A 144,179-nucleotide genomic window follows, 5' to 3' on the forward strand; every position below is an offset into this window, starting at 1 on the left:
TTAGCATTTTCCTTTTGGAGAAAATTTTAAATGGTCAGTAAAAGTTTTGCAAATTTTTAAAAAAAAAATTTCCATATCCATCAGCTGCCTTCTGGGCCAAATTTGTACCACTTTTGGCTTGCAGTTAAGGGTGACATAAAATCATTTCAAGGGTCACAAGTGGCCACTTATGACCTAAATAATTTCAGTGTACCTTTGGCTTGTCCAGTGAAAGGTGAATCTTCACTCCACTTTCAAGGCTTTACTTTTTTCCTCTGACAGTTTGCCTTGTATTTAACTTCATCCATCTTCCCATCAACTTAGCTTCTCGATGCCCGCTGAAGAAAAGCATCCCACACAGTATCATTTTTCTTGCACTTCACAATATATGTGATGCTATGTGTTGTTAAAATCTCATTTTTCAACTAGGTGGGTTGTAAAATGACAACATGTGAAAATATTTGAGAAGCATGACTGCTTTTCCAAGTAGTTGCAGACAATAATATCTTCTGTTAATATGTGATGTGTGCAAGAAGGGACAGGGAAGAAACAGCAATAGAAGACCAGTCAAAATCCCACCTATGTTAAAGTTTTGTAAAGTCAGGGATGCCTGATTAGACACATGGATATGAACTGAGGGTTCATCACCGTTGTCAGGCTGCAAACAGTTTTCAAAAATCAACAAACCAAAGTCAGCAGCCTGAACCTTTCCTTGCAAGCATGCAGTCAGAAACTGTTAGCCTTCATTCCTCCTCTTTGACACAAAGGCCTTGATTCACGCTCCCGCTGCAAAGACGTTGAGGCGAGAATGAAGTGGGGATAGAGATACTGTGATAGGGCAGGTGAGCGGAGAGGATGCCAAGCCCAGTGGTCAGCAGGTAACACAGAGAAGGCGGCTGTCACATCCTGCTGACTTAGCCAAGACAGATGAGACAATCAACAAGCCAAGGCCCGGACAGCGCTTCAACCCCGCCTGCATCCTGTGTTCCAGGGCAGGTTGTCCACACCATCTCCGAGCTGATCTCACCCTTCTCTCTGCTGCTGGCCGCTGCTTTGGATTGATAACAGACATGTGAAGTGTTTACAGATATTTGATGCACTCTGCTAACCTTTAACGCTCCACATATATAGTGGGCAGTGCACTTTATTTTGACAACAAAAAAAAAGGTAAGCAGTGAAAAACTACTGTCGACTATGAGTGTTCAAAGACTTTTTGGGTGGTGAAAGTTTTAGTCTATAACTAACAAAGTAGTAGTGATAAGCTATTGCTGTTTTTGTTAACTCAGACTGGTTCTTACCTGCAGTGTGATGACATGAAAGCATTCAACACATGTTGTGATTTATATATATATATATATATATATATATATATATATATATATATTCTGCCATCTAGTAAACAGATTTACCAACAACGAATATGGGTAAAACACCGTTCAAATAAATACAAATGATAGGTATTTTATATATAATATAAAACTTATGTAACATATTATATTCTAATATTGTAATATTATTATAACATACTTTTGTGACCAATATAATAACGACATATATTATATATTTTAATATTATAATAGTGTAATATGAATGGTATAATATACTATATTCATAATATATTAAGTCAAATCATATATTAAAACACAAAAAAGTCTTTATTTTTCCAACATATATTTTAAACTATTTATCAAATAAGTCTAATAAAGCTAAATGAAGAAGAGGTAAATAAAATAAGCAGTTGCTTTAATCATGAGTTCCTCTATTGACTTGACTCTGAAAGACTTCGTACACTGCCCAACATTTGAACCCTGGAGCAGATGTGAGAAGGTTCTCATGGAGTATCTACATTCAACACTAACATTTATAAATACGGTGTGAGGTAAGGGTAAACAATCACCTGGAGCGCCGTCTCATTTGTTGCTAATTGTTCTAAGCACTGGTAATTGGTTAAAGAAAAATTTCATACTGGCACAAAAAAAAAGAAAACTGCAGCCTGTGCAAAGGCTCCAAATGTGGATGTTTATCCCCAAACTTTTACTTTACTGAATCCATCATTTAGGAAAAAAAGGGAAGTTTAAAAAACAAAAACAGAAAGAAATGTGCCTGCATGTGAATGTGTGTATGTGTGTCAAAAATTTCCTAAAGACCAGGCAGCTTCCACCCTCTCTCCTAATTGCATTGATTTTTTAGCACAGTAAATCTAGCTGTGTCACAATCTGCACTCCCCAGGCATGATGTACTGCTCCAACACCAGCCTGCATGTCTGCTCCCAGAATTGCTGGCTTAAAGTTTGAACGGTGATGGCGTGATTAATGGTTGAATTAATTAATTGCTAAATATATGCTAATTGTTTAATCGGTCGCCTGATCTATATAAGATCATTTATAGAATAAATGAGTTGATTTAGAAAGTGTATTGATTAAATGTGACAATGAGTTATACGCCTGACTACCTGATTTGCTATTTTCCCAATTAAATTTGCAAAGCTCTTAAAAAGAGTGTGATTTTGCAAAGTGTGGCCCATCCAAGTGATCTACACCACACCTGACACGGCTGTACTTATTTATGAAATCCGACAGCTGATAATGATGCATTAATATTAATGCAAACTGTAAATTTTCATATCGCTCTACAGAAACCAATCCAAACGCATTTGTCACCACAACTGCAGCCATATTTTACATTTTTTAATGGAAACTGAAGTGTAGGCTCTAAGTAAGGTCAAGTGAGAAGAACTAGATTTGTTTTTTTCTTGTTCCTTTTTTATTTATTTTGTCCTGTAAGTTACGTGCAGATTATATTAAATAATTTTAAAAAAATACATTCAGGAAACATTACTGATATTCAATCTAAATTACGATAGATTTTCAAACTACAGTAGACAAGATGTGATGTGATTTAAAAAAAAACACTTAAGAGAGCTGAAGGCATGACTCAGAAATTAGAATCAGCTACAAATAACGTTGTAGCAAGGTATATGAATTAGGAAGTTGCTGATTTTTCTTCTATGCTGCTAGAAGAGATTCTGCAAACTAAGGAAAAAAAAAACAAAACACAATTTCAACTGTTTATTTGGTTGTTTGAAACAGAGGATTTGTTCATCCAGTGCACGGCCTGTATTTGCAGGGTCAGGGGCCACCACAGCTACCCACGTATACTTGAGACCTGCTGTAAAAATGCTTAGAACTGGCTATTTTAATGAAACAAGCAACAAATTAGCAGACACACTGAAAACTGTCTTAGCTTTACCGCAGAAGCTAATGCCAACACTCATCCTTGTGTCCACTCTTCAGGGTACAGCCAGAAAACAAATGAAGCTCCTGGTTTGGTCGCTTTACAAACGCCAGCTAATAGTGTGTCAAGTAGTATCGTGCCCAGTTGTTCCAGCTCCCCAAGGTGCATTTTCTTCTTAATGTTTTAGATATGCTCTAAATAAAAATAAAACAATCTTCCCGGGGGCAGTTTTTCAGCGAATACTGAACCATGAATTGGAGGAGCCCACTGTAGTCGTAAACAAGCTGTTAATTAGGTCAGTGATAAACAAATGTTATTCAACGTTCTCCAGATCCTTTATTTAGGAATTTAAGTGTGTCTGTGAGTGTTTGTTATCAGTATTACAACATCTGCTGTCCCAAGGCACTAAAGCTCAAAGGTGTAGAGAAGTCTCCCCAGTCCAGCAGGGGGCCCCCAAGAGGACCTGACCTCTGACATGGACTACATGTCTAACAACTTCAGATTTGTAGTTCTGTTTATCAGGAGTTCTAAATATGCTTTGAGGGCTTCTGGATATCAGATTTGAAAGACTTTAAAAGTAGCTTTAGAGTTAAAATAATATTTAGTTGGTGACTGGTGTTATTGGAAGTGGTCACATAAATAATAATGATAAAAAAAAACCTTTCCAGGCCCCAAAATACTTGAGAATGAAAGGAGTTAAGACAGCAACACGAGCATCAAATTAAACTAAAAATGAATGGCTTAGACTAAAAGCTTATCCATGAGTTAGAACGGCCCAGTCAAAATCCCACTGAAACTACTTTGTATTGGTCTGTCACATGAAAACCCAATAACACACAATGATCTTTGTGACAAAATGGGAAAAGTGCGTATGAATAAATTTGCTGGTAGAGTGTTTCTAAGATGCACAGAGAAGATATAAGCATGCCTTGATTCTTTTCCTCACTGAATGTTGACATTTGAGCGACTATTATTCCCAAATGACAAAGTTCCACTAAACAGTGCTGAAAACACCTTTATACAGCGACACCCGGTGAAAAACCACATGCGATAAACACACACTCGCACATGTGCTGACACCCACGGAGGCTGAAACTTAAAAAAAATATGTAAAATTCCTGAACTGGACATCTTATTCAAGCAAACACAGAGATTCCAACAATGAAATCCAGGTTTCCTCTGAAATCACAACTGCCAAGAAATCTACCTTTCAGACGCATTCATCTTCCTCTCTGTCTTGTCTCCCACCTTCTGTTTATTCTGGCTCTCTTCAGCGCCATTACTGCCGTGCATGTCAGATCTCTTAGAGGGAAATGAAAAACAGCAGTCATTTTAAAGTGCAGGGTAGGTTATAAAGTCTGGCACATCACTCTCTGTATTTGTGTCTCCCTTGCTAGTATATTCTGTATTACATGCTACATACCACTGCTAAATGTGAAACTTCATAAAATGTCTCCCAATTTAGTGTCTCTGTTCTAACTGAAGCTAAAATACAAACAGCGGCTCCAGTTTTGAGACTTCCAACACGTTTATATCTGATTGCACAGAACTTATAAAAGCTTAATGTGGTCTCCAGCTCATAGAAAGAAACAAGTGTGACATTTTTACAGCTATAAAACCCACATGCAATCAGCTCTCAGACAGAAATTCATTATTCTTCATTCTTTGTGAAAAATTCCTTTTTTGTAGCTCATATTTACATTTTGTCCATCCTTGTGAGTGAGTGGAAGCAATTAGCCTAGCTAAGCTTTCCACAATGTCATGATAGCACTGAAAAGGAATGATTACACAGGTGGGAAACATCGCTGTGTCTTCAGAAAAGAAATTCACATAAGCAAATGCTGGTGTTCTTGGTCCAGAGGTCACATGTGGCACTTGTAATGATTTTTGTTTTATTTTTTTTATTTTTTTTTTAGATTTTTTGTAGTTTCTCTGAGGTGATGAATGAGAATGGGTAATGTGCCAGTAGCAATATCTCTACAAGTAGCTTATTTCATGTTGCCAAATATGATTTATGACAAAAAAAGGGGGGAGGGAGGAATCTTGTGACTTCACCATTTGCCCTCCTGCACTTCTATATTGCCCGAGAGGAGTTTAGAGGTATTGGATTGACACAGCAGCTGCACACATCTGGTTTGGCCATATACTTAGGCTTTTTTTTTAGTCCAGCGAGTAAGTGCAGAAAAAAAAGGTGAAATAAGGAAAAAATGTAAATATAATATGGCAGGGGGGGGGATAATATCCATGGAAAAGATAATTAAGTTACAACTTTGTTTCTCAGACTTTGCTGTCCAACATTTTCTAAGTCCAAGTAGTAGTGATGTCCTCTCTGGCATTCTTTTAAATAAGTGCCATTAAAGTGACAAGATATGTTTTCACATGCAGTAATAACATCTGCCGTCTGCTGTGCACAACGAGAAACCCTGATTGGAATAAAATTTACTGCTAAATGCTGTTTCTCTGTAAGGCTACCACATAAAAGTTTTACTGCTAACAGAGAGAGAGAGAGAGAGAGAGAGAGAATGAGATAGGAAGGTTTTCAGATGCTCAGTTAGTTTTACGCCAGATGTAGCTAGATATTCATCTTACAAAAAGTGCCACTTTTGCCTTGTCTTTCTGCAGAATATTTTCTCTTGGAGCAATTTTGGTAGGAAGGCTACTCATGGGAAGGTTCATTACTGTTCCATAGTTTCTGTATTTGGAGATAATGGTGTACATTCTGAGTCTCCAATTGTCAGAAATTGCTGTTCAACAGAAAGCAGAAGAAATTTTTGAAACCAAGTTATTTCAACCCTTTTTTTACACTGCTGTAGAGATTAGTTTATTTTAGAATAATCCTGATTAAATTACTGCAGCACCAATTCTGAATGAATATTTCTGATATGTCAAAAATTTTATGCATGTTTGTAAATATATACAGTATATATATACAGTATATATATGTATATATACAGTATATAGATATATCTATATATCTATATCTATATATATATCTATATATATATATATACTGTAGATATACTGTATATAGACCATATATTACATATGTATGGTCTCCATCCAACCTCAGGTAAATAAATCTATTTGAAAACAGTAGGAGTTGTTCTATAGTTTGTTTGTTCTTTTCGACAGTAAAACTCAAAATTGTACATAATGGAGTTCTTTACCAATTCATTTCCTGAAACTACCAAAAAATCCCCCAGATTGTACTTTTCATAAGTGTCATTAGCGTCTCTGTCATTCTAAATAATATTAATATAAAATCAATGTGGCTAAAATGTTCAAGACATTTAGAAACTCTATTAATTCCAGCAGTGTGTGGCGTCATATTTAGATTTAATAGAACATTTTTAATGAGGCAGATTGGAAAAGGGATCCTTGCCTCCATTACTGGATGATAGATAACTGAGAAAGGTTAGCAGCCACTCATTAACACTCTCTTAAATTACGAAAGTACTTACTGCTTTTTTTCCCCTCTCCATCTTTCATTGCTTCCCTCTTAAATGAGATAAAATAATATTGAGAGGATAGAAGTTGAATCAAGCCAAACCATAATTAAACGCTCTGACGGGGTGAAAGTATCCTCTGGTGGTGGTGGTGTTTGTTAATGTAGCTGCATGTTCACACTTCAGTTTCAGTCCCCACCACTGTCTGTGGGAGTGTGATAGAAAAGTCTTAAAGTCTCTTGTTAGCATCAAACATGAATGTTAAGTACAATTACTTAAGCAATTAGCCAAACTGCTTGAAATAGGAAGCGAGTTTTTACTATTTGTAGCTCTTTAGGGTAATGTTGGGTTATAGCAGACATTGAGGAGAAAAATCTTTTGCATTTTATGTCATCGCATCAAAAAATAGGGTCTATTTTTTGGGTTCTGCTGAACGTAGGGACAGTGTAAAACAACCAGAAAGTACATTTAATGAGCAGTTTTTAAAGACTTTAAATTTTGTAGTGGATATGCAAAGCATCCCACATGAAGTATTACCAAACTTCTGTGCTGACAGGACCGCTTTGATGAGACCAACTGCAAGGAGGTGCAGGAATTATGATCGCTGCAAAGGCGTGAGTTGTTAGTATGTTGCGTAAGTAAGACAATGAATTTTATGTGTGAATCACTCTAACAAAAAACAGCAATACTTAGCTGAAGATGAAAATATCCTCTATAAGATGTTCTGCAGCTACACATCTTATGAAAAGCAACTTTTAGAAATACTAAATGTGAAAAAAAATACATTTATATGAAGAAGGAAATATGGTGGAATCAATTTAAAACCTCATAGATGACAACCCCAAAACTCTCATTGACATGCAAGTCACCGGTCCATGAAGGCACCAAAGTTATCATGACAGTTAAGGGGTTAAAAACACTTATCTAAGAACAAGAGACTGAGATATTTGTAAATGTTATGATTAGCTGAAAAAGACTTAGTTTTGTTCTGAAATGTTTAGCATTTTCCCCATGAAAACCTAAAAGTCAAGCCAAGTATTTTGGTTTAGCATATTTCAGCAACACGGCAGTTCAAAGAGCTTTGCGAAACAAAAGCGTAACAAAGCCACCAACTATGAAACAAGCAACAAACATGACATTATTCCATATTATGAGTATTATTTTTTTCTACAGAACTGGTGCAAGTGCTACTCTGGTAATGTATCACAGACCCAATATTACTGTTTCTTAATCTCATATTATGCCGTGCAGACACTCATTCTGCGCTCATGAAGATTCACTCACCTCTGGAAATATATGTCCAAGTGGCTTCATCTGACAGACCTACTTCTTAAATCCTACTTTAAATTTACATTCTACACCCGTCTAAAGATCCACAAACCATACAAAACGGCAGCACATAACTGGGAAACACACTGATGTGGTGGAAAATGATGCTTATATAATGTGTTTTATTTCTTCATAAAAAAGTAATTACTTAAACAAATTGATAGTCATAGCAACGTAGAATAAGCATCTTTATTGTGCTGCAAAGTGCATTCGAAACAAAGTTTATAAAATACTTTTTGGAGACCTGATGGCAGTAATGCAACTCAAACTCATAATATGCAGACTTGTCTTTCACAGGGAGGAGTTTTAAGTTCAACTAACACCAATGAAAATTGATTTAATTCCAACTTATTAACATTTATTTGCTACGCTCAGTTTCATCATCTGAGAACATTTTATTTTATATTCAATTAAATAGGATGTATGTTTCCATGAGGCTCATTTGTCAGATGTTGAGTATATTTTGAAAATAACAACCGTTATGCAGGTATTGAACATATTTTCAATAAACCCACATATCTATTTATTATAAATATATTTCTTATTGGTTGGATGTAATATTTCAATTTTAGAGGTCAAATTTTCATTAGCTGTTGTTCAAAAATCATCATAATGAACAAAAATACTGGCTTGAAGTTTGACTCTTATTGTGATCAAAGGTAAATTTCAAATGTATGTAATATGAGTGCACTCATTTTGACTTGTTTATACACAATATTGAAATGTTAAAAAACGAGCAACATCAAATTACTGATGAGATTAATAAGTAATAGCCAAAGTCCTGTGATCTGCTACTTGCAATTAAGCCCAAACTGCTGAAAAAAACAGACTAAAAAATGTAACGCAATTTAAATGTGTAACCTGTCTGATGCATAACGTGCATTGATAGTTCATTTTTTTCCTCATAGCTTTAAAAGAACTACAGCAAAGACTGAAAAGGGAATCGTAAAAGTAGAACTTGATAAAAAATAGAGGTCATAAGGCATTCTTCATTTTGCTGAGTACCACAGAAGTGGAATCACTTGGGATGTCGGTATATAGGCCACGTGCTGCTAAAACACTGCCGTGCTGTTACATGATCATGGCTTGATCCATTCTCTGGCGAAAGCTCATGCTGGCGGAAATCAAGTACCCTGAGGCTTACAGCACGCAGCCCAAGGCCTAAAAGGTAATGGCATGAAATATAGATATAGAGGTGACAGATGTTTACAGTGCGTTGTGAGATGGCATTGAGACACAACGGTGTGGCTCCCTCCATTGGAGAGGAACCTGATGAGTGGTATAGGAAAGAGATGGAGTGATAAAGGAGGCGCTCTGGCAGTGTTTGCAGGCAGATCATTAGGACCCCTCTTTAACTCAACCCCCAGTGACAATCTATTGCTCTCCTCCCCTGTCAGCGAATCATTATGGTCTGATCATTAGTGACATCGCCACATGCCCATCACTCAGGCTGGTGCCATATTGGCAGATGAACAGCCTCTGCCCCAGGCCCACTAATCTGCAGAGTTCAGACAGGAAGGATGAAGAAAAGTCAGAAACGCAGGACTCTTTTCATCCGGCTAAAATGAGGAAATCTCAGCAGCAGTGGGAGTGACAGGAAAAAACTATATTTTTCAAAAGGAATGTATATTTTTGGCACAGATTAAAGGGTACATGTCATCTCTCCCTTTCTGATTGCTATTGTTTTTGCTTTTTATGTCAAGCTTAAATGTTTCAAATAAAATTTTATATTCTACAAAGATAAGTTGGTTAATACAAAGCACAATTTTTTTCAAGATATGATTTTATTTATTAAGGAAAAGAAAATATCCAAATTAACCCAACCATGTGTAAGAATATAATTGCCCCCCTTTTTAAATCATATAAACTGCTCTGATTAACCTTATTTTGTTGGGTTCAGTTTCACTGGCCACACACACGAGCAAGCCTGGTTACTGCCAGACTTATAGAGTTTGTACATTACTTATACAGTATCTGTTGTATAATATGAATTAAGTTAATCCAAAAAGCAACAAATCAACAATTCAGGACACTGCTGCTCAAAAACAAACAAATCTATTTCACATGTGTCAGAAATCAACTTCTTAGGAAATTTTCACAATGGCTTTATGAAACAAAATATTGATGTTTTGTGTGACATGCATTCTCTTTCATGGCATAAAACTAACACAACATTATTCTGACATGATAATAGCAGTAGTGTGATGGTCCAGGGCTGACCCAGATGACTTATTGTGATCAATGGAGCCATGAATTCTGCTCTGTATCAGAAAACTGATGGAAAGTCATCAGTAGGTGACATTAAGCTTAACTGCCCTTGGGTTATGATCAGAACAATGATCTGAAGCAGATGAACAAGCCCATCCAAATCGAAGGTTTTGGAGTGGCCCAGTCAAAGTCCAGACTGATTGAGACTGTTTATGCTCAAACACCTTCCAAAGCACCGTTTATAACATGGGAGAAGAAGTGGAGGTGGTTGAGAAATATAAATACTTCAGTGTTCACCTGGACAAAAGACTGGGGATGCAACAATAAAGCAGAAAACAATAAGCAACAGAGCAGACTGTATTTCTTGAGGAAGCTTAAGTCCTTCACCTAATGCAGCAAGATGTTGCATGTCTTCTACAGAGTGACATCATCTTTATGACACTGTTAAACAGCGACTCTTCAATCAGAGCCTTCGTCAGATCACTGTAACACAGTCCAAGTTTTACATTTTGAACTTAAATGTGTGAATTTGTTATTAACTCTGGATTAGTTTTTAGGTTAGCACTTAAAAAAACCAAAAGGAGAAAAAGAAAGGAGTGGGAACTATTTCCCAGGGTGCTTAGCGGCATGTTTTTGTATCCTGTGTTGCACCGTGAGTAAGATGGAAGTATGTTACATTAATCTGACTCTTGTGTGTTATTAAGGCAGATGTAATAAAATAAAATTTATCATAAGACCAGAAATTGTGTTCATGCAATTTTAAACAAAAATGCAAATGATACCAAAGTGAAATAAGTAGTTCTTTTAACTTTATATTGTCAGTAAAAATAATAGATAAATGTGTGCTCTTTAACTAGACAAGGGCAGGTTTTTTTCTCGCATATTGTGAAATAATTATTTGGTTTAAATTGCATCATGAAGTTAAAACTCACACTCAAGATTAATGAATGTAAACTTGTCTCTTGTCGTTAAATCAACTTCATAAGCTTTCATTTCTGAGTTAAAACCAAAGGAATTTTCTTGTTGACTTAAATTGCATTTTCAAGGCAGCAGGGGGACTTTCATTTTCAAGTTATACCACCTCCAGATATTTTACAGTGTGCGGTAAAATTCAGGGTTGTATTTATCAAAAATGTTTATGTGAAGTTGTGCCGCTGATATAAAAGATTCATTTATTTCAAAGTCTTTTGCTGTTCTCAATGAGTGGTGTCAATAAATGCAGACTTCACAATGTGGTGCATTTAAACACCAGTTCAAACACATAAGTCATGATATATCTAAATAATATTTGGAAAGAACCAAATTATACATTTTTGTCTGGCTTATATATGTAGAGCAGAACAAAGTATTCAATCTTGGCTATAATATGCACAAACTGAAAGATTTCATTAATTTGAACTTTGGAGACTGTGTCAGCTCATTACTGTATGTTCTCAGATGATGATGCAATGAAAACCAGGAATGCATGGCCTCTGTTTTCTGACCTGTAAATAATTGATAAATCAATTTTCTTGACTGGAACGCCAAATAATTAAGCAATGCAATTCTTATCAGTTACATTTTTGTCTTAATTGTTGCCTTCGCAGAACAGCACAGCAAAACACCACGCCATTTTTCAATTAAAAGGTCCAGATGTTTTCGGAGGCTTCAGTAGACACAGGCAGTTGTGAGAAATGCTTTATCTGCATTGTAATAATCACTAGAACATCAGCTCCGGGCTGCATTTACATACTCATGTTTTATTCCAGGCCTCTTTCTAATGCACCGCTTAATTATACTGAGCGCAGACAATGTCAGACCCCCATAGCTCCAAATTTATTATTGCACCGTGTGAAGCAGAAACCATCAAACCTAGTGTACCTCATCACAGCTTATTGTACCAAACCCATCACAGCTCTCGTACGACGGCAAACACACCCTGATCTCTATAAAGAAGATATTAGAATCTCATAGTGTATTCATAGAAAACAAATAATAATACAATTAATCAAGACAAGCCTCATCTCCTTTGGAAAAAGTATCATAACTTAATAAAGTCTTATAATTAACCTCCAATTACAGAAATCCGAGGACAGCTAAGAAATCCTACTAGCGTGACGTGTGTTGTGAGCAGAGCACATCAGTGTTGGGGGTCAGTCTTCGCCGCAAGCGAAGGAGTTTATATATCCAGGTGTCTTGTTCACGAGTATGATGGAGTGAGAGATGGATATATGGATTGGGGTTGCAGTAATGTGGGACCTCCTCCAGTCTTTTGAAGCTGAACCAGAAAGCAAAGATTCACCTGTCAGTATGAGCTTCCTCTGTAAGGTGACTGGGCTCACACGTAGAGATAGGGTGAGGAGGTTTGTCATCTACCGGGGGGCCTCAGAGTATTCAGGCATTGCAAAGGCCCAGTTGAGATGGGTCCCACCTGAATGCCTCCTTCTGGAAGTTTTCTGGGCACATCCCACTGGGAAGTCTGGCCTCTGTTTTCTTTCCGACACATATTTTAAAAAATGTGGCAGAAATTAATTGCTCATTCGCTTGCTGCTAAACTACTCCATGAAGTTAGTTTCTGATAGGTTGAGCAGATCCTCATGAGATCTCTTTGGAAGATAGCACATGAGGCAAATGCAGCTGACTGATGAGAGATCGGCAGGAAGAGAGAGAAAAACTGAACAAGACGTTTTGCTCGGCCAAGAACCAGGACTGATCACCCTGCTTAAATTAGATTACAATAGATGATTTGTTTTTGCATATCACATTTTGCTGCGTTTCTCTAATTTGATGTGCAGATTTCTGTTTTATTTTTCCTTTTCACCTCAGATGTTTGTGATCTCTTACTGAGTCTTTGGATAGACGTTTGAGAAATTAGGGACAAATTATTTATGTTTCTTAATATGGTTTAATAACATTCAATTTTACATGTGTGTAATTCCATCTGACTGTCTATATAGACTTTTATTGTGATAATTCCCACTTTGGGGGAGAGGGGTGGGGGGTAAAACAGACATCCAAACCACACAGTACATTAAAGAAAATCACTTCTTGAGGCAATTTAAACCGACATCTCCGGTTTGGTAAGGTCACATATTCCATTACAGTGAGCAGAGAGTCGAAGCTCAGCGTCCCCATCCTCCTAAATACCCTCTTTTCCCCCCACCTCCACCCCAGTCCAACATCTCAGCCCCGCTGCTCACCAATCCCTCTAAGAACAGCCAAGCATGGAAGAAATATTCTTATTTAGATGAGGGCTCGGCGAGGGGCACAGTATAGCATAACAGAAGACGAATACAATGTAGTGCGGCGAGCATTGTGAGCGACTCCAATACAACCTCCTGTACAGAAGGCAATCAAATCTGGCAGTCATGTGTAAAGATACTTATCTGCCTGGAGAGGATTTCAGCGCCGTATTTCTGGGAGAAATGGAAATCAGGGTTGACAGCTGCTTGTCACTGGTGTATATTCAGGACATTTGATCTCAATAGAGAAATTTCCCTGAGAAAAAACCAGAAATAATAACAGAATACTTAGTAGAAAGATGCTGATCCTGCTTTAAGGACATTGCTAAAACAACAGTAAGTAAGCATTGAGGACACATGCATTTTCCCACTTTGCCCACAAACACTGCTGCTAGTTTTGCAAGAAATTTGGCGTATTATATTAATGCACCATAACATCTGGACTATGTTATTGACAAATACCTTGTTAGTGATCCCTTTTTTTGTTTGTTTTTGAGTCGTCATGTTATAGTTTTCTCTTGACTCACCCCGGCTCTTGTGAAATATGACAATGCGGCAGCAAAATAAGACTTTGACACGGACAAAAGCACTTTATGAAGTGGCATCCCCTGCGAATGTGGAATTATCGCCTAACCACCGAAACGACTTCGCAATTCCAGCAAGCGGCGTTAATCAGATTTTCCCCTCCAGAGCCGTAGTTCATTGTCATTGCTAATGGAGCCTCCTCTGCAGGTTGTTGCTCTTCACTAAATTAGTGTGAAGCCTTATCCCAAAAACATTGACTAATACTGCACTTAATCTTGGAAACTCTCAACTCCTGTGAAAAATCTCATCTGGAATGACACTGATTCATCGGAGCGTTGCCCCGCATCGCATTCATCATGTTCCTGACAAAATTAATCTTGATAGACTGAAACCAAATTACACCTGAGTTCACACCCATTGCTCATCACAAACACTGAATAAATATTTATTGATGATATGTGTAATTTTCTCCAGGACAGGAGTGGCTAGTGAGGAAAATAAAGATGAAATGGGAAAAGTTTTACAGTAAGAAACCGAAGACCATACCTTCTACAAGCATTCACTCCCATTGAAATGTTGCATTTTTATTCACATTGTTGTTATATATTGTTTTATTTGGATTTTATGTGACACGAATTAGTTAATCATTGTGAAATGGAAGGAAAGCAATACATATTTTTATATGTAAATCTGAAAAGTGTGGCGTGCACATGTGCTCTGTCCTCTCAGAAGTGTGTTGAAGCACCTTTTGCTACAAGTCTTTATGGGCATGTCTCCACCAACATCCCATTTTTCTTTGCAGAACAAGTAATGCTTCCCCGCAGCCTGATGCAGCCACCACAAGGCTTTACTGTGGAAATGGTGTGATATCCTAATTTTCCACCAAGCACAACATTTTAAATGCTGACAATAAAAAAAATAGCATATTTTCTGCACTATAAGGCGCACCTAAAAACCTTCAATTTTCTCAAAAGCCGACAGTGCGCCTTATAATCCGGTGCGCCTTATAAATGGACCAATATTGAGCCACAACAGGTCTCGCAACTACGGTAAGCAGCCGCCGACTTCATTTTCCCCCGTAGAAGAAGAAGCGCGCGGTGCATGCTGGGTTTTGTGTAAAGACCCCAACATGGCTCCTATTAAGAGACACGCTTACGACGCCGAGTTTAAGCTCAAGGCGATCAGTCACGCAGTAGAACACGGGAACAGAGCAGCAGCGAGAGAATTTAACATGAACCAATCAATGGTGCGGAAGTGGATATATATTGTGATTGCACTAACGTTTGATTTACCGTAACAGTATCAGACTGTTTTTTACGTGCTTATTGAATCGAGGAAAAGTTTCCCTCCACTATATGTTATACCTTGCTGTTGTCAAAAGATAAACTGTGTCATGAAAATAATACGTCACTTACTTTACCTCGGGGAAAATAATAAAACAGCTGTTTATTCATTTTGGGAATGAACGGAGTTTTCAGAACGCTGGTTTGTAATCTATTAATAAAGTTTGACTGACCTATCTGACTATTTTGCTGACATTCCCTTTAGTGCAGTTCCATCTAACGGATGCATAACGTAACTCCAGCCTCTATTGTAGCGTCTATTCTATGCGCCTTATAATGTGGTGCGCCTTATATTGCAGAAAATACGGTAAATAAATAAATTTTAGCTCCTTATTTGCATACTTGTCTTGTTACTGCTTTTACCTCATTGTGTCAAAGATTGGAATAATGTGTTTGATTGTACACTTATGTTCTCCAAGAAGTCTTTGAGGTCTTCATAGAGCAGTTTAGGTTAAAATACACACAGGTGAGCTAATTTACTACTTAGATCAAATATGAAAATTGGTCTGGATTTAGAAGGTATCAGGGTAAACAAGCTTTAATACAAAAGGTTGCTGCAGTTTTTCGCTTACAGTACGAGTTGGCCTTTGATTGTTTAAAAGTGTGTTTTATGTCCTCACTTTAACTTTGACGATGGAAAAAGAGTTTTGAATATATTTTTCAAAAGTCTCAAATCATTGACAGTCTTTTGTTCAGCTTTGTAAGCAGTAAACTGTATCATCTCCTCATATAAATGAGGCAAAAAATAAAAAAATAAAAATCCCACCCTCAGCCTTACTAACCAAACGCATATACATCTCCCATCGTTTGTCTTCCAAATGAACTCATTTTTCACTACTAATTAAAACAAGTTGAGATGAGGAAGAGCATGGGAGAAGGGAAGCATTTGTTTGGGAACAGCACAGTGATTCATCTAGACATATATGTTTGGCTTCTGTTTTAAAGAAAGCAACGTGACGTACGAACACAGACTAATAGCGACGCCATTGACAGAGAGCTGCTGATACACCCGGCTGACTGACGGGGATGAAACGCCGCGAGCAGGACAATTTCTTTTTTTTTTTTTTCTTGCCAGCAGTTTAAAAAACAAAAAAACAAAACTCATCTGTTGTCATACACAATAATCTGAAAGGCAAACAGCAGTTCAAAAGGAATATTTTAAATGATGGTGCTTTCTGCCTTTATGTTGGTGATTGATTGAATAGAAACGCGGCATTCCACAAATCATCCCTGTAATTAGCTCAGGGGTGGGCAATCCTGGTCCTCGAGGGCCGGTGTCCTGCAACTCTTGCAAGTCTCCCTGGTCCAACACACTTGAATCCAGCAGCTGAATCACCTCCCAAGTGCAGTCAGGTTCTCCAGAGTCCTGCTAATGACCTCATTATTTGACTCAGGTGTGTTGAAGTGGAGATGCATCTAAAAGTTGCAGGAGTCCGGCCCTCGAGGCCTGGAGTTGCCCACCCCTGAATTAGCTGTAAGCAGCACTATGACGATGCCACCTCTGTCTCAAAACACGAACAGTCAGGGTGGGGGCACCAGCTAGAGCTCCAGCAGAGTCTGGGGATTGTGGGAGGGGGATGTTACAGGGCTTTGAAAAGATGAGGGAGGGTTGGCAGTGAGTGGGGGGGTGGAAGCCCCAGGCAGCCTGTGCTGCACACCCAGGTGCTGCTGTCAGCTGGAGTCCTGCTCCAGCTGCTCGCCAAAGACTGATTTAATTATTTCACTTCCCTCTGTCCCTGCATTTCTTTAATTCTTTGTCTTCTCCACCTTCAAACCCTGTGCCTGCTCTATTAAAGTAGTTAGCACGATATAAAATGCATATTTAAGAGCAGGCAATGCACCGATTGAACGGGGAGCGATACTGAATGCCCGATTCTACCTTGATTGTTGCAAATTACATTTTCTGCTCATGTTTATTAAATGCCCTAAAAAAAGAACACACACCATTTTGGAAATGAATAAAAATCATACAAAGCGTATATGAATGCTTTGATGCATACATGGGGACAATGTTCTTCCTTTAAATTCAGCTAAATTCAAAACTGCTGATTTTGCCCTCATTTGACTTTACATTACTTCAGAAAAACAGGGTGAGCTACATGATACATGACATAAAAAGCTAATAATTGGTATCAGTCAACACCCTAATCGGTGCATCTTTATACATAATGAACTATTTAATAGTTCATCAAAACTATTAAATAGTTTTAAAAGCACAAACTTAAAAAAGTGTCAAACAATTTTGACACAATTATCGCTTAATCCGTTTCCTTCCATTCGCTTCATTTTCCTACATAATGACAGAAATGTGTATTATAATTACAAATGTTCTGTATTATTACACTCCAGGAGCGGTGAAGGAGATCCGAGCTCCAGTCGCCTGGGTTGGAGGTCGGAGGACTTGTGTTATCAATTCTCAATGATTTAAATTACTCGAGTTCTTTTTCTCTTATCTTATCTTTTAAAGGGCAATGAAAGGGCCCATCTTTATACTGAAACCTGTCCTCAATCACTGTTAATGCTAACTCCATGTACACGTAAGAGGGCTGATAAGGAATCATTAGTCTCGTTAATGGAATCACAGGTCCGATCCCTTCATCCTTTCCTATTGAAAAGTGCTCTTCATTTCAAAGTTGTTCTGCTTTATTAAAGCTCATTACCATTTCTCTTTTAATAAGCACTCTTTAAAGTCATTACCTGCAGTGGAGTTAAAGGCTCCGCTATTAAAAGGTTACTTTAATGTGAATAATGGCCTCCCGATATACTCAAGTTAATTACTATTGGATACTGGTTCCAGTTTAATCTAATGCCTAAACCTTAATGAAAGATATGTTGCAATGCATTGAAAGGACAAAAATTGTTCCCAGTCAACACAAGCGTTTTTTGTTCTGCCTCTGCTCACACGCGACATTCCTCCGTCTGCAGCCTGAATTTGAACGCGCACTCCTTCCTCAGAGCGGACTCATGGTCGGTGTGGTTAATTGCCACAGAACTAAGTCTCATTAAAGGTGTCGTCATTAATCAGCTAGTTTGTGAGATTGCGTTGAAGTCATCATCTACTCTGTTTTTTAGTCTCAGAAAAGAAACGCAGTGAATTCCTGACCTCACAAACATGCTTTCACTTGATTTCTTTTCTTTCTTTTTTCTTCACCATAAGGGTGATGGTTTCTTTTTTCTTTTTACAAATTGTTTTAATTTCACCTTTACTTTAATCAAAGAAAATTTAATTAAAGTACACTTAAATTAATTACTTTAATTTGAATCTTGTTATTGAAGGAACTTATGTAAAGGGAAAACTACACACCGTCGTATTTACTATAATGACGACTTACATTTAATTAGCTTGTCACATCACACCTTTAAGCTTAGCATGTAACTTGTCTTATTGCTATAATATTTTCAGCTTTGTAAGAAATGTAATTATTTTTGTAAACCTGACAACATGACAGTGCTTGCTTACAGTTTTTAAAACACAGAGAGGGAAAAAAGTCATCTCTAGATCCACTGGATATTTAAAGGGGAGTTGTTTCACTTAGTATATATATATATATATATATATGTATATATATATATATATATATATATATAGTAGCACACACATTTGTTGCTTTTGCTCCACTCTCTTAATTTATCTTACTGTATTTATTTATTGTTTTTTATGTTTTCATAAAAAAGAAGTATTAATAGCAAAAACACCATTTCCTCAAAGGTATCGGGTCGCTCCTTTAAATCATCAAATTCCAAACTTCCTGCCAATCCCAAGGCCAAAGTTGGATCAAATATTTTACTTGAAAACTCCTTCTGTAAACATTTTTGAAAGGATGAGTCGCTCTCAGGAGCTCAGCGAATCCAATCCTGTGAAGAGATGCCAACTATGCAATAAGTCCAGTCATGAAATTTCCTCACAACTACAAATAAATACCCTACAGTTAAATGTTAGTGGTGCTACATCAATGTGGAAGCAATTGGGAATGAAAACAACTCAGCCATGATGTGGTCACGTAATTTATGTGGTGTAAATTTGCAGAGTGGAGTCAGGAGGAGCGGAGTCACATAATGCGCAGAGGTTGGTAACTTTCCGCTGAGCCAGTCAGTGGCGGCCAAACTTTAAACTTCTCGTGGCCTTCAGATTAGCTCCACATCAGTGCGTAGAAAGCTTCACTGAATGAATGTCCATGGCTGAGAAGCTACACTGTAACCATGACACAGTGATGTGCAGAATGGAGTTGTGTGAAGCACACCACCCCTGGATGCTAGATGTCAGATGTGATCCTTGGAAAGATGACTTCTCCCTCTTTGTCCTGCAACTGAGTGGACCAGTATGTGCTTGTCAGTTTCCTGGAGAGTAGAGATCAATGAAGGGAGGATTGTGGTATGAGACTGGTGTCCAACATTAGTGCCTGACCTCATAAATGTTTTTTTTTTTTTTTTAGAAATAATGATTAAAAATTCCCATGAATAGTAACCAACAAGAAAGACTTATGGAGACAAATTCTCCATAACTGCAGAATTTGTTGGCTTCAACCAGGATTTATTTGGTTTTTCCAAAAAGCTCTCAGAAATATCACACGTTTGTGCTACGAGTGGGGGAAGTATTACTGACGATAAACTTAATTATTTCAAAAATAATGAAAAGAGAACCTTTAAAGTTGCAAAGTTTTGAAAATTAAGCTGACAAACTATGAGAAGCTGACTGCAAACTGAGTAGATTGTTCAATTACTTAAGCCAACAGAATCAGACTGCAGTCCTTGTTGAACGGCATCCTGCAACTTTTACATGTGCCTCCTGGTCAACAAACCTGAATCACACAATTAGGTCATTAGCAGGACTGCTGAGCTTTAGGACGTGAAAAGGTCATTTCCTTGCTTTGATATTAACGTATTGGATTTGTGATACATCAAAAAGTTGCCAGTCACCCACCCTCAAAGTCTAGAGCTTGACATCCCTATTTAAAGTTAAAAAATATATATATAATAATTTGCACAATGAGCATTTAAACACACAAAAAAGCTGACGGTGTAGGAGCAGAGCATGGAGTTTAATATTTGGTCCACTTTTACGTACTCTCATAATGTTGATTCAGGATTTTAACTGCTTATCTATCCGCCTTATTGGGTAAATAATTTAAAAACAAACACTAAAAAAAAATTCTTACACAACATAAGGGAGTATTAATTATTTGAAGTCTTGTAAATGATGTTTGTGTCAGATCTTTTGCTTTGAATTTATGGCCTTACTTGACCCGAAGCAGTGTTGAAATGCAGCTGTGTTTACCAAATGAAATTAGAACATCATCTTACTCGTTCTGGTTGCAATGAAACAGCTGATTGAATCAACCGAGTACCAGATGCACGAGGTCGGCTTCAGCCAATAAGTGGTGTTTTGAGGTAGACGCTGTGTACACAAAGCACACAACTCGAATCATACATTGTGCTTAAAGTAATGTGCATAAATAATTTGTTTGAGATTAGGTTCCACACTTCAGCAACTGCAGAATAGAAACTAAATTGAACTGCCAAAAACTGTGCAGACCTTTTAAAGGGAAAAAGAGGCAAAACTCAGAACGCACACAGAGAATTAATCACAGCTCAGAGTTCACCGCTATCCCGGTCCTCCAACAAGACACATCTGACCTCGCTGCTATCTTTCTGTTTGAGGGCGCGGGGTCAAATAATGAAAGCTGACCCCCTCATTTCAAACTGTTTAAATTCACAAGTGAAAAGCCTAATTGCAGTGATCTGCGCTGAAGGCCAAAGGGAAATTCTCCTGAGGAGCATTAACCTTGAGATTTCAGTATGGCCCACTTTTCAGAAGAGTCACTGCTGCAGATGGGTAAAAAAAAAAAGTGCTGTAAATTAACCAAACTTTAGAAATTAGATGCTTTTATGTCACACCCTTCTTTAATTTACCACTGCTGGCACACAAAATACTTACTTAGTTTCATTGCACTCTTTGCCTATTCTGGAAACTTTCTAAATCAGCAGTTTTCTTTAATTCCAGTGTCTTCACAAGAAAAATAACTCGAACTCTGATGTTAACAAATAGGAAATTACTAATTGCTAAGGAGCTTTTTTTTTAAAGATTTATGAAAAAACTCATCACTCTAAAGCCACATTTTTGTTTTTGCTGAAATGAAATATGCGTCTTGTTCATGCACGGAATTAATGTGCACCAAGTGAACCACATTAGCATTTTCTAGTAATACGTTTCCTTCTCTCTTAAGGTCATGTGGCTTTAACTGGAGTCTTTGCTAAGACTCACGTGTGCACGTGCGAGCGTGTGTTTGTGTGTGACCCATTTCATAAATCCTGTTGTCTCCTCCATGAGATACTAAATGTCAAAAACTAGTGGGTCATCCGATCCTTATTTTCTCAACAAACCAGACTAATACCACGTTAAGAGGTGAACAATGCTACATGAAATGGTCTCTGTATGCTAACAACACACGTCCTCCATCACATCTACAACAAACGATGCCTCCATGAAGAGGTTTGTGGGCAGATGTAGCCTGTAGACGCTGGTTTCCGTGCTTCCGTGACAGATTGTTTGCAGAACTTCAATGTTTCTTTGAAGCCAATGGGTCACTTCATGCCAGCCACTGTCAGGGAGAGGATGGAAAGGCAACTTCCAGCAAAGAACAGCATGATGAAAAGGTGCAGCGCTGCGTCTTGATCAAGAGCGGGAGCCTTCCATTCGGCACTGTCTGCTAAGATCAAATATTTCTGATGAAAATTGGCTGCAGCGCCTGCTATACGGTGGTGCACTTCATAAATACTGCACCGTGTGCTTCACCTCCTCAACATGTTTGAGGAAAGATGACAATTTTAATCTCTTGACTTCATTGAAGCTAAAAATAAAGAAATTTGCTTTTTTGCATTTTGTTTTATAGTGCCTCCTAATTACTCAAACCAGGCTGACTGCTGTTTTCGTTTTTTCTTTTAAATGTTCTCACCATACAGTACACTTAAGAGGAAAAACAAGACAGTTAGTGGTCACAGTGATAACACTGCTTGTCACTTACCCTTCACAAATGAACTCGCTGTTGAGGATTTTCTCCTATCTGGCATGTTTTTATGAGGAATAAAGAACAAAAGATCCAGAAAAAGATAAAAATAACTGCTTTAGATCGTGACATATGTGCCAGTCTGGACAAAAAGACAAACTAGAAGTTTAAAGTTTATTTTTAATGAAGTGTTGTCACAAAAATCTTTACTTGGTTGTGATAATTGCTGTTCATTTGTCTGACCATGTTAAAAAACAATCAAGTACGTTTTTTTCTTTTTTTTTTAAACATTATTTATTTTTATGAGTGAACGATAATTACATTTTGAAGAGTATTACATGTCAGCCATTAAAACTAATAAAATCATAATGAATCGTGTTGTTGTAAATGTGAAACTGGTTAAATTACAACATCAGCTACCTGAATTTAATAACAAATCCTCCCTAAACCTAACTGATGTTGGTCAGTCGACTATTATTTTCATTTTAAGGAGCCAAGAGTGAACAGTAAGGCTGATAAGCTAACTCAGCAAAGGTGAAAAACCATTGTAAGACTTTTAATTTCTATGTATTTGGAGCAAAAATAGAACTTTGTACGTAGCTTTAGCTTGCATTAGCACTTTCACATAACAAGCTAAAGCAACGTACAAAGTTATCTATCTATCTATCTATCTATCTATCTATCTATCTATCTATCTATCTATCTATCTATATATATATATATATATATATATATATATATATATATATATATATATATATACATATATACATATATATTTATTTATATGTGTGCATTAGGTGTTTGACAAAGTACCATGAATCAAAAACGTTTGCTTACATTCTAGCATGTTCTAGCATTTTGGATACATTGATGTGTATTTCAAATGTGAGGTATTTTGAAAGTCAGCAGTTTAGAATATTGTAAATTTTCTTTTAACCCTTTCATGCATGAATTGTGATCCTTTGTGTCAGAATTTTTTTCCCATTTTTTAAATTTTTTTTCTTAAGGCATAAAAAAGGTAGGAAATTTTTTTTGTAAAAATAATTTTTTGTATTTTTTATTTTTATGTGATCAATTGTAATTTTGTCCAAATACAAATTTGTTATTTGAAAAATACATCAGTAGTATTGTTCCTTAGGGGTTATCTGATGTCACAATATTTTTTTTTTACTTGCAAGAGTCGTCTACAGTAGAAGGAGGGACCGGGTTGGTTCTCATGCTTTTTTGTCTGTTGCCCATATTGTATTTAACAAAAATAATTTTTTGCATTTGCAGCTGATGGCCAGTAGTTGATGGTATATTTTATGATGCATTAGTGTCCACTTCAGTGGTCTATGTGCATTTATAACATAACAATCCACAGGAAGCACAAGAAAATGGCTTTTAGATAGCTGTCCACTGTAGAGACCACTATGCATGAAAGGGTTAATTTCACTTTTCTCATTTCTGGCAAACATTTAAGAAGTGAATTTTAATTCATCTTACAAAAAGCACATGACGTGTGTACATTTCTATTATGGGACAAAGCCATGCTGACAGAGCGAGAAGCTCGGCCTGTAAGAACTGCACCACCACTGCTACAGTACAGTACTACAGAGGTGTAGCATCTCTTGTTTTTAATAACATGTTTAAAATGATGTAGAGCATATAATGTGTTGTGGGACAAATCAAAACATATAGCCCTTAATTTGATGATGGTGCTGTTTGTTTACAATAAAATGTTAAGCTTCTTTGAGAAGTTATTAGAAATTAATAATTTACTTTCCCCAGACAACTTTTCTAGCATCCTCATTTTAGTATAAAAACTGATTATTGTTTCCCGGGGACAAATGATACTGGGTAGAGCAGTACCAGTATGAAAAAATGACACATTGTTTAATGGGAGCACAATTCTACAAACCTTGTAACTGCCTTCACATTTCATTAGAGGGCTATTAACATAGAAGTACATATAGGTCCTTGTGGTTATTTACTCAGAACATCTGTTTCCATCAAATTCCAGTTGTTACTTGATATTACTTGACCCAAGATGTATATTTTATTCCAGTAACATCTCAAATATTGTTTGCTTACTCATGTACAATGGAAAATGTGAGCCATAGCTAAACTATGGTATTAATCTTTTTACAGAATATTTACCAAAATTACGAAAGCAACTCGTTAAAAAAAAAAAAAAGATTTTCAATTTATCACAGCGTCGAAGATTTTATGTCAGCTTTTCCTCCAGTGCTATTCGTTAAAAAATTTATGATTTCTTAAAAAAATGACATTTAATTTTTATCAGGATGAGTCCCTTGTAAACATTACAGTCCACTCAGACCCCGTTAACTACAAAGCAAAAGATAGATATGTCACACCTTTAGAAACACAGACACTGCTTCCTGCAACATGCATGTTGACAAAGCAACAAAGTCATCACCAGCTGCAGCTAGCACTTGCATTATGCTGATGAATGGCAAGTCCTGCCAGATTACTTGATTTGATAAGCAGTACAACCCATCGGTAACATAATACATCACAAATTGTTTTGTCAACAATTTATGATACCATTTATCAAATGACCATCGCAGTGGGTTGAGTTATGGTGTCAGAGCTGGCATAATGTCAATACTCAAGCTGAGTTGAGGGCAGTCTGGCCGCAGTGATTTAGACACGCTCTGGTCTGATCTCTTCAGAGATTTTCTCTTCATTACCAGACCAACTGATGTTCAAAGAAGAGAAATTGTGAAAGTTTATGCTTTAATCAGAATAGTTGCACGCAGCAAGAGATAAATAACACACCAAACTGTGGTTTTGAGAGAAATCTGCGGCCAGATGAAGAGTTTAGATTCAACAGAAGTGACAGTTTTACATATGGTTTCACAAAATGAAATTACTGCTGGACCGAAGTGAAATGAAACAATTTCAATGAAACGACACGTACCAGATTATATTTGTAGAATATATTTTAGCAGTTTATGAGAGAAGATCCACATCAGTGTCACGAGGGGACGCCGTCTCTCCCCCCTGCCACCCGCTCTAACCTCTTTCATCATTTCTGCAAATTAAAAGTTTAAGAAAGCCCTCAAATTGATTAGGATTTTTGCAATAAATAGCGTAGCAATCGAGCTCTGATTCTATTCCGCTCTTGAGAATCAATGTTCAACTGCAGCCTCAATGTCAATTAAAATGTGAGGCCTTAAAATGCCTCCCCTCAAGTCAATCCGTGGCTCTGGTATTGACCAGAATATATGGCCCATGTCCAAGCCAACGCCGGCCGTTGGCCACTCTGAAAGGTTACTGCAACCACTACATGTACCCACATTAGCAGGACACTCACCTCTCTGGGTTTATGGCCTGTGTAATAATTTTAAGCAAAGAGAGAAGCGCATTCACTGGAGACAGTAACAGCCAGAGAGTCGAGGGAGGACAAGTATAGTATGATTGATCGTGGTGAGCAGTATAGCTGTGTACCTCTCACCTTCCTCTCCTGATTACTGCCTGCCACTGATCCTCCACATCTGTCTTGACTTACTAAAGACACAGGATCCTCGCAAAATGCCCTCGGAATTAAAACCTTATTGAAACGTTGATATTCTAAGGAGACATCTTTATTTTCTGTCTTTTATTTCCTTGTGGTCGCAGAGAAAAATGAGCTGCCTCATATAACCAGATAAAAAACGAGTGGCTACATACTGTAGAAGCACTCAAACTTATTACAGGGCATATTTTCATTATTGTTGATTTTCATGGAATTGAAAACAGCTGCTTATTTATCTTCGTCATTAAAAGCTTCAAATAAGCTGTAAAGCAAAGCTTTTCCCCTTCAAGAACAATTTTTTAAATATCTGTTTCTTATTCACAGCGTTTTTAGAGTCTTCCCCCCATATCTCCTGTACCGTGTTGACACCATTTGAATAATTAATTACATATGAAATTTTAAGGTTTCTCTTCAGAATTTTGAGACGGTACAAGATCTTCCAGAAACATATATACAGGAAGCTAACTTATGTGCAATAGTGCAGTTTTATACTATTTGATAAAGGAGATTATGACACCACTGACAACGTCACTAACTCTTTGCACAGATGCAGATTATATGTACTATATTTATGCAAATACTCCCACATTATATTGTTGCTGTCAGGCAAAAAAAAAAAAAAAACTTGTATCTCCCCAAAGCACAACTTTTCAAAAAAAAATAAAAAATAAAAAGTTGTACCAGATGGAAATTCAAATTGAAGAGCAATCAATAGAGTTGAATTTCACAAGAAAACAAAAATCAATAAATATGGAGATACAGAGGGCTTCTGCTATGTGTGTCTAGGATGCATCACTGACATAACATACACCATCAGTTAGGTTTTAGCAAAATATGCATTGCTACACAAAACAGTAGTGTTTTTTTTTTGTTTGTTTTGCTATTCCAGCACAACTATAAAATCAAAAGAAGCAGCAGCATTATTTCTTTTAGATTAATATTTCGTCATGGTATTTCTATCAGTCTGACAACAATCCTAACGTTGCAAATTCATTTGACGATTAAGATTTGACATCTAAAATATGAAATTAGTGCAGTGAATACAACAGATTCTTTACTGACTAGATCATATAAAACTTAGGACCTACAGCAGTGAAATAAACTTAATTAATTGCACAAATTTCTAAATCAAGGTAAATCATGCGACATGTGAACACATAGTAATGTAACTGTGAGTATATCTAGTTTATGCACCACTATAATGAGAGATCGTGTTCATATTAAAAGTAACTTTTTTCTGGTAACACGGAAGTGTCCTGGTACTTATTCGTCTTGCATCACATTAAATTAGCCACTTATTTCCACTTCCTGCTAACCCATGTAGCTGAGCTGTTGAAGCCAGTATGTTTATAAAACAGTTCCCGCTAAACCTTGGGTCAAATTCAGCCACCACTCTCTCTACTTTGCTCTCTCCTCTCACATGTGTAGTTGTAATGGAGACAAGGTGCATGCACAGCAGCGACACATATCAGGATATAAATAAAACAAAGTAGCCAAAGCAGAAGAAAGACTGTTGATAATTAGGTTAGTAATGTCTCCGGCACCGTCTGCTCGGTCATTTCCTCCAACTTCCCTGAGCAACGAGGAATGATGCAGGCGACACTCAGACCGGGAGGGATTCGTGTGACAGGCGGCCCCTCTACTTTCCTCCCCTACCATCAGTGTGATTCTGAAGCAGGGAGGCTGCGAGGAAAAGCAAGCGCTGTCGTCAGATGTGATACATCCAGCTTTTCCCCACAAACCTTTTAATGATTTGTGACCCGTTTGTGGACAGAGAAATTGTGAACTCACGCACCCATAACTTCTCACTTAATCTGTATTACTCTCATCACAACAGACCAAGCCACTCTATCAGTAAATGCTAATCTCCTAATTAACAAGCTAATTAGGCAATTACAGCTTTGCAGAAGGATGCCTAAATGAAATATGACAACACAGTCACTTTCTACAGCACCTGTGGGTCTTTTCAGATGTCACAATGAGAAGCATGATGACAAAGTGTTGTCTCTGCCACTCGTAGGTGCTTATTCCTTCGCCTCGCTGTGCTCGCTTTGCAAAAACAGTTTCTCCTAATTTAACCAGGAAGGAAACCAGAAAGTCAAATAAACTGTCTTTCAGGAATTTTTAATTTTTTAATTTTTTGAATATTTGTTTCCACCAATAAAGGAAAACTGCTTGTAGAAGTGTTATGTAAACACATTTTTGAGAGAACCAGTGCCGCCCCCCTTCTCCCTCCCTCCTCTCAACAATGTCTTACTGTTAGGAGCTGTCACATAAGGAAATGGATTATGTTGACATATGGCTGAAAACAACGGTGAATAGGCCTGCTATGCAATGCAATGAAGAATCATGCACTGCAAGAGAGGAGAGGAGCCCGAGCTGTACCTTTGAGCCTTTCCTGACAGGTATGCACTGTGACTTGACAGCTCAGTATTTCCATGATAAATGCAGTAGTCCTGGGACTCTCATTCACTAAACTTAAAGACTGCGTCGCCCCCCTCCTTCAAGGTCAAACGGATGAGTAGAGGAACGCAAAACAGCAAGTCGATCCATAATGACTTTATTTACATATTAAAAATTTGTCTGAGAACTGTGTTAGATTAAATCTGAAATACACGACTTATGAAAATTAGTACATTTTGGAATATATTTTAATGTTTCTTGCCATTTTTCTGACTTTTGCTCTTGTTCTGTCTTCTATCATTCTGTCTGTCAAGTTCTGCTTTTTTTTTTAGTAAAATGAAATATTCAGATGCCTTCACTGCTTCTGTGAGATTTGAGTTTCTCTTTATGGTACATGGCTTCTGCCTGTACATCGTATCCTTATAACTGAATCTTCTCATTTATGTGAAGCACATCTGATTCCTCCTCCTGTAGTTTGTGAAGTGCAGAATAGATCAGTAGGACGTTGTCCTCCCCCTGCTGCTAAAACTATTCCTACTGTCAATAGTTCAAATGTTGAACTATTGTTTTAAGTAATGAGTCACTGTACCATAGCTCCTAATTAAGTTTTTTTTTTTTTTTTAAGAAAATCTTTTTTCCTTTATTGAAGATTAGTCTCGTCACTCGGCTGTCATTCTTGACGATGAATCATTTTTGAATCATTTTCTTTTCTTTGTTTTGACCAGCATGAACAAACCACATCTCAGGAATTCACTGCTACATTTCTACACATTCAAAACATTAATATAGAGAATTAAGTGTTAATCATAATGACTGGCTCCTGCTCAAAGAATATAGTAGCTGTTTTATGACATGGGGAATATGATGCTTTGCACAGGAAACAGGTGTGACAAAAGCAGGTTCTCAAAAAAATGCAAACAAATAAAATTGTCTATAATCTGTGCCCTCTGAACGTTTCTGTGGCTTATTGGGATTTCCAGTCAGTTAGGGAATCGTCACTGTGCTGTGCAGGCTAAGCACAGTGAAAAAACATGGCTGTATACTACTGGATGCTAACGATGCCAAAATTAGTTTTTGAATTGAGATTATTAAATGCAGTGCTGAATTTAAGGGATTGGCATTTAATCATATTCTTCAAAATCTAAAAAAAAAAAAAAAAAGCAATCTTTTCTGGTCAAACCTGAAATGAAACATTCCACATGGAAGAGCTTTGTAAAACACAGTTTGAGATTTCTGAAATTAATCTACCCGATTAATGAGAAAACAAATTGAACATTTTTCTGCACTCTTCTTGGATCGAGAAAATCACACACTGACACAAGCGCGAAAACTGTGATGTACAGAGAGGTCAAACCTGTACTGGTTAAACATACTACGCTAATTGCAGATTCTTTAAAATTCAGTTTTGGATTGTGGAACATATAGAAAAACTTAGTCTTCTTAACTTAAAAAAAAAAGAAGCGAAATTGTTACATCTATTTTTCCATCCCTGGGGACAGTAGAGGCCAAGAACTGCCACTGCACTTACTTGTTTCCTGCTGTCAAGTCTCAAGATTTAACAAAACACTAAGTGTGAGATCTCGGCACGAACTCGAGATGATCGTTATAAAGCAAATAACATGAAATGCTGCCAAAACCCATTTTTATAAAAAATGTTTTTGGTTTACTTTAACTCTGATGTTTAGACAGATTTATTTGCATTTTTAATTTACATTTATTCATGTTTTTATTTTGTTTATAATACAACTTACAACTTTACAATATCATGAGGTGATACAGAAATTGCAATGTGATGAATATACCGTAGTTCTAAATTTAACAACTGCTTGAAACTTGTAGAAACACATCAGATTTTTGAAAATGCATCCGCATCATTGTCTGTTTAAAATCTGGACATGCAAGACAAGAAAAATGACCAGGGCTACTTAGAGACACGTTAAAATATCCCATCCTGAAACTGCTAAAACCTTACCACGTATGAATCCCACATAACAAAATGAGTTTTAAATCTTCTGGATTCTTTGTTTTAAGATATAACTGGTTAAAGCCACAGACAGACAGATAGTGAGTCACAGAGCGTTCCATATGTCCATTTTCCTCATTTATTAAAAAACAACAAAACAAACAAACAAAAAAATACCAACAAAAACAAAAAAAGAAAACTCAATGAGATACAATGTGATTTACAAACCAGTTTCATGTGCTAAAACTTATTTTATTTTGTATTTATTTTAGTGTCTTTTGAACAAATAATGTTCAGTCCCATAGTTATTTTGCAATTATGTTATTTTTATACAATTCACTAAAAAAAAAAAAACAAAGTGTATTAAAAGTTAGGTTTTTATGGGTCGTGCATAACATCAAGCTTCTCTTTTTTTGAGCTCTTTCCAACAACTCTTGCTCAGTAAAACAAAAACTAAAGAATAAAAACGCCAGCCTTATTCCCCGATAACTTTCTGTACTGCCAGATAATGTGCGAAAACGGCCTCAAACCGAAAGCAGCCCGCTTGCTTTTTTTCCTTCTGTCTTTCCCCCGGAATATAGATGCCTGCTGGAGGAGCGTGCTGTATATTTGTTGCCTCGCATCCAGCAGCTTAACAACTTGTCTGCTGCCATAGCAACTGCGGAGGAGCACCGAGCAGCGCCGCCTGCTTGTGCAATGGATGTCACTCGTGGCAACGGCCAATCAGAAGTTCCCATCCTTCTGCACGAGCGGGCTCGAAGATGGAGGGATGGAGTGGGAGGGTTCTGGGCGTCATGCATCTGCCAGCAATAGGACGGACGGCTCGTCAGTCTTCGCCCTTCCGGGCCCGGATTGGCCCACGGAGCTTCACTTGCAATAATATAAACATGTCTGGCTGCTTCGCCTGGCTCGAACCGAGGCTCGCAAGCGGCTATGCAGTTCTTCATCAAACTGTGCAAAAACTCTCATTATGCATTTGCCCGCGGTGCTGCAGAGCTAAATCTCGATCATTGCTACAGAATATGCACATAGCTGCAGCGTGCACGCGCGAGGAAAGAGGATACCCTGCCTGCAGCCGCTGCAAGAAAGAGAGAGGGGACTCAGCCGTGCTTTCATCATTATAATCACCATCCTAAGTGCTCGCTCTTAACATTTTGTTTTTCGCTGTTCGGGCGAGAAGTGACAAGAGTATAGACCCCTCCTCTGCAGGGCGGAGCGTGCATTTTCATTTCGGTATTTTGTATTTTTTTTTTAAATTTTTTTTTTTTCCCTCCTTCCTACTCCTGTATCCTGCTCTGACACGTCTGCACTGAGTGAGTGGCATTGGCACACTGTCAATCGCTCACTAGCGCTGCCATCAAACAACATAAAACACACACAGGCAGAGGGGCTGGAGCTCATAAATTTCAGCAGGGCAAGATATTTTTTGCGCATCGCCTTTTATACAGCGTTCTGTCCTAATTAATTTCGTCTCGCCGTTGCTTTTTTTCCTCTCCTTTCTTTTGCAACAACAACAACAACAAAAATCTCAACTTTTTCTACATTTCATATTTTTTTAATAGTAACCTTTGGACACCTTGTGCTGCAGATTGTGATTTAAAAAAATATATACAGGGAACATTACTCCACGTTTACCTGAGATTTAGCCTGAGATTTTTTTATTTTATTTATTTTTATTGTATTTTTTTTTACCGTTATTTTTTGTTTACACATTTTCACGTTGGATAATTTTCGCAAAGGAGGATTTGGACATTTTCAAGAGGACATGCACCGGGGATTCTGGTGAAGAGACCACCAAGGACCGTTTCTTGTCTCCACTACCGGTGTTAAATCGCAGAGAGAGAGTGAGAGAGAGGGGGGAAAAAAAAGACTGATCGGTGCGAGGATTTGGAGCGGGGATATGATGGAGCGTCAATTTTGACGAAGAAGTTTTAAGAAGAAGAAGAAAGATTTTTCTTTTTCTTTTTTTTTTTTTCCTCACGCAAAACACTGCCACGCGTTTTGGGGCACTTTGGACCCGCGCGTAAAAAAAGAAAGCATCAAGAGGACTACTTCACACTAAATATATATATATATATATAGATAGATAGATAGATAGATAGATAGATAGATAGATACATACATATACCTGCTGTAGTTATTATTCAAGAAACACGCGTCTTTATTTCGCTGAACAAACACTGCGTTTGCATCCATCCTAGTCTCTACGGCATATGCCCTAGCCGATTTCGTATATGAGTTTTTCAATTTGTGTGGCTCAGTGCACAGACTCTTTAGCGGCTACTATGGACGATCAAGCCCGGATCATGCAGTCCATTGGCGGCGTCAGTCTGGCCGGCCACTCGGTGCAGGGAGGCATGCCGCTGCCGCCTCCGCACGGACACGACGGGACGGACGGGGACGGGAGGAAGCAAGACATCGGTGACATTCTGCATCAGATCATGACCATAACCGATCAGAGTCTGGACGAGGCGCAAGCAAAGTTGGTTGATTTATATGTTTTGTTAAGTTCGCCCTCCCAGCAAATCGCTGGACGCATCTTTGTTGAGGGATGTTGTTGGCCCTGATTACCTGAAGTCCCAGTGTGTTAACAATAGACCGGATTGGCTGTAAGAACAGAAATGCCCAACGGCTGAGCCTCGCGAAGCGTTTAACACACGTGAAAGTTGTCACAATAGGGAGCAGCATAGTTTAATTTAAACTACCTGTTTGAACCTGAGCGAGGTGGTGTTGTTGCAAAAAAAAAAAAAAAAAAAAAAGTTGGTGCTGCACACATGTCAGTTTTCAGCCAAGACTGTTGTTAAAATTCAGCCCCATATAGATGCAACCACAAAAGCATCATTTAGACAATAAGCAATTTTCATAATAGATGTTAAACTTCAGGTAACCTTTTTTTTTAATAAGAGTGTGTGAGGTGAAGTGCATAGAGGCTTAAACTTGTTCATGTCTAATGTTTTTTTTTTATCTGTGACCTTATTTGAGTGTTTTATTTTTTTCTTATACTGAAACAGGAAACATGGACTGAACTGTCACAGAATGAAACCAGCACTCTTCAGCGTTCTCTGTGAAATCAAAGAAAAGACAGGTAAGATTTTCCTGCTACAGATAAAAAACAATGGCCTGACATTTTAAAAAATATATATTTTAGGAAAAAAGGGGGAAAAAAACAATAGAAGAATAGATATAATGGCATTGTGCAGGTTAAGGTTGCAAGGTTTTTTTTTGGAAGAGGAGAGAGAGAAAGGCGGGGTGGTGGAGGGGTAGACCTCTGCCCGAATGAATCAATCACCTTTTTAAATTTGTCACTGTGTGCCATGTGGAAACAGTAAGTGTTGTCACTTTCCACTGAAGATGCTCTCGTTCCTGCAGGAGCGTCTTGTCTTTTGAATTTGAGCAGAAAGCGTGCTTCCCTACCCCTGGCACAGAGCAGGACGGGGAAATCCTGCAGCATATGCTCTACACAGCCAAGATCACACGGAAATTCATGCTTTATAACATGAAAACAATCCCACACTTTCAAGCAGACTACAGTCTGCGTGTCTATAATTAGAGTGCTACTCTATGGAGTCTCATTTATTTGCAGAAAACAGAAGCAAGAAAAAAAGAACAAAAACAAGAAATAGTCAAGTTATTTTTGCTGATATGAATCAAAATCGATTTGCAGAAAATTGCTTAGCATTTGTATAAATATTTCACATATTTTTACAGCAAAGGTTTTGAAACATTCTACGCGCCTGCGAGATGACACACATAATCGAGCTGAGAACTGAATTTTAGGTCCAAAGATCAAAACTTTTCAAAACATTAGAGCCTGCAGGACCTGCTACAGAGCTCTTTCTATGATGTCTTTATTTAAATAAAGTAGAGTGAATTAGATAAACTCCTTGCTCAGGTTGTAAATGAAGCAATCTAAGATCCTTTTCTTTTTAAAGACCAGGGTAAAAAAAAAAAACAACCTTTTATTTAAACACCCAATTCTTAAGGTTTAAAGCACAAAATGTGCAGGTGTTTGTGGTGTATTTCTGGTGGTGAAATAATTAGAAAAAAAGGGAAAAAGTCTAATGAGGAAACCTCCATGCCAGATTTGTGACCTTTGTGCGCTTTATGAGGAAATTAGCTTTTAGGAGATCATAAAACTTTATGAACTTCCTCAACACAGGTGGCGTCCACAGGGACCGGCTTGGGCTCCTCGGTCTTGTGAAGGCTCTGTGGCTGTGCTGTCGCTGAATTTAGAGAATTTAAATATAGACAAATAAGACTAAGGTACATAAATGACACCAGTGGTGGATCTGATGCGGTGCTTAGCGGCACAAACGCGTGTCTGATATGTGGATGGAACAGAAATAGATTAGTGGATTTATTTCTGAAATCACACTCTGCTTCCCTCTCTGAATTTACAACTCCGACATTGAATGTTTTAAAAACATCTATTTTCTTTTTTTTAAACAGAATGGAAAATTAATTTCAGACGAAACAACAAAAGTTTTACGTGCTCGCCGTTAGCGTGGGCGTGTGAGATTCAGAATAAATGTGTGTGAAAGAGATGAGATATTGGAGAGCAAGTTTTCTGTGCGATTGAGTTCACGTGTGCGCATTGCATGCAATCTGTGTGTGTGTGTGTGTGTGTGTGTGTGCGTGTGTGTGGGTGTGTGTGTGTGTGGTTAACCTGTGCTGTGGAGTCCCAGTCTGTCCCTCTCCGAGTCTGACAGAGCTCAGCTGGTCTGCTGGCCTTGTTGACCGGTCCACTCCTCCAGCGCACGCAGCGAGCCTTTCACATCGTTCGCTGGCGTCTCCTTCACACTTTACACTATCTGTTCAGATCACAACACGGTACCGCCGCTTTTCAGCCATAGGAACCCATTGCAGCCTGAGCAACACTTTTTTTTTTACAACTCTTTGCTGTAATCGCTGTGATCAGAACTTATTGTCATGTCATGTCAAATAGCTTTTTTTAGTTTTTTTTTAAGTGGAGTGAGACATTTGAGCACTTGTCAGGGTGTTTGGAACTTTATGGCGCTCCTCTAGCTGTTTTTGTAGAGCCACAGCATTTTCCTGCATAGCTAATGCCCCTAGAAGTATTAATTCACTTTGATATGCTAATTAGAGAGCATTATGCAAGAAATGAGATTAAGTGGCAGCATGAAGTCATTTGCCTGTCACTAAATTGAGTGTTTTTAGCAGGAGCCCAGCCCAACCTCATTTTTTTCCTTCTTCTTCTTAGTTTTGCATTTAGATAAGCTAAAAAGTGAAATTCGGTTCGCCTGTGTCGTTCTTTGTCCCTCGGCTGGCGAGGGGTTTTCTTTTTGGTTCCAAATATCAAACCTGAAAGCAAAATTCTGCCATGCTTCAGGACAATAGGTAACATTCAAGCTGCGCGAGGTGACAATGGGTGCATTGAGTGGAATTTGTGTGCGATTCAGATGAGTTTCGCAGTTATTCCCACGAGCCGGGTTTGTATTATCCCACTGGTCTCCCCTCCTCATGCTTGGGAGAAGGAGCTCCCAGCAGCAGGGGCAGCAGCAGCAGCAGCAGCAGCGGTGGGAGCGGCAAGAATAACAAAGGTGAAAGATTACCTCCATATGGTATTTCTGAGCAGGAAAAGAGAGGTTCTGTAGCAAGACTTCTCTTTGATGTGAGGTTTAATCAATAGAAAGAGATTACAGAAAACTATTACAGGCTAAATCACAGCGCGCTGCAGAGGGGCTTACCCCTCTCCATGGCGCTCTCTCAGCGGCGAGGCGCTTCTTCTTCGTCTTGCCTGCGTATTGACTTGTTGTTTTCCTGACCTTTGACTCGTCAGGTTCAGAAAATGGGGGGGTGGACGGGGTGGACGGGGAGGTGGTCTAAAGAGGTAACCGAGAGAGGGAGAGATTGTAGCAGATTCAGGCTGATAAATGCTGTGATCCGGTGTGCAAAGCTGTGGATTATAGGGAGAGCCTGCGCTCGAAGGCCAAGAGAATGTTGCCTGGATGTGTCCGACTTGGATTCTGAGAAAGAGAAAAAAGAAAGAAGAAAAAATAAAAAGCAAGGAGGTCTTCTGGGAGGATTTAGGAGTTTGTCTGTGTTACATGTTCTGCTGAGTTCTAAAAGAAAGTATTGTCTGGAAAATAAACATTCAATATAGAGATATAGAGAACTTGCCAGGAGTAAAAAAAATAGTTAGGACTGAGCATGTTAGCGTAAACGGAAGAAGAAAGAAAAATCAGTGTTTCCTGCCATGCCTTTAATTTAATAAACTCAGTAATGCAACAGGGGTGGCGTTGGGGGGGAGATGTTTGATTTTAATACTCTTTAAAGCACGTTTCCCCCAACACTGTACAGCAACCAAACCCACCATACTGTCACAAACAGAAGTTGAAGAAAAAAAAATATTTTATTACTCCTAGACAAAGATAAAGAGCCTCCAAAAAAATGTAAATTTAAAAAATTATATTTATATATATATATATATATATATATATATATATATATATATATATATATATATATATATTGCAAACTTTTACTATAATTTAGTTTATTTTTGTACATTTAATTTATTGTATTTCGGTCCCTTTTCTTCACACAGAAAAAAAAAAAGCCCTCGTAAATGCATGACAGAGAACAGAAAGCTATTCAGCAGCTGAGACAATTGACTTTGGCTGCTTTTTTGTCTCGTGGAGCCCCAGTGATGCGGCTGTACTCACTAGATAGCGGTTGTGCCGAATGGGTCGTGCACAGCTGGGTTCCTGGCTGGCTCAATGGCAGGGCCACTGCTTCCTCCTCTAAAGCACAAGGGGGACTGAGGAAGATGTGGCTATTATCTAAGTAGCTTCCAAACACCCTCCATTTCCCCATCAGCCGGGATGAAAAGAAGGAGAGCAAGACAAAGAGGACAGGGAGAGAAAGAGAGAGAGTAAAAAAAAAAACAAGAAAAAACAGGAGCATGCATATCAGTTTCATTTGGAAGGGTAAATGCTTTTGTGCTGTGGGGAGAGATGTTTCTGCAGCGGCGCTGCCTTGTGTAGCTGTGCACATGGCCTCTCAAATCTGTTTTTTATGTACAATGATCCGGCGCTGTCCCTCCATCTGCACACTCGAGCACACGTCTTCTCCTCCTCCACCCCACCCATCCACCCCCTCCACCCCCCACCCACCCCGTCTCTTCCCACTCAATCGCTCCAAGCGTTTTCTGCAGGGCTCCTGTGCGATCAACAGCTCATAATTGTTTTTTGCACATACGTTATGCAAATGAGCCTTTATGGCAACTGGCATAACAATTAGCATCCTCCAACAATATTTTACTAGGTTAATTGCGAAATTTCTAAATTGTACATCTGAGTTGTTAATTAGGCATGACAGAGGTGGTGAAATAGTTATCTTCAGGCGGTGGCAGCCAGCAGAGGCTGCTTTGGATGCAAAAAGGAAGGATTGATTGAAATTAGTTTACAGCAGTGGGAGAGGGCCTGTCGGCGAGTCGGCGGCCCCTCTTGCCTGTTTACGTGAAAAAAACAAAAAAACAAACCTGGAGCAGACAGGGAGAAGGTAGAGCAAATTTAGGACTTCATTCGAAAAGCGTTTGCCCGGTTGTATCGATCGCAAGTAGTGGTTTTTGTAAACAGAGTAAAACCGACATGAGTGATAGAACTTGTCATACTGATGCAAGTTTGCAAAGACTCTACTTTCACACATCGCTGGAGTTGGACTGCTGTCAAAACTGTACAAAAAAACAACAACAAAAAAACTTTGACCTGCCATGCATGCTGGAGCTAAAATTTCCACAAGCCCCCTTCTGTAGCTGACACTGATTTTACTGACGAGATTTAACCGTTGAAAATACTGCAATTTGCACTTACTTGTTTACTTAATTATTGACAGGACAGAGAAAGAGATGTCAACATGTTTTTCTGCAGCAATCATTTGCGAATATGTAAATGCATAACTTATTTTTTTAAAATTTCAGCTCTAATTAAGCTGAGCAGAATTTATTTTTGCAAAATAAATAAATAAATAAGACACTATTTTGGAGACTGTAGTCCCAGTGTTTCATGTTGTTTGTGTCTGTGTCACTTACGGTGCCTATGTGATGCCATGAAGCTGGTTATATGTGTAAACAGGGTTAGAGTGAAAAAGCTGGTGCAAACCAAGTCCTCCCTCAGTAATGATTGCTATTTGTAGGTCTCTATTTCATTAGTTCTAGTGTTTCAGGGAAGAGCGTTCCCTCCTGGGACAATGGGAGTCTATGACGTTCATTTACTCTGTGCACATTACATGTGGACAACTCAAAGTCTTATCAGTGGTAAGTTCAGCAACACTGATAAAAACCAGGCGTTTGCTCATATTCCTGCTTTTCTACACATAATCTTGATTAGATTATGTCATTTGATGTGGGAAATGTTTTGTTTTTTTTGAGTTTGTGTGTGAGTGTTTTTTGTACACTGATAAAATAAGCTGGTAGAAGTAACCAAATTAAATTAGTGTGGCAATTTGCACACAGTTTATCTGGGCAGATTTGTATCATATTTCTCAACAGATATCATGCAAGTTTAAGAGCTAAAATATATTTTGAGTTGAGTTTAAATAAACTTACTCAACAAAATTGACTCTGTTTATTATCTACAGTAGAGAAATAAGCTTTTTAAATTTGTGTATATGTTATGTATATTTTGGATAACTATTCCTGTTAAACACTTTAGATAAAATAATTAAGAACCTCAGCTTGAGAGTAAGTTTGACTTTTAGCATTGACTCTGTTGCTAAACTAATTAAGGGAAAAATGCTAATGAAATAGTAATACATATTTTCAATCTGTTCCATCAATGTAAACACTTCCCCTTATAACCTTAGTTATGATGTGTTATTCATTATCATAAACTGTTTCGGGGTAAAGCTCAGTGGGCTAGCAAGTTTAGCATTAGCGCTGATGCTAAACTAGTTAGAGCTGCTTACAAACTTAAATACTTGCTGAAATTCATGCAGGTTCTCTGAACCTATCTTTTTTTTTACAAAAATAAAGTAGGTATTGTTATTAGACTTTAAGCTTCATTAAACTAATTTGTTTGATTAAAATGTAAATACGTTTATTAGCTAATATCTAATAACCTCCAAAGTTCCTTTTTACAGTGCGGATATGTTTTTCCAATACATGGGGAAGTTTCGCAGCTTAGCAGTGACGTGCGGTCAGGGGAGGCAGGTGAGGCTCCGCCTCACCTGTAATCATGGAAAAATAATAATGATAAAATCATTTATATTGCTATTTTCACCCGGTGGTTTGTATTATACCTATTTTTCATTTAACTTAAAAGAATTCAGATAATTTTTTCTTCAAAATCGCTGAATTTCTGCATTTTCCCATTCAAATGCTCGGAAGCGAAGCTGGTGAGGCAGCAGCGAGTTGAGCCTCACCTGGGATTGCGCAACGTCTAGCTAACTGCACTGGCTGCCATTCTATGAGAGAATGTTCCTCCTGTCTGTACGTCGCCAATAAAATGGCTAAAAAACATTTTTGTATGAGCTGATTTTCCATAATTTAGCTTATGTATATAATGTACAGTGTTTTTTTTGTCACCAACTGTGTGCGTAACGTGTTTCATGTGCTGAAGAGCGATCAGAAACGAGGTGAGGCAGGCAGTTCTCTTGCCTCATGGCAGGGGGCGCTCATGATCCCAGACATTGTGACTCCACAACTGCAGAGTAAGATACTGTAAGCGAGCTAGCCATGGAGCTAGCCATACAGTAAAGTCAAGTGCAGCGATATATTTATAGTTTTCTCCTCTTACCACAGCAATTAATTAATAATCGCAAAAATAATACTAAAACAATACTACTGCAACAGACTGAATGTTCTGCTTTTTGCGTGGGAAATATTTGAGTGTTTTTTATTGTGGCGTTGTTGTCAGTTGCTATGGCAACGAGTCTGCGCGTAGCTGCGCTGATACAGAGAGCGACAAAGACGTGGTTTTGAGTTGTACTTTAACGGTTTTTCCCTTCGCTGCGGAGCACAGCACGAAATGAATAATATCTACATGTCCAAGTTTGATTGAGTGAACGGAAATAGTCTTTTTGCCCTCCAGCGTTGTCCACATGCGCGTAATTTCCTTACATAAACAATAACATGCAGGGGGTCTATATTTGTAAATCTGAAGATGATTAAGTCAGTGCCTCACCAGCTATGAACCTCACCGCACGTCCCTGCAGCTTAGATATATTTTGACAAATATGTCTTAAATCTCACTATAAAGTCTTTGTCACTGTTGTACTTGGAAGCCTGTTGCCTGAAATTGCTCTTTTCTTTTTCAGAAGATTATTTTCCTGGAGAGTTGTCTTTTCTTCTTCTGCAAGCTTTAAATTTGAGCTCCTCTCACCATTGTTCCAGATACCATTGTTCTGCTTTTCGTACATTACAATGACATATCGGCGCCAGAAATGGGAAAAAGACTGCAATGCAATGAAATTTTAATCAGCGTCTTCTGCTGCTTTAATAAGGCAAATAATTCTTATTGGCTGCCGTGTTAAGATTTCTAATATTTAATTCATAGCAAACCTTGCATTATTCTGCTGTAGCCTTAAGACAAGCTCCACTGTGGTGCTTTCTAAAAGGCTACACAGAAAGAAAAAGGGGATCTTAGAGCTTGTGCACTGCCAGAAAAGATATCTTGATTTTGTTTGCGCATTTAAATAAATTCATAGAATTATAAACCAGCCGTATAATAGTTTCATTGCAGCCCATGAGGTGGAGTCAGGTCTGCTACTGCTGGTGTTAAATGGACAAACTCTTAAACACCTCTATAATTTTGTTTGGGAGTTTTACTAAAATAAAAGTCATTCGCTGAGCTGGCTATGGTTTTTGTTTTCTTAAGTTCGTTGAAGTTCATTTTTGTTTCTGAAGTAATGGAAAGATGGCGAGGGGCCAGCAGTTAGGTGCTGGCTCATGTTACAGCAAAACGGCGGGTCCCTATTTTTTTTATTTTTTTTTCGTCTCTCGGTGAAACGGCTTAATTGGTGTCAGAGCCCCAGGGATAAAGGCCTCTCGCTCTGAAACGCCGCCACACAGGCCCCTGTCTTCCCTCAGACCAAGAGGAACGGCCCAACGTCTGCTGCTGAATGAGGACTGAGCCGTGGCATAACAATACCAAATGATGTTTGGGATGACAGAAATTAATATGCACTTGCTCCCAGAAAGCTGTGATTAATGACGGCGAGCGGGGGAATGCTGTCCCTCCTTTTGCTCCTCTTGATGGGGACTGAAAACCTTAAAAAAAAAAAAAAAAGGGAAAAAAGAAATAGCCTGGTTTCTCCTCTCTTCAGGATGTGGAGGTCATCCAGCGTACATTGCCGCTGTTCCTCTTTTGTTTTCTCCTCAAGAAGACTACGAGCAAGAGGTGACAGACTGTAATGAATTTCAGAATGAATAACTGACATAGCGGGCAAGGTTTTTGTCCTGCTGCATCAACAATTGTAGGACATTTCTCCAAATGCCTTAGCAAAGCTGATTTGATCCGATACAATTACGTGCAAATATAACCTGATAATTCTCCTTTATGTGGCTCGTTTTACCAAAAAAAACCTAAAGATTCAATATCATCCCCTTCTTCCTTGTTTGAAATTTAATACATACCCATTGATCTGGAGCCAAATGTGTGGACAAAATGGTGGTGTGCTGTTGCCATGATAATGATCTGTATCTGTTGTGTCCTAGGAGGAGACACATGAATATTTAATTGTGTCTGCTAGAGAGATCCCCAGACCCTTCTGTTCATTTCTTACTTTCTCTAATGCGTTTCCACCCTCCCAGGTACTTCCTCTCTAAGTAATGGAGAATTAAAGCACGCATTAAAACGACATAAATTGCGACGTAAGGGATTTCTGAGGACATTCGTCTCGGCACGATGTGCTCGAAAAATTCAAATGACAAGTTTTGACAACGGACATTCTGCTGACGCCGTGCATTTGCCTCACATCGGCTCCTTCAAATAAGCATTTCCTCTGTCAGAGTGATTGATATGTATTCAGCATGCACTTTTTACGCGGCGGTTTGCTCTGGAAGATGATGTGGGTGCAAGGATATGAGTTTTAAACAGTGAATGAGCTCCCCTCATATTGATCTATTTGTGTTGCCAGAGTGGCAGGTGCTATACGAACACTGTGTCAGCTTTGATTGTTTGTGTCAGTGATCCGAGCCGACACTGAGCTCTCTTACTGTTCGTCGCCATGCTGGCTTCCTGTTGATGAATGGCAGCATGCTGCTCACATCCTAAAAAAAAAAAAAAAATAAAATCATGTCAGTGTCAAAATTCACACTGGATTTTAGAGATTAGTCATCGTTTGTGTAGACTTAGATTTTTTTTTCCGTCTTTTTTTTTTCCCCCATTTGTTTTTATTAGACATTCACCAATCAGGCTTTTGACTGGACAATATCAAGTTACATTTTTTTAAAGTCTGACCTGCCTTTTAAGATTTCAACCAATTAAGATTTTTCTTTTAAAGAGTCATAACATCTAAAAAAAATGCATCGATTTGAATCAAATAATACACGAAGGGATTATGCATCAGAGTATATGTACTTAATCTGATCATTAAACAAAAGAATTCCATCAATCCAGATAAATGTGGACAATTCTGATTCATCTCTAGTAACTGTGAGGTGACTGAAATCTTTATTAGGATTACAACATGGTGTAACCAAGGTTTGTCAATATTTTTAAATATTATGTTACAACTTTCAGTGTAAAGTTTTACTTAGGCCATTGAAAGTGACAGAGTGAAAATGGTTTTTCTCCAGCTCTTTAAGAACATAGAGTAAGGCACTGTCCCCCATCCCCACTTGTTGCTGGACACTGCCACTCAGCTGGCTGAAAGCAGGCAATGACAGTAATACATATGAAGGCTAAATTCTGCTATTTGGAAATATTTCTTGTGACTGACAAAAATACATTGTCAACACTACAGGAACACCATCCATCCCTCTTAATAGGCTAACACAGTTTTCAAACTTTAGCTAGCTATGAGCAGTATTTTTATCAAACAGCCAAATTTTTCCAAGCAGACATTCGTAGTATTTAAATAGTGATCATCTGTTTGTTACGCTATTTTTACTCTATAAAGAGCAGAACAGTAAAATGTCAGGTTTTTTGCATAGTAAGCACTCGTAAATTACATTTTTGTTTAAGTCTGTGTAACCAAGAAGCAACAACTAAATATTATTATAAGTATAAAAACACTATGCGATATTTCAGCAGCAGTAAGGAACTATTTTTGCCTTTCTTTACAATAAAGGTATTAAGATGTCATACTTTTTTTTACATGGTACTGTGACAGAAACTTTATCATACAGTCATAATCTCATATGCTTTCTTCTGTTGTTTTTGGTTTCTTAACATAATTATGTGAAAGCTTTTATCATGAATGGTAACTCATTATTGAGGGACAGGAGGTGTGGTCCCTCTCCTTCTTTAGACATTCAAATTTCAGTCCTAACCTGTGTTGGTGTGTGCATCCGCGCGTGTGGGCGTGTGTGTGTATGTGTGTGTGCTGGCAGGCACGCTCGGGTACGGCGTTGAAGGTGAGCCCCAGTAAGTATGCAGAGCACGGCGGGCTTCGCACGGGTGCTGAAGGAGAGCATGGAGTGGCAGAGTTAATTTATTTAATGACTGAGCGTCTTATATCTTCCCCAGCCCTGATTAGAATCCATGCTTGATGAAGGAAGCGATAGAGTAGGGGGTGCACTGCCCCCTGGGCCTCAGCATGTACATTCATGATTTTCTTCCTCCAGCGACTGCTTTCCCGATGCTCTGTCAACCAGCTTTTGTAATAACAGAAAAATGATACAAAAAATTTTTTATTCCACTACTTTTTATCATTTCAGCTCTTTGAAAATGGCCGTACGTGAGCATGTTTTGCTGCACTTTGACAGCAAAAAACACAGCTCAGAGCTGATTAAATATGTGCATTTGCGTGTGGGGGTGTGTGTGTGTGTGTGCGTGTGTTTGTGTACTTCTTGATAAAGACGAAGCACCGTGGAGCTGTATGAACGTGGGAAAGCCAAACAGAGTGTGTCACTTTGGCAGCGTGGGCTGTCATCATTGAGGAGCTGCAGTTGTAAAAACCATGACCTTCCTCTTTGCCAGCATGTCTCTCGCTGAGCCAAAGCGCTGCCCCGTAGATTTGGGCTGGCTGTGGGAGGGAATACAAACAGAGAGGAAAAGACAGACAGTGGAGAAAAAAAAAAAAAAATAGAAATACTTAGAGCCATAATTGTAAAGAAGGGCGGGGAGGGGTGATTTGCTGGTTGGAGTAATGAAATACTTCTTGGAGCTATCATGACTGTGAATCTGAGAGGAAGCAGGAGGACTAAGGAAGAGGGGAAAAATACTCCCCGGCTTCTAACATTTCCATGAGCCATCATCAGTAATGCCGCAGCAACCCCACAAACCAGAAATTATTTCTTCAGGCGTCGCTGTCAAGTGTTATTCAAATAACACCAGCCTCACATTTGAATAACAGCCGACATTTTGAATTAATTAATCAGACAAGATAGTCTGGGCCTTTTCTCATTAGTCTACAGGTCAGGCTGGGGAAGATATATGCGCTGGTGATGATATACTTGTCTTTAATAGTGATTTATGGAGATTTGGGATTGTACTCGATTTGTCAAAGGGTTCGGTTGTGGAAAAATAGACGAGTGTATATTTCATTACTTTATCTTTGATACGTTCCACGATGTTAAAAGATACAGTACTGCTGTTTAGATGCGCACAGAGCTCTTTTACATTCACCCTTCCTGACTGAAGAGACACACACACACACACACGCCCACAAACACACATTTAATCTCTTCTCGTACTGTAGTGCTCTCCCATTTTACTTTTCCTATGCAATTAAGCGAGGGCTGTAAATTATTACTGCACCGTACTTTAATTATCGCAGTGTAAAAATAGAGTTCCTGTCTTTGAGAGGATTTCATTAATTTCCTCTATATTATATATATAATATCATATCGGAGAATCACAAGATTGCAGGAGGTTTTGTGCTTGTCATGCTCCCAAAACAATAATATATTTTTTAATTACAATATACAACAAAAACAAGTGGGATAACTTAGAGACACACTGGTTGGTCGTCCGGTGATCAGACTCCTCTAATTTTCTCTTGATCGTTGAGTCAAACAATTTAAAAATATTGATTTTTTTTCCCTATTCATTAAATGCATCAAAATAATAAATTGCTGTCATTTTTGATCTATTAATGGGTCTACCAAAAGCATCTACTTTGATTTTCCTTTTCTCAGATTCTTATAAATTAAATAAAGTTTAGTGGCATATGTTTTGATGCATAAAACATGGTGATGAATCTGTGTTAGAATCACCTTTTCCATATTACTGTTATGTTTTATTGTTTATTATCCCCAATAATAATAATAATAATAATAGTAATAATAAAACAGTGGTTGAAACTAAAATTTCCAAATCAGAAAAACTGACATTTGTATCAGCCAGAAAAAAACCCAGATTGGTTCATCACTAATAATTGTGATTCCCGCAAAAGTAAATCTTTAGTTCAAAACTACTACCTCTATAAAATGAGCTGCACTGAGTGTATTTCTCTTTTATATTTTATACTCCTTCACAAAAACAACAACAGCAAACCAAAAAATATATATATAAAAAAAATAAAAAATTGAATAGGTCAAAATCCTCAAAGAAAAAAAAAGGGAAAGCGTGGTCGGCGCATCTCTAGCTGATTTGCCAATATATACACTAAATATTTTCATGGCTGTATTTCTGGATCCACCTCAATGCCGCCCGTTTACCAGCTGGTGTGACATTTTATTTTGGGTTCATATACATCAGTGTGTGTGGTTATGGAGGTGTAAATTATTTTTTAAAAGGATATCCAGTGTTAATAATATAGTGTCACCTGTTTTATGAGGTGTTAGATATAAATAACTGGTTAGTCTACAACTGATTTTTTTTTTTTTTTACATACTCTGGTTTTAATTATAGGGCAGGAATAGTACAGTATGCATCTGGGATTTTATGCTAGACTGTGTGTGTGTGCTAGCACATGTGTGTGTCTCTTCGTGTGTGAGTGTGTTAGAGAGTGTCAGGAAGCTCTGAGCTGTTGCCATTCCGGTGAGCAGCCCACACAAAATGCACCAACACCAGTGTGACAAAACATTCAAATAAATTGCTGTCAGGCTGCCGAAACACCAAGTGCAGCGATTTTTATCTGACATGTGGAAGACCCAGACATGCAGTCCTGACAAGTAACGCCGGAGCACCTGTGAGAGACGAGAGATAAAAATCAGAATGCGCCTGATCCTCGGCATAACAATACCTATCATTACTTGATATTATTTCTTGTCTTTAAGAGAGAGCTCAAGATGGGGAGATAGGAAAGATGCGCTGGCTGCTTTAAAGGGAGACCATAGCAATATGATCTATGGGGGTGCATCAAAGTGAAAATGCTTTTAATTTTAGAGCGGAATTGTTTGCGTGAGTGCATCGTCTGGAGAAAAACTTTAATTTCTATAAATCATTTAAAATGCATTCCTGCATTACTGCAATTTGGATTTGCAGATGATGCAAATGCGTTCTTTGACATTTTTTGTGCTTCAAAAAAATTAAAACATACTGATGGGCTTTTGTATCGCTATGCCTATCAGCACACAGACACAAACATGCACCAAGAGTGGCTCATTTCGTCCATGGTATTCATTGAGCCTGCAAAAATAACTCTGTAATTCTGAAATCCAATTGAGAAATACTAAAAATAAAAGAAGAAGAAGAAAAAAAACCCAGAAAACTAGGAGACAAAGAACTGACAGAGGAATGTGCCATCCATTCTCTGCTGTATTGTTATTTTCTCCCTTATAGGTTACTAATGAGGAATCGGCCCTCATTATGATTTTAAGGATGAGAGAGGAAAGCTTTTAATTAATGATATGTAAATGGTTCTGAATTGATTATGTTAGAATATCAAGAGAGATGGGTAGAAGCTGTGGTGTAATATATTTTAATTAAGAATTAATTAAAAATGATGGCAATTTTATAGAGGCTCATGGAAAATAGAAGAATTTATTCTCTGTCACAAGTAAATCAGCCCTGGATTAAATAAACAGACACACACAGTATTCATGGAGGAGATATATGTATCTAGAATACATATATATATATATATATATATATATATATATATATATATATATATATATATATATGACTAGTAGTTTATTCATGGTGGACCACAAGCCACGTTTTTCTGGAGTTCATTTTAATTTATCTCATTCTTAATTCATGAGATCCTCCTGGTTTGTGTTAGGAGGATCAATAACGCTGTGTTTCCTTTTTGCATTCAGTGTCTACAATTAGATTTGCAACAAGGAATGCAATTATGAGCAAGACATGAATGCGAGTTTTTATCTCTTGTGGCAAGTGTATGTACAGCCCCTAAAGACACCAGTCTGTATACGAGGTAAAAAAAAAAAAAAGAAAAAGAATTGTGTTAAAAAGATGAGTTGAGACGAGACGTGGACCCCGGTTAACCTTTTTAATTGCGATTTGCTTTCTTTCATTCATTCTTCGGGGCACAGGGAAGCAGGAGACATTAGGTGCGTTAATAGTGTGCGCCGCTATTAAAGGGAGAGCGGTCTTTGTTTTTCTGCTAACAGTGGCATACATGCTCTGTGCTAAACTCTGCGATCAATGGCAGAGAGGCTGCTATCACAGCACTCGGAGCAGGCATTGCTCAGGGGGGAGGGAAGCGGGGGTCCCTGGTGGTTCATTTTGATTGGAGCATGGAGTTTTGTGTTGAAAGGCGAGGGAGAGACAGGCTGTTGGAAGCAAATCCCCCTGGATCAGTTAGAGCTTTGCAACAAAAACACCTTGATATTCCTGGGAACATTTGCTTAGGAAGAAAAAAAAAGGATGAATTTAAATAAACAGGCAATGAGAGAATGAGATGATCTAAAGCCGTTCTGAAGGTTTGGGTGTTCAGAAAAAGCTTTTGTATCCAACGCTGGGAATTAATTTAGGACCTCTTTTCAAATCACAGTAGAAAGCTGCAATAGAAAACCATTGCTACTTTGGCTTGTAATATTTTTTTCGAGAATCAAACTGTGTGTGCAATATACTGGGAAGAGTCAAGGTGTGAGTGGAGAATGTTTATAACTTTATAAGTTAAGGGTGAGTTTAATGGAGGATGTGCTGCTGAGATAGAGGGAGTATTAAATCGATAAATAGTTCCCCCGTACCATACTACATGTAGGAGCTTAGAAGCATCATGAATGGTCACATGTGCATGAAATATCTGGGAGAGCACAAGGAGGATGCATGTTCAAGAAAAAAAAAAAAAACACGCAAGGCCCAGATGTGAGCATGCATGCATATACAGTATCCGCGCACCAATGGCTGGAGGAGCGTCTTCTTTTTGACACGTTCAACTAGTTGCAATACATCACTGTCAGGATCACTTTCTCCACCTATCCGAATTTGTGCATTAGTTATCCATGGAGGCCTTCATCAAAAAGTTGAGCAGTCTTGGCATCAGCTCCCTAGCGGGAGCAGCAAAGGTGAAGTTGTGCTCAGGGTGCCGTGGCGGTTGTCATTGCAGGATGTACTCTCTGCACCCAACTGCGTTAGAATGACAACTGAAGAGAGAAAAACGACGCTAAAACATACAAATATTATGCCACCATTAATTTAGCCGTCGACACGTGAGGGGGAATTATGAGATGCGAAAGCAAACATGCTACGTGTGTCTCTTCATAAAAAGTCACACAAATATGCTCTGCTGAGTGTTCTGTAGTTGAAATGAAAAGTCTGACTTAGTAAAAAGCCACAGTTGTGATTGTTTTAAGGCCTTTAGTCTAGAATCAGAGAGAAATCTGCTGCTGACCAGAATCTGTTAATTGACTGGCTGGTTGGGAACATAAATATTTTGTTTTGAGAATTGAATGCACCTGAATTGTCATTGACATAGACGTGTGACAAAAACTGACTGTTTGTAGAGAACTATGTTCTGTGATTGGTCAGGAGTTTGTTGCTGTGTTTATGCAAAGATGGCAGCAATGTTAATATTTCTCTGTAACTAGCCTGCTTCCACTATCCAGTTTTTATATCTGCAGGAGACATGAATACTTCTGAGGAACGTTTAGCTGATGGAATTCTGGAAATTCATAGGATTCTTCACTGAATAACTGCTATATTATTAAATGGTTAATAACTTTTGGTCTGCATAAAAGTGTGGTGCTAGCTCCTTGACCATTCTGTAAAAGTCCCAGGTGGCCTGCGCTGTTGTATGAAAAGTGTATGCGAATACCAACGTATCAAAACGTCATGACAGCGCGTCGACTGTTTGCCTTCAGCTGATGTATGTGGGAACTTTTCCTGAGTCCATAAAAATTCTCTTCGAAGTGGAAGGTGTTACTGAGCTAAGAGAACTAAGTTAGCTAATTTCTGGATCAAGTTCAGTGCTTAAAATACAACATGTGTAGATAGAGAGATTCAGATTCATTCAAGTTGTGAGAACGTGGGAGAAAACAAGACTTTCTGCAGACACTACTAAGGCTGAACAGGGTGCACCGGAGTTGTTTTCTTTTACCTTTCTATCCTCTGTCATGATAGATTTTGAAATATCACATTTTGTAAGGTAGAAGCTACAGTTCTCTTAGCTTCTACCTTAGCTGTAGCTATACTATGCTTGTTAATTGCTACAATAAGAATCTAATCCCTGATATCATTTAGCTAACATTAAAAAAAAGTTTTTAAAAACCTTTTTGGTAGCTCTCTCTAGCACACCAACCATCATGTCTTTTCAGTTCCTAATCCCAAAAATTTTATGACCACTTATGTCAGGAAGAGTAGTAAAAATATCTTATGTTTTCCTATATAGTAGTATTTAGGAATAAATTGTATTCGGCTAGAATTTGTGTATTGGAATATGTGTCACAAAATGTTTTAGTGCATTTTGAGCCTCGAGTGTGTTTGTGTAATCTAACAGAGAGTATGGCTGGTGCCGGGGAAGTGAGGTCAGGGCTCCCCCTGAGTGCGCGCACCGTGGAGATGAGGAGAACCTTACAGTGGCACTGCTAGTGGTGAGCTCCGGCCACGACAGAGAGGAGATTGGGAGTAGTGAGTGGTTTGGAAAGCGCGAGGGGGTGGGGGGGCGGTGGTGCTTCAGCATCTGAACTGGTTGATGGGAGCCAGAACATGAAACAATGCCGGGGGAACGTCTGGTGGGTTCGCTGCACAGAATTACAAGCAAGGGAGCAGGCCTGCTGAGGCAATTACAGCTTAATGGGGTCATTTGGAAGGCAATTGCCAGGGGTTAATGTAGTATGGAGAGATGAGGTGAGATTGAAGTGAAATTTTTGGCTAGAAAATGTGTTCAAATGAAAAGGGAGCAGGCAGACAAGTCGTGCACTGATGGGGTGGGAGGTTGACTGGGGAGAGCTGGTCTCTCACTGAGAGGTGAGAGGCCTGACCGCACACTCAGATGAACACCACTGTAGGCAAAATGCACATGTCCACACAGGTGCACTCCTTCTCCTGCTGCATACCCTTGTTGTCCAAATCTGGGGGATTTTGTTTGTCTTCAGTTACAGTTGTATTAATCCCAGCTCTGAAAATATTACAAATCAGCATTAAAAAGAAAAATAGAGCTAAGTGTTTCCAAGTGATGCAAAGAGAGATGTGTCAGATGAGCTGCAAGAGGCACCTTAGAGAACAGGGATAAAAAGGATCATTATGGCTGTTATGTTAGCCAGTTCATTACCTTAATTACCCAACATAATCTGGTATTGGAAAGGGTGCGCTGAAGCCTTGGGAAGGAGTCTTTGCCAGGACCTTCTTGCCCAGGTGTCACCTCCCTGATCCCCCTGATCTGCAGTAAGCAGCCTGATCATGCTAACGCTAAACTTTGATCAAAGCCAAACTTATTTAAGGTCAGTCATGTGAAATCTACCGGGAGCCACCGTGTGCGGCCAAGTGGTCCGTGATGTAGGAAGTGGTACAGCACTGTGCCTTGCTGCTGCTGCTGCTGCTACAGCCTCTGACCGTGCTGGATCACTGGACAGCAGTAGCATTATCATCAGAGCTTTCAAGTCCTCAGCATTTTTACGCGATTATGCTCAACAGTGGAACTTAACATCGTCCACGGCTGGAGATTCCCGGAGAACGCGTTCTTCCCCACATTCTCTTTCTGTCTGTCATTCTGGCCCGCTCACTTTCTGTCATCTCTGTGAAGTCTTTGCCCGACCGCCTCCCTTCCTCCAGCCCAACCTCCCCCCTCCACTCAGGGTTTTGGCTGAGAGCCGGGCACTTCACTGAGGCAGATTTTCCCAGGCTCCCCAAAGGCTATTTTACCAGGACTCCCATTAGGTCTTTACCCATTACCAGTGTTCCAAATCATTTACAGAAGAATCTATTTATTTTATGTAGTAATGGATTCATTTGACACAGTTCTCTGTAATGAAAGTCTTGCTTTTAACATGCACCATACTCCAGTGGATTTATTTACTGGTCTTGCTATGCCTGATTTATTTCAATCTGCTAGAGATCTTGTTGCCTTGCAAAAGTTTTTGCCATTTTGTCACATTGCAAGCACAAACTTTGATGTAATTTATTGGGATTTTATGCAAGAAACAGAAGTAGTGCACAGATGGGTAGAAGCCAAAGGAAACAGTTCTTTAAAAGTTCAAGGCGCACATATTTGTATTCAGCCCTCTTTACTCTGTTGCCGCTAAACAAAATCTAGCCTAAATGCAAAACACTATGTGTGACAGACAACTAACATTGCATGTCAACCTGAACACACTCTGCTCATAAATAAACATGGTGGTGGCAGGATCATCCTGTGGGGATGCTTTTACTCTGCTGTGGCAGAAAATGTGGAGAGAAGAACGGACATGGTTCAAGTGTATTCATTTGTTAGAATGATCCAGTTAAAGTCCAGACCTTAAATCCAGTTGAGAATCTGTTGTATTTACCTAGGAGGTCTGATTACAAGACTGCTTGGTAAAACTTTATTTGATGGGGTGTGAATAGGACTGACATGACACCATCATAAACATGACATGACACCTTAAACTTTAAAAATTATGCAGCTTTATGTTATTAAAGCTAAAGTTTAATCAGTAATACTTTTATAACAAATTTATGTCAGATCATGATTTCTTGGTTAATGTCAAGTTGTCATAACAAAGACATTTTGAATAATGTCAACTTTGTATTAAAAGTGTCATGATTTACTGAACGACACTTTATGACAACAGTCATAAATATTCATGAAGACTTACTCATGTTCATGACAGTGTCATGACAATCTTATTCACAACCCGTCAAATAAAGTGTTACCGACTTCTTAAACTTTTCAAATGTTTATTTGTAAAGAGAAAAACAGAATCTATAGCCAACTTATCCTCCTTGCCACATAAAACCTAGCAACACATTGAAGTGTGTGGTTTTATTGTGACCAAAATCTGAGAACCTTCAAGGGGAGTGAATATTTTTGCGATGTATTGTTGGTGCCTGACATCATTCTCACCCAAGTACAGTACTGCACAGTGGATAGGTGGTTGGGCTTTGTGTCAGTGCTGCAGGAAAACAAGTATGATGCAACTGTGTTGTCATTTCAGAGTGACAAATAGACAGTGGCAGACCGTCAGAAAAGGGGAGAGAGTGGAATAGTGTCACTGACATTCTGCTATGACCTTTGGGCCTTTGGGCCTCCACAGTGCAAGGCACATAAAATGTTTACCTCAGGTCAGCAACTGCTTAAACATGCTGGATGTGATGCATGTGTCTGTAATAAGGATTTAAAAAACTGGGTTGCAGACTCTTTGTCTTCTCTTCTAAATCGCAAGTGTTTGCTCATGTGAAAAAGTATTTAATTCATAAATGGTCCAGGAAGCTTACAGCCAATGCGGAAGAGAACTGTAGTGCCTAAAGCTAGTGCACTTCTCCTTCCCCTGCCCCCTGTCACCCAACCATTCCATCAAAGCCTGCCTCCTTCCTGTTGTAAGGTAGGGGGAAAAAAATCAATGCCGCAATCTTTTCTTTTTGCCTCCTCCAATCCGTAATTGAAATGGAAAATCAAATGAACGGCAAGCAGATAATTGTTTTATCAATATTCCCTGCCTGCCCTACAAGGGTCAGTGCAGAATGATCATGAGTCGGGGATATGACGAGGACAAAATGTGAAATTGAACAGCTAGGAGGCAATAAATCAGCCTTGACAACTAAGAGTGACCAGCATGTAGCTGCAGCAGGCGGCTCTCCCTTCAGAATTTGTCCTAAAGCTGTCTACAATAAATGGGGAATATTCATCTCATTATTGTTGCACTTAATATTGCTATCAAATATTATTCCTTGAGTCCAGACAGGGAGTCAAGGTCACCCGTTCTATTATTGTTGTCATTGTTAGCGTGTGATATTGAGAATATAATGGAGGACAATGCCATGTGGTCTCCTGGAAATATGAAAAGGTGAAGACTACATTTAGTTATCAGAGTCGGAGAAAAAATGTTCAGTGTTCAGTTCACGAAAGGATGTACACAAGTTTCACTTGAGTTATAGCTCACAGCATTCTGACACTGCATAAATGTATTTTTTTTTTCAAACTGTGAAAGTTAGACATTATTGATCTATAGCTAATTCAGCTCAGCAGAGATTCACGCCGGCTTATTTCTACTTCTCCTGCATAATACATGTTTAAATAAACTCGTCGTGCAATCCATGTCTTGTTAAAACTGGAGATAAAACCATTGCGAGAAAATCGACATCTTAAATCATATGACGTCCCTTCCCATCGGACTCATCCAGTTGCAAGACATCGACAAAAATATGAAATTGATTTGGTTGAAGGGTGTTAAAGAGCCGACAGGAGAATGTCACAAACAATGAATGGTCACAGCTTGGAGGAAAATCAATGGCGGAGGTTGAAGCCAGTCTGGAGTGCAACTTGGCAGCATTACAATGTTGCTTTGAAAGAAAGAGCTGTCTCTCAGTCTGGGTTGCCCTGGTCAAAAGAAGGGGTTTGACTGTTTTTGATGATGGGATGATACGTTTGAATGGATGGTGTACAGACAAGATATATTTTGCTTCAGCATGGATGACAGTTTTGGATGAAGCTGAACAATCGATTTTAATTTGAAGCTGCATGATCTTGTTCTTTTAAAGTTACTTTTCAAGCGCGTGTTTGTCTATTGGCAGTGTAACGATACATGAACCTCACCAGACAAGACGGTAATGGGTCGTGAGAATGAAACAAGATTTTTCAATATTTAAGGGAAAATTTAGATTCCCTTGTTTTTAATAATTACAGTAAAGCGTGAACAAATCTGTGTGCTAGAGAGTCTGTATCCAGTGTAAAAAATCCCAGTGCAGTTTTGACTAGTCTTCATAATGCTGACGATCATCCATACTGAATCCCTAAAAAGCAGTGAAATAGCCTCTTAGTTTAGTTCCACTAGCAAGACTTCTTCAGTGCCTTTTAACATGAATCGTGTAGGCCAGATCCACAACTTGTCTTTATTAGTTGACTTTATCAACACAAGAGGGCAACCCAGGAAACACTTCCTTTTATGACTTCCAAATTTGAATCTTGAACTTAAGTATAACAGGGTGTAAAGCTTAAAACACTCATCTTCAACTCTTGGACTTGTAGGAATAGCTGAAACTTACTTTATTAGACCAGAAATGTTGTGACATTTTATTGTTGCCACGAGATTTCATGACAACAATGAAATGTTGTGACATTTCATTGTTGTCATTTTATTGTTGCCATGAGACTTCATGGCAATCCCTAAGTATTTTGTAGAGGTCTCCAGATCCTTGGAAGCCTCTGGATAGAAATACACCGATCAGACTTTTCTTGATTGATGCCAATTTCCTTTTTTTTTTTGGTCTGACTCAGCAATTCAAGTTTTGACACTTTAACATTTTTGGCATGTGCTGCAACCTCTTTGAAAAAGGCAGTTGTTGTAAATGGAACTATGAATAAAAAGATTACTTAATTAATCCCATCTACACATTACAGCACATATTCCTAACATTTATTGGATTTTATTTGCCTCACACAAGTACATCAAAGTACAAGCTCTTGGTTGATGCATTAACGCTCTTATGAAACGATGAAAACTGATCAAGGAAAGATTGACGCATTTCAGTCTCTGGCCAACTGATGGCTGGATCTCTACTTTAGGAACATTACTTTCCTCCACCCAAAGGAAATTACTCTTTAAATTATTTTAACTGCATGACTCCCTGAATAATAGAGATTTGGAGTTGAATAATATATTCTTTTCCTACTTTTAGATTAGGGGAGGGAGTCAAAAATACAGAAGAAAAGGCAGAATTGACAGGATGTCTTTCAAGTGGACACAGTGATGGAAATCCCCCCCTACTTTGTTGGGATTGCAGTTGTAAGCTTTGTACCATATGCTACTTTCCTCTTTAGCTGGGATTATGCCATCATTATTGCTGATAAAAGCTGTTTACTGCCTTGGCTCCAAATTGATGCTTGGGGCGCTCTGAAACTGGCATTCCCTCTCCAGAAGAGTTCATTCTATGCCAGCTGCTCGAGATTCAACCCCCCTTTTGTTTAAGATTTCACAGCTTTTGTAATGTTAATTTTCCATTTAGTCTCCTTTCTACCCCGTTAGCATACAAGGTTTTTCTTGGGTTTCGCATGTGTTTGACATTTACACTTGATTTGCTTATAGCAGATTGGAGGTGTCTTGAAAGCAGTGGCGGACCGCTCAGGAGCTGCAGCTCTCGCTCACAATTGAAATAATAGGGCGTGCTTGATGCTTTGCTGGCACATTTTGGAGCAATATCCTGAAGCGTCCCCTTTTTACCATTTTACCAATCAATGGCATAATCAGTCAATGCAGATTCAGCTCGACAGCTGAGTTAAGATAACAACTGGTTCTCATGACTAAACCGGCCCCAGTGACCTTGTGGGCCTCAAATTAATAATGTAAAATCAACACAAGACAACCACACCGTGGTTCCCATGCAGACAATGATGAACTACCTTTTTCCTTCCCATCAAAGTTCACTCAGACGAAGTCATGTTTCAAGGCATACGCTAAAACGCCACTTTTTTTCCCTTTTCTTTCTTTCTTTTTTTTTTTAAGTTAGGCTCCACGTCCCTTAAATAATGTCTCTCACTCTTCCTCTACAGCTCCCCGGCACCCAGGGAAATCATGCTGATCAATATTTCCCATTTTAGAGGAACTGCTGCAAACATTCACACAGGATTTACTGTAGCTCTCTGTTAGACTTTAATCAAGCTATAATTTAGATCCCACAAACAAAAGGTTTTCTTGGAAATAAAGGAGAAGTCTATTTGCTTTTGCCAGGGTTTTGCTCTTCTATTAGGTTTATTCCATAATCTTTCTTCTGTTTGTTTTAATTCAGATCGTGATCCATCTATTTATCCTTTTTTACGTTGTGTTTTTGTCATGGGTGTGCTTGCATGCATTGATAATGTCTTCACAGGACATAAATCAGAACATGCTATCTCAGTACCTCTTTATATTGGTTAAGGGCCATTGAACAAAACAGCTTAATGCTCCTTTAACCATTTCATTCATGGCAGGAAGTGGAAAGGCAGCCACGACACAGATCCTCTGCAGTTTGTTTAGTATATCACTGCAGTTTGCCAGAATCTCTGGAAAATACATATAATAACCAGTAATGAAGTATTTAAAGTGATGTGAATGAACATCAAATGAAGCTAAATGAATTATATGTTTCATGAATATATGCCTTGGAACAGCTGCAGAAGTACCTTTGGCAGTGATTCTAGCACAAAGATAGGGTATACTTAGGTTTAGTGTTGCTCAAATCAATGTCTTTATTTGAGAAACCATTTCTCCCTTTTACTACTTAAGGTCATAACATAAAAATATCTAAAGTAGGAGGCTGTTTAGCAAATAATATATAGTGTATATAAAGAGTACTCATCCACTTGGATGTTTAACCCCTTTTTATTGCCATCATAATCAACAAAATTGAACTTTTTTGACAAAATTTGCAAAAACAATCTTTTAATGTCAACACAAAATATATATATATATATATATATATATATATATATATATATATATACATATAAAGGGGAAATATATGCATATAAATATTTATATATATAAATAGGGGGAATATATATATATATATATATATATATATATATATATATATATATATATATTCTTCCCCTTCAGACTGAATGACCTGAACTGGTGCTAGATCTTTTTAAGGAGATCTGGTGCTAGATCTCCTTAAAATGAATGGAGATCACATTGGTGCCAGTCCAGTCCTTAATCCCTTAGAAACTTGACAAGGGCCGTTCACAATCGATGCCAACAACCAAAGTGTGAATACTTTTGCAAGGAAGAATTGAGTAAAATTGTAGAGTCCAGATGTGCAAGCCCGATTAAGATCTTTCCACCCAGACTCTGTGATTGCAGCCAAAGGTCCGTTTACTAAGTATTGACTGAAATAGGGGGAATATTTATGCTATAATTTATTCTATGTTACATATTTTGTTTGCAATTATCTTGTAGAAATACATTTTCATTTAACATAAACAGGGTTTTTGTTGTAACAAAACAAAACAAAGTTTGTTGATTATGATTAACTGGTAAATGCAATAGGAAGAGTTAAATATCCAGGGGTTGGATAGATTTATAGGATAAAATAGCACATGCTACGGACAAGCTACTGAGTAACTAGGTTAATCAGTCTGTAGCCTGCAAGAAAACAAATCTAGCCTTTCTATCTGACAACACAAGCAGCTCAAAAGTAGTCTTTACTAAAACCAACTCTACAGCTATGAAGCTGCTTCCTTTACTATTTCAAAATAAGAGCCTCAACCGTACATACAACAGTGTTCAGCTTTGAATGTACGCCTTTTTATTTGGAACTCATAACCTTAACAATACTTTACCAGACAATGTCACATGCTGCCAGGAACTTGATAAAGCATCATGGGTTCGCTTTGCCATCTCTATTTGAACCTGCTCAGAGGAACTAAACCTCAGCAAAGACTTTTGTTGATCTTTGTCCATGTCAGGAGATGACAGCGCACATGTGGTCCCATCACAGGTGTGTGCAATTACCCTGAATGACCAAGAAATGAGACCCTGTACTGTTTTTGTCACAATATGTAGGCATTTTCTGTGTAGTTTCCAGAAAATTTAAAAGCATCGATTTCCTCAATAGTACATTTAATGAAGTAGCGCCATGGTGCAGCGAAGTTAGGTGATGTTACACAGCATAGTTTGCAGAGCAAAAACAAGGGATATTGTGATATTGGGAAAATCCTTGTGTCATTTACTCAGCCTGCTGTAATGGAAAATGGATTTGGAAGAGAAGAGAAGGTAATGTATTGGAAAATATCCCTTTCAGCACCTCAGCTTTACTTGTCATAGGTCAGGCTTAAAACGTATCGTGATACAGTTATTAACTCTAATCCAGGCATAAACACAAATCCTCAAGCACCAGCCCAATTAATAATTTGCATAATTAACATGCATTTTAAATAGAGGCTGCTCTTGTCGTTGCCAACGCAGGGATGTGGGTAATTAGGGCTAACGGAGTGGCGCCTAGGGCCTTTACCCGTGGACGTGCTGCAGTCATTTCCAGCAAAGGGATTGACAACTGCAAGACAAGCTCCCTTGGCTTAGAGCAAAACCCCCTTTGACAGAATTAATAGTTGACAAACTGCTCCTAAAGCCCTGGCATTGTTTCTGTCAGTTGTATGGTTTGATGTCACTGTTAGACATTATAAATCAATAGTGTCAGGATTTAGTAATGTTTATAGCCAGCCATGGTTTATTATTTCATGTGACTGTCATGGACAAATAGTATTTATCATAGCTGTCTATAAATTACCGCAGACAGACTGTTGGTTTGCTAAAACTCAGGCCGTTCTTACAGGACCCGTTCCAACTTCCCCTTACATATTTAGAGCAATTTGTCTTCTCAGCCATAGGCTCACATTAACCCTTTGCATTCATAACTCCTCACCCAGAATTATTGTGGCTTGATTACTGTGCGTCTGCTGATGCATTAAAAGACAACAAAACAGCTGATCAACGCTTGCTGCCAGCTGTTTTCCACATTCGTTCTCACTTATCTTTGAATTTGATTGTGACTGAGAAAGTCTGATGGATGAAGCTCTATTTCTCTATTATGTTTTTATTCCCTGAAAAAAGTAGTTGGTCCCTTGAACAATTCTTCTGTCTCTGTATTTCTGTCACACCCATAGAGGTTTCATCAGTTTCCCAATGATGGTTTCAGTTATTAATAGGAAAAAGGCTAGTCAAAGCACCCAGGCCTTATGTACAAAAGTAATTGCACTCTAAACCTGTAACAACTGCAAATAGGTTTTTATGACGCAGTCGTCACTGTTCTGTGCAGAATTGTTCTAATTCAACCATGTTGGAGGATTTTAAAGCATGTTTTAGGTCTTGCCACATCATCTTAACTGAATTTAAGTTCAGACTTTGACTGGGCCACTCTAAAATTTTCATTTTGTTTTTGACATTCTGCTTGAGAAATTTAATTTTTTCATCCACTATGGCAAGTTGTCTAATTCCTTGAAGAGCAAAGCATCTCCTTATCATCACACTGTCACCACAAAGTTTCACTGTTGGTTGTTCTTTTCCTTTAACGTGCTGGTTTTACACCAGTTGTAATGGGGTGCACAGCTGCCAAACAAGTTCAGCTTTTATTTCTCATCAATCCACAGAAAACCTCTTTCCAAGAGTTTCGGGGTCACTAATATGTTTTTCTGGCAAATGTGAGAGGGGCCCTTTTTTCTTTTGGTCATCAGTGACTTTTACCCTGTAGGACATTTTTGCTTTCTCTTTAACTGTTTTACTTTTTTCACTTAAGAAATCAAATAATTATTTGAGAACTGCTCTTTGTGTTCACTCAGGTCATCATTGTCTGAAATTAAAATTTGTGTCATGATCGGAAATATTTATATCACAAAAAAAAAGCCAAAACAGAAGAAATACATTTTCACAGGACTGTATTTGAGGTATTTTCTGTTGTCTTTTTGATGTATCTGAGGCTTATTATGAAGAAAAAAAAAGTCTTGAATGATGTTCGTTGGAGCTTCCTTAGTGTCAGATGTTAACCTGATAAAGTTAGGCTGTAATACGATTGTTTCAATCTTTTGCTTCAGTTCATCAAAACTGCTCGGTTTTTTAGGTCACGCGGTGTCAACACAAAACGCTGTTATTGTTGTTAGCGATTGATGATATTTGGCTGCTTTACTGGAACACACCAGCACATGGTTTTGTATTCTCCTCCCTAATGTTTTGGTAAAAATAAGCTGGCATTGACCAGTGTCTCTTATATTCAGCTGTCATCCTACAGATACATCACTGAGAATCGCTGATATTCAAACGCACATCAGCACTTTGGATTTTTTTTTTTCTAGTTTACGTTTGAATAACTTGTATTAATTGTATTTTCTAAGGCAGTGAGAGGCAACTGTTGAGCACTTAAAAGAGAGAAGAGAATGTAAGCTAAGCCAGAGCTGCCTTATTGATCAGCTGTGCCATCGACTATAAGGTCCACTTTCAGCAGGGAGGTCATTAGTTAGTCCCGTGTGCATATTCATCCCCGAGTTGAGGCGTATCCGTTAGAATGCTAATTCACTGCTATGATCTGACAGCCAGGGTAAAGAAGGGGCCAAGCAGGCTGCTGCAGAGAGAAAAGAAGAGTGAGCTGCTGCAGAGTAGTGTGCTCGTATTGTGCTTGGGCAACGAAGAGGACTTCAGCTCATGGGATGTGGCAGAGTGTGCACAGGAAGAGGGGTGCAGAGCTGACCCCTGCTGTCTTTGTCCCCTGGCGGCAGTGATGTAAAAGGAAGATGACATTTGGTGTCCACATTTAACTTGCATTTGCAGTCCACTTGAGAGGTCCAGTATGCATGACCTACCTTGATTAAGCCCGGAGCTGCCTTGGTACGTACCCTTTAGACTGAAACAAAAAGTGGAAGCTCACTGCCGAAAGCCGAGCCTGTATAATTGGGCCAAGTAGAGCTGCAGGAGGCAGGCAGTCTCCGCTTCGCCTTTTGTATATTCATGACCCCCCCCCCAACTTGATTGATGGAAGGATAGCATTTGGTGACACTGTCATTTGCAAGTTGAAAAGGGAGTGCAGTGGCTGGAGCGGCACTGTAGCTGTGCCTTAAAAGGGGCACCGGGAAGGCTCATTTCTATGCTGATGATATCCAGCCCCCTCTCATTTTCTTTGTCTCAGTTAGAAGGACATCTGCTGACAAGACTGAGCTAAAAAGAACCAAGTTGGAAATGAAAAGACGGCGGAGGGACATACATCTTTGTGTTTGCATGTGAAAAGCACATTTTTCGAGTGTGACTTTAATCTGCGTGAGAGATAGCGATTTGGTTTGTGTCGAACTGTGTCGTACTTTTTATTGCAATTTAGCATTTTGAACTTGCTGACGTGTGAAACGTAAAAACACGCTCACGTTTGAATTTGAATTTGGTGCCAGATGACATCATCAGCCTCAAGTGTATGCATTTTAAAAATTGATCAAGGAGGAATGAAATATCATGAGATGAAATAATATGAAATATTGGGTTCACCGGAGGAGATTTGTCTTATTTTTCATAACTAAATAGCTGAGTGATTCAATTTTTTTTTTAACTTTGTCACATTATCCACTTGATCAGACTATAGAAATTAAATCATAGTTTAGCTCGGAGGCTGCAATGCAGGTGCCAACTTCAGCAGCATTAGGTGCTAACATCTGGCCAGTCAAGATACAGTTCTTATGAATTATTGGTTTGTTTGTGTAAGTTTCTTTTTCCAATGGAGTATTGAAATTGCTGCCACATAAATCACATAAAAGCAGAGTAGGCTTTGTTTGCCCTGTCAATCTGAAGATCAGTCTTTATTGGAGAACTTTGTCAACTCAAGAATTGCTTCTTCCTTTACTTCAAAATAAAGGCTTGTATATAGATTTGACAGAATGTCAAGCTTTAGCACACATCTTCATATTTATGGCTCACAGTAATAAGTTGATCAAATAAAGTTAGATGCCGACTAGAATTGGACAATGCTTTGCAGGACATGTTTCAGTGTGACAGCAAATACATTTTATTACACCTGTACTCAATATTTTGTGAGGTGAAGTCGTCTGTTTTGTTTTAGCCTCATTTTTGCTGCAAAAGTGTCACCAAGAAGAATTAATAAATTTTGTCTTTCTGTTTTTTGGGTTTTTTTCGGCAATATCTCAATGATTTACCTTTTTAGACATATTGACTTGACATATTGACAAGATTCCTGTGTTTTAAAAATGCTCTATTTACAGCAAAGAATCCACCAATTAATTTAGGTTATCAGACTGCTGTCAGCAATTAGATGCAAAATATTTTTTTTATATTTGATTCAGGTAAAAACTATTCATGTTCCAGGAAAATTCAGATTAAAATGACATTTTGATTTATTTTTGATAGAAAACGAGACTGGAATCTCTGAAAAAACAAACAAAAACGCAATAAAAAAACAGAAAATGGGAGTCAATATATTGAAAACAAAGTTTTTATTCATATTTTATTTTAGGAAAATCGGCATGTCAAAAATTATTTATATGCTTATAAATAATTCTTAAATAAATATTAACGGCATTACAACAAGTGGTTTCAGGTGGTTTAGCTCAGCCTCCTTGACATCACCCTAATCTTTAGCTTCTCCTCCCTGCAGATTCTCTAATTTCAAGTCAAGATTCTGGTCAGCCCACTCCATAATGTTAACATTATTTTGACATACTTTAGACCTACATTTGCCAGTCAAGTATGAACAATTGTGGACCTAAGTGAACATCTCTATATAGTTTTATGTATTACATTTAATTAAATCTAAGTATTTGACAAAAGTGTAGTGTTGAATGTTACGGAGATGGAGAGCTACGGAGATGGAGAGCTACACATCTATATATATATTTCAAACTGGGGGAGAGTGCCATGTCTTGACAATTAAGCTGACAACTTGGCCTTGAAATAACAAATGTGACATTTACCATGCAAAGGTAAATTAGACTTGCCAACCCAGAAGATGCAAAGATATCTTAAGCTGTCAGGATATTATTCAATGCATGGAACACTCTGTGTGTAAAAAAATAAAATAAAACTGACAGAAATATCAGTTTCTTAGAGACACTTCTGCTATCCCCTCAGCCCTGCAACCCACACTTTTCAGAAGCACAATTTATAGCTGCGGTGTGAAAGTGATTGCCTGCAACTCCCATCTTTGTATTTACACCAATTAGCACATAAACTCTAATTACTGAGATCATGGCAACCGGGAGTCCATAAATGCAAAGCGACACGGAGAGCCAAATCAGCTGACAGGGAGGGAAGGTGACAATAAATAGGGAAGTATCAATTAGGCATCAATGGCGCGATGATGCATGCGCATGCTGGGAGGTGTCGCGTCGAGGGAGGTGGGAGTGTGAAATGTGTGGGGGCAGCAGGGTGCACAGAAAGTTGCACAGGCTGTGGGGTCTTGTAACTCAGCCGCTGATGCACGGCGCAGTGACACGTTGACTGTAAAACACGCTTCCATATTAACACTGAGGCGCAATCAGGCACTCCCATTGTGTCCCTGTGAAAAGTAGCATTTATCACAGCGATGCACTTCTTCTAAGGTAACAATTAACATGTGCTAATTTAAGGAGCACGTCACAAAGTCGAAAGGTATAAAAGTTGGTGCAAAATAAGAGGAAATTAATACGTTCTAGCAAAGGGTCATTAGAGGACCGTCACAACTGGAGGAGAGACTTGACAGCTTAAACTTGTGTGTAATTATAAGGACTAGGAACCCAATCACAGCTGGAGAGAGTGGAGGCTTCATATAATGACTCGAAATGGATCGTGGACCGTGCTTGAACCCCAGGTTAATCCCAATAAATTGAACTTGATCAAAGACCATGGCAGTAAAAAAAGTATGGCTCTGCACATTAATCTAACAAACGCATAAAACAGGACCAGCTCAGCTCTATAAATTAAACTCTGGCTGCAATAACGCTGATCAGGTGAAATTTTGCCAGCACTGGCTCAAACTGCCTCAGTATGTCTGGGCTCTTGTTACACCCTCGATCAGAAGACGGAGTCCACCCTTTTTCTCTACTCTTGCAGGTTTTAGGTTGTATTTTTTGCGTGGGATGGTTCGATGATGAATTTGCAAAGTGGCTGTTTACAAGAGAGCGTAGAGCATCTAAGAGCTGCCAGAAGGTCCATTACCATAAATGTTTAAATCAAACACACAAAGTTGCTTGCCCAAAATAAAGCTGTTTCCTGCATTAATCTGCCAGATATGCCTTTGGTCCAACAATTAGTCCCCTCCCATCTAGTTTTCTCAGATAGTTCCCAAACTGTCTGAGAAAAGGTACAAAGAGGCAAATATAAGGTGTGTTCTCACTGCTGAGGCAGCAGCTTCAGCTCACCCCCATCGGAATCTAGAAAAATAATTTTTCGCTCTTGTATATTACGATTAAGTTTACTGTGAGGTCTCACAGACCTGCTGTGACGCACCAGACAGTTTACTTCTTCTTTTTTCCCCCTCGCTCCCTCTCTCTATCAACACATGGCTCCAGTGCTGATTTAAAGCCTTGTAAAAATGTCTCATTTTAAAAACTGTTTGCATGCAGGTCCCTCGAACACATTTCATGTTCAGCAGATTTACATTACAGCTATTATTATGATTTTATGATGCCGAAGTCTTGAAAAGTATTTCCCTAAAAATGCTTGGGAATTGTCTGAGTGTAAATATTTGCCCGTGCTCCAGTCGTGTTTTTCTCCCACGAGAAGCCAGAAACTCCCAGGCTTGCCAAGATTCTCCCAAGAGATCATCGTGGCATCCTTCTCCTTTTTCTCAAATCAGGTTTAAAATTTTGATTTTTTATATATACAGTATAAATATATTCATTTATTTGTTGTAGAGATGAACAGATCAGAATATTGTGGATAGTCTTTGGTTTTGTAAAGCCTTCACCAGTTTATGTTAACTGACTATAAGTCCTCTTTGACATTTATAATCTACAAAAACATAGTAACAGCATTTCAAAATTCTGTATTAAATTAACTGGAGCAGAGGTAATGTCCTGACCTTGCTGTCAGAAAACAAGGGATTTAATAGAAACTCCTAATAATTTTCAAGCAGAGACACAGTTCAGAGTTATCAATGCCAAACAGCAGCATTATGTGTTCCTATAGAATATTGACCCATTTCTTTCAGATTCCCAAAAAGCTGCCAACATTTCCAAATGCACCATGTTTCATGATAAATGTTGAAAAGGGAAAAAAACAGAGCAAATTTGCTGTAATAACTATAAACTTCCTGTTATCTCTTACTCTCCCACAGCCTGAATTAACCAGCTTGTTATAAAATCTTGGTTACCATCTTTTTAAGCATCTCTGTGAGAATGAGAACTTCTTCATTCTGACACGACATCCACACGGAAGAGCGTTGCTGTTACCTGGTAGCACTTATAAAAGGATCTGAAAAAGATTCGATTCTTGAGTTTTTCAGTATTTAATAATGATATAGCGTTTTTGTACATCTACATATTTGTTGTCCAACCTCCTGCGAACAAGACAGCGAAAACATGTTTGTTTGAAGGTAATTGTTTTCAGCATGTACTTCACACACCAACGAGCGGCACACTAAAGATTGTTGCTGTCAGTGTAGTCTGGTAGCACTTAGGCATGGTGGGTTCTCTGGTCCCATCAGATCTTTTATTTTTGACCGGCTGGTCACTGGTCAGGGTTGTTCAAGCTAATATGGTCTCAATTTCTCTGCATTTTTGGGGGGCTTTTCTGGGTTATTTTAGTCAGTTCAATAAAGTTTTACCTTTTCCAATTCTTTACAGACAAAGTAGACCTGATGAAAGAAGTAGGAATAAATTAGCATCTCCTTATCCTATTTCCTTACATTATCTTGTCTATTAAAAACACCATGGCTTTTTTTTATTGCGTCTGATTGCGTAAGGCTTAGGTGGACGTATCTGTGACCAAAATGTTGCTGAGGTGAAAAAGAAGAAGAAAAAAAAGCATGTGCATTGATTCCTCCATCACCTGGACGGACTGTTGATTTTTAGGGAAGACTTATTGCTGTTTTCCTAAGTGCGGCATGGAGATTTGTTGGAGGGCTGAGTGATCGATTCAGCCGCCTGTAGTATCCTAGTGTGTTTATACATGGCTTGTATGGCAGCTTTCATAAGACATTTACCCCATGATTTGCGATGAGCTTATGTGTGAATAATTAATGGCAATTAATCCTTAATTACAGTAATTAGGCAAGTCACAGGAAATTAGGCTGCAGCTGGAGAAGCCCGTGCCGAGGAAAGGGAGGAATGGGGCTGAGAGAACGTGCCATTTAGTGACAGTGGAGCCATGGTACAATGATCGTGTGGCAGGCCTGAACCACTGTGTTCGCTTGCCAGCACAGATAAGAGTATAGCAAAACACAGATGCTGCTGGCTCGCGAGCCGGACTAGGTAAAGCAATCACCGGCACAGAGCACAGACACGCCCAATAAAACCACCCTGTTAAAGTCCCAATGGCGTGACCTTTGACCCCAGCCGTGCGTATATTTCTTAGTTTGCACAAAATTACACGCTAAGAGGTGATGAACCTTCAACAGGTTGTGACTGATGGGCCAACAGTAGCCGGTTAATGACGAGGCAACTCCTTTTTTTTCTTTATAAAACCAGATTTACCATTTATTGGGGGCCGCCTCAGGCTGCAGACTTGTGCAGCCAATTTGCTCCTAACGCAGAGCTTATGAATCTACTGGTGCCGGATAGAGAGGCAGACCTAGAAATATTTATTTCTACCTCCAATAAAACAATTAGCCGGCTTCGAATTCTTAAAGGAAATTACAGCGAACGGAGTTGTTTGGTCGCTGATTTCATTGTTTGGTAATGGTGGGGAGAGATAAGGTGGAGGCCGTGCTGGAAAAAAACAAAACAAAACAAAAAAGAAAAAACACACAGAGCAGAAGAATAGAGGGCCAAAGCTCTCTGTGTCTCTCTCCGAGCTCATTTGTGCTTTTCCATGCTTGCCTTGATGAATTTCCGCTTCTTTCTGCTCCTGTTGCTTTCAATTACACTCTTATTCACAATCCTAATTGATATGCCAGTCTCAGAAGATGAGCCACGGACTTTTCGCAGTCCATTTTTCTATTCTTAGACCAACGTTTCCACACAACAAAACGAATGTGGGTGTCTGACTCCTTTGTTGTCTGCAAATGGGTTATTGTTATATTTAAAATGAATAGATAATGCTCATTTAATCGATCAAACAGGATCCTCATAAAAGGATTCTTTGAGAGGCCTTTTTTTTGGGTGTAATTCTCAGGCTCTCTGCCACGCTCTCTCATCATGGACATCTCCAATCGTCACCTCCTTTCATGCAGGGCAGACTTTTCCCCCCTCCTTTCTTTTCACTAAAGGACTTTTAAGCTAACAGGGAATGTAAGTGAGTAGAGGAGGCATCCAACTGTGATATTACATTAACCCATAGTGCTTGGCCATGTCTGCCTGTGACTGAGGAATAAAAGAGAACATGCTCTGCTCTACTCCTCAGCCTTCAGAAGCGCTATTAGAAATAATGAGAATTTATAGTAAGATAAAAGATGTTTCTCCCAGCTCCTGAATTTTGAATATCTGGTCATATTCCACCACCTAAAGCTGAATCAGGCTTATTGATGATCCGTGCGCAGCTGCGGTGATGTAATTAGAGAACGCATTGCATTTCATATTGCATTTTTCTGTTATGAGGAAACAAGCTGCGTGTTCAAAACCAGATATTAGACTGTGCAGCGATATGCGCTTATGCTGAACATGTAATAAAATCTTTTAATCAGAGCTCAGCAGGCGTGTTGAGTTCTTTTGTGCCGTTCAATAAGCAAACGGTTTTCCAGGGATTCATGTTTTTATTTTTTCCTGTCTTGTGGAATATGAGCGGGACACCTTTGAGTGCCTGGATAACAATACTTCAGCGGGCTCATCACTGGCGCCGGGAGATACAGCTAACAGTGACAAGGTCAGCATGTTAAGCGGATTCCGCACATACATTCCTCACTATAAGTAATATAAATGAGGCTGAGTTAGCCGTGAACTCGCAGCGTGTTGCTTGTAAGCTAAAGGGTAAGTGTGCAAAAGCAACATATCAAAATCTCCTCCTGAGAAGATCTGACGACACCTAACAGTCTGTGTTGCAAAGGATAACAAGCTTGAATTTATCTGCTGTGCCTTGCCCAATATTCATGCTCTTTAACCGTTTGTCATATTTTGTCACAACACATTCATGAAGGCCAAATTTACAGCAGGAATCTAATCTCTTTATAATTCCCATTGTTCTGTGAAGGCTTCAGAGGTTTGTTAGAGGAGATCAGTGAACAATCAGTATTCTGGAAACTAAAGAACACAGTTGACATGTCAGGGATATGATTTTGGAGAAGTTCATATTGAAAGTATATCCTAAGCTTTGAACATCTCATAGATAACTGATCAGCCCATCATGTAAAAATGGAAATAAAAAAAAAAAAGTATGCAAAAACTACAAACCTACCAAGACATGGCCAAGATGGCACAGTTTTCTGAATAAAAATGTACCATGCACTTTGTGGACATATTTGTAGCAGCATCTTTTTTCACCTTAGCAGAGAGTTGACGGTACATGGATGAAGCCCAAAGCTAGGAAATACTGTTAACAACCTGTTAGTCATGGCAAAACACGAGGAACTTTGGTGGAAATTCAACTCCCAGCAGGAAACCAACCCCAAACACACACCCAGTGCTGTAATGGGAAGGTTTAAATCTTTGTTTGTCAAACTGGCCCAATGGAAGCCCAGATGTGGTAGAATGTTGATATTTATTTATAAATCCTTATAAAAGCTCATATTTTCAGTACACTTTACCGACATGCAGTACTTTGTGTTGGTCTGTCATAGAAATATCTTTAAAGGACAAATAGATTTGGGACCATAGTAGCGAAAAAAGGTCGCCGGCTATGTATACTTTTGCAAGGTGGTGGAAAGGTTCATGCAGTAAAAAAAAAAAAAAAGCTAAACGTGGCTCAGTGCCTCATCCCGTGACACATACACACTACGTTACTGCAAGGATTTTCTTCGAGATGAGAACAAACGGTGCCACATCGCATCTTTTCAAACCCCAGCTAAATTTTGTCGAGCGCACGGCTTTAAGTGGGAGCAGCATGGTGGGTGTTGTTGGGGGCATTCTTGTATCTTCACTGGTGTTTACTCACATTGCCAATTAATTATTAATGCAGAAGCGCTGAGAGGTTACGGCGATATGGCGCTCAGGCTTTCCAAGCACTGTCTTTATATGAGCAGTCAACAGAGTGAGAGCTTCAAAGGAGCCCTCTGAAAATGCTTCAGACTCTTGTGGAGAAAGCTTATTACAGTTGAAATGTTTTTCTAGGAGCCCCAGATATTCTTTGTGAATGCTATTGCCTGGGAAATATGGGGTATTTTTGTTTGTCTGTATCAAGAAACATGTAAACAAAGAGACAGCACTTGCGGCTTACTTGGCACAAGCACTGCAGTTCACAAGTGTGAACTTGTTTGGGCAAAGAGATGAAAAAATAAAAGTGCAAAAAAAGGAAAAGAAAAAAACTGTGAAGTTTTGAAAAAGGGAGAAAGCAAGGATTTGGTTTCTTAATTTAGAAATATATTGCAACTTATCCCACTTCCAATATGAAAGTCTAATTAGTTTCTTCCATTAATTTCCTACAACCTCAATGTGAAAAACAAAATTCGGTGACAGTTAAAAACAGACCTGGTATAAAAACACGCAAGACAGTTCTTCCTTACTCTGTGGCAATAAATCTGATTAAACATTTCCTATTTTAGGTCAGTTGGCATTAGAAAAATAACTACTACATTCTAATTGTACATATTTTTTTATAGATTTCTTTTTTACTTTCTATAAACGTAACTGTTTGGCAGAATCACCATAAAAACTGTATCATTACCCAAACTTCTCATGCACAAAAACCTGAAATCAGGACTCTGTGATGTCTACTTCATAACATGAACTTTGTTATCCTTAAGTAAATAATTAGCTGGTTTGCTTAAGATCATCGTCCATTTGAAAGATCTTTTGGTGCCCAAGCTCTTCTTGATTGACATCTTGAGTTGTTGCTTTAGCATTTCCACTTGATGTTCTGTCCTCTGAATTTGATGTGTTTCATGAACTGCACCACAACATGATGCTTCCACCCCCGTACTTCAAAATTGGCATGATCTTCTCTTCTTTCAACCTCCCCCTTTATTCCCCAAATGGTTGTGATGGTTAAACACTTGAATTTTAGTTTTCCAAATTGAAGGAAATGTCTTTAAAAAGTGTAATCTTGCCTTTGTAGTAGTGGCTTCTTCCTATTTGAATGACTTTTCAGCCCTTTAATTGGATAACAAAATTCTCGTATTTGCTTACAAAGTCATGACATCTACATTTGGCCTGTCCCAAGCTGTAGTAATTCAAATGTATCTAAATTTTTGACCTAAATAGAGTTATCAGGATGAATTAAAAATAGAGATTTTATTCATTATTCAGATATTTAGCAACTATACAACTAATTATGGCATCCAGAACCGACCTAAAACATGAATAGCTATGTCAGACTTAATGGCAGTCCGCTTTTCTATGCAGCATATGTAAACATCTAGTTTGAGCTACAGAGGCAGAGATAAACATCAGTTCACAATCTGCTCTTTTCAAGGCACATTTTGTTGCCTGCAGACCCCCCCACCCCCCTCGATGATACCTCTGTAGATCTGCTAATGGAGGAGGACCTGTAAGGCTATCCCCTGGCCTTTGTCTGACCTCTTTGTGGAGCTGAATTCTTCAGATGTTTGCAGGATCAGGTCACTTAATCTGTGGCATAGAGTTGGGGCCAGAAAAAAAACCAAAACAAACAAAAAAAAAACAGGAGAGCAAGAGGAGGAGGAGGAGGAAGAAGAAGAGAAAGGACAGCAGACAAGCGCCTCGCTTTGTCTGAAGGAAGAGAATTCAGCGCACTGAGTAAAAAACTGCAAATGTCTGCCTGTTTTGTTATGCACCATTGTTTCACACAGAGCTGTAAATAGACAGAAACAGTGCAGCAGCAGAGCTCTGGCAGCCGGCGCATTTTATTACTGCTAGACCATAGACTCAGACATTAGTGAATATGGCTCATTAAATGGCATGGAATGTTACCATTTTACATAATTCCTCCTGTATCGTTGTTGTAAATGAAATCCTGTTCCTGTCTCTGACTGCACTCTCGTCACTCCACAGCCATTACAGCTTGCCCCAGCACTCCTTGAAAGCAGCTATCTGTAATTTCAGGTCTGTGTCACACAGGGAGAAAAAAAAAAAAGCATGCTTTACAAGCCTAATGGTTGAAGGAGGTTGATGTAGAAGGGGATTTCGCACAAATAGGAGGAAATCTGAAGAAATATTTGAGAATTAGGACATGATGTATTCAGATGGCTGAATGGAGAGACTGGGGTGGGCAACAAATATAAATAATGCATGTGGCAAGGCCCCTTAACATAAGCTGGAATTTGCTGCTGCACTTTTTTGTTCTCAATCACCTTGATGAAACAATCCAGAAGAAATGGCTGTGTGAATGAGACCACTGACAAGCTGATTTTCCACCCCCGGCATGAGGCTGCTTTCTCCACTTAATGTTCCCCGATAAAGTGTAGCACAGAAGTAAACTAGAAGAGCCTCCACTCCTGACACATGTGACAGTATTTGCATCAATTATGCAGTCTACGGCTGCAGCGGGAGGGAGAGGGGAGAGAGCGCGGGAGAGGGAGCGACGGAGAGAGAGAGAGGGAGAGGGGAGGAGATAGAAGAGAAAAGGGTTTGTGACAAGATGCAGAGGCAGAAATGGGAATTTCTCTTTAAAATGCATTCTTTAGAAAATAACATTCAGGATCATTTACATGAAAGCGGCTGCAGTGGTGAACCCGGCAAGGCGGCAGCAAAGTCTGTGCAGCGTTTTGACACTAAAGACTTTGGCAAACAGACTACATTATAATGGGAGAGTTCTTTGTCTCCTCTGTATTCGGTGTATGCTGAACTCTTACTTTAAAGGATGAAGGAACAAACTGTGGAATGAGGAAAGATAGTGGATATGGATAGTGATTGATTTTCAGAAAGACTTTGCAGGGTCAAGTGAACCAAATAAAATCCCTGAACTCTCTGGAACCCTCTGGTTCTCTCTGGGTACTCCAATGTCCTCCAACAACATGACTTAGGTTAAATTGTTGTCTGAATTGTCTGCATGCATGAGTGTAAGTGTGTGCATGACTTTATGCTACCTGTCCAGGGTGTAACTTGGCTCTCGCCCAATGACCGCTGGAGAAAGGCCCCAGCAAACCTCTAAGGACAAGTGGGTATAGATAACAGATGGATGGATCAAATGTTTTCAGATTTATTGGAAGCAACAGTGAAATAAATATTAGTCTTATCTAATTTTTGCTCATTTTTCAGTTTGCAAACATTATCAAGTTTACTGTTATTATGAAAACAATTATTATCATAATTTTTTCCCAAATAACAATTAATGATATAGAAACTGCCTATCCCTATTTGGAGGTGATCATAAGGCTCTTATGAACAATTAAAGGCCAAAATTCAGATCCTCAGAAACTTAAAATGAAGCCCTGACTCCAACACCTTGAGAACCTCTCTCAGACTTCTGAATATGCCTTGCTTCACAATCCTTGTGTGGCTGCATTTATGCCTGTTGGTTGCACACCTTTCCTTCCACTCAACTATCCAGTTACACGCCTGGACACTGCACTGTGTGAAATGCCAGCTTGTTTAGCAACCATCTTTTATGGCTTTCCCTTCTTTGGACAACTGTCTTGTAACTGTGTCGGCCAAAACATATAATTTTTGTACTAAAAAAAAACTTTTTACATGCATTATGTATAATTCTTATTTTCTAAGAAAATGTCCATCTGAAATCCCAATAATTCCCACTTGTATGTCAATTCACTTAGATGCACCTGTGTGTATGAACAGCATTTGATATCAGCAAACTCATGAGGCTGAAATTCCCCCGCAGCAGGAGAAGAAGATGGCTTTTTATTAGCAGGGGGGGGATAACTTTTAAACCGTGTCCCAGTTTCAACAGACTCCAGCACAGCATTTTCTTTCACTGTGTCCAACCCTATTCCACATCCTTGTTAAGTACACATACAAATCTGCTGTGCCATGGTTTCGAACCTCTCATCCGCATGTGAACCCACACTCACAAACACAAACACGCTCTCGTGCACACATGCGGAGTCGCATCACCAGGCCTGTCACTGCCTTTTATCCATCGTCAACCTTCAGCTGTATGGTTTATCCGTAGTGACACTATAGCAAAGTGCTTGACTGCTTTTTGCCAACAGACTGCAACACTTTAACTGTACTTAGTCATGCATCATTATGGCAGACTCAAAGCGGTGTGTCTGGGAATGCCTGCAGATGGTGGAGGCTGAACCATTTGGAAGGGAAGGCTCTGTGACAATGATGCTTATTGCATGAGTAAGTGTGTGCGGACACCGGAGTGTATCTGTGCAGACGCGCTGAATAGAAATTATGTATCCAAAGGGAAAGGGAGGAAAAAGGTGCAGTGCTGCTAATTCAACAGGCTTTTGAGAGAACCTTCTCTGTGGAGCATGATATTTGAAATCCACATGTAAGTCTTTGTTGGAAAGAGCCTTTTATGTGCGTATTGATCAGTCATTGTTTACTCCAATCGATGCTGACTTAGTGAAATGCAGCCCTCACTCTGCTCTTTATAGAGATTCAACCCTCTCTCTGCACTGCACTTTTTACAGCTTTGTTCTCTCTTCAAGCCTTCCTTCTGCAGAAAATGTGATAGCGTTTACTGTCACTTGTCACTTTCTCTTTATTTCAAGAGATGACAAAGCTCTTACATTCGGCATTCATCGCCACACACACACACGTGGGTATATTCAACAGATCTTTTTTTTTTCCTGCTGTTGAAAGATAAGATGTTCGCCTCATTCGGCAGAAGCCACATTCCACGGTGCGCACAAAGCGGGTCCCTTTTATTCTTAAAGGAAATAAAGAAGCCATTTGCAAAATATTCTTTCGTGGCGAAATAAAATCTTATCTTTATCCTCCATGACCATGAAGAGCAATATTACTTTTGACATCATTATGTAAAACCGATTCCTCTCTCACATAATTTTCGCCGCGCTGCGTTACCACATCTATACACTTGCTACTCTTTATTACAAAGTAGGTGGCCGAGAGGAAAATATATGCATTTGGTCCTGGTGGCATAAAATATGCATATAGGTGCCTCATTTCATCTCCAATCTGTGTTATTCCTTTAATAATTCACAACTGCCCGCAGTTCCTCTTTAATATTTAATTTGACAACTTTTTAATCTGTCTTTGTGTGATGATGAAGAAATCGTCAGCTGTCAGCGAAATGATTGAAGTGTACAATAGGGCTGAAGTGACTCATAGGTTGTAGGCTTCATTATTTGTTTTGCTTCATCTGCAGCGTAAGCTCGGGGGGAAGAATATACTTTTCACACACTAATTTATCTTCCATTCTTATTCATCTTTGTTTCAATGGCTCCCCCCACACGAAGCAGGGCCGTGTGTGACATTCATGCATCATTCATGCTTTGTTTACTAGCTTTTTAGTTGGAGGCAAATCAAAATACTAGAGTGAGAGCATTTGATTGTGTATCCATTGTGAGTGCTGCTCCCAAGTCCTACATTTATAAGCATAGCCATAGTGCGGTGGCAATTATTGTTTTTTTCTTCGCTTCATCCTTATTTTACCCATGAGTGCAGCTAAATAATTAGAGGCAACAAGCAGGTGAACATGCAGTGCCTTGTTACAACCACATACATCAGGGTATTTTTTTAGAATTTTATGTGAACGGCCGACACACACAACATTGCTGTGATGAAGTGGAAGGAAAACGGGGTGTGTGTGTGTGTGGGGGGGGGGGGGGGGGGGGGGGTTCATTTTTAATTTTGCTAAATTAAACATCTGAAAAGTCTGCTTTCAGATTTCACCTAATTAGTGTGTGTTTAATCTCTGAATTCATGTTCCCCACAGCGAAGCAAGGTGATGGCGGCATTATGCTGTGGGGTTGCTTTTTTTTTAAGCTGGTCAGTCAGAATTATGAAGGACTAAGCTATGAAGGCCTCTGTGGTTTGTTGGAGATCATTAGTGAACACACAGCATCTTGATGATTAAGGAACACAGCAGAGAGGTCAGAGGTGAAGTTATGGAGAAATTCAAGTTAAAGCATGATTAGCTTTATAAACTATATCCAAGACTTTGAATATTCCAATAAGCACTGCTCAGTCTGTCATTCATAAATACAAAGATATGGCCATCTAAGAGACCGATGGTAGCTCTGGATGAGCTGTAAAGACCTGCAGAGGAATCTATTGTCAGGACAAATTTTGATCAGACATCACACAATAGCCTGGGCTTTATGGAAGAATTGATAGATAAAACCATAATTTTTGAGGAAAACCATAAGAAGCCCCATTTGAATTTTGCTGCAGGTCATACGTGGCAAACATATGCTTTGCTCAGATAAGACCAAAATACAACTAGCTGGCCTATACGCAACATGCTATGTGTGGTGGAAAACACACTGCACATCAACTTTGAAGCACCAAACCCTGCTGTTGGAACATGGTGATGGCAGCATCCTGCTATGGGAATGTCTTTCTTAAGCAGGAACAGCCAACTTATTAGAGTTGATAGGATGATGGATGAAACTAAAAAAACAAGAAAAATCCCAGAAGAAAACCAGTGTGAAGCTGTAAAATACTACTGTTCAAGCATTGGACATGTGTTGATATCTTTTCTTAGGGCTGTTTAAAACAAAGAAACTAACAAAAGAAACTTAAATAAGTTGAAAATTAGATTAAAACTTGTGGATCAACCTCATCCATGTTTCAGACACATTCAGACAGCAATAGAAATCGAACTGAGGATGCCCTATGTCTAATTGGACCGAGCTTGAACTGCCTTCCAAAGAGAGAAATACATATGCACACCACTTTACGTACAATTAAAAAAAAATCACTTCTCAATTCACAATTTGGCACAATTTTGTGTTGGTCTATCGCACCAAATTATACAAAAATAGATTGAAGCTTGAAGTGGAAACGCATGACAGAATTTTGAAAAACTGAAAGGGTGTTGATAAATTTTTTTAAAACACTGCAGAAGTGAACCTTGTCCTTACAGAGCCTGCCGAAATAAAGTTTTCTGGCACTGTTCGATCTCGATCTGACGAGATAATAGAGCTATTTTGCTAAATGTGGCAGCAGATGAATGATTAGCCCCTGCTAATTCTGTTGCACCACCTCTGCCGGCTTTTCTGGCAATCTGGCCAGAGTGGGCCCCCACTGTGGAACAGCATGGCACTGGGACTTGTGGTAGCCAGTCCCCCCCATAGCCCTAGGCTGCCTCTACCTTTGGTGAGCTATTCAAGGTTAAAGGGATCCCAGTAGGGTGTGTAACAGTGTTGTGCTCTCATCTGAAATCTCTCCAAAAATGTGTGGTGGATGATGCTGAAGAATCATCCAAAGCTGTTTATGTTGGGCGTTTTACATCTAAAAGGAAGACCTTGCTTCACTGCTGCAGAGGTAATATTTCTTTGGCACACCTTTGAATCCACACGCCGCGGTAATACTCTAATAAAGTAGCAGGGGAAAGTGATCCGAACCATTTTATCTTGAGGATGTGCCGTTCGCTGTACACACGCAGCTTTTGCTGACATTCATTTTGAAACCACTCGGAGCGCTTGCGACTCTTGGCAACAATACTGTGAGAGAGAGAGAAAAAAATGCCTGCTGAGCTCAACAGTGAATATACCTCTGACCCAGACTGAGGAAAGGGAGATTTATGAAATCCACATGTTTAATACATTTCATTTTGTCCAAGGGATTTGTATTGCTTACCACAGTATTTTAGGGTTGAAACATTCTGAATAGTCACAGCTTGTATTGTCTGAGGAGAATAAACCTTGTCCAGTTGTGGCTGCTAAAGATTTGTTTCACAACACCTCCTTTCCCTTTGCACACATCAGCCATGCACTGTCTGAGGTATTGCTTTTTGTTCTGCTGAGGTGTTAGGCATATTATATATACAGTATATATATATATATATATATATATATATATATACCTTTAATCTTTAATGCATAATCCTCTGAAAATCCACTGCATAAATGAAAAAGATAACCCTCATATCAGTGTGGTGACAGAAAATAAGATAGCTGGGTAATTTAATAAAGGATTGGCGCTGGCCCTGGTGTGATACGGTGTGTGACCTCTGTGTGTTCATTGTGCAGCTCAGAGCCGGTGAGTGCCTCTCGAATTCTGGAAACCCGTCCTGGTAGTGGAACATCTGAGGTGACAAACAGAATGCACCATATGGATTAAAGCGCAGGGAGGGTAGTCACTGAAGTATTTGCTTTCCCAAAGTGTTGACACAGTTTAAAAAAAGAAAAACAAAAAGAGGAGAGCTGTGGCCGTGTTTTCCTCCTTTCTGTAATCAGGTAGCTGCTATGGCGCTGAAGTGTTTACCTTCTTAATGGTGTTTCCATTTTGTGTGAGTCTGTGTCATTGGCTTCCCATTTGGCTCTGTCTCCTACCACAAGTAAGCTCTGATCTGTAAAGGATTATCGCGTGGACTTTCTTTGTTCTTTATGGAAGAATCTGAAACATGTTTTGACAAAGAAGCTATCTAAAATATTCAAACAAAAATGCAGATTGGAAAGCTAAAATATCTGGGTGCTTTTCTACTTGACATCCTATTGGTTGGCATTTACAAAGCAGCCAGTCTAGGAGTGGTATTTATTTTCCTTAGTCCTGATTGGCTGCCCCCCAAAAGGGGACAGCATTGGGGACAATCAGGGCTGTCCCCTTTTGGCTGTCCATTTCTTAGCCTTGCATTCTGATGTAGGGCTAAGAAGATTTCCACTGCATATTGATGCATATTAAAGTATACTTTATGTTTGAACTATTAAAATGATCATTTTTAGAGAGAATCTCTTGCAAATTTTAGCTGTTTTCAGGCTGATGTTGTCCTTAACCCCTGTGAAAACCAGGGACTCACTGTAATTTATCCTACTGGACTTCATTTAGGAGTATCAGCATTAGCATTAGCATGTTGTAGTTGTTTCGCTCAAAGATAAAGCTGAACCACAGTCTTAAGACTTCTACACCACTTTCACAGGTTATTCTGAGGAAGTAGCTTCCTCCTCCTTTCCTTCTAAGCATCCCAACAGCATGATGCTGCCAACACCATGCTTCACTGTGGGGATTCTGAGATTAAACTTCATGATAAACTGGATTTTATGTAAAGATGTCACAGATAACAGGCCAGATTAAAAGATTCACATTATTTATTATTATGTGTCATTTTCCAGCCACTTCATACTCACACGCTGGTTTGTGTTAGTCTCTTTCCATTTTGTCCGAGTCCGTGTTATTCTTCCCATTTGGCTCTGTTCCTGCAGCAGTTAAGTTGCCAAGCTGTGGAGGCTTAGCATGTAATATCTTTGTGTTTGTTCTATTTGGGAGAATCTACAAAAACAGTGGGTGATGAATCAGGTGAGAAAGAGAAGTATTTTTGAAGTGTTGCAAGTGTGGTTACCTACTGCTGTGGGAGGTACTTACTTCATTTAGCAGCTGACCACATAAAGCCATAAATACTCCTTTCGGGGAGCGCTTGTTTTACATCTAAAATGCACTTGAGTGTAATGTTGACAGATATAGCTTGTGACGAGTGATAGTCAGAATGTATGAGCGCCCATAATGCCGCTGTCAACCACTGGTGCCAGATTGACAATAAGCAGTTCACCTCTGTTTTCATTCAGCAGAGTGCAGCAGACAGCACCGGCTCCTCCACTATATTTATTGACTTGTTTTACTAGCCTGAAACAGGGTGCTTTTATACGGGCCTGCTCGGTCTTAAGACTCTCCAGACATTTACATTATTCCTGAATGAGTTACACACACACATAAAGGAGCACGTCCGCAGGCAAGGTTAGATATATGCTCTTTTTTTTTTTTCCCCACCTTCTCTTCATACAGACTTGTACAACGTTTTATTACCCCGCAATTTTAGATATTGTTACACCGTACCTTTCTGCAGTTGCCTTTGTGCTCCATTATTTAACATTTGTAGGCTAAATTAAATCTCTTATGTATAACATTTTTATAAAAACCAGTAAAGCATTCTTCAGACTCCACAACCACACTCGTGAAAACTCCCTTTTCTCTGTTCATGCCGAGGCGGATTCGGTCGTGTAAAAAAAAAAAAAAGAAAAGAAAAGAAAAAAGCAGCGATTTTACAAAGCTCTAAAAACTCATCTTTCGCTGACTAATCTGCGCAACTGCAGTGGAAGATAATGAATGCCGGCACCAGAGCCGGAGCCGACACTGTGATGCACCCCACCCGGTCTAAAACTCCAGCAGTATTTACATGATATTTCATTTTTAGAATAAACCTCTTTTCTCTCCCACTGTGAAGATATTGAACTCTTTCGTGCAGATGTCATCTTAACCAAAGCTTATTAAAAAGATGGACATCAAAGTTGTAGGCACCCATTTATCTTATCACACTCTAATTGGCCACCACAGGCTGGCGAACAACTAACTCCAAAATAGGAGGCGCAGGGTGGTTGGGGCTAAAGAAGAGGGTGTCTAAAGACCTCTCAGTGGATTTGTTGCCAATAAATCCCCCAGAATGAAACCGGGGCTTTTTGTTGGGGGATAAGGCTTTCATAAATATATTATAAAATTTGATTTGCCGAAATACCGGTACACTTGTGAACACAGGGGTTTTTTTATTTATTTTTTTGTTCTGATGGATTTTGCGGCGACATTGTCCTGCGCCTGACCTGCAGCTTCGATGTTTGCTTGACATACTTTGAGTTTTTAACATCACCGCTGACAACATGAGGCAATACACTCTGAAAAGGTCACACAGCTCGGTAGCCATGAGTGAACTCAGATTAGTTTTCACCGCTACGTATAATATGTATTGTTTTGAGTTAAGCACTCGCCACACAGTGAATAGAGCTGATACTTAAGCCGAAGTTGCTACAGCTAGACTACATGCCGCACACAGACTTGAGGTCAAACATGCATGACAGTGCCCTGCAAATAGCCCTTCACTTCATCAGTATATGTTATTGGGATTTTGTGTGACAATCTGCTACACAAAAAAAGAAATATGAGATGTTTTTCAACATTTAAAAAAAAAGAAAAATCTTGTCAGTTGATAGGAATGGAGGGGAAACACAGGATGAAGCTAAATACTTCAGACATTTGCTCGTACCTGCAGAAGACCATCCTGTGTTTGCAGCAAAGGTAGAATTTCTGAATTGTATTGCTGTTGTGCTAAAATACAAATACTTGTGACACTTTTCAGATTTTTAATTGTAAAAGCAATTATGAAAGAATGTATTTTTCTTCCTTTGCACTTGTCAATTATGCATTTCATTGGGTTGGTCCTCGTGCACAAAATGTGGAAAAGTAACTTTTGCTTGGCACTGTGTGTTTCCCACACAACCATGCCATTAAAAGAAAAACAGCAAAACAAAACAAAAGCAACAACAACAACAACAAAAAACAACCCATTAATTGCCCACATACAGTAACCAAATGCCATCAAGAGCTTGCACACTCATTAACCTGGCACCTAATTATCTGCCTCCAGTCTGAGTCCTGACAAGCCCCGCCGTCTGAACCCTCAGCTCGGCTTGTGTTTTGCTGTGTTGTGTCAGCGCACTCCAACCACAACCAAGGCACCATCAGAGGAGACAAAGGCTTCTTGCAGCAAAAGGTTCCATCTGCACGCGCCACCACAATGTTCCTCCTGTTAATGCCTTCCCTTCCAATTAAATCTGCAACTGTTAATTATTGTAATTATGAGAGTGAGCTCTCAGTTTGTCCCCCAAGCCCCCCTCCTCTGAAGCCCCTCCCTCCATGGCGTGTGGAGAAGCTACGGGAGCTGGTGTGCTGCTTCACTGGGGCCTCGTCTCTGCTCCGTTGAAGCTCTAGCAGGGAATTGGATACGGAGCGGGGGGCAGACTAGGTGCACATGACAGGGGTGATGTGAGGGAGATTGCACGGTTCATGCCGGATAACTGGAAGAAGCAAGTCACAGCCAACGGCCACGCCTCCAGTCTAACTCATTTAATGGTGTGTAAAGTACATGCTGGGAGTAATTAGCACCAAATAACCTTTTTTTGCTACCTTGTTCGCAGGATAGCACGCAACAACAAAATGTGATGTATTGTCTATAGGTGTGCAATAAAACTATTCAGCTGCTCAATTGTAACAGGAGACATGATATTCCCAAAACAGTACTTTACCTGAAATCAAATGACTTTCTGTCATGATTCTGATTGATGATTGGCTGGTCAAAAAACTCCGAAATTTGATGTTTTTCTAGTCAGTTAATGCGTCAGTCCTCGGTTGTACCTGGTTGTGGTCACAACGGCACTCTTTGGTGTTGACACTTTTAAAGAGTTGAGAAGATCAACTCTTCTCAACTATCTATTTTCCATATCAATGAACTGTCTAAATGAAGACAGAGGAAGAACAGAGACATTGGAAGCCATTTCAAAAGTACTTCACTAGACATGTTGATGCATGTGACTAATTTGGTTGGCTGTGAGAGCAAGACTTTCAGTAACTAACAGGAAGACAGAACATAGTACAGAAAAGTTGCCCTGTTTTATCCTGTTTTGCTTTAAATCTCTAAATAGAACATGCTACATTTAGAAATGCTTGTGGCCCTTTTGGAAAAATCAGAGTTAAGGAAAAGATCAGCATTCTCTACAAATACACACAGACTGCCACAATGATAATCTTACTAATTGCTAATGTGGGATGTGAAAAACTGGTCAATATGTCAACACATTAGGAACAAGCCAGCATGGAACATATCTTGTGATCAAAGAAAAACGTCATGAACAATTTTGAAATTTTATTATATTTTCTAAATATGGAGTTACAAAGAACCTTCTCTATGCTTAAAATAACAGTATGGGTTAGTTATGTTCCCAGTTTCTTTAGTTATGTTCCTAGTCACAAACAATGTTTTACATCAACTGCATAACACACACATAATGTGATGTTGCCTCTGCTCCTAATGAAAATAATTTGTGAGTAATAACTTCACGCATTTCATAAAAATATTTCCAATTTCTATCTTAACTTCACAAATAAGAACAGCTTTAAAATATCCGCTCATCTCAGATGGACCACAACGTCCTGATGGCTCGCATGTCTGCACATTTATCACGCAGAGCGGACAGTCGTGTTGCTCTTTTTATATGGTAACATGAAACAAAATTCTTGCTGTGTTCTGTGGGAGACAGTTGCGATGGATCTGAAGTGATGTGTTGAGTATAAAGAGAGCTGAAAAAAAGTGGATGGCCGGCCGGCTGCCTGTTAAGTCTCTGCATATCTCCACATCCTCTTTGGCCTGCTTCTGTCACAAGCTGTTGTTTGGCTCGGACCTGATCTGCCCGGCTACTCCGTGCGCTGCGCTCTGCAGAACTAGCACTAACCTGCTCTTCAGAAACATCAACTATATCTCTCAAACATCAGCGATTTCTAAGATAATATACGGGCGTTTTTAAAGTCTTATCGGTGCTCGAAAAAAGAAAGCAGTTTTGTCGAGAGCAGCGCCATTAATGTGTTATTACCTCAGTTGCCTCGTCGTGCAGTCCTCACACGCACGCACGCACAGCTAGCAAAGAATTCTGGCTTTACAATTTGGAGCTGAATTCTTGTCTTAAAAGACACTGAAGCAAAGAGCAGCTCCTTCTGCTTCAGGCAAAGCAGCCCTTTTTTTGTGGATACACTGCAAAATCTAAATGATGGACTGTCAACTCTCATGCAGAAATGGCACTGCAAAGAATAATCTCTCTGGCAGTGGATCATGGTTGGCTGTATGCTACCAAAGCCGTTTCTTTGCTTATGCGGTCACGTTGCTTTCACGCTACTGCATGCAGACAAGAAAGGGGGAAAAGGCACACAAACACAACATATGTACACTACAACGCTCCCAGCCTAAATCCATCCTTCTGAAGCATACAGTGAAATATATGGGATTAATAACATTGGGATGACATTATTTCTTCACCTCCAGCCCTAAGAATAATGCATGCTTGGCTTGGTGTCTGGATGAAGTTTTGCCCTCGTCTTTGCCTGGTTATCGGTGTGTACGAGACCTGCTGTGTGACCTGGTTTCATGCAATCTCCAGCTTCTAATTAGGAGGCTGCAGAAAGGCTGGAACGAGAGGAGGAGTGATTAGTTGCCTTTGGGTATTTCATAAGTGGCTTTCAGTGCCACATTTGCATTATTTGCTTCGGGTCTGAATATCAAATCAGCCTACCTTTTTCAGCAAATTGAGGCTAGCAGCTAAAGACCATCAATACGTGAAATATAAAATGAACCAGAAGAAAAGGAATAAGCAAAACATGCTAATTCAATATAAGTGGAATGAAATGAAATATTGAAACATGAGGTGCAATAACAGTCCCCAACTGAGTCTGCACAGAGCAGGGATGATATTCTCTAACAGACTGAGCATGCTTTTAGTGTGTCCCTCAACAATTTGGCATGTCCTTCTGAAAAAAAACCCCAAAAAACACCACCTTCCTTGTTTTGTGGATCATTCTGTGACCATCAGACCATGTGAACCACGAGGACCCTATGATGGAGCCCCCATGCTGTACAAGTCCTGTAGGGTCAGTCAGTGTGCTGATCTGTAGCGGAGGTCTTGTCCACTTATTTGGCCAGCCTCCCCGACCGCTGCGTGCGGCCGCCGCAGTCAGGTCTGGTCAGCCATCACTACTCCACTTGGCCGTTTGCCCACGCCAAGTCTTGGAGGGCAGGAAACAAAGTGGGCACTCCACGTACAGACACATACACACACTCACCCCCACACAAGCCTACACACATCACACACGATCACAGCGAGTGACAGTGGCTCTTGTTTACCCCAGCCCTCCCACCTCCCTCAGCCTCCTTTCATCCTCTCCTTCTAGTCTGTCATGTTGCGTGTCACTTCCCACAAATGTCAGTGCCACTGTGGGACAGTGATTAATTTTGGTGTGCCTGGCAAAATGTCTTCAAGATGTTTGTTTGGGTTGTCTTTTCCCACCCCCTCGCCAACACCTCCTCCCCATTTCCATGCGTGTCTTGGCGTCGTGGGTCGAGAGTGGCAAGCACCCCTCCTCCGTCCTTTACGCCCCCTTGCCACCCCCCTGTCACATCCTCCTCTTTAGTGGGGGGAAGGAGCGCCTCATCATCTTTGACGAGGGACAAAGGCTACCTGAACTGACAGAGATCTTCTTTTCTGACCAGAGCTGCTTTTTGTCACTCGACCACTCCGCCGCCACCAATGGCTCCACGACTGTCTGTTTAGTGTGTGCTGCTGGTGTATGATGGGAGAAGTCTTGACCTGGCACTGGGGGGGCTGCAACACTTCACTGTCAGTGTGGCTGATTAGCTTATCACTCACTGCGCTAGGAGGAAATACATCACCATTCCAGACAGGGATTCCCCAGTTTCCGTCTTGCTCCCTGCCTTCTTTCATTCAGCTTCCAATCATCGAGAGAAAGAATCATTGTCCATGCCAGTCTTTCAGCCTCATTGCTCCAAGACCAAAAAAAGAGGCTTTCTTCTGTTTTTAATAACATCAGAACTGCCAGATTATTTGTATGAAATCGCTTCCTACGATGTTCGTTGTTCAGGCTTTTCAGCGTTTGACGAGTAAAGCAGTTCAAGCTATCACACCAATTCATTCCTTTCAACTGGCTCAACAAAGAAAGTGAAACACAAAGTGGCAAATGTGCTTTGGCTTCCCTACAGTGCAGTATCAGGTATGGTAATTACTCTGCGATTAACATTGGGAATAGTTAATGTGTATTAATGTGTTAATGGCATGTTAATTACTGTACATACCAGGGAGTGCCTGCAGGCATTCTTTCAGAATCTCTGTGCCATGTGGATGTAGGCCAATTTTTTTTTCTATAAAAAAAACCTGTAAGAATGTCGATACAAGAGGATCCTTATGTTTCATTTGTCAGAACAAAAGATTTTCAATGGTAATGTGAGCCAGTTCCCGACTTCTGCAGCTGAAGGTTACTGATCCAGGCGCCATGACAAAGGAGATGATATGAAGTCAAAGGAGACGCAGAGCGCGGCTGTAGTGACACTTGGCTTCTTTGTGAAATGGATACCCTGAGCCCTCTGTAGTCTCTGGTGTGTTGCTTTGGCAGCGGGTCTTAATAACACGGTGGATTAGAAAGCTCAGATGCTCAGTGCCAAGCTGGAGCTGAAGCTTTACCTTGGACGAGCCTCAGAAACAGAAGGGATCCTGAGCTTCTATACGTCTTTCTCCTCTTCCAAGAATCCTCTCCACTCACCCTGTCCACTCTACAGCTTTAAGAGAGATGACCTTTGCAAATATTGGCAGAAAATAAATTCCATTTCGATTAGTTAGCTTTCGGAGACCTTTGCGGATCAATGCAATTAGATGAACAGAGTGTCGATACATGGTTGGAGCTGTTCATTTGAGGCACGTGGTCAGGGAGGAGCGGCAGGTCAGGGTTACTGGTAATGAAATGAGGTGTGATGACATATCCAGCTCACAAGAGGTTAAAAGACTTGGATTCGCTTTAAAAAATTATAAAATTAGATTTCGGGGAAAAGAAAAATCCAAAAATTTCTTGTTTCAAATGTAAAGGTTTCATAAATCACAAAAAATGTTTCTGAGAATCTGTGAAGGGTGTGGACGTCTGCATTGGACTAGTCCATGCTGTACGTCTAACCCTAAGGTGGTCCTAATGTCAAAAAGACATTGAAAATACTCTTTGTGGTTTTAGTAAGTAATGCAAGTAAGTTGTTACTGTAATTTTTGGACTATAAGGCACTACTTTTCTCCCACGTTTTGAACCATGCGGCTTATAGCCCGGTGCGGCTTTTCTGTGGATTTTTCTTCAACCACCAGGGGGCTCTTTAGCAGGAAGTGAATCATTGGAAGTCAAAATTGGAAATCAAAGACGAAAGTGCTAATTTTCATTTAGAACAAACACATGCTAGCAGCAGGCACAACAGAGAAATGTTTTTAAACTCATACCCCCTCCTCATGGAAACAACACCAAGAAGTTCATATGATGCTGCTTTTAGTTGAAGGCTATCGATCTGGCAGTACAGATCGATAGCCCTGCTATCGATCTGTACTTATGCTGCATGTAAGCTCGGCGTGAACGAATCCATGGTTCGGCGTAAGAGACGCAGGGCTGCGTCATTAATAGCAGATTTATTAAGGACGCTCCCTCTGCTGCGTCCTTGTGGAAAACCGATAGCGGAGGAGATGCTAGCAGCTTATATATGTACGTTTCCAGTTTTTCTTTTAAAAACTTTGTGGGTGCAGCTTATAGTGAGGTGTGCTCTATAGTCCAGAAAATACGGTATATTTATATCAAATTGTGCTCATTTAAGATTAGTCTAAATATTTTAGATGTATAAATAGACATCATCAAAGTTCAGACTAATTAAAAAGCTGTAATATGGCCTTTTTACATTTGTTAATAAGCTATGACGCTTGTCTCTGTCAGCATCATTAGCGACTAACACTTAGCCCATCCTGGTTTTCTCAGTGCTTAAAAATCTCTCGTATCTTCTCCGCGTCTCTCTCCTTGTCTTCCTCTTACCAAATTCCAAATTCGACTTCTACTTCACCACTTTCGAAAACAACTAAATAAACAAAACGAGACTTTGACAGGAAACCTGTATCAGCTGACTCCAAGATAATAAACTCAAAAACCTCTTTCTTTTTTTGCATCAAAATAAGAGCATAAAGACAGACATGAGCTGATTCTTGATATCCAGATATAACAAAGGCTTTCAAAAGCTAAGACTTCTTAACTGTGAATATTCTCTGGCTTACTGTTTCTACCATTTGAAATCCCTTTCATAAGATGCTACAGAAAGTCCCAGAGCGACTGGAGTTTTCTCTGCTTATGTGGAGCGTTGGCAAATGCATCATTGCAACACCTCCATATTTTTCTGTGCACTGCCAGTCAGCTGGTGGAAAGAATCCTTCTACACTTTCTACACTTTAACAACAAAGAAACTAAACAAAGCAGATAAAAATTGTGTGAAAACTAAAAGATCTCCACTCATCTCTCTTGGTAGAGCAACACCTTGTTAATAATACAGTATGCCGCAACAAATTAACCAACTAACGTCAGCAGTGTTACTCTTATTGCAAATAAGAAGAAATGAATGCATATGTAGCTTTTATTGTAACATTTTTAATTGATGATATTCACGTATAAATTAAAGCAATTATTTTGTGTTAATCGTTTTTGTTTTAAATATTCATTTAAAAACCATGAAATCGGATTATTTTTAATGAAATTGATAAACGGCATAGTAAATACCACTCCCAGTATTTACCATACAAACAATATGTCAAGCTTAAAGCACCAACTTCCATATCTGAGGGTCACAATTGTAGCTTTCGCTGATTCTGCTACTAGTTTGTGCGTCACTTTGTGGAGATGAGGTTCTGTCTGCCACATGTCCAATAACAGTCTGCTTTGGAAACAGAGGTAGAAGCGCTGACAAAATCCTGTCACTTCTACAGAGAGACTCAAAAAAAAAAAGGAAAAACGAAGAAGCGTTAAGGTATCGAAACAGGAACATTCCAAATAAATCCCGGGCTTTACTTGCAACAGCTCCCTCTCTTTCAGTGTGCTGTCTCGAGGCTTTGACAGTGCAGCGAGTGCAGCAGAATGAGGTGGAGAAGCCCAGAGGAACCCCTTTCCTCTTCAGCAGGCCACATTAACCCAGCAGGGCTCTGCCTTTATGGCTCTCCTGCTCACACTTCAGTGATGAGAGTAAACAAGCAGCGGGCCAAAGGTCAGCTAAGCCCACAGAACAAAAGAGGGCACAGGGGGAGGGGGAGGGGGCAGAGCGGCCCGAGGCGCTGCTCATATCACTGTCAGGGCTTCAAGCAGGGAGTGATGTACGAGACAACAGCCCTGAACCGGAAATGATTATAAACAGAGAGCACTGGGGGTGGAAGAGGAAAAGAGCTGCATTGTCTTTATCTGTCAAATTTAGCTCTTTCTTTGGATCAGATAGCAGCGGTAAAACCTGTGCAAAAATAAAAAGCGGGAACCAGCCCTGACAGATAGGCACGGATTGATCACAGTATTCTCTTTTTGAATGAGGAACAATCAGGCGTGCATGTGGGTTTCTCCCAGTGGCCCAACATGCATTGTTGAAAGACGGATGAGGCCGATTAAGGACACGTGGCGTCATTATTAATATAACTTCTGATTTTCCTTTTTCATTTTTACATCATTAAACGCAACTCTGGTAATTAAGTGAGCCGGCGTCGTCGTCGCCGTCGTGGCCCGTGCGAAATCACATCGGCACGTATAGATTTTTCATTCTTAAGTTCTCGTCGCTCGCAGGCTTTAGCAAGGTGACTCTCCCTTTGCACCGAGATTAATCCCACTTTGACTGTGGAGGTGGATTAGAGCTCAAACTTGTTTTAATACCCATATCATCAGACACACACAAAAAAAAGAAAAAGGGGAAAAAAAAAACGGGATAAAGATTTTGAGCAGAAAAGCAGCTCCGTGGAGCTAAAATACGACTGTTGAATCGCGAGTTAGCTCGCAGATTTGTCTGCCACACAGCAAATTAAAGATATTATCTTGCTGCAGGTCATATTGTGGAAGCTGTGTGCGATGATATTCAGCTTAAGCAGCGAATCCCAAATCTTTTAGCTCTTTCAACAAAGGTTCACAGCAGGGGACAGAGATAGAGCTTCTTGTATCGTTTTTTTTATTATTATTATTTTATTTTATTTTATTCTTTTCCTGGTGCGTTCGTCCCTCCAAACATGTGTTATGAATGACCAGCCTGAGCTGCTGTGGCACAAACACACCCTTGGCGGACTCCTGCAGGGCCGTCTGCCTCTCGGAGCAGCGGAGGAGTAATCATTTTTATCCCGCTGGTTCCCCAAATAGAAATGGACACATATGATAAAAGTGTCGCGGCCACTCCACATGTCTGTGAACTAACAGGATTACGCGTCACTTTCCAATGTTTTGTCGCGAATGGCCACGATATTGCGTGCAGGAACTTTTGGGGGGGTCATATATGACGAGAGACAAGTAGCTCTTTTATGGTCTGTGATTATTTAGTTTGAATGAAACCAGTGATTTATGCCCATTTAGCTGAAAAGCCGTGTAAATTCTCCCCCTCAGCTGCGTTTTCCCCTGGATGTAGAGTGAGCCGAGTGAAAGTGACAACTGGGTTTGGTGTGGAATAGCGCGCCGCGTCCCAGAGTTATATTTAATATACCTGACATGAAAAACGTGCCTACCTACTTACCACCACCCGCAGCACAAAGGAGAACCCTGTGGCCCACTGAGCTCCGAGAGTGGGAGTAAATAGCAAATTAGGAAATATGAACTGTTATGGCAGATAAACCACCAGCTATTAGAGCATGTTGAGATATGTAGCCAGGCGTCTGGTCAATCAACATCTGAGCTGCTTGCCCATTTTTTTTGTTGTTTGTTTGTTTCATGCTGCACAACAAGCTGGAGCAGAAAGCGGTGGAGTCAGGAGTGGTGTGTGCTATGGACGGGGGGGTTAGTGGAGCAGCGGCAGATTGTCCACTTGGATGGCTTGGCTCTGCAAGCATGATGGAGCTCTGTCCAGCATCTCAATGTCTCTAACACAAAAAGGCACATTCATCCACTCCTCTCACACCATTACACCTAAAAGACTTGAAGCCAGCCCATCCATAAATAGAGGCAAATTAGTTTTTTTTTTGTTTGTTTCTTTCTTCGCTGGCACTGTGACCGAAGAAAACACCAACAGAGGCGAGGAGGCCACAATATGTTTGCCTAGATTTTTCTGGTGCAGTTTTTTTTATCCCAAGATTGTTTTTTTAAGGACACAAAGGGGTTGTTTTCTGTGGTGCATTTCCTCCTGTGGACAGTGGCAGTTCTTTCATGGATAGCATCTTGCACCACCCACCCAGAGTCCAAACTGTGTTTTAAATATCCTGTTGTCAGTGTAAGACCACTCTGTTTTCTATTTTACCATGTACGCCAAGATATTGATAAAAACGTCACATGCTCGGCGTAAAATCAAAAGGATTTTGTGCAACTTTGGGTTCTCTTACGTATTCATGTTTTGGGAATTTCTATATCATTCCGAACAATTTTTTATATAATCGCAGTTTTTGTATAAAACTATCCAGCTCAGGTTTAACCGGAGTAGTTTGAAGTAGGGCAAATAAATCACATTCCAGATTCCTTAAAAACCTGTGAACTTGCAACCTTGTTTAGCATCATCAGCCAGCCTCAATATATCACCACATTATATGTGAGTATGCACTTGTTTGGGCATAAACTATGAAATTCTTTGAGGTGCCCCCAGACAGTGGTGATTAGCAACTAAATACATCTACTAAGGCAACAATTAAAAAAACAAAACAACTTTTAAGAGTAGTTTTACTCCACCATGCTTTTACTTTTACATCATTAGACTCATGATGAAATATGGCTTAGTAAAATGTCTTAGTACTCTACCCACTGCAAGTAAGTTCACCGATTGAAGAACAAATATGTTACTTTAACCTAAACCTACAGTTTAGGTTAAAGTAAGATTTCTTGTTTCTTCATAGGCTTTGTTCTAATTTTACTTTCTATTTGTGGAGCCTTATGGGTCATTTGGATGACTATTTGTTTACTTTTACTTGACTTCAAATTTTGGGTACTCTACTCACCTCTGTTGGTTGGTGAGTCATATCGACCATATAAAAAAACCCACCAGGGCGTGGAGGGGTCAGTCGGTTAAAGATTGGTGTTAGTGCTTCTCTGATTTCATTCCCACCGGCTGACAAAATAGAGCCTCTAATCTTCTTACTGAGAATCCAGAGGCTGGCCATATCTTAATGAAGCCGTAATGAGCTGTTGAAAATCTCTGGATGCGAGAGGGATTATTGAATCGAAACAACTCTGGCAATCATAACGTTTGAGTGGCCTCTCAGTATTTACCGCCTATTGAGCCACCTTTTTATCCACTTACCCAAACTGGATTGGCTGGTGCTTGTTTTTTTTTTTTGTTTTTCTTGCTGTAATTTTGACCCGCAGTGTTTTTGTGTTTGTTTACTCTCTGGAAAGCCCTGGCGTTGTGGCTGCAATGCCAGTGCACCCAGGTGTGAATGTATGCTATCTGCTGTGTGATTACAAAGCGCTGAGAGGCTGCCGAGACAGACAACCAATGGAAACAAACAGCAGGATCTGTGAGCAAGAACAGATTTCACAAATAGGCACTTTGCATATGACTGATTAAGTGCGCATCTTGCTGTACGAAGATTTTATTCCATCCGCTTTGTTTTCATTTACCTCTTCTCCCATTGTTAAAATAATAATATAATAATCTTGTGAAATTAACACAGGAAAACGGACTGAGATTTAGGGGATCCCTTCAGTCGGGTTTGTGGGAGACAGAGACACTTACAGTAGGTATAGCTTCCTGTTTAGCATCCTTTCACAGAGTAGAAGTGCCACTTCACTATTGAGCATTTGTCAGTTTATGGATGTTGCTGTCATGTCAGCTCTCTTGTACACTCAGTGTGCAGCGCAGTGTGTAAATAAAAGAGAACAGACATAGATGCGGGCGACAGGAACACAACACATACACAGGAGATGCTCAGTTCATACCTGCAAGGGAGGAATCACAGCATGGCAGAATGCATTTAATTGTACTTGACTGTTCAGTCATCGTTTTGCATCTTTTTTCTGCAGTTTTCTTTTTCTCTGTATGTCATTTGCTGAAGGTTTGTTCTTTCCTTATGTGCTGCTGCAGGTCTCAGCATCCGAGGTGCCCAGGAGGAGGACCCTCCGGACCCCCAGCTCATGCGCTTAGACAACATGCTGCTGGCGGAGGGAGTGGCAGGGCCGGAGAAGGGCGGCGGATCCGCGGCAGCTGCGGCGGCGGCCGCGGCCTCAGGAGGGGCGGCCGACAACTCCATCGAACATTCTGACTACAGAGCCAAACTCACGCAGATCAGACAGATCTACCACACAGAGCTTGAGAAATATGAGCAGGTAAGAGGGGATCTTTGCAAGATCCAGGGTCATTTTCCCTAAAGTTTGAGTCAGGATTAGGCTTTTGCTTTCCACGATCATTTATACAAATGAATTCGTCAAAGTGGGATGGAAAAACAAACATCTTTTTAAATTGTTTTTACAAATCTGAAAAGAATGCTTAAGCTTCTCTACAACTTTCTCTATGTCGTCTCTGCTGGGTTCATGACGCTCTCAAAATAAAAAAAATTATTATTATCTATTTACTTATTAAGAGACTTTTACAAGCAGTTGGCTCATTAATTGTAAAAGATTTTCAAAACCACAATTTTGCTTTACTTGTTATTGGTGAACAGGATAAAATCTCAATAAAACACTCTGACCTTTGCAGTTGTAGCCCAACAAAACATGGAGTCGTTTTAATAGCAGGAAAGCTACTGTGGCTCCTAGTCCTTTTTTTTTCATTTCACTCATCTGAAGAACATTTTCTGCCATGATTTTTTTTTTTTACTGCAAAAACTTTTACATGACTTCCTGATGGGAATGTTAAGATATATTTTTGAGCTTAGCCTGCTGCACTGAGAGCAGCTTACGCCCTCCATTACTGAGAACATTCCTGGCATTGTGATGAGAGAACAGCTCTGGAAAATAAATTGCAGTATTATGCACTGTGTTGTAGATGATTATAGAGATCCCACGGATTGTACTCCTCATCTTTGTTCAATAAAAAAGTATGATCAGCTCCTTCACCTAGCACTCTGAGCCTCCCATTAAGCACTGAAACATTATGGGTTTAAAGGAAAGGTGTAGCAGTGATGCCTCAGCAAGCCACTGAGCTAAATTAGACTAATTTACTCTGTGCTTTGCGAGAGGAGGTGCGGGGGCACGCAACACTTTGCCCGGAGTAAATGCATCTTTCTTAAGGGTGTTTCCTTGTTTTAATTATCTAAATGTAAATACTTAACGAATTTTACTTAGAGTAATGAGCTAAAGTGTGCACTGCGTAAATGAGTTATTCTAATTAATCTTCTATGAACTACTGGTTTAACAGAAGCCTGTTTGAATTCACTCTGTGTTATGGGCAAGGAAAAAGTGCAAATGTGCACTTATTGAAAGATGACTTCATCTACTATGTCATCAGAGTCACATGAGCACTAAAGCACTCTGCCAAAGTTAATTTGATGAATGAAAAATTTAAATAACTGTTGGAAAATCAATCTGTGTTTTTTCTTTCTTTCTTTCTTTCTTTCTTTCCTTCTCACGTTTTTGTGAGTGCAGATGACTCACTCTGGTCGGCTATGCTGTTCTGTTCCCTTTCAGGCATGCAACGAGTTCACCACCCATGTGATGAACCTGCTGAGGGAACAGTCTCGCACGCGGCCCATCTCGCCCAAAGAGATCGAGCGCATGGTGGGAATAATCCACCGCAAGTTCAGCTCCATCCAGATGCAGCTGAAGCAAAGCACCTGCGAGGCTGTCATGATCCTGCGCTCCAGATTCCTTGATGCCAGGTCTGTGGATTGCATGTGTTTAGCGTACGTGTGTGCACTGTGGATATAAAAAGACTCCACGCGACTGTTGAAATACCAGGTTTTTGTGACCCAGAGAAAAAAAAAATAGACCAAGAGAAATCGTTTTAGAATGTTTTTCCTCGTGTACTGTGATTTCTATTGTTTATTAATCAACGGAAAAATACACCAATTTCAAGTAAAAACCTGATTGCAGGGGTGTGCAATCAAGTGTGCTTAAAATATCACTGGATGAAGCTCCTTTTGATTCAGTTTCAGCAATTATTGATCGTAGCATATCTGCAATCAATATAAGAGAATTAGCTTTTAATACAGTTCAGCTGTAGATTTTACTGACGTTGACAACAATGACGTTGTTTGCAAAGAGATTACAAAAGACTATGTAGCACCTTTTTCCATTCTATTTGAGAAAACTAAAATGGAGGGTGCTTGGGTTCGATATCAGTCTGGTACCCCAATCGGTGTGCGGCACCATTGACCTACCTTATGACAAATACGACCCAGAGGAATGTCGAAATTTTAGGCAAAATGATTCAGCCTAACTTTATTAAACTGAAATGACAGAAAACCTATTATTTAGTCACCACGGTAGCTTTGTAGTTGAAAGACCCTTCAATAAAACATAAACCTCTTTACATAAGGCAGGATAAGTAAAATATTAACGGCCACCCTTTTTTTTTTTCACAGCACCAGGACAGAACAAGAAATGTCCAATTTTATCAATATACAGTTCTAAACAAAATATAACCCAGTCAGTTTGTTACTCACGACCTCCAGGAAAGTGTGAAAACGTTGCAGGCCTGTTAGAAAAACAATGAGTCGAAATTCACTTGCAAAACATTGAGAACGTTGCAAGTCACTCGTCCTCTCCTCGACTTCCGTTGAACGCAGCTGAACACGTGGTGCTGAAGCGGCTAGCTCACGCAGCTTAGCTCACGTAGCTTAGCTCACTTAGCTTAGCTCACGTAGCTTAGCTCTCTTAGCTTAGCACACTTAGCTTAGCTCACGTAGCTTAGCTCAAAACTCGTCAGGACTACTTGCGTCTATCTCCTCTGGTCCTGTCGCTCTCGCGGCGACCAAGCTCTTCTAAAGTCTCCCGAATTTCGTCCTCTTCCGTACTTTTGTCCAGTTTTTCTCTCCATTGAGTGTGTTTTCTTCACTTCCTGTCCGCTCGTTCTCGCCCTCCGTTCTCTACCATCACGGTTCTCTTCTCCTTCCTCCTCCCGCCTCCTCTTCTCTCAACCAATCACAATTCACGCACCGGACGGACTGTCTCAGTGACCAATCAAATGGCAAAGCCAAATAAAATACACAGTGCATCTTACATCACACTAATACTTCTTTCAATTGCAATATTTACATAAAATAATGCTCTTAGTTGATTTACAAATAATACAGTTTTAATTACTAAGTAAGCAAATTACTTAATAGCTACCTTTACCCTTTAAATTATTGAAATATTAAAGTAAAGGAAAATACTGCTGTATTTCTTCCAGAGACAAGAATATGAAATCCAGAGTTATCACCAATGTTATGCATTAGTAAATAAACGTTCACTTTTAATATATTTGGGTCTTGTCTTGAATTATGTAAGATTTCTATTAACCTCAACATATGTCATTACAGTAACCTCAGTTTAAAACCACAGGGTTACAACTAAATAATCTTGTTGCACAAAGGTATCAGTCAGGAGAAGAATACAAAAAGTCCACAGCAATGGCTTCAGAAAATATAAAAAGTGACATCACTGAAAATTGATGTTTCTCCATAACTGATTGAAATAAACTTGTCAGAGAGGCCAAGAGTAACAAAGAAGTACCTGGAAGAATATATATATTTTTTAGATGTTTTATCCTACATCGGACAACAGTCTTTTGTATTCTCCAAACTAGCTAAACTAAGACTTGCCAAAATTTCCCAAAACCCTAAAATAATAATGCATTATGGTCAAATTAAAGTCAAATTAGAGCCTTTAATCTCAGTTGTATGTTTGACACAAAAAGAAAACACCACATCATCAAGGAAACACAGTGAAGCATGGTTATGGCAGCCATCATGCTTCAAGGTTACTTGAACTAGACTTTTTTCTTACATTGTATTAAGTCATGATATATTTCTAAATATCAGTCAGTTTTTGATCCAGAACTCTCAGGTGTCTGCAGAAAACCTGAAGAAGAGGGATTTCATTTTTCCACATTGCAATAAGTTCAAGCACTGCAAATCAAAAAGAAAAGAAGGAGAAGAAAAAAATAAGTTTTTTGGTCTATGCAGAGTCCAGAACAAAATCTGACAGGAAATCTCTGAGGTCGTCTGAAGAGGGCTCTGCACAAGAGACATCCTCACAACATGATAGATATGGAGAACGTTTGGAACATTGTTGAGACGTAACGTTAGATGCCGATAGACTCCTACGCATTAAGACGGAACGCATAAATCGAATCAAAATGTATTTACTTTAAACAAAACATGATTTTAAAGGTGTACACACTTAGGCAACCAGATTGTTGCATCTTTTTTACTTCCTTATGTTCCCCCCTAACAGATTTGTTTGTTCTTCAGTATAGTTACACAGGTCACGTGTCACATTAAATATGGATCGATTTCAAAAATTATTTATCTTGGTACTTTTTATGTTATTTTTTTTTTTTTCCGTTATAAAATCCTGGGATCTGAAAAGGAGTGTGTACAAGGATGTGTGTACGTGTGCATTAGGTACTCAAAAACTTCCTTTATGCTTCTGTGTGACCCACATAAGCAAAACCCAGCGGGCGGGGGGGAGTTCTCGCAGACTTTTTGTGCAGGTCTGAAGTTACTCTTGCCTTTCTAGCACAGCACACAGTATGAGCACCTCAGAGATGCATGAATTTAATTACATCCATGTTCCATGCATTATCCATTTTGAAGACAATCACGGCCCCACACCTGAAAGCAGTTAAGACCAAGTGAAATGCGGGCCGAGTCATGCGTAATGGATGGAGGGGAGGTCATCGGCAGGTGTTGTGGATTACTCTAATCCCTAACAGTAACCGTGCAGTGTGGAGCTACGCCGAGAGCAGCACAAGTTCTGGCCAAACAAGCCGAGTGGAAGCACATTTGCTGCCCGCTGCCGCCTGTGTGGAGCGCGGTAAACAAGGCAAAATAAGCAAATGCTCAACAACATGATAAGTAGTGCCCTTGGGAAGGAAGGGGACCCAGATCTAGTTAAGAGTTTTCCTTGTTTCTGCCGCAGAACCCAAGGCTGTGGCACTTCAGGAGTAATGCTCAACTGTGCATGCCGTGATTTCTATAATGCACCGAGATGCACTACGACTGGGCTTTGGCGCTCCATCACAAAGCCCACCCATCCGCTGCACTAAACTCTCCACATTACACGCTTGGACTGGGGATTGGAGACCAACAGACCAAATTAAACATTGTATGTGTTTTGAAACAGCGCACGTTTTGTGTGTGTGTCAGCTTATTGAAGTCCGAGTTCACTAGGGTTTTTTTTTATGCGCAGGACACGATATTCCTCTCCCGGAGGCCCTTAAAAACAATTCCTCATTATTTTCACCATTTATGTGTGAGACTGATTGTGCAGTTCAAAAACAAACGGACGGGTTCACGCTGGTCTCGCTAACAGGCCCTTTTTCTCTGTGTTTTTTTTCTTTCCTTTTCTCTCCACTCAGGCGAAAAAGGAGAAACTTCAGCAAGCAGGCGACGGAAATTTTGAACGAATATTTCTACTCGCACCTCAGCAACCCGTACCCGAGCGAGGAGGCTAAGGAGGAATTGGCCAAGAAGTGCAGCATCACCGTTTCCCAGGTGGGTAGCGCTCCTCTTAACAGTGGGCTGCTGGGCAAAACGAGGTGGGGGAGCCTAGAGGGATCGTTACAGTGGGTCACACCAGCGAGACACAATGTCCTCTGCTAACCTTGACATTGTGACTGCCTAATGATGCTTCAGTCAAGGCCAGTCCCAGTCAGTCAGAGCAGGGCCACGGGGAAGGGAGGCCTATATCATCTTAGCCTCAATCATAGCAGTATGCTGTCCTTCCTTACTGTGGCTCCCCTGACATTTTTCCTTCTCATTCCCATCCACCATGTTTCCTTTCTCTCTCTCGCTCTGCCTCTCTCTCTCCCCGTCTTTCTGTTGCCCGGTCAGTCGTTCAGGTCATAAGCTGGGGAGATAAAAATGGCATCATCCATTACTTTAAGAAAAGCAGTTAAAGGCTGGTGCTTCAAAACTCTGGGTGAAATTGGGTATTTATCCGAATGTTTTCCCTTCAAGTGGCCTGGCTGGAGTCTGCTAATTCACTGTTATACTTTACACTTAAAGATGAGGCTTTCCCTCTTTCTATATATCATAGCCTCCTCATTGGGTACACCTGAAGGCAATATCCCTCACATCTAACACCCCTCAAACCCCTACACATCCAAAGTATTATTATCCTGTGCTCTCCTTTTATTTTTTATTTTTTTATTTTTTTTTGTTCTGCTGTGATTGTACTATAAAGATTTTTATCCTCTGTTGTTCTGTGGCTGTCCTCGTGAGACACAATAACATGGAAACATGAATCTATACAATTATCTGCAGTGTTTTGTGTGTGTGGGGAGGGGGTATATTGAGTGTAGTCGTGAAGAGTCAGATACTGTAAAAGCCCATTCTTTTTTGCCTTCAGGGGGTGGGAAGCACCATCACAGTATCACAGGTATGTCATAACCTCTCCTGATCAAATGTTTTCATGTTCTTTCAACCTCCTTTTGTTTTTCTTTTTTGGTTTCTTTCTTTCTTTTTGAATGTCGTAGGCTTCCAGTTTTCTCCACTGCACAGAACCTTTCCCCTCCCCCCTCTCACACATGGAGCAATGCTAATGTTAGAGAAAAAAAAAAAAGAATGTGAAGTTTGACTTTACATTTTGAAAAGTGAATGACAATATTCAGTATTTGCCTACACTGTACCTGCAAGTCTCACAGATCTATAATTGCATCACACCCACGTAATCACTGTGTGTAACGATGTGTCACATTCCTCTATAGTCATTTACTATCATGATTTATTATTTTTATGCTTTTCCTTTTTTTAATTTTAATTAGTGCTCCAATTTATTTTTGGTTTGTGTTTTTCTCCGTGTTTCTCGACACAGGGCTCTGTTTCTTTGCACCTGAGTGGAAGATTCTAATATTTTTTTTCTTTATAAAGTACCTGAACTCAGATGCTATTTATAGGGTTCTTCTTGATGAATGCATACCAGACAATCCTATTGAATCATTTTGGTTGGGGAATAATAATACACCTAGACTTTAGCAACACTTTTCAGAAAACAGTTTTACTGTGTTTTCAATAAACTGTATAAGAATGAACTGATTGGAAGCTATGTTGTATAAAGTGGGTGTCTGAAAGGGCAAAATTTTTATTTTTATGTTAGTAATGTGTAAATAGGTGTACAGTCAATTGTGAGAATGTGAGTTTTAAGTTTCAGTTAATGTGGGGATACTTTAAAGGTTTTACTAGGCTTAGATGATTGTATCAGAGGAGCAGGAAATCATGAGATATTTTACTTTCTACCTGCTTCTTTTTCAATAATTTGTGTACAATTGCATGTCAATTGGCATGACTATTATTTGTTTTTGTTTTGTTTTTCTTTTTTTTTTTTACTTTTTGTCTGTTTGAAATAAATAAATCTAAACAAAAATTATAATAAAGGTTTTTCACATATTACAAACAATATTTTGAACAATCTTTGATTAGGGTAAAATAATCCAGTTTAGCATTGACAAGTATATACATTACTTGGGTTTATGCCACCTTAATTCTGAGATGGTACTAATAGTGAAGCAAAGGTTTTGAAGAACCTTCAATTATCCTACTGACAGACATATAAAGGTAAGGTCTTACCATTTGATTTAGTTTGAACTAGAGAAAATCAAAGGCAATCCAGGCTGATGAACAAATCTGTTAAATGTCCCTTTAATTTACCACCAATAATGCTAGCATTATTAGAGGCAAACTTTAGCGGCAATTTCATCATTCAGCCGCAGTGAACGATCTAATTTTCCTAAAGTGTTTATAGTGCATGCAACGACATGCAAATAAGAAATAGAAAATACAGAGACGTTCAACTAACAAAATATGAGCTACCAGTGATGCCCTGACAGAGATACGCCCCGGACACGGAGCCGTATCACAATACCATCCTACATTCTGACTGGTATTGAGTCAAAACCCTAAAACCTCGCTGTAACGCTGGGCGTATATAGATAATCCCTCACAGTGACTGAACCTTTTCAGTCACAAACTCACTGTGGTCACGTTGAAGCCCTGGCTGAGTCATTTTTCAAACTCCCTGTAGCTCTTTTTTGTCCTGCTTTGTTGATTGCACACATAGTTCATTAAGTAAACACCATCCGTTGTGTATGGTATGCCAATATCACTCTGCGGCTTTGCTCGATGCATCATCGCTGATGAAACACCCGGCATCAGTTTAGCAGTGATCATTTAAAATGCCTGTAATGTGCAGAAGTCATCCCTGAGAGAGATCCTTGGTTTCAAATGCCAAGTTAAAATATGTCTGTCTTCATGGACTCTTAAAATGCCTCAGTCTTCAGAATCGCTGAAGTTCAGTCAGAGCTTGACACCTCCTCATTGGCTCTGTACTTACATACTTACTTGTGTGTTGCAACCAAAATCATGACGTTAGACTATTTCATCCAAGACTTTAGAGGCCACAGTTGATACCAGTTTGTGACTGGATCTCTACATTCGATTCCTAAACCTTTTTTCCAGTTCAAACATCACTTATTAATGTTTAAAGAGGCATGGCTTTTCTAATCTTGTGTGACAATAAATTTGGGAGAGGGCCAAGCTCTGACAGCTTTTTGTCTGATTTTTAAAAAAGAAATTATTACAAAATTTACAAAAGAGGGTTATTTTATTGCTGTAGATTACCCAGATAATTCAGGCGCCAAGTTAATTAGGCAACAATAGTTTTTAATTATTTAGAACAGCTTCCCAGTCTGTAAAATTGTCATAATTATACAATATTATTATGTCTTTGCAACATATATGCATTGACTTGTATATGTTATGTGTCTTTTAGGAAGCTCATGTTAGGCACTGCAGTCTCATAGTCTTACTCTTTTTGTTTTTTTTCCAAACACAGAAGTGAAGTGAATGCACTGCCTCTCATGAGACTGAAGGGAATTAGTTCTGCAGATTGGGTTTTGCTCCACACCTTACACTGCAGCGCATTTGCTCATTGTTTAGCTAAACTTGAGGATACCTGGAAGCCGGAGCAATAGACAGAGAAATGTGGAGGAAAAAAAGAAAATTTAAACAAAATTGGCATTGAAGTAAATTTGGTGACTGTTTCCTATATTGCTGTAATAGCATGTTCTAAAATAGTGGCTGGATTACTCATAAAAGGATTTTATAAATATATACATATAAATATAGATTTTTATTTTCATACATGTTGATTAGTTTAATGCACTGCATGAGCATTTAGTTAAATTAAGCACACTGATGAGCATTAGAAGAAAATTGTATGATTTTTTTGTTGGTTTGTGGCCACAATGTGAGCTATCTAAATGAGCGAGAATATTGCTCGGTGTTTGGCCCTACAATCTACTGTAAGCAGGTTAAGTAAAAAGGATGATGGCCAGGGCTTTCATTGCTTCCAATTAAACCTTGCTTGTTAGTTTAACCTCTAGGTAAACCCATCAAACAATTGATGTCAAGGAAGCCCTGCCAACTGTGGGCCTCGCCTGAATGGTCATTAATTTTAATTGCCTAGATATTAAAGATTTAGAGCGCAGAGACGTGCAGGATAGAAATGATCTGATGTCCTGCAAATCCAGTCAGTTTTTACACCACGGCATTGGCGGACTGCTAGGGATATTAAAATTTAAGCACATGGGTGGAAATTAAATAAAGCGTCATTAGGGGCAGCTGCTCTTTGGCTGGTCCAGCCGTGGGCTGCAAGGGCCTGAGAGGGGGGGCTGCAGCACAGCGACAAGACACTCTAATTTATAGGGCCATTAAAAACAAGCATCATCTCATTATTATTCCGCTGTTATTGCAGAGCCAGCATTTGCACATAAGGTTCACTCCTGATGCAACTTTTCAGTGTATGATTGTGGATGTCATCATTCCAATAAAATTAACACTTTTAAGCCTGAACTAGATGTGGACCTAACCAAATCCTGACATTAATGCGGCCAAAGGGTTTTTGTTTTGTTTTTGTTTTTTCTTCCTTGTGAAATTTTGGTTCTGCATTAAAACATGCTGAAATAAATGAAGAACGTCACCACCTGGATTTCACTAGTGGAAAATATAGGAGCTGCTCATAAAAAATGTAGCGCACGGATTATTGTGGTTCAGCTGGTAGGAAGTTATTTAACCCCAACTCATTCTCCTAAAGAAATAAATCAAAATGAGTAAATGAAGCAGGCAAGTTTGGCAACAAAAAATGTTACAGCATTTGCTTTCTGTAAGACTACCAAAAAAACCTCAGCTGGTGGGTCAGAAATCCTCACTGTATGATAAATATTGACTTACAATTTCTTCAAAAATTCTAATCAACAATGTGTTAAATCAACCTAAATCGTTTTATTTTATGGAGAAAAGAAAATATTATTTTTGCCATTGAAATAATATAACATTTGGAATAGCCAATGCATAATTTTATCTGCAACGCGTTGTTTAGATAAACTGTTCCTTATTTAAATAAACATCCACCTTATTGCCTTCTCAGTCTTTATAGAGTAAGAAATGTGTATAAACAAGGAAATCCTGGAAGTTTGCAGCAACAGATGAGGGAGGGGCAGCACTATGTCACCCTATTTTTCTTAAAGTTGGAGAAAACCTAAGTCACTCTGGAACTTTCTTTGAAAACGCTTAGACTGTAGCAGCAAAATCGTAGTTGGTTTGAAACTGTTTTTAAACCTTCATATCGGTTGCCATGACGAGCCACAGCCAATGTGTACGTTTGTACAAAACTTTGAATGTTCTAACAAAATCTTACTGCCGCTTTTTATTTTAAATTTTTTTTTATTGATCATTGTATGTAACGGCTATTCATAGCTGCACGTCTTTACTCTCCTGCACATGTTTACGCATTTTATTACGAGGCAATCCTCCAAGTCACCAGTTACGCGTGCATACAAACACACAAAAATGTTCTGCTGCTTTAATGTCATGCCACATTGCATATAAAATATAATTAGTTTGGAACAAGAGTCTTCATTAAAGCTTCAATAATATTTTCAGACAAGTTGATCAGTTTATAATTTTTCTAACTTTTTCCCCCTCTCCTCCTTTTTTGGTGCTTATGCAAAATCTGACATGTTGCCGTACACAAGCTAAATATCTCACAGCTTTATTTGCCAACTTGCTTTATTACATTTACTCTGTGAAGAATTTTTTATTATTATTTGCATAAGGTGTCAATCAACTAGTCACTGAAACGGGATCAGGAAGCATTCTTCAGTGAACAAAAATCTGAACGTTCCTAACTTTTCAGCAGCCTCTGGAAACAGTCCCGTTAGAGAAACTCTGTCACACCGACTTTAATGTTAGTGCAATAGGAGCCTCCTGTGTTTTCATTTTGTCAGGAGACAGATGTGGGTGTGTGTCATGCTCCTATCCATGAGAAGACACAAGTGGCTCCTGATTACGGCTTAATTAGCTTGTGTACCCGGCGGACATCACCGCAGAGGCTGGGAATTGGGTACTTGATGGACCCAAACATGACATCTTGAAACAATCACACTGCTGAATGCACGCTGCTGTGGCTGCTTGACGTCTGACTCCTCTTGCTCCTCCTCCCTCTGCTGTCTCCCGCACACAGGTATCCAACTGGTTCGGCAACAAAAGGATCCGGTACAAGAAGAACATCGGCAAGTTTCAGGAAGAGGCCAACCTGTACGCCGCCAAGACGGCCGTGAACGCGGCACACGCTGCAGCCGCTGCGGTGCAGAACAGCCAGGCCAACTCCCCCACCACTCCCAACTCCGGTAGGCATTCGTACGTCTAAAAAAGAACAAAAAAAATGAAATCAAATAAATGATCTGCCCTCAGCCTCAGTCCTAAACCTGCTGCCTTTCTACCACACTCACTCATGCACCATTCACACTGGCAAGAGTGACAGGCTCTGCTCCCAGCTTGGGGATCACAGTGTCTCCTGTCTATAAGACAGTTGATGCCAAGCAAACTCATGCATAAAGAGAGCGTTCCTGACTTGTGAACCGAGAACACATGTTTTTGGGGGGAAAGAAAGAAAGAAAAAAAGTGAGTGTATTCAGAATGATGCCATGGGATTTGTTTTCCCTTGACTTTGTCAACTTCTTGTCATTTGTAAGGTAATGGTATGCAGTTCCACTGAATAGTTTGAGATTCCCCCCCAAAAAAATATATATATACAAAATGAAATATAATTGCTGGGGGGATCTAATCAAGGGTAATAAGAAACTATGTGGAGTTTACAGTGCAGGAAAAAGTATTTCTTCTGTTTTTGCTTGTATGTTGCACTTAAATGTTTGTGATCATCAAAATCGTTTTTACTAGTGAATGCAAAAGAAGTTTTCAAATGGTGATTTCATTTAACATAAAAAAAAGACTGTGACATGAATGTTCCGCTCTAAAGAAATGAAACTACTGATCAGGATTTGGAAATCCAGCAAAGCAGAGGGGGAGTTAGTAACTATAGATGGAGGAAACATGGAACAGTGAAGGAACTCGGAACCGAGATTGGACAAAAAAAAAGGCTTCAGTAGAAAAGTTCCAATGCAAAAAAACACTGCTGACCAAAAGAACACAAAGGCCCCATGTGTTTTTTATTCTTTGCTGTTTCTTTCTATGAAGATCTTGATTGATGTAAAATTATAAAAAAAAGTGTAATTGTTTTAGAAGGTGTATGTCCTGTTACATCTGGTGTAAAACTAAGAGATAATTTCTTCAGTTTGTCAACTTAAAGTGTAGAATGTAAGAAAGACCCAAAAGTAAACAAGATTAGATTTGAAGTTGCCTTCTTAAGGACCAGACGTAAATGAGAGTAAGTCGGCGTGGCATAGCCTTAAGCAGACCAGAAATCCACAGCGATGTAAACATGGCTGGCACAACTATTATACATTTTAGGGTTTAAAATGTTTTTTTTTTTCTACATATGACCATTGGCTTGGTTAGCTTTTTCTCCTTATTAAATGAAATCATCATCTGAAACAATATTTTGTATTTCTAGTTATCTTTTTTTTTTTCTAGAAACACAGATTCTCCCTTACATATGCTAAATCTGAAAGGGAGAAATACTTTTTCACAGCATTGTATATTTATAAGAAATATCAAAATTGAGCCTGGATGCTTTCGTCCATGTTGATAAATAACGTTTGATTGAAATTGGACTTGGCTGACCTGCGTGGGGATGTGGCGAGCTTATGAAGTGGTCCCTTTTTCTTGCACCCAGGATTCCAGATGAAAGATGAAGAGTTTCAGCTGGATTCTGCAGAGAGCAAAAACACTCTTTTAAGCAACATGTTTACTGGTACTGCTCTTTTCATAAGCTTCTTATTGTCTTTGTCATGTACCATACGATGCCTCCCTGTGAGATTTTAGCCTGGAAGTAGCTGATGTGGAACAATTGGGAGCTTAGGCGACCCAACCACATGTAGAGCCGGTCCCCCTGTGTGTCGTGTGATCCTCATCCCATTTGTGTTCACCACATTCGTCATGAGACATTTGGTCCCGCTGCATTCCGTACCTCCTCCGTTTGGCTCCTTTGCTTTCCCTTCCTTTGCCCCCATAGTTGCTTGCTCCGTGGAGACTTTCTTCTGTCTGCCTGAGTTGGGTTTTGTTTACACAGACACGCGTCTGTGTCGCTTGTGCGTGGGCGGGGTGTGTGTCTTGTGCTTCTCCCGTTGTGGACCTCTCATGTTTTCAGCCACTTACATCTTCCCTTTCCAGGTTCCTCGGGTTCTTTTAGCCTCCCAAACACTGGGGACATGTTCTTGAGCATGCAGAGTCTGAATGGGGATTCTTACCAAGGGGCACAAGTCGGAGCCAATGTACAGTCACAGGTAGGATCAACAACCAGGGACAGTTCCTGAGATGCCGCCACAGAGAGCTGTCCTTGTCTTGCCTGTGTACTGAGCCATCCACAGTGCAGTCTGAAGCACGTTAAAACCAAAAATAGAAAATAAGGGAAAAGCCATGCCGCTCCTGCGAGGGGCAGCTCAAATTACCCAGTGAGGCCTCCAATGCTATCCGACTGTATGAAGTGTTTACTGACTATTTCGCTTTGGATGGAATATTTTGGAAATCAAAATATAATCCCACCCCACTGCTACCATGCCAGGAAACAGTTTCCTGGTTACGAACGTTTTGTGAATGCATTTGGCTTTGACTTGGGCTCTTGGGTTTGGTATTGGGTTTCTTTGGTACAATGTTTCCCCTTTATTTCCTGTGCCGTGTTGCTGTCCTCCTGTCTCATTGTGTTATCATTTATTGTCAATGTCTTCCATCTTGTGAGTTTATTATCAACCTATAAACTATTAACTCCTTTGAAGCAGCCATTACGTATGTGCTTTTTTTGCTTTCTTTAATGCTTTGATTACGGTATTTTTTTTTTCTTGTTTATCAACCCAAATCAATAGCCCAGAACATTATAGCTGAGCATGCTTCTTACATTGGTATGCTTTATTTCTTAAGATAATCTGTTAGCTGTGTTAGCTAGTTAGACCTCTGGCTGTCTTGGGAACCTGTTTTTTTTCCCAAAAGCTTTTGATTAGCACCTCTTGCTTCACCTAGCATGCTTGCAGTTATGTCCGAACTGCAGAAAGACATTCATCTGACCAGTTTCTGCACCTTCTCTGTCCCTTTAGGTGGATACCCTGCGCCATGTTATCAGTCAGACGGCAGGATACAATGATGCTCTAGCAGGAAACACCATGTATAGCCCTCATGGCCTAAATGTAAGTTTAAACTCCAATGGCTAATGATTAAACTGAATCACCTTCTGTAGTACTGCTTTTAGCATCAAATACTCTGTGAAAAAGTTGGATAACAATATCAAGGGTCTTGCATTGGGTGGTTATTTACACAGAAACCTTGCATTTTTTACACAGGAAATTAAAGTTGGAATAGCCGCATCACCAGTGATCTTCCTGTGTAAAGGTGCTGAAATAATGTAAAGTCAAGTAAATGTTATTTTACACGTTTTCACTATTCTACTTTAAACACCTCATGTCTTATTATATTTCATACAAGAATAAATTTGGCGGCACCTTGTTTGTTGCATAAGCAATAAAGTAAATGGTGATTGTATAAATTGCTTTGATTTGTTTTTCTTTTTTAGTTTTGAAGTTTTTCATAGTTGATAGAAGTCCTCTTAGGTCTTTGTTCATCATGGATCGTAACCGTTAGCTTCAGTCTCCAAAACTAACTGATGTGGGTTAATATTAAATGAAGACGTCAAGAGAGGGGAAATACTATATGCTTACAGGGTTTTAACAAAATCTCACTTTAAAAATATTGAGCCATATCTTTAATATGATATTTCACAACTATTCGATAAAACTAGAATTGCAAAAATTTCATTTGTTTCCCCTTTCAAAAAATGATCTGTGTAACGTTAGACAACGTGCATTGTCACTTCATCACCTGAAATTATTGTATTCACCATCACTTTGTCTCAAAAGATGAATTAGATGAAAAAAAACAATAAGTATCCCGCTGCATATTCCTCTGCATTTCAGCTGTTTTGAAATGCTTGAGAGAATTTTCCATGGACTTCTCCTCATTATAAAAAGTGAACACGTGATGGCCCAAAGCCTTTTACAGACATGAATTCCATCTTTCCTGATGAGGTTTGATATGGCGCCTTTTTGTAAAGCAACGCATAATCTGAAGCCATTAGAGTAAAGATTAATTTTCTTGATGAGGGAGGAAGAATAGTGAGGGAGCAAAAGAGAGAGAGACAGAGAGAGAGAGAAATGGTATCCGACAGCTTTCTCTCTGCAGTATATCACAGCCGCTCCCTTTACATTGTTACTGTATGCCTGCTGGGTAAAATGCATGCATGCACGCCCGCACGCGCACACACACCCACACACACACACACACACACCCCAATATCACTCAGAGTTGAGGCATCAAAATAAAATAACACATTTACTTCTTACTGAAAATTACAGGAGGATTTCTGTGAAACAGAATGAGCATGTTTTATGTAAACAAATAGTGGCAGTTGTTTTTTGTGGTTTTTCTCAGAGTTCAGGGTTTTAGTGTTGTTTTGGCTTTACTGTTGCTGTATCGCTGTAAGCTATGTCGGCATGTCAGCTCTGAACAAGATCAAGTGTTTTTCACATTCTCCCAAGGTTTCTCACTTCCATGTGCCGTGTGGACCTAGGCTGATGCTCTGAGAAAACGCTAGTTAATATATGAAAATAATATTAATATTTTAAAAAAGAGAAAAAGGTGAAAGCTCTTGCAGCAAAGCTCCTTTTTTCTCCCTCTTTTTTTATCAGCAACAATCCGCTTCTTCCACATGCATTTGCAGGGACTAACCTTTAGCTTGGTTGATGGTGACGTAGAGAGATCCAGTAAAGGCTAGGTCACGCCTGGAGCAAAGCATAGTCAGGCTGGCTAGGGCCGGCTTTCTTGGAGAGGCCCTGCCTTGTCACTTTTGCTCAGCTCTCCCCACCTCACCCGGCTGAGCCCTCCCTCTTCTTGACTGACAGGAGAATATGTAGCGACAAGCTGTCGGCCGCTGCTGAAATCTGCTTAGACACTGATTTCAGGGACTGCTCCCATTGGTTCGGACAAGAGACAAATTTGTTTCCAGGGTGTCTCTTTGCTGATGCCGCTGTATTGCAATGACTGGACTATTCACATGGCATCAACATGTCTGGAGATGCAATTCCGCAAATGTGTTTGCCACTTTTAATATGTCTTCTTTAAAGAAAGACTTCTTGCTTATTTTGGCTTATTTTAATATCAGATATAGAAGTAAATATAAAATGAGTTTTTACAAAAATGTTGCCATTTATCAAGGAAATAAAGCTTTCACATTTCTGGAAGGGTTTTGGCCCACTCTTCTTTATGCAGTTGTTCTAGTTCATCCACATTGGAGAGTTTTAATGCATTAACCATTTGCATCACAGCATCTCCGTCAGATTAGGTTTGAACTTTGACTTGGCCACTCAAAAAACTCTTTTTCTTTTTTCTTAAGCCTTTCAGAGGTGGACTTGTTGATGGTCTTTATCATCGTCCTGCTACATAACCTGAGTCTTGGGGTTAAGATTACAAACTGATGCCCAAACAGTCTCCTTCGCAATTAGTAGAGAGGAGAATTAATTTTTATTGTTGAATCCTGAACAGAGACCTTAACTGAGACAAGAGAGAAAACACTGCTCCATGGTTTTTTCCCCACTGAGTTCCACTGAGTCGCAAAACCTTAGAAATGGTTTTATAATTCTTTTCAAATTGAAAATGTCTAAGTTTATTTATTTCTCATTGATCATTTAATTTCTTTAGATTGAGGCACAATGTGTAACTTTCATGTTGTCAGAATGGTTCTATTTAACTCATTTCTTGATTTTTACCTGCAGGGCAGTAATCAGCCCTGGCTGTGTCTACTGAAATCAAAGAAAGCACAAGAAAATGTGCTTAGTCATACTCATGTAAACGTTAGTTCATGTTGGTTTAAGAAGCTTGTTCCGATTAATTAATGAAATCATTTGAAAACCGAAATGTGTATTTTCACCTAATCCTTATGTTGTATATTCAGGATTGTGTCCATGAAAAGGTTTCAGTATGACCGGATGCATTAGTGAGAATAATATTTATGTAGCTCTCTCCCATCTCTGAAGCCGACCTGCTTTATTGTTGCAGCAGGTCTAGCTGAAATCTCAACGTTTTTCCATTTGTGTCCTAGGCTAATGGAGGATGGCAAGATGCAAGGACTCCATCTTCTGTAATCTCTCCTACAGAAGGGCCTGGAAGTGTGCACTCGGACACCTCAAACTGATTAATGCATCTTCCCCTGCAGCGCAGCATGGACTTCTTCATTTCCTCTAAAACAGACAAGGACTTAAAAAGCAAAAAAAAAAAAAAGCAAAAGAGTTTTCCTTAAAATTTCCGGTGACTGCGGCGCACACGTGCACATGGCATCCTCCATTATGGACACTAAGTGTTTCCTGATCGCTCAGACCTTTTCTTTCATGCATCGACTGTAATCACCATGCTTTTGTTGTAGTGGTAAACATGCACCACTACAAATACGTACAAATACAAATACAAATACAGTCTCTCCCCACAAGCCCCCAAACCAAACATAATTTCCCAAACTTTCAGGATGATTATCTCCAGCTCTGCTACAAAAATAACCAGATGACATTTTATGACATTTTAAACACCCGTTCGTTCGATTCTTGATTTGATAACCGCTCTCCATTTTGATAATTGAGCGCTCTTTCGTTTCCTTCAATTAATACAGCTGTTTCTTTGACTCTAATGTGCTCGCAGCCTTGTCCGGCGACTCGACAATGCTCGACGCTGACAGCTCGGTGGCAGCTTTGCGGTTACTTCTCAAGATTTATTTTTGTCTCACAGCTGTGTGTGCATGAGTGCGAGAAAATGACTATTCAAAGCGTGGAACGTAAAGAAGCGTAATTGATTGCTTGACTAAAAACATGATACGGTTCCATATTTTATAATTTGACGTGTTGTTGTGTACATATGTAAACATTTCTTTTGTACTGCTTATGGAATCAACAAATCTCCCCTACAGTAGATCATTCTGACACGGCCTACAGGAGCCCGCCCTATTACGCTGGAAAAGTTGTACATAATATAGCTTAAGAGTAATTAAAACATCCAACCAATCAATACGCCACTTTCTTACCTCATTCATAAAAACCAGTCATTTGCAACATTTCCGTAGCTTAGAGTGCTCACTTACTACCTCTAAACAATATCACCATCATGAATTCTTTCTTTTCTTTTCTACTTTTCTGGTCCTTATTTAATAGTTTAATCTACTTATTTTTGATTACATCTCACAACAGTGTAAACTCCTCATTCCGTATGTAATCTAATGTATATTTTAATCTTTTAATAAAATTGCGTTGCTGTACGGCAACTTAAAATGAAACAAAAAATAAAAATAATATTAACACAATGGGGGGAGGGGGGAACGGGCAGGGACAGGGTGAAGAAATTGTTGGTTTAATGGCTTTTATCGAGGGCGGGGCTGGTAAACACCAAACAGTAAAACTGTTGTAAATACTGAAGAAGAAAAAAACATTTTGAATGTTGCTCATCTTGTTACTAAATCATTCAGAAAAAGAAAAAAAAAAAATCACTATAAAAACTGTAATGCATAGAGGTTTCAGTATTCAGAACTGTACATTTCCAGCTCTGTTCAACAGGGTTCAAGACTTCTTTTTCTCTCTTTTTTTTTTCTATTGTATGTGATTCTGAAACTGAAAAAAAAAAAGTCATGACAAATGATTTGTGGCAGTGATTCTAATGTATTAAAGATGTTTAGTGTTACTTTCTAACCAGACTACACCCTGGACAGAAAAGTCTTCCTTGTGGTAGTTGTGTAATTTCAAACATGAATAAACCTTTTTGCTTTCATGACACCAAAGACTTTCTCTGTCTGTTTGTTGCATAAGTGGGAAAGCTTGATGTATTTTTTTACCAACCTGCAGAAAAAAAACTAAAAACAAATTGTCCGGATTGATACTGAACGTGCATAAAGTTAATAAGTTCCTTCATTTGATCAACAACAAAACAGTGCATTATGTTTGGTTAATTTATTTTAGAAGAAAAATTGATGTCGAAAATCACATATCGTGTAATTTCATGGTGTTATTTTTACCTCTTAACTTTACACATGTTGTTATGCTAAAGCCAGAATTTTACTGGGACTTTTGTCATAGTCCAACTCAAAGTTGTAGTATATTGAAAGATACAATATTTAATTTTTTTTTTTTCACAAAATCTGAAAAGTGTGACATATGAATGTAGTCTACCCCCTTCAATCTGATTCCCCTAAATAAAATCCAGTGAAGTAAAACCATGCCATAGACTTCAGACCCATCCTCCATGGAGGAGTTGGAAGAGAAAAGCCTCTGTTGACACAGAAGTCATGTTTGCAGTTCATCACAAGCCAATTGGAGGACACAACAAATATGTGGAAGACATGTAATATGCTATGTATGAAAAACCAATGCTACACACTCTGAATATACCACCCCAATGGTCAAACATATTGTTGGCAGCAGCATGTTATGGGAGGCTTTTCATCAGCAGAAACACATTTATGTGGCTAAATACAGTCAAATACAGGCAAAGTCCAGCTCCAAAGATTTGATTAAGAGTTAGATTATTTTTTCAGATAAACTCTCATGTTGTTTCAAACATCTAGAGACAAACTTTAAAAACATATATATATATAAAAATACTGCAGTTGTAAACACAGCAGGAGGCAGTTCTGCAAAGTATTTACTCAGGGAAGCTGAATCCAAATGTGCGCTGCACTTTTCATATTTATATTTAAATCGGGTAAAATTTAAATATAAAAGGGCATTTAAACAAATGCCACTTTATTGCCACACTTCACACTTGTGTGCTGTTATATGTTAGTGTCTCACAGAGTTTGCAGTTTTAACAGGACAAAGGGCAGAAAATCTCATGCGGTGTGAATACTTTCGCGAGGCGCCGTGTGAGGATGCTTTGTGTGGATGGAGGATGAGGATCTGGTAGGAAGCTACTGTTAGCTGACATAGTTAGTGCAATTAACTGAAATGTCAGACACTTCTAATTCAGGCTATTTTGTTCGTCTGTTGTGAAAAGGCTGGCTTAATGGATCATTGGTTAGCAATTCCACATGGAAATTGACATCCATTTATTCTCATTTTCACAGCGGCGTTCTCCATTCCCGTCTCTTTCCCTTCTCAGCTTGTGTCCCGTGTTTGTGTCACTCATTCCTGGACCTTCTTGGATTTTTGTCAAAAAAAAAAACAAGAAAAAAAAAACAACAATCCACTCCTGCAAATAAGACCTCGCCCCTCACGACGAGCAACATGCAAATGCACACATGTGGCTTCATCTTAAAATGTGACGGCGGGGGGAAAGCAGAAAAAGAGATGTAACAGCACAAGTTTAATTCAAGCGCAATGCACAGACGGTTTCCCGGGAGAGCACATTTGTCCACTCAACCAGTGCAGAACTTCATTGAACACCTTTCTCTTGAAATCATATCTTTATCCTGAATGTTACACATCCTTGCTTCAGATCTCCAGCTGCATTTTTCACAAGGCAGTTTAAACAGGAATACTCTGCTGCTTTTGAAATACCCTAAAATACATTGTGCCCCCCCTGCCCCCTTTTGTATAACTCTTATTGTCAATATATTTTTAATGCATGTATTTATTATTAATATATTCTGCCAGAGACCAGGTTGTGTATTTTCCTATCTAGACGATTCAGGAATAATTAAAAAAAAATGCAAGTATAAACCAAGCTGGCAGCATTGCTGCCTGTTTGCTTATTCTGCTTTTCTTAATAAATACATTTGCTTCCCAACAAACTGGACTGCTGGATTTAAAGCGGTGTACTCTGCAGAATTGCTCTCGGAACCTTTTCGAATAAAGAAGTTACATTTTCTTAGATTACGCCTATTAGAGGTTTTTCCAAGGTTCATTAAGGACGACATTTTCTAAGTAAAATTCACAGTGAAACGCATGCATCATTAAATATGGAAATTCAGAATTATATTAGCAATATGCACCAAGCTAGTGCCAATTAAATTAGAGAAAGATATCATTTATATTATTAAGGTAGGGTTCATATTAGATTAAATATAATGTAATTTTTGTCACGGTTTGATTTATCGCTCATAGTGTATTGTTCACAGACCCATGTTACACCACTTTTCAATAGAGTGATTGTTTATATTAAAATGTAAAATGTTGTAATTGCCTCCCACGAATAGAAGATCAGACTGCTGTGAGGTTTAAACTAAAAGTTCACAGTCATATATTGTTTTATTTTTTCTTGTAGAATGCGATTCCATTTGCAATGCGTTCCAACTATTGCACCAAACCACAGGCAAAGCTCGAAAGCCATGGAACCATTAATGCATTCTGTAACACTTAAAGTAATGTGATCGCAGAGAGGGGAATAAATAAGTCTGGGTGGAGTCTGTGACAAAACGTTGCAGCTTTGATGCGTGATCAAAGATTGCGGCATCACAAGGAAAAGCAGAAACCTCAGACTGTACTTTTTTTTATTATTTTAAAGACAAAACATAGCTCAATCTGATAAAAATATTTCAGTACAGATGCTTATTTCTGAAAATAACTAATTAATAACTAAATAAAGCGGCTGTTCTCTTGTGAGTTTTCCTGATGAAAAGCCAGGTGCATCTCAGTGATTTAGTGTCATCAACAAGTTTATTTATTTTAAGAGTTTGTGGTAAAAGGCAAAACATAAGTGATACAGCTTCATAACTCACAGAGTGACATCTCTCAACTTGTAATTTCTGATTATAATGTTGACTACGACTTCAACATAAACTCCAAATCCTGTTTCTAATAAAGCTAGAATATTAGATAATGCCTGTAAACAAAATGCATAAGTACAGAAATATTTTGTAACTTTCACACTATGTCCTCCATAATATTAGAGAAGACTTTCCCGATAAGTCTTTACACCCACCACAAAAAGAGCAAAGCAGCAAACGTCATATGGGAAGTAGCTGGGTGTTCACCTAGTGCTATATGTAAGTATGTTAATGGAAAGTTGAGTGGAAGAAAAAAATAGGTGGGAAAAGGTACACAAGCAATGAGACAAATACAGGTGAGATGCAACTAACATTGTCTTGGTTTCTGGAGTGGCTTAACACAAGGAACGGCACAATTGTAGTTCAATTGTAATCGATACCCTGCAGTTCACACCCCAAAACTCTCAAACGGGAAATGCTGCACACACCGTTAAGGCTGTGGTTTCCTACGTTCCTTGTGCATGTTTTGGTACCACACTTTTTGCTTCCACTTTGATATGCTTGCATACAGGACTCTGTGAACAAACATAATCCTTAGCAATAAGTTTTGTGGTTAATGTTTGTGGTGTAGACTAAGATGGTAGAGCAGTCATTCCTATGATTGAGGACAACACATCACATTTTCACAGTACTTAGCTCTAATGTGATTCTGTTGAAAAATCTCCCCAAGAATTTTGGACTTTCATTTGCTGTATACTATTGTAATTAAAGTTAGCATAAATAAAGGCTTGATAAATATCACTGGTTGTGTAATAAATCTTCAAAATAGACATGTGACACATTTTAAATTTACTTTCTATTAAAATTGCAAGTATTCTGGTTCACATGTAAGGAAGTTAATCGAGTTAATTAACTAATTCAGGGTTATTTGTACAGCTTGTTTTTTTCTTTTTTTTTTTTAAGAACCAACATGTAAAATAAAATTTAAACACAAGGAAGTGTGGAAAAACATGAAAGCTGTAAAACCTGAAACCTGTAGCTTCGTCCATTTATGGGGAACTGCAATTGCTTTTCAAAGGTGTCAGTAGATCGCTATTAATCGCTGGTCCCTTCTGATTAAAAATGTGAATATTTTTTAAGAGAAAGGAAAAGAAAGAGATTTTTACCACATACCAATAAAATAACATTATAATTTTTTAATGTTGTATTTGAAAAGCCTCTTACCATTTTTTTCTTCTTTTTGCCAAAATGTCACATTACAGCAACAGGAAATTCCTGAAAAATGATCTGTGAAGTATTTCATTAACTTGCCAGTGCCCATCCATTGAAAACAATAGCTTCCCATCACAGATTGATTAGCAGAATGTGCATACAGCCAGGGACAGGAAGATGAGAAAATAGTTTGATTTACGGAGCAGATGTACGACGGACCACGGACTCCCTGCACTGATCTGTCCAGCTGCACCGACGTTCACGGAAAGAGATTAGGTCCTGGGTGGCCTTTGAGCTGAAAACAGTAGAGTTAAATGGAGTTAATTAACATTTGATCCTAACTCCCTCTACATCTCCAGAAGTTCATTTTCAATTCCACTTCAAGTCATTCACTCATTTTGGTGCTGGGAGATCGAAAGCAGTGTCATCTCTGAACTGAGAGGTGGTTTCCCATTGCTGCTGCTTGGGCAGAAAACAGGCATGTTGAAGGCTTGTGACAGGAAGCAGATGTTTGCCTTACCTCTTAGCAGACACATGTCAACAAGCGCTGCCTTTGTGCTGCTCAAATTTCCTGACACCATGCAGGAAAAGACGGAATATGGAGGAAAGCAGGAGAGCTACGACTCCTTCACTGCCTTGTTCTTCTTTCTGCAGATCAGATATTTACTCGCTCTTATTAATTAAGCCAGAAGATGCTTTTTATTTAGATCATTATTAGCTTGCTAGCTACATTTTATATAGTTTTCGTAAATAAGCCAAGTTCATCATCTCTAACTAAACTGCACAGCAAAAAGTACCTGCCAGTTTTTTAACGCATGTCATATTTGATTAGGCATGCTAATCTGTAAATGTAATCATTTTTAAGATTTAACAATCTTAACTAGATATTTTAAAAAATAACACTCTACTTAAGCATTTTATTGCAATTTAAGTAAAGATTCAGTGTTGGCCTGCTGTTATTCTATGAGACATGTTTCCTGCAGCAGAGAGCAGCAAGGCTAACGTGTTGATGTGTTGTATATGAATGGATATGTCTCTCATAAAAAATGGCATAGGACTTGTGGTTGGAAAGTTTCTGATTTGGACCAAGAAACTTACAGCCAACTTTCGCTAATTTAGCATCTATGCTAATGCTAAAGTCAAACTTTAATGCAAGCTGAACTTTATAAAGGCTTACACACAACATGCTACGTAGATTTAAACATTTTACTGGTTTAGCAACTATTTTATGCCTGTTCTTTTGCCACGGCACCAGATAATCAAATTGATGTAATTAGTGAGAATGTAATTAATTTAGCTCAGAGTTTCTAGTTGTAAAACTCAGATTTCTTTCCACTTAGAGTTAAAAGATTTAAAAAATAAAAAAAATTAGATGAAAGAGGGATGCTTTTATGTTGAAATTAGGGAAAATTAACGTAAACAGGAATATGAAAATGAATTTCTTGATTTTTTTATATAGATATACACAGTGTGCGTATATTTAAAAAGCTATCCATTTCTCGTATAATATGTATGTACTGTATTAGAATTTCATTTCATTTTCATGTTTTCCTCGTCTTTGTTTAGATGTATACCCTGATATCTTAACACAAACAAACATACAAACAAAACCTGTTTTCAGCTGAACTTATTTGTGTTTCCATGTTGACCAAGTGGGCCACCGCAAGGAGAAATCCAGGAAGATGACTGACTTAATTTGCAATCTTTGAAGAAGGCAAAAAGTGAGAGATCTAAAGTAACAGCATGTTTCTGACTACATGATATTGTTATTTGTTGCTTTTCTAAAGCAGAAATGGCCTGCCAGATGTCATTTGTCACATTTTTTCAGCAGTAATTCAAACACAGGATGGCAACATGCTGAGAACGATTATCAAAAGACTCTTGAAATACCATGGACGTGCTATTGCAGGAGATGTATTTTAAGTTTGCAACCTGGATGATCCTTGCTGGGGGATCTTGTCAGCGCTGCTACTTGAAAAGAGTTATTCCACCGATAGTTTAAGGTCTCGATGAGTTTACCGAGAGGTTGGAGCTGACATAGAGCATCAGGAATCAGCAGTTTGCTCAGTGTTTCTTTTAATGTTTCCGTCCACACCATCCAATAAATGTAAGATCACAGAGTATTTCCTAAGTTTAAATATATATTAAGGAGCCACGCAGTTCTTTAATGATGATGTTAGAACCACAAAGAAACAGAACTGCACAGAGAAAGTGGTTGCTGCCTGAAAATGAATGACTTGTATTTTGATTTTCCAGGATTTAGATTTTTTTCTTTTTGGTCACTGAGTGCAGACTGTTGAGTGCTACCAGGTATCCGTCCTCAAATTAGTCTTTTAAATCATGGAAGAATTTTGTCTACTCTTTGTCGCAGAATCCTTTTAATTCAATGTGATTAGAGAGGGTTAAGCCAAGAATAATTTGTGTTTTCTTGTTTTTTCATTTCAACAACCTGTTCAATGTCAGATTGCAACTTCTCAAGGGGATCTAAGTCCACTTTAAAATTGTTAATTTTCTTTTAGGAATCAGACCTGTCTCTAGTGAAGATGAACACATATCTGTGTGAACGCTTTTAGGATTTATTTGGGTTACTTTTGTCTGGTTTGAAAATTAGTTGGAAGACCAGAAACATTTTAGTTTGACAAAAAACCCAAAGCAGATTCAGTTTGTGAGTAGAAAAAATAGCTGTTTCCTCGCACAGCATTTGTAAGATAATATCATCAACTTTCAAACCTTGATGAGACGCTGTTGTGTAAATTAGCTTTATGCACAGAACACAAAATTATTGTGATACTGATTCAGGCCTAAAATTTATGACCCAGCTGCTTTGATCCTGGGAGTTATTTGAAATCCCGACTAATTTCACAGAATATTTTCCCGTCCTCCAGAGCAGCATGGCTATAGGCTACGTGGTGTAATGGGAAGTCATTAGCTTTCGGTCTGATGCAGTTTGTTCTCAGTCCCTCGCTGCTGCATTTATATTTCATATCTCATGTTTCACACTGTATTAACAGCTGTGGCTTGTTTTTGCCATCTGCAGACGCTTACTTTAGTTTACCCGGCTTTGTAATAATAACATGTTTTCTTCTTGCAGCTCTCTCAATAGACAACGTACTGCACATTTTTGACAGGTGCTGAGGCATTTGCTCCGGAGACATGATGAGGAGGGTTATTACTGCATTATTTAGTTCCTTCGCAAATAAACAAACACATCCCCTTTCCTGGTATTATGTGTGTCTCGCTAGTCAGGGCCCTGTTTTGCATAGCTCCAACTCTGAGCACCAAATTATGATTTACGCTGTCTAGCAGGAACCTCAGTGCCCCTTCTTACCTCCAACAAGGCCCACTTAGTGTCAAATATTTTCCCTTCCTTACCCTCTCATTTGCTCAGTATCTATCTCCTTTTATGACCTTTTTACATTCACCTTGCCTTGTTTCACCTTCTTGCTATCACCACAGTGGCTCAGGATCCGCTCCACAGTCTAGTTTCAGTATAATAACTTGACACTTCACATTGCATTAGTCTTAGTCCTGACAACAAGGTTATGTGACCTATAGTGTCAGAGAGCATACAGCATAGTTGCCCGCAGTAGCTATTTATCAAGACAGCTTTGGGCCACCTATGATTCACAGCATAACAAATACAGATGTGAGCCAGTTAAACTGAGGACATGAATGTCTAGCGACTTGAGGTCTAGTCAGCAGACGTCGTCACAGTTTTTTAAAATTTCTCATAATGAGTTAATTTTTACTTATTTATTTAGTCTTTTAGGTTGTATTTGAACTTGCATTGAAAAATAACGTTGGTATAAACATTATAATTGATCAAAAATCATTAAAGTAGTTTAAAAACTGGTCACAGTTACAGGAGTTATTTAGTAGGAACCAGAATTTATTATTTTACTCAGACCATGTTTCATAGCACATAATTAACATTGGGTCTGTTTTCACACCGAATGTATCCAGCATGAACTGTTGGATAAATACGCATTCTTTATTTGTTCTGCTTCTGACCTCAACTATTGACTGAGCCGATGTGATGTCCAAAAAAAGCCTAAAGCTGGGCAGAAGAAGTCTGGCTTTGAGCCCTAAGGAAGCCATTATGAGGCCAGTGATCTCCATGGTGAACAACCCCAAAACGCTGCTGCCTAGTGGCATGAAGTCATTTTTTCATTTATGTCATTAGTCATTGTACCAGCTTTGGCCATGAAGCCACATAAGAATACTGCAATTGACTATTATTGCATATCGTCATGAGAAACAATTACCTCATATGGCCCAAACGTTTGTGACTTTAACAGGGGGATAGCGAATGGTAAGTGGCCTGTTCTTGCATATATCTAGACCAGAGGACTCCGAAGTACTTGACACTACATTCAGTCATTTACCCATTCATGTACATTTTCACATGCTGACACAAGATTGGAAAACATGATCCATAAGCCGTTCCCACTGAGGAAAAAGTCATTGGAAAGACAAAGGAAATAAAACAACGGCTCCTTTTTAACCAATGTAAAAATGTGTGAAATGTGAAAGGAGAAAATATACACAGTGTAGCGTCAACATTAGTCGTTTGGCCTATTTTATCAATCAATCAATCAATCAATCAATCCATCCATCCATCCATCCATCCATCCATCCATTAGAGTGGAAAAGTATTATGGAGTTTTAACATAAAAAATGAGGGTACTCTGTCCTTAAGTCACAACCTCATACATGTACTGTAGCAACAAATGTGCCGTTTATCAGCTTTAACTGATAAGATAATAAATAGGGACAAGTTTATTAGTAAAAGTACACCAGCTACACAGTAGGCATTTGTGTTCAGCCTCCATCCCTCAGCCCTGTGCTCTTTACATTTCTCCCTCATATGCTCTGGTATATATATATATATATATATATATATATATATATATGTATATAAAAAATGTCTCACAGGACTGTACAACCACTGGAACCATTGTGGCCACTATGCATCACTGTGCTGCATAATTTATTTTATTGCACAAGAAGTAAACCTCTATCACTCTTCCACACAATCACAGCTTTACTGAACATGTTTATCTTGTTTATCCTCCCCCGTCTTTCTCTCTCTCTCTGCCGGGGTCTCTAGGGTCCGAGCGGCCCCTGTCTGCTTCCTGGTGGTGTCTGGGAGCCCACGTCTGTGAGGCACCGGGATTATTTTCCCTCTCCAGCAGTTGTCACCAGCGTGGACCCAGATAATTTATCTTGCTAATGGCAGGTAGGTCAGTTGAGCACCATAATTGTGATTTCCGTCTTGCTGTTGCCCCTCAGTATCTAAATGATACAGAAAACACCAAAAGCAGCTCTGTTAAACAACAGGTCTGCATGTTCAGCCTTTCAGAGGATTTGCATGTTAACTTCAGTCTCAAAAGTCAAATGTAGATTTTCTTTTAAATGTATTATTAGTTGAAGATAAAAATCAAAACAAAGAAGTAAAAAATTGAGGTATATGCAAGAGAGTGAAATGACACTAAAAATAGGTTCTGAAAACTCTTCCTTGAATTTCTTGAATAATTAAGTTTGCAAATATTTGAAGTTTGTTAATACAATATACCATTGGCATTGTGTTTTAGATGTGATGTTCAGTGCTTTTCTTGATATCCAAAGATTCCAGCTTTGGTCTGATTTGGACTTCTTTGCCAGAAATCTTGCAGTTTAGGGTGAATTTATTTTTTTTTTCTTGTACTGGATTACGGCCTCAATAGTGCTCAGAAGTTTGCATACATCTATATAGCCATTGACATCAATATGATTTGTAGTAAAAAGATAAGACATGTTTACCAAAATGATAATATTTTGCTTTGACGGGGTGCAGATTTTTAGCTGCTTTCTTAGCTTTCTGCACTCTCTATTCTTTAGCTGTTCAACGCATTCCCTAAATTGTTTGCATTTGTTTATATGTGTGCATTATATGCATTGTTAATGTCATCTGAGGTAAATTCTATGTTGATATGTATTACAAATACAATTACCGAACAAACAGATTGACATCCTGACACTTAAAACTGTCTCACTGTATATTGTTTTTAAACTGGGGAATTGCTAAAGGATTTTAAATTACTTAAGTCCTCAAGTGGCTCTTAGAGTACTTCCGCACTGTATGCAGCCAACTGCTGGCCACGAGGTAGATAATAAAAGACATTTTCCAAATGTATATAATGAGCTCTATGCTTTTTAAACAGTTAACAGATTTTCTTCAGAGTTACAAGAATGAAATCAGCAGTCAGTCGGAGTCACTGGGCCATGAATCTCCAGAGGAAAGTGTACATGAAATGAGCCCGGGCTGATTTCAGTCGGGGAGGAAGGTCGTCACCACACAAATGAAAAACATGAGAAGTGGTTGAAGGTCTAATCAAGTCCTCAGACTGCACTCACTGGGAGCAATTAAGTTCCTCCCTCTCAGTGAACATAGGTAACCAGATCCCACTATTGACATTCTCAATAAAAGGTCATTTACTGTATGGATAAAATGATCAGCCTCCATTGCCTGAGAACCTTATAGCATAAAATGGACCTGAAAATTGTGGTCAGAGCTGCGACCAAAAATAGCAAGTTATTTACAAAATTGGCAATGACACAAAATCGAAGGACGGATCCACATGAAAGAGCAAAAGGAATACAGTTGAGAGGCGCGCTGACGGTACGTGACGCATGTTGTATTTGGAATCTACATGCAGCATCTTCGCTGCGTGAATTTCAAGACCTTGGCACTGTGTCCAACTCAACCGCAGGAATTCATTACCGTCATTGCTGGTCTGACACAAATTAAGTCCTGGTACTTTCTGCCGTGCCTCTCAGACCACAATTCTTCATCGTAAGTCATCCCTAATTTGTATGGTTGTCACAGGCAGTTGTTGTCAAGTCTGTTAGCTGGCTGCTTCCTTTGTCAAAGCCTGGCAGGACAGAACGGACTGAAGCGAGAGAGCAATGCCACTTTCGCACTCTCATCCAACATACTTTGTTTTTACAACCAAGTCTGGCTTTGAGCCAAAACATAAAGTATAATCCTGGACATGTAGAGATGCATTTTCTCTCGTTAAATTATTATTATTTTTTAAAGAGTCGACACAAAGCGTAGATGTCCAAATATAAAGATGATTCTGTGCAACATTGTTAAAAGCAAGAAACGTCTGCTCTCATCTTTTACACCTTGAAGCAAGCTATGTCTTTTTTTTAAATCATCTGACTTTTAAATTATATTTGTGGTTTAATTAAAGGTAACTTTAAGATGGAAACAACGGAAGTTTGATAAAGGGCGTTAATACCAAACGGTCTTGTATCTACAACAAAAACGCAGATTTCTAGATTGCCAATGAGTCAGTCTGTTATCAATTTGATTTTCAGCATAAATAAGCATAAATCAATTCCTTCCAGTGTTTTCAGATCATCTTAAACATCCAGTCAACCTTGAATAATGTTAACAGCCTGAGGGTTCAGGCTTAGCTAAAGGATAAAGCCAAAGTTTGATGTGACATAAGGGAAATATTGAGAATAAATTCCACAGGTTCAGCACTACATGAAATGTTTGAGAAATTAGCAAGGAGAGGGGGAAAAACGGCAACTTAATTTATGATAGTGAGGAATCAGCTGTCATCTTACTATAAATGATTTTTCTGCCACCCTTCCATCGCCGTTAATTAGTTCCACAGCAACACATAAATCCCCTGGGCTCTTTACGAAAACGCCCCAAAAAAACAAAAAACAGTGCATCACTCGCTGACTGGAAGAAAAAAAGAACTACACTTTATGTATCGCTATGTTTTAGAGCAGGATTTTAAAGGCTTTAGCTGTACGTATGCCTCTCCCAGCCAGAAATGTAAATGACACTTAAACTTACTTCATTTGTTACCGCTACAACCACAAACTTCAATATATTTTCATTATAATGAAAAAAAGCAAAACAAAGAAATGTACAGCTGTCAAGTAGTTGATTACCACAACTTTTTCTCACCTTACCTTGAAGGGATGAAAAGACTCTATTAGGTTTAGTTCTGGACTTTGTGCTGAAGATGCCCTCTGTTAAATCCATACTGAGATCAAACTACAAACAGGGGGACTGTTTGACAACTCTACTGCAAAAAGAAAAAAATCTCAGCGTGATGGATGTGAATGCTGAGTTACAAATCTTGAAACTGTTGTCATGTTCATGTTGACAAGGTATTATTATTATTATCATTATTAATATTATTATTACACTAAAAATGAAGATGGAACCAGGTGAACCATGAATGATCTTATGCTGTAAAACCGACAATCAGGACAGAACATGTCAATCTTAGAATAAAGGTTGAAAACTAAAATAATAATGTGACTTAAGGGAACCTTATTTTAGTTACTTCTAGGCCGACTTATTTTTCTGTTGGGTAACTACGATAACAGCAAACATTTTACAGGTTCTGTTCTCTGTATGTGTTTCATACCGACAGCTCATTGGTGGTGCACCACCCCCAACCTCCATTTTCTATGTAGAATAAGCATCAATTTTCTTTAAATGCACCTTTGATGATGTTTGCCAGTTTCGTAAAACAGCATGAGGATTTTTAAAGTTCAGGACAGTTAAATGTGATTAAAGAGATAGATACCAGCTGAAATTCAGAAGATGAATCTATAATCTCCACTGTTTGCTTTAGCCTCTGCCTCCACGTTAGCATCTTTCCTGGCTCACACGACTCACATCTAACGTCTGTCCCAGCAACTCTCTCTTAAATCACTGGTGCAGAAGTTCACTATGCAGAAACACGTGGGGTTTGCTCTTCTACCATGCTTTTCCAGAACTTTGCATTTTGATAAAATCCCGCATCGAAAATTCATAGTATTTTTATTCTGGTGCTTTTTTATAGTAAATGTACAGTTGTTCAAATAAAGTGTACATCTGATTATGCACTCAAAGAAACGGGAACTGAAATATGAAAAAAATCCACTTTATTTGTGAAAACACCAAAAGGGGAATTTGAGCATCTTTTTAACATCAGGTCATCCGAATAATATATGTCAAACCTGGATTTCATTATTCAACACTAATTGAATGTCTTAAAAAATGATCTATTGAAATCTTTACTATATTTGTGAAAACAAATATAGCTTCCTCACCAAAATTGCTCAAATCACATCTTGTCTCCTGAGCTAGTGTGTTGTTGCACCCTCTTCATTAACCTTTGCTTATTAATGACAAAAGCAACAGATATTATGTTACTTAGTCTTTTTTTCTTCAAGAAAAATGATTTTACAATGGTAATGAGTTATGGATAAAGAGTGCGTTTCTTGAAGCTGCCCAAAAGGAGGGTTATGATTAGATTCACACTTCCATTGAGTCCCTCTGAAGTGAGATCCAGCACACAATGTAGGTGTAAGAGAGCAAACAGAAATAGCAAGAAATGTTTACCAAAACTATTAAGCTGGTATTGCTTCTGGAGTGCAACATGCATAGTGACAACAGAAGTCCCTCTGTAAAATTAAGACAGCCCTGTGATGCAGTTCCAAGTTTTTCCTGTTCAGGTCAACTGCTTTGCTCCCACTGGGTTCAGCACATTGTCACACCCCGTGCATCTTTCTTGCTTGTACTGCTTACTTGCAAAGTGACACTCTTATTCACGTCTAAGTAGGCATAAGCGACACAAAGGACACCTCACGCAGAACGGGGTTCCAGTCGCTGTGATCCCCCCGCGCGGCAAATAGAGGCAAAGTAGTTGCGCTGATGCATCGACGTGACATCGAAGCAAACCTCTGCATCAACATACAGTTGGCTATCTTTGGAAAGTGATGATGATCACAGCGGCGCCGCTCATCAACAGTGAGAAAGATTGCAACGAACAGCCGTCTGTGCACTACATCCCGTCTGACAAGTTGAGCAGCACGGGCCCTTAAAAGTGCACTTGTCAGGAAGTCGGAACTAATAGTGCAATGTCTAACTCCAGAAGATTAACCAAGCAATGACACAAGCTGTGGCTGCTCTGGTGTTTAGAAGTCGCTTTTTTGAAAAATGTCTGTGGCACTCGTACGTGAGGTGAGAGAAATGAAGGCGCCGCAGGAGTGGAAAATAAGTGAAATGCAAGTCACAGGTAGCAATATTTTGATAAAGTAATCATGCTCCAGGAGCAAAGCTTGGACTCCGATATCAGCCCTTGGTGATTCCGCAGAGCTGCTCCGAACGTCGGCGGCATCAGATTTACAAATTGAAAATCATTAATAATTCTAACCAGGATGTGATAAATCTGGAATCACTCCCGATGAACCTGGACACACTTTCATAAATCAAAAAGATTACTTGGGAATTTTTTAAAATTTGACGTCAAAGTGTCAGCCTTACTAATGGTTTTTGTAGATTCCTTACCGTGATATATCATTAATCTGAGATACATTTGAAGTGTGTCACCGGGGCAATATGCGATCCCTTTAATATTAAGAATATGCAGGTCTGTGTCAATACTAGAGATACTAGAGATAAAATAGGTGGGGGAAAAATCCTTTTGGTTGCATTTTGACAAGGTGGTTCAATGAATATTTAAGTAAATCACATCAAGACTGAAATATTCTTATATAGTGCTGTAAAGAAGTATTTGGACCCCCACAGTGTTCTTCTGTTTCATGTTTCAGACCATCCCTTTAGACATTTTATTTTATTTAGTAAAAGAAAAGCAACCATGCCTTTTGTGAATAAAATTGTCAAGTAACTGCAATTACTGAAATTTTTTTAGAAAGCTGAGATAACTTTCACAAGCCTGTTTATTAGAACTGATCTCAGAAAATGAAGTAGGGTAAAAAGAAATGAAACAGCAATGCAAAATCAGTTCTTTGGGAATACATTGATCCACAGTGAGAGTCATTGTCCATCAACGAAGGAACATGAAACAGCGGCAAAAGTTACAGGAGGCTGGAAAAGAGTCTCCAAGAGCACATCTACAGCTTATCCAGGAAGTGATCATTTCCTTCCCGGATAAGTTGTAAGGATGAGTGATAAGTTACTTGACCTTGCTTCAAGTAAGGTCAAAGTTTATGACAAAGTTTATGCAAAAGTGGCATCTTGAAAGGCCTTTCTCAAACTAACCAACCAACATTTTGATGATCCCTCAGACTATCAGGAAAATGTGGACTGATGAAACAAAAGTCTAACTTGTTGAACAGTGCATGTCCTGATGCCCATGACATAAAACTGACACAGCATCTCATAGAGATGTAATTCTGAGAGTCAAAAATGGCTGACATGGTTTGACGGTCTGCCACTGCTTTACCATTTCAGGACCTGGAATACTTGCGGCAATTGATGGAACAATAAATTCAGATCACTTTCAAATGATTCTAAAGGACCTGACCTAAAGCCCAAGTACATTTGGATTAGGACAAAGATCCAAAACATGTCAGCGAGTGAACTTAGACTTAGACTGACTTTATTGTCATTTTGCATGCACAGGGTGTATACAGAACGAAATTTCATTGCATACGGCTCAGGACAGTGTTTTGAGGTTCCAATGTTGTGAGGTTACTCCAGAATAAAATAAAATACAGTATAAAATATGAATATAAATATGAATATAAAATATAAAGTGCAGGACTGACAGTAAAATGGAAGTTACTTAGCTATGTACATGTGCAAGGTATAAAGTGGAGACAAGTTTTTGAGTGCAGTCCAGTTAAGAGTTCAGCAGTCTGATGGCAAGTGGCAACTTCTGAAAAGATGAGAGAAATTCCTAAAATGGATGTTTTGAAGCTGCCTAGTCAAAGTCCAGACTTTCCTCAGAGTGAGATACCATGGTGTTAAACTGGCTATTCTTCCTTGAAAACCCTTCAATGAAACATTTAAGTGTGGCCAAAAAAGCAAAGACATAAAAATACTTTTCCACATCACGGTCTTTGATAGTAACCGATGAGAGTGTGTCACGTGATAATAAACACGATCAAGCGTTGATCGTGTTTATTATGACCCACAGTAGAAATAATAACAAAGCTCTACCTCTGTTTCTCTTCAAATATCCACAGAGAAGCCACAGCATCCCTAAAATCCACATCACCGCTGAAAGACTTTCTTTATTCCGAGAGCGGCATTGCTTAGACTTAGAGTGCTATTGTGAAGAAGGAGGTATTGAACGTGATGGCAAACAGGGCAACTCTGTAATCTAAATGTCATTCACTGAAAAGCATCTCCCACACAGCCAAGGGCTTTCATCTGAATGTGCCTCCAAAAGATTCAATTACTTTTTCTCTCCCTCTCCTTCTTTCACCCTCTGATCCCCACCGTTCCCATGCACTCACTAGTTGCTTATCTGCTGTGATTATAGTCATTATGAAGCAGCCGTGTCCGCAGTGAGATTTCATCACGGGGAGACATGCTCTGGCAGCTGCCTCTGCAACCAGGTCCCGTTTAGTAAAATGAGCTGTGCAAAGAGCCAGAACCGGAGAAGTAATACTGAATAATACAAAGCCTTTGCTTTGCATTAAGGGGAACTAAGAAAAATTTTTTTATAGAGAGTGATTCTGTGTCGTATAATGCACAAGCGGCGCCCTCGAAAAGCATAAAGGTGTGGAAATGCACAGCTCTGACTAGTTCTCATTCTGCAAAAGTGTGGCAGCCTGAGGATACAGGGATGAATCAGACAACACAGCTGCTCTTTTCATGTTCAAAATCTGTTCCTCGCACGTCTCCGTCTAGGTTTCGGCGGAGGGGAGGAGTTTAAGTGCGACGGAACAAAACTCATTTTTTGACAATGACATCAAAGGAGATGGCTGCTTTTGTGTTTGAAGTGGAGCATGTTTGAAGTGTTCTGAAGACAGTGGAGTGGTGGGGCAAGTTCATTGTTGCTTCGCTCTGGGGATGATTATCAGCTGCTATCGGCACGAATCTCTGAAACAACTGTCAGTGTGACATGTGAATAATGATCTCCCTTTTTCACCTGCTGATGCCAAACCAGCTCTGACACCTAAATATCTACCAGGGCTTCAAGACTTTCATTTCTTCCTCCGGCTGCAGTGTTAGCCTGCTGCTGGAAATTATGCGAGTATCTTTTTATTTTTTTATTTTCTATTATTTAATTTTTTTTACGCCCAGCCTTTTGCTTTGTTCTGAGCTCTATGGAGACAGTGTATAGTAAAAATACACATAGTCCATTACCACAAACCAGTACTTAAGTGATGCTAAAACATTTGCTCTGAAGAGATATTTAAATATTTACAGTATTTTTAGTGTATTAGCATAGATTTAGTACTGAATTGGACAAAATCACTATCATATATTCAATTTATATGCCAAAGAAATTGTAGAATGCAGTAAGTACTGTGATAAAATCTATGTCAGGAATAAAGATACTTTAACACATTTTATCACATTACTATCACAAACCTTATATGATGAACCAATATAAACTACCTTCTACTGTGAGTGCAGCTACAGGTATGTCTCTAGCATCTTTGCACACTGAGTGACAGAAAGTTGTATGACATTGAATGAAGATTGTCCATAGCTCCCAGTTTCTCGATTATATTTAGGTTTGGACTCTGACTGGGCCACCCTAAAGCATGTAGTGGTTTGACTGAAACCATTCCATGCCCTTGCTGCTCGAAGGGGAAACTGCAGTATCTGTAGGTTTTATTTGAAAGTTAAATTATATGTTATTATAAATTATAAGCAGAGAAACTCCTGGTGTACCTATTCTTATTTTGCATAGCAACCCAGAACAGGAACATTTAGTTTTATCCCTCACTCAACCCAACGCAGGAATTAGAACAAACTTAGAATCCAGAGAAATTATTTTTTTCCCTATTAGTTTATCCAGAGAAACTCCTATGACTTTATAAATTGTGTGGGTTTCTTTTGCTTTTCTTTTGTTATTTTTTGGGGATTTCCTCTAACTCATGTAAAGTACTTTGAATTGCCTTGTTGCAGAAAATGTGCAATATAAATAAAATTACCTTACCTTACCTTACCTTACCTTACCTTGCCTTACCTTACCTTACCTTGCCTTACCTTACCTTACCTTACCTTACCTTACCTTGCCTTACCTTGCCTTACCTTACCTTACCTTACCTTACCTTACCTTACCTTACCTTGCCTTGCCTTGCCTTGCCTTGCCTTACCACCTTCCCTATCCCTGCTGAAATAAGGATGCTCACATCACGATGCTGCTATTATCATGATTTACAGTAGGGCTAGTGTGATCAGTGTGATGTGCAGTGTTAGCTTTCCATAGTTTTAATTTTGCATTTGGACCAAAAAAACAGTAATTTTCTCCTTCCTGACTACAACATTGGTATGGTATTAGGATTAAAGGGGATGAATACAAATAGTGGTCAGACTTTAGAAGTTTTCACTCATAAAAGTCGTCACTCTTCACAACCGTAGCTACCCTGTTACATGAAATCCCACAGTAAAACACCAGAGCTGAGGGTTGAAACATGACAAACTGTAGAAATGTTAAAGGGGTATGAATATTTTTGTAAGACACTGTATAGGAAGTACAAGTAAATCTCTCAAACACCTCAGTTTTTTTGTCCATAAATTGTAAGTGCTCTGCTGAAAAATTTCAGTTTTCCTCTTTAAAAATGATGTAAGTCAAAGAGCAATGGCTGACACTGCCCTTAAGTATTAGCCGCTCATTCATATTAGCTACTCTCGCATAACTGCACAGCCCTAATGGTTACATTAACCTAGTAAAACAGACAAGTTAACAGTCTTTTCAATATGAGTAGAAAGCTCTAAATTTAGTCGAGCATCTAAAATCCTCCTCTGCTAACTATTATTGTACATGGGTTGGCAGTCCATAGTGCAGCCTGTAAAATCTTTAAGGAAGGGTCATTAAGGATATTTCATTATCTCCATATTGCCAAGGTCAGGTTGTCCATATATCCACTTTAAAGCTGCTAGGGGAATATGCTGCGACTGTAGTATAATAGACCAGAAAATGTCCACACCAGGAATGATGGGAAATCAATATTGGGCCCAGCTCATCAATACAAACCCCATTTTCACAAGCAGGAAGAAGGTTCTCTGGAAAAAAAAAAAATTGTTGAGGGAAATAGATTGAATCAGGGCGAGAGAATAAAATAAAACAATGTTTTATTGTTAATAAAATGTTTGCTTTTCTGCTCTGCAATGAGCTGAGAGACTCACCGCCGAAGAGGTTTAAATCGGTTTTGGCTTGATTTTGCTTTAATCTGCCAGCACTGGATTAGACAGTCCATAAATGTCCCGGCACAGTCATGTAACCACGTTAAAGGAGAAAGAAACATGGGTTGTGACAATGATTTGCCACATTTGTTACAGCAGTGGCAGCCAAGAGCCTCAGTCTGCCTTTGGACTGTTAGAGGGAATGTTGATGCCTTTAGTTTATTGCAGGGTGATGGCAAGAGGAAACATTCAGCCGGAGTACCAGCTAACAAAGAAATGCTCATATCATAACAGCATTCAATCACTCTTGTCCTCTTCTCTCATATTGTGCTCATATTTTTTTTTTTAAGTCGGCAATTTTTAATTAAGCAGAGCTGGAGCATAATGATGTTTATAATACTTGTCCAAGGCATAACTATTGTAAGGTGAAACAGCCGGTGCATGTAGGCTATTTGTTCAATAAACAAAGCAGAGCGCGTAGTGGTCCTACGTGGAATTTACAATGTGCTATGGTGGAGAAAAGAGAAAACAGCCTGTGGTTGTTTAACCAGCCAGTGGTAGCCTTGGGCGCTGTTTGTTTATGCAGCGCAGCTTCCAACAAATGAATATCACACTGGCAAACTGATGTTGGAAGAAAAGAAGTCTGAAAACAAAAGCAACCTCCTTCCCCCTCCTCCTTTCCTGCCAAACGGCCACCAGCATCAACATGGTCCCTAAATACTTCAGCTGATGGTTAGCACATGGTTTCTGTAGGATCATAAAATACTCTTACATTTGATGATTTCTATGTTAGACCTTTAAAAAGTCATAAAATATGCCCAGATTTTTCATGCTGGGTATGAAATGACATTTACTTATATATTTAATATGTATGCTTGTTTTGGCTTATTCCATATATTTTTATTCATTTACAAAAGAAAGAGATTTCCATTTATTTATAGTTTTAGTTCTCAAAGTTCTGCTCAGGAAGTTAGATTATGAACCCATAGGCCTCAAATGTTACTCAAAAAAAAGTCTTAAATGTAGCTTCCTGGAATTTGAAATTTATCTCTACTTTTCGACATTAAGACATGTATAAATAGGTCTGGACTGCATTTGATTATTTCATGGTCAAAATCTAAAATAAAGTTTTTCATAGTCTTTCGCAACTTGTCAAATTCTACTGCTCTGTCACACCATTTATGCCACACAAATGTAACACTGTTACAGAATTCAAACAACTTCAAAAAGGTATTGCAGAGATCATTAAAAAAACTTAATCTTTCACAGATGCTTTACTCACATCAGCATGCTTGAAAGGGAAACAGATGGTGTGATTTACTTTCTGACCACTTGGAACACCTGTGGAGCACTGATTTTAATTCCCAGACAGTCACGTCTTAAAAATAGAAACCTCCACAACCCCAAAAAATCCCCTCAAAAAGTAAACAAAAAATTATGATGACGAAAGAAGTGGCATATCACAGTCTGATACAACAAAATCACACCATTGTTACCAATACATATGTACTATGTAGAGAGTGGCACATGATGATTGAAAACATCACCTTGTCACCTTTGCATTTAGAGCCCCATTGACACATATTTTTTAAACTAAGAGCACACAAGAAAATAGCATGAAGGCTCCACCAGAATGGCCAAATCCAAAACGGATAATTCTAAGCTGCATAGAAATTCTTTGAAGCAGCACAATCCATAAAAGTTTATTCTAACTGTGACAACAAATAAATGAAGGATTTTCAAGAGTTTGTTGCATTAGGGCAACCTTAGAGTCCCAATATGGAGTCTAGTTAAATCTAATCAATTCTAAATTAGGTCTTTGATTTATGAAATCTTAATTTGTGACTCTTTTCCAAAAATATTTCTGGAAGATTATCTGAAAGAACGAGATCGCGGATACAAGCGGCCGAAATGGGTTTTCTCCATAGGGTGGCTGGGCTCTCCCTTAGAGATAGGGTGAGAAGCTCAGTCATCCGGGAGGGACTCAGAGTAGAGCCGCTGCTCCTTCACATCGAGAGGAGCCAGTTGAGGTGGCTTGGGCATCTGGTCAGGATGCCTCCTGGACGCCTCCCTGGTGAGGTGTTCCGGGCACGTCCCACCGGGAGGAGGCCCCGGGGAAGACCCAGGACACGCTGGAGGGACTATGTCTCTTGGCTGGCCTGGGAACGCCTCGGGATTCCCCCGGAGGAGCTGGAAGAAGTGGCTGGGGAGAGGGAAGTCTGGGCCTCCCTTCTGAAGCTGCTACCCCCGCGACCCGACCTCGGATAAGCGGAAGAAGATGGATGGATGGATGGATGGATTATCCCATCTGCTGAAGTGCATTGTGCATCATGACATACTGTATGTGCTATTTATTTGCACTGACTCACTTCTCTTACTACAGTACAGTACAGTAGATACATTTTCTTTGTGTGAAGATTACGCATTGTCTGCTGCATGTTAATGGCTTATTGACCATGTATGGTGTAATGAGAGCTTGGGTGCGGGGGCCACCATGATATATGAGGGTGAAAATTGGCCTCTGCCTCACTGATGACCCAATTTCAATATTCGGGGACTTGGGGATGGAAATGACACTTTTCACATTTAAGTGCTTTGTATTAGCCCCTGGCTTACTGTACCTACATCTAATCCCAGTTCACAGACTGGACCGCACACACTAGACACTGGCATGGCTGTACGTAGAGAAGAGGATTGTCTGAATTACAGCCATTCATTGCGAACACAGCAAGGTTTCCATGCTACCAGGCAGGGCGCACAAAGAGACAGCATTCGACTCCTTCAAGGAGTCACCTTCATCTTTTTTTTTTTTTTCTCCCATTCAGCTGACTTGATGCATGCATCCAAGAAAATAAAGCAGAAGGCAGATTCCAAAAGGGCTCTGTCTTCAGAGATAACCTTGAGGATGTATGGCATTTAGCATTCCGCTCAACCCCGGTCATGGCTTCCTGAAAGCGGTCATGGTTTCCCTAAAGCATATATTTTGATCCCCAGCCCTACACTGGGAAAATATTACCACCTCTTCGTACGAAATGGGAAAGTTTCTTACATTTCCCTCTGCTTCCTGCTTCAAATTTAAAAGACTGTCATTGCGTGTTAGGATAAAAGGGGGTGAAGCTCAATGACCTATTTGCATTTCTGTCTAGCGGAGGAGAAGAACAGGAGGGCGCGGTATATAACTGAAGGTTGTGCAAAAAGGCAGACTTATTTATCATTCATCCTTTATTTCTCTGGTATTAGTGAGTGGAGGTGTCATGTTTGGCACATCTAAACTCTGTGTTCTGCCAAAGAGATGTGACGCCAAGAGAAATAGGTGTTGTTTTAACCTTGAGCCTGATTTAAGCAAACTTGAATATATTACATTCAGTATCCACATCCCCCCCGCCCCCACTCGCACTGTATTCTTACAATGCTGCTGTATATTAGGTGCACTCTTTACTGCAGACGGTAATATGAGCTGTCAGGCTCTGCACAAAAGGACAGGTAAGGTGCAACACAGCAGCCTTCTTTTCCGACAAGTGAAAAAAAAAGATGTTCCACCAACTACATATCTATATAGCTATCAGATGAGGTGGATTTTCCTCATTCACCTGAGATGCCTTACTATGGCAGGTGAGACAATTCGGCTACACTGCCACCCCTCTCCGCTTGGGAGAGGAGGTTTGTTGGGCATGCGTGTGTTGGTGTTTGTGTTTTTCCTGTGCCATGGGGATGGTGCAGTAGCTCAGAGTGCTCCGACAGGTCCGCTGTGTGTGGCGTTCTGCAGCATCAGCAGCCGGACAGCGGCCAGACGGTGGATTTATGATGCCAGGGAGCGGAAATGACCTGCTTCTGTCATTGGGTGTGTGCCCCATCACGAGAGGCCCTAAACTATATTGGCACAGCGCTGACAGACATGTTTGTCATCCAGTCAGTTTTGAAGATACCAAGCAAGGAGTATTACTGCTTTGACAAGCACCTAAACTCCATATGTGTGTGTGTGTGTGTGTGTGTTAGTTTTGTGAGTGCGTCTGCCTTTCCTCTCCACAATCCATCTAGTTTTGTTCTTTTTTTTATGTGTGCGCAGAGGTTTTGTTTTGCTTGAGTTGCAGCTCTTGTTTGAAATGCCAAAATCAAAACTAAATGCTTATAACACTATGAGATAAATGTAATATCTTTATTTCATCACAATTTAAAAACATAAAGGATATCTTTTGATCCTCAATAAACAGCTGCCATCGCATTCATTATGTTTTTTAGATCTTACAAAGTGTGTGAGCCTCTAATTAAAATTTAATGTTGAATTAAAAGCTCTTTGTACTTTGTGCATGCAGGCTTTGCAAAACATAGCTGTGCTGTATAGACCTGCAGAGTGAAGGTATTGCATAAACAGTGACACCTTCTGGCTTTCTGAAAAGAGCACTTATGTGAGACTTAAACTCTAGGAGTTTCAAGCATTTGACATTAGCAGTAATTCTTTGTACTAATTAGCTTTTGATAATTACTGCAAGTAAATGAAGCCATTCTTTTTTAGATTTTTTTCCATGTATTTTTAACCAGTCAATGCATTGTGTATGTTTTTTTTTCTTTTTGTATTTTCTTATGAAAGCACTATTTGCCTTGAATGATTGTTCTGATTTTCAGAAAGGAAAATACGAACATTTGAAACAAAGTATCTGCGATACTTTTATCATAAATGCAAATGCGCTCCTGAACAGCAACAACTCTATAAATTAACAGCCAGCTCTTTAAAAATGTATAGGAGACATTCTTAACCTTGCAGAAGCACAATAATTAGAAAACAATGCTTCAAATACAATCGCCTAGTGAATTTGTCTCTTTCTCTACTCTGAAAGACATGTTAAAAAAAGAGAGAAAGCAAAAACATGAACAACATGCACTCCAGGAACAATAGAGTGCATTTTGGTTGTAATAGCCTGCTTTTTTTTAAAAGGTCAATTATCTCCTAAACTGCTCACCGGAGTTTATTTTAGAGCTAAGGACTTCAAGAAAGTTAGAAACTCTATGAGAAAGACTTGAAAGCAGCACACAGCTTTAAAAAATATTTACATATGTGGGATGTTTAGTCCTTTTAGACATGCGTCACAAATTCTCCTCAAACCCCTTCTGGTCTTGGAGCAGCAAAGTTGGCTGTTGTAGGACATTTCGGACCCACCAGGGAAGCACTTTGACTCCGTCTGTCTATCAGCCTGTGAACTACAACAAATAGGAACTTTGCAAAATTACGCAATACTTAAAAATACTGTGGTGATGGTGCAACAATAATTGTTTTGAAACACAAGCTATAATTAATTTTGAAATATTAATAAACTGCAACACTTGTTCTTCTGCCATTTTCCCATAATTGTACCTAATGATGCTGATTTTCACCATACATACTGTACATTTCTAACTATTTTGGGGCTTTATTGAAATGAACTATCTCTGACTATTTTATTTTAAATAGTTGTAAATAAATTCAGGCAGAGGGGTTTTTTAATCGCTCATACTGAGTCACAGTTTGACACTCCACCAGAAACAATGCGTACCCATCTATTGCTTGTACCTGGTTGTTCCTTGGTTGCACTGGGGTGGGGATACATATCTCCAGTGGTCGTTGGGAAGAGATTGGGCGCAGGACAGGTTGCCAGTCCATCACATGAGTAACACAGATACACACAGGACAGACAAGCATGTAAACAAACACACACATCCATTGTCAACACTCAGATGTAAGGAAAGTTTAGAGAGGTCAAAAAACTGGAGGATCTAGAGAGAATCCATGCATACAGGGAGAGAACAAACAAACTGCATGAAGAAAAACCCCAGGCCAGGATTTGAACCTAGGACCTTCTCAATGACAGGCGGAGTTCAATAAATTAGAATATGCATTGTAATGAGGGTCGCATGTCAGAATTCATGTACATTTAGAAAATAATCGTTTTTATTCAGGGCTTAAACATACATTTCATTAAGCCTACATTTCTGTATTGAAAATGTTTTTCTATTGGTCTGATTTAATATTATAATCTTGTTTTTTGTTAACTGTAAGCAGGAAATTGTCATAATTAATGGACGAAAGACTTAAAAACCTTAGTCTATCTCTAATTAACTTATATACATATATATAGTGTGTGTCAATTAGTTAACTGAGTTATTAATATATGTATTTTTTAAATTTTTTAAATGTATTGAATATGACGCTGCAGATATTTGACTTAAAAGATGAAAGTGTTTGACATCATGGTTTAAGTGAGTATTAAACTCTACATTATTGACTTGTTTGAGCCAAGATTGACTCAGGACCCTTTAGTAACTAATCCTGTGCTTTTCTTACAGAACACTCTGATAGCATATCTAATTTTCTCAAACAATATGCAAAACGTCATTCAAAACATATCATTCAGGTTTTTAGAATTGTTGCAATAGTATTAATATTTTTTCTATTCTAAACATATCTGACCCACCATCTGGTTCAACAATATGGTAACACTTTATTTGACGAGTTGTGAATAAGACTGTCATGACACCGTCATAAACATGACATAACGCCTGTCATGAACATGAGTAAGTCTTCATGAATATTTATGACTGTTGTCATAAAGTTTCATTCGGTAAATCATGACACTTTTAATACAAAGTTGACATTATTCAAAATGTCTTTGTTATGACAACTTGTCATTAACCAAGAAATCATGATCTGACATAAATTGGTTATAGACGTATTACTGATTAAACTTTAGCTTTAATAACAAAAAGCTACATAATTTTTAATGTTTAATCAGTAATACTTTTATAACCAATTTATGTCAGATCATGATTTCTTGGTAATGTCAAGTTGTCATAACAAAGACATTTTGAATAATGTCAACTTTGTATTAAAAGTGTCATGATTTAGTGAACGACACTTTATGACAACAGTCATAAATATTCATGGAGCCATGAACACGAGTTCATGACAGGTGTTATGTCATGTTTATGATGATGTCATGACAGTCTTATTCACAACCCGTCAAATAAAGTGTTACCAACAATATTCTGTCAAGTTGTGTCCTCTCTGTGCTTTGAACAACTCTGTTACTCTGTTCTGATGTTGCTTGGAAAGCATTATTTTTATTGTATAATTGGCATTTTTCTTATGACAATGAACTGAACTTGGTCTCTGGTGATATTGAAAAATCATCTTGATGTCAGTGCCCAACCTGCACAGCTCAATTGTTTAACAATGCTTTAGATTAAAAATGGCCTTTCCATTTGTCAGTACAAGTGCAATTTATTTCATATTTACCATTAAAGTTAGATAATATATTTTCTTCACATTGACATTATTACGACAGTACCACAAATGAAAACCGTTTGAATTTATTTATAATAAAGTAAGCTGTTTTGCTTTCTGCTTTCTGTTAGTTTTGCATTGTTTACAGACTTTTTTGTCCAACCTATGTATTTTCAATATTAGATTTAACCTTAAGCAATAGGCTTATCTTGGATGTTTTAATTGTTCTAAAAGTAGTTGGAAAAAAAAGCTGAAATTACTCCTCCAAACAGATGTGTAATAAAATGATACCTCCATGAGGTCTAATAAGGAGACCGGACATAGTTTGGTTGAGAAAATAAATGTAGCGGCAGCCTCTGATGAACGTGTCACCTAGCGCCTGCTTGCATTGCATTGGTTCCCACACATAGACATTTTCAGCTTGAGGTAATCTGAAATACTAAAATCATCTAAAACCGGTTGTGTGTAATTAGCTGCTGGCGTTCCACCATTCTGAGGACTTACGGAGTTTTCTACAACATTTTTACGATATGACGTCTGTCTTCTGGAGTGGACAGTCACTGTTGGTGTTCTGGTCACAGAAGTATCCATTTTACGCGACAGAAACAAATGTTCTCTCCTAACTAATGCTTCCACAGTATGTTTTTTGTTTGTTTGTAAAGTTATAGCAGACCCACCTACCCAGCTGTACCAAAGATTTTTTTTTTTGCTAACACTCTAGGCTAAGTTTGAATATTTAATATTTGTGACTTGCTATGAAAAAAATGTCATCGATTATAAACTTTAAGGTCTTGCTTTAAAAGTCCTAATGAACATTTCATAACGTTTAAATAAAAGCCCTAATTACTAGTGTTTCACATTGTCTGGTGCTACTTGACATATCTGAACAAGATTCTCTTTCACTATCGTTGTTGTGCTAATTGATCAGAAATCCTGTGACTTTAAAGAAAAACAGATTTGTTAGATCAATGACACAATTTTAACAGACTATATTTTCAAGCCGCTAACCTTAAAAAAAGGCTTTTATTTTAAAAACTGGATTCTCAAAACAATGGCAGCCCCTGATGAGGGGCGTGGCCAATAGCCTCACTGCGGAGAGACCAAAAACAGGCACCAGGAGTTGAGTTTCCTCAGGTGATCTGTTACCAATCGCTTAAGTAAAACCTTGACCTGGTGTCTTGTCTGACCACTGCGGTCGGATCTGGACATCCCTATGACAGATGGGTGCAACATTTAAAAACACCAAGAAAGTCAAACAAAGAACCAGAGCTGAGGGACTGTCTGCGAGGTAATAAAAGATCCAGCTGTAATTGAAATGTGATCATATCCAGAATCAATCTTTTGCCTGCACAAAACGGATGAAAAATGCTGGAACAAAAGACCCCTTATATCAGTAAATCAGCTTGATCAGCTCATTTACCAGATGCACAACATTTATTAAAGACAGAAGGAGATGAGCTGCTCATTACACACGTTGGACCATTTCTGCAATGGAAGTGTAAGGCCTGAAAACAGATATTCTGTTTTTAACCCATGGGAACTTCATAAGACTTCAGCGAGTAACCATCTACGCAGGCTTGCCTCAGCCATCCACTCCAATGAATATTTTATAAAGATGCGAAGATTTTCTCCTTCTCATTCTGTAATCAAATGCATAAAGTGCAGCTAGGATTTAAGGAAGAGATATAAAGTCGTGTCTTGTGGGAAAATAAAATCCATTTTTCTTCTGCTTCATTTTGAAATCAATGTGGCTCAAGAGATACTGGTTATATAAATCAGACACATCATTGCAAATTGGCAAGTCTTTAGTTATTATTTTAATCTTTGGATGTTTGGAGGTCAGGCATGAAACAGTAATATTCTGAAGGTAGCTGGTATTTATTAAGGGATCTTCACTGAAAGCAACATGCTAATTTTGAATAAAAATAAGTTAATGAAGTAAATACAAATTCAGATGAAGAAGATGACTTTAACTTCTAGACTTACAGGTAATTGCATAAGTATTTATGTTGTCATAACGACATGAATGAATTAGCTTTTTGGTTGACAGTTTCATAAACAAACACAATCTTCTTAATAAAAACTTTGGTATGACACAAATTATTTATCCTTCAGTAACCAGATTTCTGCATTCACCTCAGTTTTGTAGTTAATATAACCATAAAAAGCCTGCAGCTTTTACTGAAAGACCTTGAAATGACGCTTGCAGGTGTTGTCCTCCCATTCCAACTGAGCTTGAGCTACACATAATCTAAAACACTTAAAACCTGCTGATGATTGTTCATTGAAGTATTATTTCAGAGAAATTAGTATGAAGCATTTTTTTTTTTGTTGCAAAACCATATGTAATTGACATCCCACTTCAAAGTTATGATTAACTTTGTATAAAAATGCCTAAAATGTTGAAACAGCAAAAACGTCCGAGGGGTTTGAATACTTTTATATCAGTCAATTAATTTGAATAAATCCTTCTTTATGTAACTAGTATAAAAACTATTCTGATTCTTACTCGCGGCTGACATTTGTGAATTAATCCTGGCCCTATTAACATTCATTAACATTAGTTTTCAGTTCACAGACATCAGTGTAGAAGATAAAAAGCAGATAAAGGGTAAACAGAGAGAGAGACCAGCGATTAATTTAATGCGCATTTATTTTCCTCAAATTATTTTCTTTTAATTCTCTTTGAATATCTGTGAGCATTTCTCTTGCTTGGATCTCCGGGCTCAGTGTGCAATCCATTTGGGTCCTCTTGTTATTTTTATTGTCATGTTTGAAATGCTGTTATGCTGAACTGTTTTAATTAGTACTCTGCACTTCATGGAGATCATTGTTCACGCTTGCCTAATTATGTTTAGATGGCCCAAATCTCCATCAAAGGAAGCCATTATCCTACATCGATGGAGGAGCGACGGGATTCCATCTTCACCCACTAGACAAGGCCATTACTGCTCTGCCTTGGCTTGGACACGCTAAATAAACACATCAATTTCATAGGTCTGGAAAGTTAGAGATTGAGGGGAGATTGTTGTTATCAGCTGCATATGGCTGATGATACGGGTACAGCCGAGAACACGTGCTTTTTATCCCTCTCTCTGTCTTTTTTTTTGTTGTTTTTACAAAACCTAAGTCCACTTCTGTAACCTCTTTTTTACTTTTCAGGGGAATAAACGGCATGGTTTTCTGTAATCACCCATATACACTTTAATAATGCCTTGCTAATGGTTGCATTTAAGAGCAGTGGAGGAGGAGGATGATTGGTGATGTAGATATTTTTGTGTGTGTGTGCATCTTTGCCTGAGAGCCTAGTGAATGTGATGGTTTCATATTTGATTAGGCAGCCTAGGGGCCTCAGCAGTCCAGCCCCGGAATGGGCCGGCAGGGGCCTTGTACAGGCGTCTCATTGCTCACCATGCCTCAGTGGTGATGTACACATCGAGTGTGACCACCCGCTTGATTTAAACAGCAGTCGAGCCCCCGATGCGGGAGTGTGCTCACTCAGTGCAATATTGAGGGCCATTCATCCAGCAACCGCTGGACATAGGTCTCTGCCAAATACGTTGCACTTGCCACCACATTTGTGTTTGGAGTGAGCGAACCGATGTTGGACAAGAGCCACGGGACTTTGCATTTGTGTCCATTGACGGCGTAAGGAAAAAGAACCAACAGAGTTTTTTTTTTTTTTTGCACAGCTTTAACTTTGATACGTCCGTTGAATGAAAGCGTTTTTGAATACAAGCCTTTGGAATGTCACTGCTTTGAACAAGTTTGCTAGTTTTTAAGAATCATGTACAGATGGCAAATCTAAGAATGAACGATGGGGAATCTCCAGCAGTCATTGGGAAGAGGCTGGTTCTGCATCTTATTAATTATCGATGAGAAGTTAAAGTCGTCATTTTAGAATAAATTCAAGCTGAAAGACGAAAAACTTCCGATTTGAGGTTCTTTTCAAAGATTCTGCCATGTAGAGTAATGACTGGATGGGAGACGACAGTATTGCCACTAGGTCGTATCAACATGAACAAAGCTAAAGGAAAAAACAGCACAACTAGCTGACTGTTCTGGTGGTGAATTATGACATACGTCTCATGCTCATGACATAAAAGTCATTGATGTTAAAGTTCATACAGAAACACTTTACCTAAGGTTTGAGAAGTCCATTTTCTAGTTGTGAGGCAACAGGCATTCACTGTGCAGCTAATAAAAAAGCTCATCAATCAATAGCAAAAACTCAACTTTGCTTTAATCATGTGATGTACATATATATATTCTTTTTTTTTTCAAACAATGACTTACAATATTTTAACATCTTGAATCATTCAGTGCATAGCTACAACTTCTTAAGAAATACATAGGATTATCTTAATATGCACATAGTTTCATTTAATATGTCTCACAGAAACAGGTGCATCCTGGAGGGCTGGAAATGAATGAACTGAAGTGTGATGAGGAAAATGCTCACTGAGGTCCTTTAAGTTTTAATTTCATTCTTCTTTAGATTCCTTCGCTCAAAACAATCATTCTATTTGCAATTACGTAGCGCTGTAAACGAGCCCATCACACCATTTCCTTATGTGAGAGCCGAGCGGCCTGTGAGCTCTGAAGTTATATTTAGAAAGCCAATTCTTTACTCAGACCCTCAGCCTTGAGGGGCCTTTGCTTTGCACAAAATGAGCAAAGTTATTTTCATTTCCTAATGGTCACCACAGCCAAGCAGTAATGAGTAGGGCCAAGGAGGTTTGTTATTTTCTTAAGGACCAAATTAAAAGAAAAAAAGAAATAAGGAAAGTAAAGGAAAGAAAAAAAAATCCTGAGTGGTTCCATCATTACAAACGCAAGCCTAGAGGAGAGTTTGGAGTTCATTAGTCTACAGGCCTGATCCTACTTTTCTACAGAGTGAGAGAATATAGGTGATAAATCGCACATCCAGTCAATTCCACTGTGCTTATTGTCATTAAAGGTCCATTCTGGAATTGAAAGAGTGCAAGCTTTAAAATTCACCTGCTGTGCACTCAGTGTGTTTATTTTGCCTCGTTTCAAATTTGACTGAACTCCAGAAAGTCAACTTTTTAAAAAAATAGATACCACGGCCCAAATAGTGGTCTACACATACATGAACTATGACATATTTCAAAAGTACTTGCCTGAATAAAAAGCTTGGATTGATTGATTAATTGGTTGTAGACCCAGGAGTGGCTGAATGTGAACGCCCGTCACACTTTAAAAAAGATAAATGCATAAATACCCAATTATTTTTCTTTTCATGTTATAGTTATGCATTGTATGTTACTGTAATAATGTATGGCTAGTATCTCTCTAATTTCAGTGAGTTTATACAGTCCAATAGGGTGGATGATGTGCTTGGTAAAAATACACCAAACACTATTTATAACCAACATTGTCACTGGACATTTTCTTATGCGTTTTGTTGGAGAAATAAATTACAAGTTGTCTGGTTGCAACAGTTGTCATTTATTTCTCTAACAGGTGCAAACATTTCACCTTCGGCTGACAGTGAAAGTCTCTAACTTTACTTCCTAAAAGAGACATGCCACTGCCTCTAGAATGATAAGCAGTGTAAAGTTTTATTTCACTGTATAGGAGATGCAACATATGAAACCCAGTGGAAAAGCAAAAGTGTTTATGCAAAAAGCTTTATTTTTTTGTCAGGTTACAACCACATAGTTCAACACAAAGTAGCACAAGATTGTAAAAGAATGCATGGCTATCCAAAGTGTTGACCAATGACAACTGAAAAATGTGCATTTGTTTTCAGAACCTCTGAGATGTTTTTCACAGGGGATCTTTTTTGTGGGCTCTAGTGTCCCTTATTTTTTAAAAGTAGGCTCAAAGGAAAGGGCGAAGAAGAAGGGGGAAGACATGTAGCCAGGTCCTGGAGTCGATCCTGCGACGGCCGCGTCGAGGACTCAAGGCCTCTAAACATGGGTCGCGCTATCCCCTACGCCACCACGGCTTGCCCCACGTTCTTCACTTTCTCCTTCACTATGCAGTTTCGGCTCAGTCAGACGGGATGAAAACCTTCAATGAACATAGATTTTCACGTTGTGGCTCTGATTCTTACTTGTATATAGACTTGGGCTTTGACTGGACCATTCTGTCACATGAATATGCTTTGAGCTAAGTTATCCCATTGTTGTCCTTCTCTGTATGTTTATGGTTGTCTTCCT

At 39.0% G+C, this 144,179-nt stretch overlaps 1 protein-coding gene across 9 annotated transcripts; it reads left to right on the forward strand.

Moving 5' to 3' along the window:
* Positions 1-31,016: 31,016 nt before the first annotated feature.
* On the forward strand, positions 31,017-111,543 carry pbx3b (pre-B-cell leukemia homeobox 3b). 9 transcript variants are annotated; one of them, XM_028034454.1, is made up of 11 exons: positions 31,017-32,660; positions 33,184-33,263; positions 92,175-92,416; positions 93,716-93,906; positions 97,593-97,728; positions 98,585-98,614; positions 103,754-103,919; positions 105,365-105,442; positions 105,862-105,974; positions 106,779-106,868; positions 109,832-111,543. In XM_028034454.1, exons 1-11 carry the CDS (start codon positions 32,413-32,415, stop codon positions 109,922-109,924), a joined length of 1,467 nt encoding a protein of 488 aa, XP_027890255.1. In that variant the 5' UTR covers positions 31,017-32,412; the 3' UTR covers positions 109,925-111,543. The 9 variants fall into 9 exon arrangements, with proteins under 9 accessions (XP_027890255.1, XP_027890257.1, XP_027890263.1 ...); XM_028034455.1 differs by having other exon boundaries at positions 31,024-32,660; positions 33,190-33,263; XM_028034456.1 differs by lacking the exon at positions 98,585-98,614 and having other exon boundaries at positions 31,018-32,660.
* Positions 111,544-144,179: the final 32,636 nt, after the last annotated feature.

The sequence above is a fragment of the Xiphophorus couchianus genome, chromosome 12, assembly GCF_001444195.1.
Source record: "Xiphophorus couchianus chromosome 12, X_couchianus-1.0, whole genome shotgun sequence".
In the NCBI taxonomy this organism is placed as follows: domain Eukaryota; kingdom Metazoa; phylum Chordata; class Actinopteri; order Cyprinodontiformes; family Poeciliidae; genus Xiphophorus; species Xiphophorus couchianus.

Excerpts from the sequence above, each read along its gene's own strand:
- pbx3b (XM_028034454.1), top strand. The coding sequence starts at position 32,413 with ATGAGTTTTTCAATTTGTGTGGCTCAGTGCACAGACTCTTTAGCGGCT. Across the intron at positions 105,443-105,861 it reads TTTAAGCAACATGTTTACTG|GTTCCTCGGGTTCTTTTAGC; the intron begins GTACTGCTCTTT and ends TTCCCTTTCCAG. Across the intron at positions 106,869-109,831 it reads ATAGCCCTCATGGCCTAAAT|GCTAATGGAGGATGGCAAGA; the intron begins GTAAGTTTAAAC and ends TTTGTGTCCTAG.